We start from the raw sequence: 138,136 nt of genomic DNA, 5'->3' as shown, positions 1-138,136 counted from the left end.
TAGTAAAATGGATTCTTTTATTCTTGAAACTTTGCCAGCCTCGTGGCTAATGCCCACTACAGCTGCATTAAAGGCTCTGAGGATCTCTGCCAAGATGTGATGATGGCCAAGAACCAGTGATGACTTCAGGGGACCTTTCTCAACCTGCCAGCCCTGCCGTCTTGGCCTAGCCCACAGGCCACTGCCTGACCCAGTCTGATTTATAGCTCCCCTGGGATTGCTGTCAAAAAAGGATCCTATGGGATCCTTCCATAGAGGCTAATACTCACAGAATGCTTTAGAAAACCAGCTTAAAGTTTAATGTTGAGGGATGTTGTGGGCCTAAGGGTGGTCCTGAAGGGACCTTCTCTGAAATTCTGTGCTAGGAGCTAGGACTCAGGCACAGTGTTATGGAAAGAGCATAGGATCAAGGGACAAGAAGTCCGAGATCAGTTTTTTTTTTCAGCTTTATTTCAGTATAACTGGCAAATAACAACTGTACATACTTAAGGTGTACAACTTAACGGTTTTTTTTTTTTTTTTGGAGGGGGTGGGGGTGTGTGTTTTTTTTTTCTTTTCTTTTCTTTAGAGACAGAGTTTTGCTCTTGTTGCCCAGGCTGGAGTGCAATGGCGTGATCTTGGCTCACTGCAACATCTGCCTCCCGGATTCCAGCAATTATCGTGCTTCAGCCTCCCGAATAGCTGGGATTACAGGCGCCTGCCACCACACCCAGCTAATTTTTGTATTTTTAGTAGAGATGGGGTTTCACCACATTGGCCAGGCTGGTCTCAAACTCCTGACCTCAGGTGATCCACCCACCTCTGCCTCCCAAAATGCTGGGATTACAGGCATAAGCCACTGTGCCCAGCCCCTGTTTTTTGTTTTTTTAGAGACAGGACCTCTCTCTGCTGCCCAGGCTGACTGCAGTGGCGCAATCTCGGTTACACTGCAACCTCCACCTCCCAGGTTCAAGTGATCCTCCTGCCTCAGCCTCCCAAGTAGCTGGGACTGTAGGTGCATGCCCCACACCTGGCTATTTTTTTATTTTTTGTAGAGATGAGTTCTTACTATGTTGCCCAGGCTGGCCTCGAACTCCTAGGCTCAAGTGATCCTCCCACCTCAGCCTTGAAAAGTGCTGGGATTACAGGCATCAGCCATCATGCTGGTCCAACTTAATGTTTTGATATAGGTATACATTATGAAACAATCACCACAATCAAGACCATTAACATATTCATCACCTCACATAATTATCTATTCATTATTATCATATTATTATTATTATTTTGAGACCGAGTCTTCCTCTGTCACCCATGCTGGAGTGCAGTAGCGTGATCTTGGCTCACTGCAGCCTCTACCCCCGGGTTCAAGTGATTCTTATGCCTCAGCCTCCCAAGTAGCTGGGATTACATGCATGTGCCACTATGCCTGGCTAATTTTTGTATTTTTAGTAGAGTCGAGCTTTCTCTATGTTGCCTAGGCTGGTCTTGAACACCTGGCCTCAAGTGATCCGCCTGCCTCGGCCTTTCAAATTGTTGAGATTACAGGCATGAGCCACCATGCCTGACCTATTATTTTTTATTTTGTTTTGTTTTGTTTTGTTTTGTTAGAGTCTCACTCTGTCGCCCAGGATGGGGTAAAGTGGTATGATCTCAGCTCACTGTAACCTCTGCCTCCTGGGTTCAAGTGATTCTCCAGCCTTGGTTTCCCAAGTAGCTGGGACTACAGGCGTGCACCACCATGCCCAGCTAATTTTTGTATTTTTTAGTAGAGACGGGGTTTCACTATACGTTGGCCAGGCTGGTCTCGAACTCCTGACCTCAGGTGATCCCCCTGCCTCAGCCTCCCGAAGTGCTGGGATTACAGGCATGAGCCACCACGCCCGGCCCTACTATTATTTTTTTAAAGGAAGTCTGAGGTTTACTCATGGATTCGCCTCTGTGCTGGATATCTTCTGTTGCCTACTCCACCCGGGAGCCACTCCCTACTCTCTCTCTTCAGTGCCCAGGAGGCTGACCCGTGTAGAAACCTCAGCAGGCTCCCTTGCCCTCTGGCTTCCAATAAGGCCAACGAGGGTCTCCTTTAGGGGATCAGAAGGAGGGAGGACAGAGGGGTTGGGTGTTAATTATCCTGAGTTCTTAGACCTAGGAGGTCTCTGTGCACTGACACTGCAGGCCTCTCCAGTTCTGGTGACCTGGCCCTCCTTCCTCCCTCCGTGGCAAGCCTATGTAGCTCCCCACAACACCTGTCCCTGTGGCTTCCCTGCATCCTGCCCCTATTTTTGTAAAGAGTTCCTTTATTAGGTTCTGCTGAAATTACCCAACTGGAGTGTGCCCTCTGTTTCTTGCCAAGACCCTGACCAATGCAGCCACCAATGAGTCCAGTGACCCTGGTCACACCACTTAGGCCCTGTGGCTTTGGTTTCTTCATCTTTATTTATTTTTATTTTTTTTAGTTTTAAAAAATTTATTTTAATTTTTATTATTTTTGGTTTTTTTTGAGATGGAGTCTCGCTCTGTGACCCAGGCTGGAGTGCAGTGGCAAGATCTCGGCTCACTGCAACCTCCACCCTCCAGGTTCAAGTGATTTTCTGGCCTCAGCCTCCCCAGTAGCTGGGATTACAGGCACCTGCCAACACGCCCGGCTAATTTTTGTATTTTTAGTAGAGACGGGGTTTCACCATGTAGGCCAGGCTGCTCTTGAACTCCTGACCTCAAGTGATCTGCCCACCTTGGCCTCCCAAAGTGCTGGGATTACAGGCATGAGCCACCGTGCCCAGCCTAAAATGCCAGTTCTTACACACTTGCTTCACGGGGCTTTCATAAGGATTATAATAGATATAAAGCACTAAACAAACATAATCTTTTTTTTAAAAAAAAAGATAATGTGCTTTCTAAGTTTCACAATTCCAGAATGCCTAAAAATAACAAGTTATCTTTTATATCAAGATGCTGCTGCCAATACGCAACTGCTCAAATATGAACTCTGAGCAGTTTTTCTAAAATTCACGATGGTTTTTATTGAGTACGCAAAAGGCTAAACCAGATTTCACTCTGATAAACATAATGATATTACATGACCCAATAATATTAAATCCTAAAATCTATCCCAAACCCAGGCAGATAAGACAGCTAAGATAAAAACATTTTTAATATTTTGTACCCAACAGGGTAGTAATGATTTGTATTTTATTAGAAAAACTCTAAATAAAGACATTAGCATATTTTTCATTTTAGAAAAACAAAAACAGCTTTGTTATCACCATTGGCTACCAAGATATGGTGCTGGAAAAAATATATTGCTAGATTTAAAAGATAGGTCCCCACTTTAAGTGCAAGTTTTGATGCATTCTGTGTGACCTTAAGCAAAGCATTTAATCCTTCTAATGTTTTTTTATCAGGTCTGTATTCAGGTGAGAGTCTTTCACTTAAATATTAGATCAAAGTGAAAGTCCTTTGTAACTGAAATTGGGCTATTTGTAATTGATCCCCCAAGGCTTCTTTAAATACTGTCATCTCTGATTATTCTTATCTGATTAAGATATGGAGAGGAGGCACTGAGGGCTGCCCTGATTTGAGATTCACAGGGGAATGGCCCTAAGTCTTTGAGGAAGACAGTGAGGGGACCAGGCAGAGGGCCAGAAGTCCCAATTGAATTGACCTAGCAATTTTTTTTTTTTAAGAACCGAGTCTAACTCTGTCATCTAGACTGGAGTGCAGTGGCGAGATCTTCGCTCACTGCAACCTCCGCCTCTTGGGTTCAAGCGATTCTCCTGCCTCATCCTCCTGAGTAGCTGAGACTACTGGTGTGTGCTACCATACCCAGCTAATTTTTGTATTTTTCATAGAGATGAGGTTTCACCATGTTGGCCAGGCTGGTCTCGAACTCCTGACCTCAGGTGATCCGCCCACCTCGACCTCCCAAAGTGCTGGGATTATAGGCATGAGCCACCCTGACCTAGCATTTAAGAGGTTTCAGCCATGCTATGTTGGCTACGGTCCAGACACAGAAGTGAGCTCAGGGGTGAGTAAGACAAAGGTCTTGCCTTCAAGGACTTTACTCTATAGCTAGGGAGCTCAGTGTAACAGGAGGAAAATTAGTGCAGTTCACACAAAAAGCTTTTCAGGATGCAAGGGAGAGGCTGAGCCTCAAGTGGAGCCTGGGTCCGAGACAGGACATGGCACCTGTGCAGGGAGGAGGCTGGTTGTGGGCTGGGGCAAATGACCCTAGGAAGTTAGGACTGGGTGGGCTGCCCAGGTCTTCAAAGTCAAGCTTGATAAAGTTTGCATTCAATGCATTAAGAAATAGAAGACTACTGTGCATTTTTTAGCAAAACAATACCAAAGTAAGACCAGGCAAGGTTGCTCAGCCTGTAATCCCAGCACTTTGGGAGACTGAGGCTGGGGGTGGATCACCTGAGGTCAGGAGTTCGAGACCAGACTGGCCAACATGGTGAAACCCCATCTCTACTAAAAATACAAAAATTAGCTGGGTGTGGTGGTGTGCGCCTGTAGTCCCAGCTACTCAGGAGGCTGAGGCAGGAGAATCGCTCGAATCCAGGAGGCAGAGGTTGCAGTGGCCCGAAATAGTGCCACTGCACTCCAGCCTGGGCGACAAAGCCAGTCTCTGTCTACAAAAAAAAAAGGGCGGTGGGGGGCGGAATAGGTTTTGCAGAGATAGGCAGGATGAAGGGGCAAGAATGTAGGGGAAAAAATAACACGAAGCAGATTTTTTTTCACTCCTTTAAAGACAACTAGATACTTGTGGTGTAGCCCAGGATGGGTGGTTTTACTCCTCTCACAGAAAAGTCCTTCCCACAATAATATTTGTTCTCCCTTTATCATATTTTTTTAAAACAAAGGTGTAAAATCAAGCAATGCTCTCCCTTTAAACATCGTTTATCTACCCTTCGGAGCAAGAAGCTTGTGCTATTGTGAGGTGAGTGTCATGGCACTACAGGTCCCAAATCATATGGGGACTCTGCTCAGCACCCTATGGATTCACAACCACAGATTCCCACTCCTCACACTCCAGCTACAAAAAAATATATTGTATAGACATATATATGTGTGTGTGTATGTGCATTTTTTAAAAAGCATTCGTGCTTATGCAATATTAACCCACTGGTATTTCAGAGACGGTGACGGAGGTCCAATCTGGCACCCTTAGTTGCTTTGGGAATCAGCGTTCCTTTATCAACTCACCCTGCAGACTTGGTTTAGCAGCAGAAACCTATACGGCTCTCCCAGGCACCGGCTTTGGCCCTTCCTGCACAGCCTCGGACGTGCCTGGATCACCTCCGTCAGCAGCTAACGACCTCTGTCTCAAGTCCAAGTTGTTTGCTTACCTTTCCTGGGCTGAGTCATTAAAGGAAATGTATTAGTTTACTTTTTCAACTTCTCTATTCTCTAGAATTTAGCTTCCTTATTTTACACACGAAAGGATAAAGGAGTTATACTGGATATTTTGTAGCAGATTGGGGGTGGGGGGGCGAGGGTGGGGGGAGACAGAAGGAGGGCCTAATCTGCAATAGAAAAAGAGAGAATGATTCTTGTATTAATGTTTGTTTTTCATTTATTTATTTTTCCTGCATGATCATGTTCACCATCATGTCCTGAAAGGCAACACCTATGGGCAAAGAAGATGCGGAAGGGCCTGCACCACCTGATCGCCATCATCCCTGCCCTCTGGGGGCTGGCAATCCAGTTGGGCAGCCTGCACAGAATGACCTGTATTTTCTGGGCCAGGACAGAAGTCAAGAGGAAGGGGAGATGCACAAAGGCCACGGTAGTCAGAGAAGGTTTAGATGAGAAGAGGCCCTGAAAGATGGTTGGGACCTGGAAACAGCAGAGTGGTGGGTTCTGGGCAGGGAGATGCCCAAAGTGCAGGTGTGGCAGGGCATGATGGCTCACGCCTGTAATCCCAGCACTTTGGGAGGCTGAGATGGGCGGATAACCTGAGGTCAGGAGTTCAAGACCAGCCTGGCCAATATGGTAAAACCTTGTCACTACTAAAAATACAAAAATTAGCGTGGCGTGCTGGCGTGTCCCTGTAATCTCAGCTACTCCGAAGGCTGAGGCAGAAGAATCGCTTGAATCCAGTGAGCCGAGATTGTGCGGCTGCCCTCCAGCCTGGGCAACAGAGAGACTCCATTTCAAAAAAAAAAAAAAAAGAAAATAAAATAAAAGAAAATGAAGCTGTGGAGGCCAAGACAGGCTGGATGTGTCTGAAGAATGTGGCATGTTGGGGGGCTGGGAGTGCAGAAAGGGGATGATAACCTGGGAAGGCAGAGCCTTGTCACAGAGCAGGCACTTGAAACCCAGGGTCTTTCGCCAGCTTCAGGGGTCCTGAGCCCTGAAACTGTGCTTCAAATGGGGTGTGTTTGTGTAAGCTTCTGCAGAGATGGCCATAGGAATCAAAGGAGTTTGGGGAGAGATTTATGTGCGTTGGCTAAATGATCTGAATTTTACTCTGTGGAAGCCAATGAGTTTGAGAGTGGAGAAGAAGCGAGGTATCATGAGAAAAACAGTTTTTAGATGTGGGTTTTGTTGTTGTTATTCTTTTAGTTTTTATTTTTATTTATTTATTTTTTTCTGAGATGGAGTCTTGCTCTATTGGCCAGGCTGGAGTGCAGTGGCGCGATCTCAGCTCACTCCAACCTCTGCCCCCAGGTTTAAGCAATTCTCCTACCTCAGTCCCTGGAGCAGCTGGAACTACAGGCGCATGCCACAACGCCTGGCTAATTTTTGTATTTTTAGTAGAGACAGGGTTTCGGCATGTTGGCCAGGCTGGTCTCGAACTCCTGACCTCAGGTGATCCGCCCGCCTCAGCCTCCCAAAGTGCTAGGATTACAGGCGTGAGCCACCCCTCCCGGCCTAGTTTTTATTTTTTAAAGATTAATACAGGAATGGTGAGTTAGAATGGGGAGGAACTCAGACAGGGAACTTTTAAGTTTCAGTCCCTTTTGGTATAGGCATGACGTGGAAAAGGCCCCAAAACAATGAAGGAATGGGCAGGAAAAACATCAGAAAAGATGAATTGGCAAGATTTTATGACTGCATGTGATAGGAGAAAAAGAATGTGCTAGTGACCCAAAGGTGACTAAGATTTTAGCTTAGGCAAGGTGTAACTAGGTTTCTGCACAATACTAGCTTATTTCTATAAGTTACTGTTTTGGTTTTTTTTTTTTTTTTGAGACAGAGTCTCGCTCTGTCACCCAGGCTGGAGTATGGTGGTGTGATCTCTTGGCTCACTGCAACCTCCATATCCCAGATTCAAGCGGTTCTTGTGCCTCAGCCTCCTGAGTAGCTGGAATTACAGACATGGGCCAAGTCGCCCAACTAATTTTTGTATTAGTAGAGATGGAGTTTTTTCATGTTGCCAGGCTGGTCTTGAACTCTTGGCCTCAAGTGATCCATCTGCTTCAGCCTCCTAAAGTACTGGGATTAGAGGCATGAGCCACCGCTCTCGGCCTAACTTACTGATTTTAACAAGAGGTTTTGCTTACAAATTGTACCAATCACAATTTCTGGAGGATCATTTTCTTGAAGGATCAATGTGCCTTCTCAAAAAGATGTATGAGTGGTCAATAAACTGAGCTCCTTCCTAGACAGAAAAGTTATGCCAGGATACCCTATCGAGCTGACAGTGTCAAAATAGGTCAGTTTCCAGGAGAAGGTCACTAAAGGCCTTAGGGATTCACTCATTAGTTTTCACTATTACATCCCTCTTTTAAATTATTATTATAAAGACAATGTGTAGAATAGAAAAAAATAGAAGAAAGGATTCTACTTTTGGCTTTGGCAAATAGATCCCTGAACAATCCTACTGACTGAAGTAACAAAATGCTCAAAAAAGTTTAATATTTATTGAAAGCCTACTACCATCAAGACAATTTTGAATTTTAAAACAATGAGGTGTTTTTCTTTTTTCTTTTTTTTTTTTTTTTTTGAGACGGAGTCTTGCTCTGACTCCCAGGCTGAAGTACAGTGGTGCAATCTTGGCTCACTGCAACCTCCAGGTCCCAGCAATTCCTATCTCAGCCTCCCAAGTAGCTGGGATTACAGGCACAAGCCGCCATGCCCAGTTAAACAATGACTTTTAAAAAAATTGAGACGAGGGTCTCACTATGTTGCCCAGGCCGGTCTCAAGCTCCTGGGTTCAAGTGATCCTCCCACCTTGGCCTTCCAAAGTGCTGAGATTACAGGCATGAGCCACTGTGCCCAGCCAAAGCAATGATTTTTAAAGGCAAGCTATAATAAGGAAATTAATTTTTTAAAATTCCAATTTCACTTAGTTGAGGAAATATTAAAACCTTTATTAGCTTGAAAAGAAAATAAGTGGATTAGTAAAAAACACTGCTTGTTTCCAGATACCTGTTTAGTTTTCACTGGGATGTTTTGGCTTTGGGTCAATAGAGTTTGCTCTTGTCTGTATGGCTCTGAGTGGTGCCTGTGAGATGGAGAGAACACCACAGAGGAGATCCCCCTAATCACCTAGGCCAAGTTGTCACCTTTTGCTCCCAGAAGTGTGGCCACTGTGGTACAAGCTGACAAGCTTCTCCCTGGCCCTGCCTCAGAGTCCCTTTCCAACAGGTCCGATAGACCCCAAAGATGAATGCAGCAGGGCCTGAGGCTTGGGACTACATGGGAAGATGGAGAACTCCTCCGGAAAATCAATCGAACATCATAAAGATAAGCTGACAATGTGCAAACTTTAGGACCCAGAAATATCCCCAGAGAAACTCTTGACCCTGGACCCCAGTAGTCACACACAAAAATGTTCATAGCAGCATTTGTGCGGCCAGGCACGGTGGCTCATGCCTGTAATCCCAGCACTCTGGGAGGCTGAGGCGGGTGGATCACGAGGTCAGGAGTTCCAGACCAGTCTGGCCAACATGGTGAAAACCCGTCTCTAGTAAAAATACAAAAATTAGCCGGGCATGGTGGCGGGTGCCTATAATCCCAGCTACCCGGGAGGCTGAGGCAGGAGAATCACTTGAACCCAGGGGTGGAGGTTACAGTGAGCCAACATTGTGCCACTGCACTCCAGCCTGGGTGACAGAGCGAGACTCCATCTCAAAAAAAACAAACAAATAAACAAAAAAAACATAGCAGCACTTGCCAGTAACCTCAAGGCCAGGTATGGTGGCTCACGCCTGTAATCCCAGCACTTTGGGAGGCCAAGGTAGGTGGATCACTGAGTCCAGGAGTTTGAGACCAGCCTGGGCAACATGGTGAAACCCTGTGTCTAGAAAAAAAAAAGAAAAATTAGCTGGGCATAGTGGCACACGCCTGTGGTCCCAGCTACTTGGCAGGCTGAGGAGGGAGGATCGCTTGAACCTAGGAGGCAGAGGTTGCAGTGAGTCATGATCCTGCCACTGCACTCCAGCCTGAATGACAGAGCAAGACCCTGTCTCAAAAAAAAAAAAAAAAAAAAAAAAAAAAGGCAAACAACCCAAATGTCCATTGATAGGAGAACGGAGAAGAAAAAAGCAGAAGGGTCACACAGTGGAATATTAGACAGCTACAGCTGCAGCAAAGAGATGTCACACACATCATGTGGAGAGGTGAGAATAGCAAACTGAAGAATACATGCAGTATGATTTATTTTATATAATGTTCAAAAGCTTGCAAAAACAGCATATTGTTTACAGATGCATATTTTGGAGGTAAAATTATGAAGAAAAGTGAGATCATTATAAACAAAATTTAGGAGGGGGCTGGGATGGAGAAGGGCATGCAAAAGGGCTTTAACGGTGTTGGTTGTAATCTGTATCTTAAACTGGGTGTGGGTAGTAGGGTGTCCAGTTTTTATACTCTGTTCATGTGATCTCTTCTTTTGCAAGCATTTAATATTTAATTAAATTTTGAAAAACTAGATGTGGCAGAGGTCTCCTGCAAAAAATATAATTACAAAACGTTATCCTCCTAATCCCAGAACTCAAAACTCTTCAACTCTCTCTTTGTTTAACAGTCAGACAAACAAACAAAAGGACCAAGTTTACATATAGAGCAAATATAGATGGAGAAAAATGACCCAAGTGCCCAAGTTTCTCTGTCTTCTGGATCACATTTGTCTTTTAGCAATTTTTTTTTTTTTTTTTTTTTTTGAGATGGAGTCTCACTCTGTCACCTAGGCTGGAGTGCAGTGGCGCCATCTCAGCTCACTGCAACCTCCACCCTGCAGGTTCGAGCAATTCTCCTGCCTCAGTCTCCCGAGTAGCCGGGACTACAGGTGCGCACTACTGTGCCCAGCTAATTTTTGCATTTTAGTAGAGATGGGGTTTCACCATGTTAGCCAGGATGGTCTCAAACTCTGACCTCAGGCGATCCACCTACCTCGGTCTCCCAAAGTGCTGGGATTGCAGGTGTGAGCCACCATACCCAGCCTAGCAATTTTTAAAAATATTTCATTTAGGCCAGGCACAGTGGCTCACGCCTGTAATCCCACCACTTTGGGAGGCCAAGGCGGGCAGATCGCCTGAAGTCAGGAGTACAAGACCAGCCTGGCCAAAATGGTGAAACCCCATCCCTACAAAAAATGCAAAAATTAGCTGGGCATGGTGGCAGGCATCTGTAATCCCAGCTACGTGGGAGGCTGAGGCAGGAGAATCGCTTGAACCCAGGAGACAGAGGTTGCAGTGAGATCATGCCACTGGCACTCCAGCCAAACTCTGTCTCTAAAAAAGAAAAAAAATTCATTCATTATTGTAGTCACAAATACTTCTTCAGCATCTCATAAACCAGGCAATAAAGATAAAGAAGGACAGATGCTGCACAGCAAAAGCACTGGAGGCTGGAGGAGCACAGGGCAGCCACAGGCAACTGGGCCTTGGGATATGTACTTCATTTATTTATTGTATTTTTTGTAGAGATGGGGTCTCACTGTATTGCCCAGGCTTGTCTCGGACTTCTGGACTCAAGTGATCCCACCTTGGCCTCCCAAAGTGCTTGGATTACAGGCGTGAGCCACCACTACCACTGGGATACGTACTTTAGAGCAAGCAGTGGTCCCTAAACTTTTTGGCACCAGGAACCAGTTTTGTGGAAGATAATTTCTCCATAGACAGGTTGGTAAGGGGGATGGTTTGTGGATGATTCAAGCACATTACACTTATTGTGCACTTTCTTTCTTTCTTTTTTTTTTTTTTGAGACGGACTCTCACTCTGTCGCCAGGCTGGAGTGCAGTGCCGTGATCTTGGCTCACTGCAATCTCCACCTCCCGGGTTCAAGCGATTCTCCTGCCTCAGCCTCCTGAGTAGCTAGGACTACAGTTGCATGCCACCACACCCAGCTAATTTTTGTATTCTTAGTAGAGATGGGGTTTTACCATGTTGGCCAGGCTGGTCTCGATCTCTTGACCTTGTGACCCACCCGCCTCAGCCTCCCAAAGTGCTGGGATTACAGGCGTGAGCCACCACGCCCAGCCTGGGCACTTTATTTCTATCATTATTACATTGTACTATGTAATGAAATAATATACAACTCACCATAATGTTGAATCAGTGGGAGCCCTGAGCTTATTTTCTTGCAACTGGATGGTCCCATATGGGGAGGATGGGAGACAGTGATAGATCATCAGGCATTAGATTCTCATAAGGAGCACACAACCTGGATCCCTCACGTGCTCAGTTCACAATAGGGTTCCAGCTCCTATGAGAATCCAGTGCTGCTGCTGAGCTGACAAAAAGCAGAGATCAGGTGGTAACGCAAACCCTGTTTGCGTACCGGGAGTGGCTGTAAATACAGATAAAGCTTTACTTACTGGCCTGTGCTCACCTCCCAATGTGCAGCCTGGTTCCTAACAGGGCACAGACTGGTATTGGGGTGATGGATTGGGGACCCCCTGCTTTAGAGAGTAGTAAGAGCAGATGTTTGTTGCATGGCAGGCCATATTCTAAGCATTTTACATATTCCATACAACATGTAGGAATTCACTGGATCCTCACCTTGCAACAATCTTAATGAGGTAGGTGTTATCATGATCCCCATTTCACAGAAGAGGAAATTGATAGGCACAGAGGGGTCGAGTGGCCATCCATAAGGTCACACAGCTTGTAAGTGCTGAACCAGGATTCAAAGCCTGACACATTGGTGTTCCTGACCACCACACTCTGCTGCCCCTCATGCTTCCCTGAGAAGGTGACACTCTGGCTGAGACCTGAGCGATGAACAGCAGTCAGGCAGCAATAGAGGAAGGAGATGGATGAAAGGTCAGGCAGATGGGGATGGATGAAAGGTCACCTGAAGGTCATACAAGGAACTAAAATAAACATTTAGCTGCACAGAGTGTGAAAGATCCATCCAGCTGAGAACAGTCCTCCTTCGTTTCTTTCTTTTGGACCTTGGCTGAGAAGGGCAGTGCAGGGATGAGGCGAGGTTTGGGGGAGGTGGTTCGAGCTCTGTGATCATTTTCTCTGGGTGAGAGGCAGACCTCGGTGCCAGGATCTGAGGGCTTCTAAAGGCCCTGGCAACAGCTACCAGGGCTTCTGAGAAAGTCCCCAGGCATCCAGGACCCTGCAGGCTTGGCAGCCCCTCAATCCCCTCTTGGCCTTGTTTCCCAAAGGACCCAACATCAATCAGGCACAAGAGCCTAAAGCACGACCTAGCAAACAGCTGGCAAACTATTTTTAAAATCCAATTTAAAGTTGTATATGTATAAGCTCCAGTGGATTTCTCTGGGGAATTCTATCTTTCAAGTGGAAATTTTTTTTTAAGTCAAATAAGGTAATCTCTATTTTGATTCCCATCAAACCCCAGTGCGGGGCCCTGCAGCCAACGGTAAGTGCTAATCCACTTTAAGCACAAGCAACTCAGAGCTTGGGAGTCAGTGAGCCTCCAGGATCCACAGAGAAAGGTCAGGACTGCTGATATTTATCGTGTTAACGCTGTTAGTGTGTGTTTGGCTCTGTCCAGCACAGGAAAAGAAAGAAAAGACATGAATTTTGCCTGCTGGAGTGGAGGAGAGCCAGGCTTCCGGGATCTGCCCATGAGTTGTGCAGCTCCCTAAACCTTAGATTCCCTCTAGCTCTCTTCCAAAAACATAAATGTATAAATAGAGGAACCAAAAGAGACAAGAGCAGAGAGCAGGGTTCTGAGGCAGGAAATGGAGCAGAGGGAGCGAGAGGCAGGGCAGAGGGATGGGGAGGCAGCAGGCCCAGCACTCCACAGCCTTCTAGGCTAAGCTCAGCCACTGCCTTTTTTGTGATTCTGCAGCCACCAAGCTTAGGCCTCAGGCGCTGATGGAGAGATAAAGCATCTTGTGACAGGGCCAGTACCCTGCAAGGTCGGCAGCTCTTTGCTTCTCCCAACAAACACCTTTTTCTGCATTCAGCCACCCAGATTTATTTATCTCGGCTTTTCATCTTTCTGAGATCTAAAGTTACAAATTGGACAGACAGAGCTAGAGAAGGATTTCTCCTGCATTTTCTCCCCTACAGTGTGCTCTGCAAATGTCATTGCTCCTGCCCCACGGTTTTTGTCTAAACACAAACAAAACACAAACTTCAGGGTAATCTAAAAGGACCCTTGGCTACCTGGGGGGTCGGATCTGCCTTGGCTACCCTTTCCCCCACCCTGCCCCCACCAGAGTCATGTTCCAAGCAGGCCAAGGTATTGAGACATTGGAAGGAGAGAGCAATGCTGGACAGACATCCTGGGGTGGAGGGTCCCAGAGTGAAGGGAGAGAACTGGAAGGAAGCTCCCGACAGAAACGCTTTGTAATTTGCCTACTGTGGAGGGGCCCACAGAGGTTACAGGAGGCTGCTTTCAAGAAAGAAGGCAGTTCCACTGGGAGGGGAGAAGGGCAGGGAGCCCTACCTGCCCCTTCTGTCTGCAGTCATGTTGTATGTGATCATAGTTTCACCAGGAAGTTCATGTTCAAGTCTAACCATTTAAAAAGCCATTCTTGGCTGGGCACAGTGGCCCATGCCTGTAATCCCACACTTTGGAAGGCTGAGGCAGGTGGATTGCTTGAGTCCAGACTTTCAAGACCAGTCTAGGCAACATGGCAAGACCCCCGTCTCTACAGAAAAATACAAAAATTAGCCGGGTTTGGTGGCACACACCTGTAGTCCCAGTGTCCAGCCAGGAGCACAGAACAGTCATCTGTGACCCCACTCCCTCCTGGTTTTCCTCTCCCAGGTCTGATCACTCCTTCTCAGCCTTACTGCCGGGTTCCTCTTCTTCCGCCCAACCCTTAAGGGTAGGTGATCTCTAGAGTCCCACTCATTTGGTCTACACAATTTCCTCATATCGAGTTTCAACTGCCACTTTCTCTGATGTTGCTGTCTTCAAAAGCAAACTGCTCCACGTCTCATCTACCTCATCCATCTTCAACCCAGAATTCTTGGAGCACTAGATCCATAGATCTACTCAATGTGTTCACATGCAGCATGTTCCTCAACTCATCATTTTCTTTTTTTATTTTTATTTATTTATTTATTATTTTTATTTTTATTTGAAATGGAGTTTCGCTCTTGTTGCCCAGGCTGGCGTGCAATGGTGCAATCTCGGCTCACTGCAACCTCCGCCTCCTAGGTTCAAGTGATTCCCCTGCCTCAGCCTCCCGAGCAGCTGGGATTACAGGCATACACCACCACATCTGGCTAATTTTGTATTTTTAGTACAGATGGGGTTTCTCCATGTTGGTCAGGCTGGTCTCAAACTCCCGACCTCAGGTGATCCACCTGCCTCGCCTCCCAAAGTGCTGGGATTACAGGTGTGAGCCACCGCGCCCGGGTTTTTTTGTTTGGTTTTGGTGTTTTTTTTTTTTTTGAGACAGAGTCTTGCCCTTGTCACCCAAGCTAGAGTGCAATGCGTGATCTTGGCTCACTGCAACCTCCGCCTCCCGGGTTCAAGCGATTCTCCTGCCCCAGTCTCCCGAGTAGCTGGGATTACAGGCTCGTGCCACCACGGCTGGCTAATTTTTTGTATTTTTAGTAGAAACACGGTTTCACCATGTTGGTCTGGCTGGTCTCAAACTCATGACCTCAGGTGATCTGCCTGCCTCGGCCTCCCAAAGTGCTGAGATTACAGGTGTGAGCCACCGTGCCTGGCCTCAATTTATTATTCTCAAAGCTGAACTCATTATTTTCTTCCCCATCCTTTTCTGGTCTTGAACTCTCTCTCTCCTTCTGAGTGTTCCCTTGGGCAGAATCGCCATCCACTCAGTCACCCAAGGCAAACGCCTGCGCTGTCTCCTTAATCCCTCCTTCTTTCTCATTCATCTCATCCAATCAGGCACCAACGCTGTCAGTTTGTCTTTTCAATAACTTTTCCTATCTGGGGCTGCCCCTCCACCCCCACCATCACCTCTTAAATTTGAGCCCTGCTCTGTTGCAGAAATCTTCTTACTGGTCCCCTCGACTCTAGTCTCTTATCTCCTCTCCATCTTCCAGGATGCTTCCCTGGTGGTCTTCAGAAAAAACAAACGATTTGGTCACAATGGTTTCATTAATGCAGCTAAAAAACAAGGTTGTCCTATGTCAGAACAAACCATAATCTCCCATCTGAGGGATTCCTCTTCTCTCTCTTCGTTGTCTGTCCATGTTCCTTGTCTGCTTTCAAAATATTTATTTATTTTTGCCGGGCACGGTGGCTCACGCCTGTAATCCCAGCACTTTGGGAGGCTAAAGCGGGCGGATCACCTGAGGTCGGGAGTTCAAGACCAGCCTGACCAACACGGAGAAACCCCATCTCTACTAAAAATACAAAAATTAGCCAGGCATGGTGGCGCATGCCTGTAATCCCAGCTACTCGGGAGGCTGAGGCAGGAGAATCACTTGAACCCGGAAGGCAGAGGTTGCAGTGAGCCGAGATCTCACCACTGCACTCCAGCCTGGGCAACAAGAGTGAAACTCCGTCTCAAAAAAAAAAAATTTTATTTTAAAAATACGTTTTTAAAAATTAGACTTACATTCACCTAGTATAGAAAATTCAAATAATATAGAAAAGTGTCAAACAAAAAGCAAAATTTACCTTCTCCCTCCAGTCCCCAGAGCCACTCTCCAAATGCTACCACCATTTGTTTTGAATCGTTCCTGAAAAGTCTACATATACCTGTATACCTCTTTTTAATCTAACACAAATGAGATCATATTACCTTGCATATTGTTTTCTGGCATAACGTATTTAGAAGTTTCCCTATCAACATGTATACTTCTACCTCCTATTTCAGTGATTGCATACTTTTCCATTACATGGATATATTTAACCAGTCTCCTGCTGATGGATGTCTAAGTGTTTTCCAGTTTTTTGTTATTATAATGTTGCAGTGAACATCCTTGCACATGATTTTGGCATAATTTTGCCAGCAAAATTACCACTAGGGCAAATTCCTAGTAGTAGAATTGCTGAATCAACCAGTACCTGCACTCAAAATGTTGACAGACACTGCTAAATTACCCTCCAGAAGACCTGAATCTGTTTGTACACTCCCAGCAACAAAGTATGAGGGTGTCTATTTCTCCACAGTTTTGTAAATACTGGGCATTACAAAATTTTTATTTGTTTTCCAATATGATGAAAAGTGGAAACTCATTCTGCTTTACATTTCTTTGACTATGAGTGAGGTTGAATATCTTTTCACGTACTTATTGGCTATTTGCATTTCTTGTAATCTGTTCACATCCTCTGCCTATTTGTATTTCTTGTAATCTGTTCACATCCTCTGCCTGTATGGTGGTTACTTTATGAGTCCAGGTGTCTGAACCATTGTCTATTGTCCTAGGGAAGTTAATAGAGTGATAGAACCCCATGAATTTCACCTTTTCACAAGTAGGAGCCTCAATCAATCAAAGAAGATCGAACAGCCCTAAAATGCTCAAGTAAGGGATCGCTCCCGGTGCTTTCTGTCCATTCGTGCTTGGCTGACCACCTGACTGCTTGAAACTCCTTGATCATCCAGAGCTTTCAAGTTGGAGCAGTCACCATCTTCTCCCTTCTCCCATTTGGTGCATAACATCAGGAACAGGTGGCAAGGGAACTGACCAGGTCCAAAGCCACTGTCTCTTTGGGAAATAACTGCAGCGGCACAAATCAATAAGCTTTGACCCAGTACTTCTACTCTGACCTATTACTCTACTTTGGGAAATCTTTCCTAAAGAAAGAATTCCAAATATAAAAAAAACTTCTATGCACAAGAAGTTCATTTACAGTGTTGTTTAAGTAATGGAAAACTAACTTCAAACAGCCTGTATGTCCAACACTCAGGAATTGCTCAGAAAATCCTTTGAATTTAGTATCACGGAGTGCTTAATGATTACGAATATAAAGACAAGGTGATGACAGAAAAATGCTAATAATACAATGATTTAACATTTGATGAAACTAATACATTTACACTATTTACCTATAAATATATTTAAATTATACTTTTTAAAAACCCAAAAGGGATGTTAACAGTAGTTTTGCTAACGAGCTGGCAGTATAGGTCGTTTTCTCTTATTTTTCCAAACATAAAAAGGCAATTTTTGTAATTGAGATATAATTCACATACCATAAAACTCACCTTTTTGATGTGTATCAGTGATGTTTAGAATATTCATAGCGTTTTGTAACCATTACCACTATCTAATTCCAGAATATTTTTATCTTTCCAAAAAGAAACTCCATACCCATTAGCAGTTACTCTCCACTCCTTTCTTCCACCAGCCCCTGGCCACCACAAATCTACTTTTTGTTTCTATGGATTTGATTTGCCTATTCTGGCTTTTTTTTGAAACAGGGTCTCACTCTGTAACCCAGGCTGGAGTACTGTGGCACAATCACAGCTCACTGCAGCCTCAACCTCCCAGGCTCAGGTGATCCTCCCACCTCAGCCTCCCTAGTAGCTGGGACTACAGGTGTGTGCCAACCATGCCTGGCTAATTTGTGTATTTTTTGTAGAGACAGGTTCTCACCATGTTGCCCAGGCTGGACTCAAACTCCTGAGTTCAAGTGATCCTCCCATCTTGGTCTCCCGAAGTTCTGGGATGACAAGATGAGCTACTCTGCACCCAGCCTGGACATTTCATACAAATGGAACTATACAGTATATGCTTTTTGTCACTGATTTCTTTCACTTAGCATAATGTCTTCAAGATTCATCTATGTTGGCCGGGCACGGTGGCTCATGCCTGTAATCCCAGCACTTTGGGAGGCAAAGGCGGGTAGATCACCGGAGGTCAGGAGTTCCAGACCAGCCTGGCCAACATGGTGAAACCCCGTCTCTACTAAAAATACAAAAAACTAGCCAGGCATGGTGGCAGGCACCTGTAATCCCAGCTACTTGGGAGGCTGAGGCAGGAGAATTGCTTCAACCCGGGAGGCAGAATTTTGCAGTGAGCCAAGTTCATGCCAGTGCACTCCAGCCTGGGCAACAGAGGGAGACTCTGTCTCAGAAAAAAAAAAAAGATTCATTCATGTTGTGGCATGTATCAGTACTTTATTCCTTTTTATGGCCAAATAATATTCCATTATATGGATATACCACATTATATTTATCCACTCATCAGTTGATGGACATTTGGTTGCTTCTACCTTTTGACTACAATGAAAAGTTGCTATGAACATTTGTGTACAAGTTTTTGTGTAAACATGTGTTGCAGCTCTCCTGAGCATACACCTAGGAGTGGGCCTGCTGGGTCATATAGTAACTATGTTTAACTTTTTGAGAAACTACAGAACTGTTTTCCAATGCGGCTGCACCAGTTTACATTCCCACCAGCAGTGTACACGTGTTCCAATTTCTCCACATCCTTGTTAACCCTTGTTAGATTCAGGATTTGTCAACATTTTCTCTCATTCTGTGGGTCTCTTTTCACTTTCTTGACAGTGTCCTTTAACACAGTTTTTAATTTTGATGAGATCCAACTTAGCTCATCTTTCTTTGGCTGCTTATGTTTTTGGTGTCATTTCTAAGAAACCAAGATCATGGGCTGGGTGCAGTAGCTCACGCCTGTAATCTTAGCACTCTGGGAGGCCAAGGCAGCCCAATCACCTGAGGTAAGGAGTTCAAGACCTGTCTGGCCAACATGGCAAAATCCCATCTCTATTAAAAATAATACAAAAATTAGCCTGGCATGGTGGTGGGTGCCTGCAATCCCAGCTACTCGGAAGGCTGAGGCAGGAGAATTGCTTGAACCCAGGAGGCAGAGGTTGCAGTGAGCCGAGACTGCACCACTGTACTCCAGCCTAAGTGACAGAGTGAGACTCCATCACAAAAAAAAAAAATCACAGGCCGGGCGCGGTGGCTCATGCCTGTAATCCCAGTACGTTGGGAGGCTGAGGCGAGTGGATCTCGAGATCAGGAGATTGAGACCATCCTGGCTAACATGGTGAAACCCCGTCTCTACTAAAAATACAAAAAATTAGCCGGGCATGGTGGCGGGCGCCTGTAGTCCCAGCTACTCGGGAGGCTGAGGCAGGAGAATGGCGTGAATCCGGGAGGCGGAGCTTGCAGTGAGCCGAGATGGCGCCACTGCACTCCAGCCTGGGCAACAGAGCGAGACTCCATCTCAAAAAAAAAAAAAAAAATCATGGCAGGAGGCCAAGGGGCAGAGCCTGGCAGTGCCAGTGTTGGTGGCAGCAGTAGGCCTGGCATGGGCAGGATTCCAGGGAGAGCGCAGAGTCTGTACACACCAGGCCACGCCCACAAGGGCTACCCATCAGGTAACTTATGACACGTAGTTCCCAAGGCCCAGCCAGACTGCAGACACCATGAGTGTAGTCCAATCTCCAAGTAAGATTCTCAAACTAAAGGAATGCCTAGGACAGTATTGCCCCTGTATATAGAGTATCTCAGGACACTGAAGCTTAGGCTGGGACTGTGACAGTATCCACGATATGTGTGGGGGTGGGGGTGTCTATTGTGTATACTTTGCATATTTATAAAATAAAAAGTTCAGTGGTCCATCAGGTGACAAATGACTTCAGAAGAATCAACACAATGAAGCATGGGTTGGCTGTCCTTCTTTTCACAGAGGGCTGTGCAGTGGTGATGGCACCTCTGAGGCAGGTTATCTGGTATTTGGGAGCTTCCCCATAGAAGGTGTGCCATAGAAAATGCTTGCTTTGGCCAGGCATGATGGCTCATGCCTATAGTCCCAGCACTTTGGGAGGCCGAGGTAGGCAGCTCACCTGAGCTCAGTTGTTCGAGACCAACCTGAGCAATATGGTGAAACCCCCTATCTACAAAAAATATAAAAATTAGCCAGGTGTGGTGGCATGCACCTGTGGTTCCAGCTACCCGGGAAGATGAGGTGGGAGGATTGCTTAAGCCTAGGAGGTTGCAGTAAGTCAAGATTGCAACACTACATACAGAAAGACCATGTCTCAAAAAAAAAAAAAAAAAAAAAAGCCTGCTTTCCTTGCACTAGGGGAGCTCACTAGGATGAACCACTACTGCCTGGCTCCTATTGCCTGTTTATTCACCACACTCCATACCCTAAGATAACTCACATTTGCTGCTAATCTTTTTTGGTTAACTTGCCGAAATAATTCTTACAAATTTTTACAATTTCAAATAACACGAGTTAGTACAGGAAAAGTATAAATCCCACCCACAGAGATACTCATTGTAAAGTTTGGTGTGCAGATTCCCAGAATTTATTCTGTGAACCAAAAAAATATACACCTGTGGCTGGGCATGGTGGCTCATGCCTGTAATCCCAGCACTTTGTGAGGCTGAGGTGAGCAGATCACTTGAGATCAGAAGTTTGAGACCAGCCTGGCCAACATAGTGAAACCCTGTCTCTACTAAAAATACAAAAAATTAGTCGGTCGTGGTGCCGGGCGTCTGTAATCCCAGCTACTTGGGAGGCTGAGGCACCAAAATCGCTTGAACCTGGGAGGCAAAGGTTGCAGTAAGCTGAGATTGCACCACTGTACTCCAGCCTGGGTGACAAAACGAGACTCCATATCCAAAATATAAATTTGTTTTTTTTTCGTTTTTTTTGTTTTTTTTTTTTTTTGAGGCAGAGTTTCGCTCTTGTTGCCCCGGCTGGAGTACAATGGCGCAAAATCAGCTCACCACAACCTCTGCCTCCCAGGTTCAAGCGATTCTCCTGCCTCAGCCTCCCAAGTAGCTGGGATTACAGGCATGCGCCACCACGCCTGGCTAATTTTTTGTATTTTCAGTAGAGACGGGGTTTCACCATGTTGGCCGGGCTGGTCTCAATCTCTTGACCTCGCGATCCACCCACCTTGGCCTCCCAAAGTGCTGGGATTACAGGTGTGAGCCACCCCGCCGGGCTTTCCTTTCCTCCCCTCCCCTCCTCTTTTCTCCTCCCTCCCTCCCTCCCTTTCTTTATCTTTTGACAGAGTTTCACTCTTGTTGTTCAGGCGAGAGTGCAGTGGCACGATCTCGGCTCACTGCAACCTTCACCTCCGGGTTTCAAGTGATTCTCCTGCCTCAGCCTCCCAAGTATCTAGGATTACAGGCACCACCACCACGCCCAGCTAATTCTTGTATTTTTAGTAGAGACGGGGTTTCACCATGTTGGTCCAGGCTGGTCCCGAGCTCCTGACCTCAAGTGATCCACCCCCTGACCTCAAGTGATCCACCCACCTTGGCCACCCAAAGTGCTGGAATTACAGGCGTGAGCCACCGTTCCTGGACTAGAATAGCTTTCTAGAGGTGGGACTGCAGATACTAGGGAATGTGAATTTAAATTTATGAGAGATACCAGCAAGGATTTTTAAAAAAATTTTTTTTTGAGACGGAGTCTCACTCTGTCGTCCCGACAGACTGGAGTACAGTGGTGTGATCTCAGCTCCACTGCAACCTCCGCCTCCCAGGTTCAAGTGATTCTCCTGCCTCAGCCCCCTGAGTAGCTGGAATTATAGGCATGCACCACCATGCCCAGCTAATTTTTGTATTTTTAGTAGAGACGGGGTTTCACCATGTTGGTCAGGCTGGTGTCAAACTCCTGACCTCAGGTGATCCACCTTGGCCGCCCAAAGTGCTGGGATTACAGGCGTGAGCCACCGCACTGGCCCTAGCAAGGATTCTTAACTTGCAATATATGGTTAAGTTTCAGAAATTATACATAAAATGTTTGTCCGTGTGTGTGTGTGATTTCTAGGGAGATCCATAGATTTTGTCAGATATTTAAAAAGTTTCAAGTCACTGGGGTACAGGGGGCTGGCACTTCACTACAGCAGTGGACCATGTGTAGTATATTTGCAGGTTTTGAGCAATTTTATCAACCAGGTACTTGTCCAGCAAGGGTCACTGTCTGTGCAGCTACCGGACCACCTGCAAGGAGAGCAGAAGACAGCATTCCCAAGTATCTCCTGCCCCTAGAGTAAAGGTGAAGATCCATACAGACCACAGTCATGGTACCACCTCCTCTTTAGGTCTGATTAATTTGCTAGAGCGTGCCGGGCACGGTGGCTCATACCTGTAATCCCAGCACTTTGGGAGGCAGAGGTGGGCAGATTACCTGAGGTCAGGAATTCAAGACCAGCCTGGCCAACATGGCAAAACCCGGTCTCTACTAAAAATACAAAAATTAGCAGGGCATGGTGGCAGGCGCCTATAATCCCAGCTACTCGTAGGCTGAGGCAGCAGAATCACTTGAACTCAGGGGTGGAGGCTGCAGTGAGCTGAGATCTCGCCACTTCACTCCAGCCTGGGTGGAAGAGCAAAACTCTGTCTCAAAAAAAAAAATTTTTTTTTTCGCTAGAGTGGCTCATAGAACTCAGGGAAGCACTTGCTCATTTTTACTGGTTATTTTAAAGGATACAAACAAACAGCCAGATGAAGAGATACATAGGGTGAGGTCTGGGAGGGTCCCAAGTGTAGGAGCTTCTGTTACCATGGAGTTGGGGTGTGCCACCCTCCTGGCACGTGGATGAGTTCTTATTCACTTTCCTGTCAGCCTCCACCTGTTCAGCTCTCCAGAAACTCTCTGAACCCAGTCCTCTCAGCATTCTTTGTCCCAGGGTATGGGGTAGGACCCTCTCTGGAATGAGGGTCTTATGACCCATGATCAGAAGGGCAGGGCAAGATTAGAGTCCTGCCTTGGGGCAGGTGAAAGAGAGGCAGGAAAAAGTCAGAGAGATTCTGTTTCCTGAGGCCTGCTCCTGAGTCCTAACACTCTCAACATTATAACAAAACACTGTATAACAAGGGCTATGGGAGTTATGAGCCAGGAACCATGGATAAAAACATATATAAATTCACACATATATTAACATCACATCTATCAACGAGGTTGAGCATTTTTTTCATATGTTTATTGCAATTTGCATTTTCTCCTTGGTGAGCTACCTACTTATTTTATGTTGTGTATATTTTCCCACAGTAAAAGAGAAGGAAATGATTTACAGCTCTACATAGTATCCTGGAGAGACAGTCATGAAAATTGTTAAGAAAAAAAAAAATCCACGTTTCTCTGAATAGTAAGATGTGTGCGTGTGTGTGTTCACAGAAAAAGGAATGGGAGGATATAAACCAAATTGTTAATATTAACGACCTCAGGGAGTATGCAGTATTTATTGTTTGGCTATAAGAAGGGGCATGAATTTAGAGGTCAGACCAGGCTCAAGGCCCTAGCTCCACTACTGATTTGATGTGTGACATGGACGAATAACATGCCAGTTTCTTCATCTGTAAAACAGGAAGAGAAATAGACCTGTTGTGAGTAGTAGATATTACAACAGTGCCTGTCACAATAAAGTGTAGCTATTGTCATCATATTATTATCTCCTTCAGTGTCTTCTTCACTGTACCATATCTATTCTTCCATTCAGGACTTCTTTATTGGGACTGTAAAAAGATTTAAGTATCAAAAGAGAAAAACATAGAAATAAAAACAAAATACAAAAAGTCTAATAATGACGGGGTTCACATAGTACTTGTTTCTGATCCCACTAGAACTAGCTTGCCTCTGAGGCCATCCGAGATATCTAAGCTTTAGCCCTAAAGAACTGGCACAAATTTGGATACGTGGCCTACATTTCTTTCTTCTTGGTCTGTCTTCACATAGAAGGTGCTCTTAAGACACACAGCCTAGGAACCTCCTTCTCAACATCTCCACACCTTCACTTGCTCTTTGCTATCCCTACTGTCACCCCCCTCTTTTCTCCTGCCACATCAACAGCTTCTTGCACTGCAAATGTTTTCTGGAACTCTCCCCATGACTGACAGGCTGATAAGGAGTTATTTTATTTGCTGTTTGAGTCACAAATACCATTTTTATCCAATCCCAACTTTGCCTTTTTTGTAGGGTTACTGCTACATTAATGTTCTCTGGCTTGAGAAATCTGAAGCCTTTAGGCAGTGATTAGATTTTTCCTACGTGCTTTACAATACTTCACATTCAACAAATTCATTAACGATAAACAGGAAATAAACCAACAATTTCTCCTGGTTTAGTTCACCCTTAGGACACTCATCTATGAAATCAGAAATCTTATTCCTGTCAGAACAGGATGGCCATGTGCTTCCCTGTTAACAAAGAAGTCTTAATTTTATTAATTACAATGCTTACGACTAAAACAAAGCAGGACCTCTTTCCATTGATTTCACATGATCGCCAGAGTCTCTCATTTCTCTGCTTCCTTCTGCCATCTTTTTTTTTTGAGACGGAGTCTTGCTCCGTCGCCCAGGCTGGAGTGCAGTAGTGCGGTCTCAGCTCACTGCAAGCTCCACCTCCCGGGTTCACGTCATTCTCCTGCCTCAGCCTCCCAAGTAGCTGGGACTATAGGCGCCCGCCACCACGCCCAGGTAATTTTTTGTATTTTTAGTAGAGATGGGATTTCACCGTGTTAGCCAGGATGGTCTGGATCTCCTGACCTCGTGATCCACCCGGCCTCGGCCTCCCAAAGTGCTGGGATTACAGGCGTGAGCCACCGTGCCCCGCCCCCTTCTGCCATCTTTATATTCGTTCACTTTTCGTTTCCTTCCCTTCCTTTCTTGTCTCTCCCTCTTGAACATTTCTAAGCACCTTGTGTGTGCCAGGCATTCAGTAACAAAGCTTGAGCAAAACAGCCCACCTTCTCATTATCATGGAGCTTACAAGCCTAACTGGGAATTGGAGACATTCATCAAATAATCACCAAATCTATAATTTGAAACTGCACTTAGTGCCATGAAATAAAACACAGGCCCCTGTGACAAATCTGTGTAGATGAAGGCTTCATCCAGGAAGTGGTAGCTGAGCTGGAGTGAGAAGGATGAGTTAGCCAGGCATCTTCCCACATTTAGAGCGCCGAGTGGGCAGAGACCAGGATTGTTACAGCATTTGCTCCTGGGTCTGACTCACAGATGTGCTCATAAATATTTGTGGAAGGGAGGAAGGGACAATATGAATAATATAAAATAAATGAAAATGTGTCCTCCTTTGTTTTGATACTATGAAATTAATAAAATTAACTGCTACTAACTAAAAAACAAATTCAAGTAGAACACAGAAAGGAGAGTGTGGCACAAGATAAGGTTGCAGAAGTAGCAGCCAAATCACACTGGGGCCTTGAGTATGTAGAGATTTTAGTCCGTATCCCGACAGCAATTGAAAGCCACTGAAAAGTAATTCACAGGAAATATAGTTAATTTTTTTACAGCTTACATTAAAACAAATTATGTACTAGATACTGTGCTAAAGACTCTACTTGCACTATTTTAATCCTTGAAACAATCCTATGATGTACTATTAATATTCCAGTTTTACAGAACGAGGATACTGATGCATAGAGAGGTCGTGACTCCAAACCCCTACTCTTACTGTATTACACCTACACACTATTCACAAGTGAGAGAAGTAGGTAAGCAACTATGTACAGCTAAATCTCATCTCCTTGGCAGGCCTAGCCCCACTGTGGAGTTGGTAGCACAGGGGTATCAGGATTTAATGAGCCAATCATTGACTTTACGCTCCTTGTTCTGACTCCCTAATAAAATAACCTTCTAGTTATATTCTGGCTTCCCATATAGATTTTTCTGCTGGGAGATAATGCACTGACCAGCCTACACACGCATTTTGTTCCAGTTGACAATTTTATTACACATTGTAAGTTAATAAATTGGCATTCTGCTTTAAAAAATAACAAAAAAATTTAATAGTCTTATACAGTTACTTTCCCATGAAGGGTTAGCTTGAAAAGTAAAAAGCAACGAATAAAAATATCATCACCTATTGTCTCTTTTGTGGTCGAACCTTTTCTTGCTGCCTGCTTTGAGCGACCGTGGATGTGGTCACTGAGTCTGGGGAGGAGCCCTTTATCTTCTTTGTCGATGCCCCCAGCACAGCCCAAGTGCTTCCTTTGTTTCCCACTGAGCCTTTAGCAAATCCCACCTTTCCTCCTGCACCGGCGGAGAGGATTGTTCTTGGGAATGCACCTTGTTCTACTGCCTCCAGCAGTAGGCAGCTGGAGACTGTTACTAGGGGTCTCCTTCACCTCCCCAGCGTAAAGTACATCCCATGCTAGGAGCAGGCCGTTCCCTGAGAACCTCATTAAACCCGGCGTTCTTGTCACGCTCTCCGCTCAGGGCCACCAGGCCACCAGCCCGACCAGACCTGCACCGAGGCCCAGCCCCAGAACAAGCTGCAGAGACCCCCGCCCCCAAGGCGGGCTCCCTCCAAACGGGACTCCATACTCCTTGCTGGCTCAAGTTTTGTTTCGCTCTTTTTCCCTGTAATTCCTTTATTGGGCAAAACTGGGACAAACGCAGGTGGACATTTTAAAGTGAAAGCTTCATGAAACAGCCCATTCCACGCCGTCAAGAGATCTGCTTAAGCACATTCAAGGGAACGAATAGCCCCCCACCCACCAAAAAAGAAATGTTCGTTCCATATTCTCCTGAACAGAAGATTGAAACATCGATCCTCCCCCCCCCCTTCAAAGGAACAGGAAGGCCACGGGGCAAGGACGGCCTTGGGAGCGGCCTCCTTTCTCTCTGGAGGGAAAGGCTGGAGCGCTGCCTCCTCTTTAAGTCCACGAACCACGAAGGGTGAGGATCCCTCAGAAACTTTAGCGCATGGGAGCGGGGAGGAGGGCGATTGTTTAAATCGATGGCAGCACCCTCATTAATCTGCTTTCCGGCCATCTTCAGCAGAGCCATTCACCAGGAAACGACTAGAAGGTGGGCCTGCGCCCCTCAGATATCCCGGGGCCGGCAACGAGCAGGGCAGGGACGCCGAAGGAAGGCCGTGAGGAGCCCTCGCTGGCCGGCCAAGATGGCCACCTTCACATGGCCGAGCGCCACCGGCTCCCTGCCACCCGGCATCTAGAGGCGGGACGGCCAGAAAGACCCCAGCCGCAGCACAAAACCTCCGCGATTCCCGCCGCCTCCGCTGGGGGACGCGACCTCCGGGAAAGCTATCCCGGCCAACGGTCGGAAGGGAGGTGCCATGTCACCGCACAGGGGAGCGGGTCCAGCAAGCCCCAGTCGCTTTTTCTCCCACATCAAACAAGGAAAAGCAAACCCCCCCGTCTCCTCGCGTCTGCATTTTTCCCCTAGCTCTAGCGGCTCAAGATAGCTGAACGGTCTCTGGAGGGCCGGATTGCCACGGCACCTCCCGCGGCCGCGCAGTGTGGTTCAGCCCGGACTCCGCGGGGCGAGCTGCCCTTCCTCCCCCGCCCCCCGCGCAAGTGGTGCATTGGCGCGCGGCGCCGAGGGGCGGGGCCCGAGCCGGGCGCGCGCGGGCGCTGCTCTATAAATACCGGGCCGCACCGCCCGCCGCTTCGTTCGCTCCGCGCCGCCCGCCTGCTACGAGTAGAACGCTGTCCGCAGCTTGCGCATTTCGCAGCCGCTGCCGCCTCGCCGCTGCTCCTTCGTAAGGCCATTTCCGCTCACCGACACCAACATGAACGGACAGCTCAACGGCTTCCACGAGGCGTTCATCGAGGAGGGCACGTTCCTTTTCACCTCAGAGTCGGTCGGGGAAGGCCACCCAGGTGAGGGGACGGCCTGAAGCGAAGCGTGGGGCGGGTCAGAAGGCAGCGCCAAGGTCCGGCTGGCTGCGGCCGGCCGGTGGTGGGGCCCGCGCGGGTCGTCCTCGTCCGCCGGGTGATGGGAAGAGCGGCGACCGCGCGCTTTCCTCGTGGCGCCGCCAGGGCCTGGCGCGTGGCCGCCGCTCCTCTTCCCCCTCCCCTCTCCACCCTTCCCTTCCCCCCCTCCCTTTCCATTCGGTCGCGCGCCTAGGCATGCGGAAGGTTCCAGAAAACGTGAAGGGCGGGGGCTGTGGTCGCTAGTGAGTTCTGGCCGGGAAGGGAGGGCATTGTTAACCCCTCCCGGCCTTGCCGTCTGACAAACCTGGAGTGGGCGACCCGCCCCGCGTGCTCGCGTCCGGCCCTCGGGAGCGCGCGCCCCGCATTGCAGCGGCGACCACGTGTTTGCCGCATGTGGTATCTGGGCGAGGGGGAGCCGTGGGCCTCCCCGGCTGTCCTGGCCCTCAGTTTGAGGGGTGGGGGGCCTATGCCTTGGGACGTCGTCTGGCTCCACTGCCTCAGTGGTTAGGTCTTGACTACACACTGGAGAATACGCACATGCCCTTCGGCGGATATGGCCTTGCCTCCAAGGTGACGGCCTCTGACTAAATATAGCGCATGTCCAAGAAGGCAGTCCTTATTTGGACCCCTTGTGAAAAGGATGGGAAGCATGAATTAGGAGCTGCCATTGCTTTGGGTTCGCATTTAAAGTCTTCGGTGCAGGGTTTTACTTGAGCCTTTGTCCGCTCAACCGCCATTATGGGGATCAATTGGCACGTGAAGGAGGAGTAAAGTTATTTCCAGGAACTGAAAATCTCAGCCTGAGCATATCGGCTAGTAAAGATGATTATTTGGCTCTTTAGGCTGTTTCTGCCTTTAGAATGACCGCAGTAGCTAGCTATCTGGTGGCTTTAGGGTCTGATCAGTTTACTGTGCCCATGATGAAATCCCACAAGTAACTTAGTGGTATGAGAGGACAAACCCAGGATCTTGATGAGTGCTGAAGGTTAGCTGTTACACCAGTTAGTAGTAGGCCGAAGTTCAGAGCCTACAGTCTGGCTTCCACATTATGTTTGGATTCTGTTTTAGGCGGTTATAGAAAATTCAGAAAAACGAACTTGAATTAGGGAGATATTTGTTCTCCCTCCTAACAATAGATGACAAAGCAGGGAGACATGGATTCGGAATACGTTTGAGCATTTTCTACACTGTTGAGCTTTTGTTTCCTGCGCAACTCCTAACAGCAAAATCAGATAATTGCCATTTTAGTCAGAAAATGCTTTTCATTTAATTGTTTAATTGAATTATCTTGTTGCTCATTATAATTGGTGTTCCTTAAGATTAGGGAAACTGGCCTACCTGTGGCCTCAGTTCTACCAGACTCCCAGGTGCAGAGGGGTTTGGTACAGTTGTGGAAGTGAATATGATATAGGGCAAATTCTGTGCTTTAAAGGATATAGGACTAACAGTTCACCTTTCTGGTGATTAGATTTATAATGCAAACTTTGAATTTTAGGAGGAAAGTGCATATACAATGAATTAAGATGTATTAAGCATGTTTTTTAAAATCTCCAAAGATTTTACAGATAGTAACAGGGAGGGAGCTTGCATACATACATACATACTTTGTTTAAAGTTAAAGAAATGGAGCCAGGAATTTCTCTTTTCCAGATAAGATTTGTGACCAGATCAGTGATGCTGTCCTTGATGCCCACCTTCAGCAGGATCCTGATGCCAAAGTAGCTTGTGGTAGGTTCAGAATGTGCTTATCAACTGGTGGAAAGATAGCATAAAAATTATTTTTATAGAAGTGATGTTTGAGTTGAATGTCTCTTTTTATTAGAAACTGTTGCTAAAACTGGAATGATCCTTCTTGCTGGGGAAATTACATCCAGAGCTGCTGTTGACTACCAGAAAGTGGTTCGTGAAGCTGTTAAACACATTGGATATGATGATTCTTCCAAAGGTGTGTTTTAATGATTTTGCTCATTTTTTTCTAGGTAACAGCTGTGAGGTTTGAAGAAGCTCCTAGAATGTTCCTGCTAATCCTAAACTCCAGTTGTATTTTACTATACACTAAGCCCTATTCTGTTCATTCTCTAAAAGGTCCGATGGTTTAGGTATATTTGATTTCTTCAGCAGTGTTTAGAATTCCAGATAATTGCTGTAAACAGCAGGTATTTCTAGGACGTAAACAAGATGTTGTGTTTTTTGCTTACAGGTTTTGACTACAAGACTTGTAATGTGCTGGTAGCCTTGGAGCAACAGTCACCAGATATTGCTCAAGGTGTTCATCTTGACAGAAATGAAGAAGACATTGGTGCTGGAGACCAGGTATCTTGGTGTAGAGGCTGTTTTAATCTCTTCTAACATTAAATTCTGGAGCTTGATCACATTGGTGACTTTTCTTTGTTTAGGGCTTAATGTTTGGCTATGCCACTGATGAAACTGAGGAGTGTATGCCTTTAACCATTGTCTTGGCACACAAGCTAAATGCCAAACTGGCAGAACTACGCCGTAATGGCACTTTGCCTTGGTTACGCCCTGATTCGAAAACTCAAGTAAGTGATGATCATAAAGCTTGGTTGTCTCATTTATTACATCAGCACAGAAGATCCATAATTTTGATAATAGCTAACTGGAAAAAATAGCATTTGTTTTCCTATATTGTAACTTCAGGTAGAGAAACAAATACAAAGCTATTGTTTGGTATGATGTTCTGATGACCTGTGTTGCCTTCAAGGTTACTGTGCAGTATATGCAGGATAGAGGTGCTGTGCTTCCCATCAGAGTCCACACAATCGTTATATCTGTTCAGCATGATGAAGAGGTTTGTCTTGATGAGATGAGGGATGCCCTAAAGGAGAAAGTCATCAAAGCAGTTGTGCCTGCGAAATACCTTGATGAGGATACAATCTACCACCTACAGCCAAGTGGCAGATTTGTTATTGGTGGGCCTCAGGTAATGTCATTTTGTTGCATTTTTCTGGATTTTTGATGGTTACTTAAAATTTTGGCTACTACATTTTTTTCAGGCTTTCTGAAACCTACATGTGAATCATCGGAGGATATTTGCTGAATGAATTCAGAATAGGCAACCTAATCCACTTGGAAAGCACTAGGCGTAAAGTAACTTAAATCCTGTAATTTCAGGGTGATGCTGGTTTGACTGGACGGAAAATCATTGTGGACACTTATGGCGGTTGGGGTGCTCATGGAGGAGGTGCCTTTTCAGGAAAGGATTATACCAAGGTCGACCGTTCAGCTGCTTATGCTGCTCGTTGGGTGGCAAAATCCCTTGTTAAAGGAGGTCTGTGCCGGAGGGTTCTTGTTCAGGTATACACTCTTTATATAACTGGAACGATTAAAAGTCATGTAAGTGGGAGGGTATTTAGTAGTAATCTACTTAACTACTTGTTTTATACCAATGTATTATACAAGTATATGGGTCTTTGCAATCACTGATTCTTACGACATTTGAATCCTTTTAGGTCTCTTATGCTATTGGAGTTTCTCATCCATTATCTATCTCCATTTTCCATTATGGTACCTCTCAGAAGAGTGAGAGAGAGCTATTAGAGATTGTGAAGAAGAATTTCGATCTCCGCCCTGGGGTCATTGTCAGGTAAAGATGGTAAAGCCTGTTGCTAGTCAAGTATTGAGGGTGTGGGTGTGTGTGTATATACTTAAGGCTGAGGAGGTGAAGGTGTGAAGGAAGACTCCTCAAATGGGAATATATTTTAATTCCTGGAACAGTTTTGAACTGCTGCCTTAGTGAAGACTTAGTTATTTGAGAAATTTAAAATTACGGTGCTCCATGGCTTAGGCTAACCACTCTAGAGAATCTTCCAGATTTGATATTTGAGCTTTGTGCTCTTCTACCTAAGGGTGTTAAGAAAATAGAGATAAAGTGGGTTGCTCAAGGTTTGTTACAATGTAAAAACCATGGTAGGGTGTGGGCGGCGGGACCTTGGTAAGTATTGTGTGATCTCAGGTGAGCTTTTTGACAATTGAAATTTCTCAGAATAATGACAAGTTTTCATATTTGTTGAGCCAGGGACGGAAAAACAACTATAGTTACTAATAAGGACTGTGCAAGGAGTTTGGACACCAGGGAAGTAACACTTTTGCCACAAATTTTTTTCCTAGCATATCCCAGAGAACTCATTTGCCAGAGCTCTTGAAAATGAGTCTTGCTGATTGTTTTGCTTTATTTTAATTTAATGCTACATATTAAGTTACGGACTTGTATATTCCAGGGATCTGGATCTGAAGAAGCCAATTTATCAGAGGACTGCAGCCTATGGCCACTTTGGTAGGGACAGCTTCCCATGGGAAGTGCCCAAAAAGCTTAAATATTGAAAGTGTTAGCCTTTTTTCCCCAGACTTGTTGGCGTAGGCTACAGAGAAGCCTTCAAGCTCTGAGGGAAAGGGCCCTCCTTCCTAAATTTTCCTGTCCTCTTTCAGCTCCTGACCAGTTGCAGTCACTCTAGTCAATGACATGAATTTTAGCTTTTGTGGGGGACTGTAAGTTGGGCTTGCTATTCTGTCCCTAGGTGTTTTGTTCACCATTATAATGAATTTAGTGAGCATAGGTGATCCATGTAACTGCCTAGAAACAACACTGTAGTAAATAATGCTTTGAAATTGAACCTTTGTGCCCTATCACCCAACGCTCCAAAGTCATAATTGCATTGACTTTCCCCACCAGATGCTGAAAATGTCCTTGTAATGTGCACGTAAAGTACTTGTAGTTCCACTTATAGCCTCTGTCTGGCAATGCCACAGCCCTGTCAGCATGAATTTGTAATGTCTTGAGCTCTATTATGAATGTGAAGCCTTCCCCTTACCTCCCTGTAACTTGATCCATTTCTAATTATGTAGCTCTTTGTCAGGGAGTGTTCCCTATCCAATCAATCTTGCATGTAACGCAAGTTCCCAGTTGGAGCTCCAGCCTGACATCAAAAAAGGCAGTTACCATTAAACCATCTCCCTGGTGCTTATGCTCTTAATTGCCACCTCTAACAGCACCAAATCAAAATCTCTCCACTTTCAGCTGTCTTTTGGAGGACGTACGTAATAAGGTTTTAATTTAGTAAACCAATCCTATGCATGGTTTCAGCACTAGCCAAACCTCACCAACTCCTAGTTCTAGAAAAACAGGCACTTGGCAGCCTTGTGATGTCATACAGAGAAGTCACAGGGCAGTACCTGAGGGTCTGTAGGTTGCACACTTTGGTACCAGATAACTTTTTTTTTTCTTTATAAGAAAGCCTGAGTACTCCACACTGCACAATAACTCCTCCCAGGGTTTTAACTTTGTTTTATTTTCAAAACCAGGTCCAATGAGCTTTCTGAACAGCTGGTGTAGCTACAGAGAAACCAGCTTCCTTCAGAGAGCAGTGCTTTTGGCGGGGAGGAGGAAATCCCTTCATACTTGAACGTTTTCTAATTGCTTATTTATTGTATTCTGGGGTATGGCGTAAGTACAGAGAAGCCATCACCTCAGATGGCAGCTTTTAAAAGATTTTTTTTTTTTTCTCTCAACACCATGATTCCTTTAACATGTTTCCAGCATTCCCAGGTAGGCCAAGGTGTCCTACAGAAAAACCTTGGGTTAGACCTACAGGGGGTCTGGCTGGTGTTAACAGAAGGGAGGGCAGAGCTGGTGCGGCTGGCCATGGAGAAAGCTGACTTGGCTGGTGTGGTACAGAGAAGCCAGCTTGTTTACATGCTTATTCCATGACTGCTTGCCCTAAGCAGAAAGTGCCTTTCAGGATCTATTTTTGGAGGTTTATTACGTATGTCTGGTTCTCAATTCCAACAGTTTAATGAAGATCTAAATAAAATGCTAGGTTCTACCTTAACTGTGTCTGTTATTTGTTAAAGTGCTTTGGGGCCATAGGTACGTGCCTATAATCCCAACGCTTTGAAAGGCTGAGGTAGGAGGATCACTTGAACATAGAAGTTGAAGGCTGTAGCGAACCATTATCAAGCCACTGCACTCTAGCCTGGGTGACTGAGACTTTGGCTCTTAAAAAATGCTATCATATGAATATGACCTGAGAATACTATATGTGTATCTTTAACCTTGAATTGTAATCCATAATTAGCCATAATACAGGAAAATAACCTCAATCCCTAGACCCAGCGTGTGGGCATTTTTTAAAAGCCTAAGCAAGATTTAGTCCTAGTCCACTTAGGCCAAAATTCATGTGTCCTTATTGCAGCAGCCATTCGATGCCATTTTTAAGTTTTCAACTAAGGTTAAGGGCTTCAAACCATTGAAGGCATAAAAACCGCTAAAAGTATTAACCTGGAAGTGGTAATGTCTATCAAGTCCTGGCAATTTAAGCCTATTAATCTGCATACATTTTTAAATTATGAGCTTAGTTTTAAGGGCTGTATGATGTTTCCATTTGAGAAGTTCTGAAACATGATTTCTAGTCAATATCTTGCAGAGATAAATATGCAAATTAACTGAAAATGCTATAAATTTCCAAAGGCTTAAATTTCGTTTATGGCAGGTTGTGTAGAAAATCCGCAGACCACACTGCTCTTGAACCTAGGAGCTACATGCATAGAGAATAGCCACTTGGATTACATTTCTAGCAACATCTGAATGGTGGTCCAGCTTTTTACTCTTGTCCTGCAAATGTAGAGCCAAGGAGTGCTTGCTTATGCCTGTTTGCATGGAGACTTAAAAACTTGGAAATCTGGAGGCCAGGCGGAGTGGCTCACGCCTATAACCCCAGCACTTTGGGAGGCCAAGGCATGCAGATCATGAGACCATCCTGGCTAACACAGTGAAACCCCGTCTACTAAAAATATAAAAAAATTAGCCAGGCACCTGTAGTCCCAGCTACTCAGGAGGCCCAGGCAGGAGAATGGTGTGAACCCGGGAGGTGGAGCTTGCAGTGAGCTAAAATCGTGCCACCACACTCCGGCCAGGGTAACGGAGTGAGACTTAAAAAAAAAAAAAAGCCTTGGAAATCTGGGTATGGTAGCTTACGCCTGTAATCCCAGCACTTTGGGAGGCTAATGTGGGTGGATCACCTGAGGTCAGGGTTTGACACCAGCCTGGCAAACTGAAACCCCGTCTCTACCAAAAAAGCTGGGCGTGGTGGCAGGTGCCTGTAATCCCAGCTACTCAGGAGGCTGAGGCAGGAGAATCACTTGAAACCAGGAGGCGGAGGTTGCAGTGAGCCGAGATGGCGCCACTGCACTCCAGCCTGGGCCAGAGCAAGGCTCCTTCTCAAAAAACTTGGAAATCTGTTGGGAAGTAGGGGGAGGGCAAGGTTAAAACATATGCAGGTGTATCAATTAGACTTGTTCCAACTTGAGAACCTGAATTTTGCATGTAATTGAAATGTTCCAGAACAAGTCTGGCAGTTTCATAAGGGAGTTTTTAGATGCCAATACATTGCAGATAACCATATTGGCTACATTAGGGGAATGAGCATGGATAGGTGCCTCTAAGTTGGTAGAATAGCATGAGAAGTTTTCAAAAGTAACCGCTTTAAGGTTATGTTCAGTATTTGCTAAGTAAACAAGGATTCCCCAACCTTGAGGGAGCTTGTGGACTAAGGGGATAGTAGTGTCCTGCCCAGCCTAGGGGAAAAGTATCCTGAAGGTTAATAAGGTGGTGGAGGAACATTAGGCCACAGGGAGCAGAGGAAAAGCATAACAGCAGGGGATGATAAGGGTGGTTATAGTTTAGAAAGCATGAAAGTATGACTTAAGGAAATGTCTTTAGGTTGAACAGTCTGTATATAACCTGCCTTTCTAAAGTTTCAAAGGGGATGGATACCCATCAGGGGCAAAGATCCAAATCCTGAGGGTAGAATGAGGAGGATGTATACTGAAGTCTTTTGGCTAAAAGGACATTGATTAGCCCATTTTTAGAATGGCTACAGTTGCAACCCAACTCTACTCCACTGAACAGCTTTTATTACCAGTATTTACATGACCACTTTTCTTTACACCTCACCCTACCCCAATATCTTCCTTGGGAAAATTGGTCAGAGAGGTGGTATACTAACAGTTTGGGGAAGGGCAGCATCCTTGCCCATATTTAGAAAAATACTTTTTCAAGTGTCTTCTCCCAAATAACTCTTGGGACTTTTGTTACCAGTCAAGTAGGTACAGTGAGTTTGGCAAACAGAAGGAAAGAGCTAAACTTGCTGGCAAACAACATAGTGGCAAGGTATCTTCTATTGTGTTACTATGAGAGAAGATCTGCAAAAGGATTGAAAATCAGCATCCCTCCCACCCATTCTTACAAAGTAATCAGGGGACCCTGTGCCACAGCCATTGCTTGCCCATATAATGCCTTGAATGAATTAGGGATTTTCCACCAAACCCCATTTGGCCTCCTCAGTGGTGGGGGAGGGTGGCAATCTGCTTGACAACTAACATGTCGGCCCTGTCCTGGTCTATCCCTAACTAGATGCTAATACAAAGGTTGAAAATACAGATATAGGTAGTAATGAAAACAGATTTGGCTGGGCGCGGTGGCTCACACCTGTAATCCCAGCCCTTTGGGAGGCCAAGGCAGGTGGATACTTAAGGTCACGAGTTTGAGACCAGCCTGGCCAGTGTGGGAAACCATGTCTCTACTAAAAATACAAAAATTAGTTGGGCGTGGTGGTGGGCACCTGTAGTCCCAGCTACATGGGAGGCTGAAGTGGAAGAATCGTTTAAACCCAGGAGGTGGTGGCTGCAGTGAGCCAAGATTGTGCCACTGAACTCCAGCCTGGGTGATAGAATGAAACCCTGTCTTTAAAAAAAATAGATTCAAGAGGTATCCAGGAGGTAAAATTGATGGGACTTGGCAATTTTAAGAAATGCAAGGAAAAAGGAAGAGTCAAGGCTGATGACCTAGAGATAACAGCTTGGCTAAGGTACAGAGCTGCCATTCAATAATAAAGAATAAGCAAGTCTGAGTTGGGGATGAATGTAAGTTCTGTTTAGGAGGAACTGAGCTTGATAGCCCTGTGGGATATCCAGGTGGAACTTAGACCTATATGTCTAGGGCACAGGAAAGAAACCTAGCATCGTTGGAAATCCTGGAGTAGACACAATCATCTGAAGTATGTATACTGAAAAAGCAGTTGCTTAGGAAAGAACCCCCAGAACACTGTCCAAGGAGTGGGGGAGAGTATGGGAAGAGAAGCCTGCAAAGAGATGCAATCATTTACAGAAGTTACTGAGACTGCCAATTTACTACCAGTCTCTGCTACAAGTCCATGAGCTCCCAAAGCAAGGATCCTTTTTCATAACCCTGCATTCTCGCTTCCTAGCTCAGTGCCAACCCTTTGAATTTTCACTGAACTGAGGAGCTTCCTGAGTTACCCTTGTATACCCAAACCTACAAAATGTCTAAGCATTCCCTAATCCCTTACTAAATTTAGTTAATTCTTTACCTCCCCTTCTGCTCACCAAAGGCTAGAATAATACCAAATACTAAGCTTATTTTTAGAGAAAATCTAGCAATCATCTAGATTTCCTTATTTAACTTTGATGCTGCTATTCTGACTGCTCTCATAACTGCTAGTGAAACACTGGGTGTATATAGATAATAGGAACAAAGAAGGAACCAAAATTGCAATGAAGATAAATTACTTTGTGTGCATTTACAACCTGACCACCATCCAATTATACTTTTAATTAAGAAAACACGTTTTAAGCTGCATTATTTCAGATTATCAGTGATTCTGAAAATTACAAGTGGCAGGGTGCAGGACCTTAAGTCAAATAGACGTTAAGTTCAAACCATCAGTCCATTCCTCACTAGCTGTATGTCTTTGGGCAAATTATTTTACCTCTCAGCCTAATGTAATAATGCAGGTAACACTGCTCACACGGTGTGTAGCACATAGCAAACACTTGGGAACAGTTAGCTATTCATCGTGGTACATTAAATTGCTTTTCCCCAAGAGCCACTTTATTTATTTATTTTGAGACGAAGTCTTGCTCTGTTGCCCAGGAGTGCAGTAGCTCGATCTCGGCTCACTGCAACCTCTGCCTCCTGGGCCCAAGCGATTCTCATGCCTCAGTCTCCTGGGTAGTTGGATTACAGGCACCTGCCACCACGTCTGGCTAATTTTTGTATTTTTAGTAGAGAAGGGGTTTTGCCATGTTGGCCAGGCTGGTCTCGAACTCCTGGCCTCAAGTGATCTGCCCACCTCAGCCTCCCAAAATGCTGGGATTACAGGCATGAGCCACGGCACCCAGCCCCCAAAAAGCCACTTTAAACCTTATCCTAGGAGGACAGTTTCACATTGCTTCTAACCTCTTCCTGGCCTCTTAATCTTGGGTTGTTAAATCTTATTTGCCTTATTTCTTTGGTTCCTCTAAGTTGTAATCTCGGAGTTAAAAACAGCTTTAGACGCCCCCCCCCCCAAAAAAAAAACCAAAAAACTTTTGAGAATTTTTTTCAAATAAATGTCCATTGCATAGAATGGGTCTGTGACTGGCTGCTTCTACATCTGCACCCAACATCTGGCCCCCTTCAGAACTCTGAGTGGACAGGATCAGGATTTGACTCAGGAGGATTAGAATGTGAAGAATCCATGTTTGAGGGATTCAGTTCTCCAACTGGCTCAAAGGGTCTCAAGTTTGCATAAGTCACCTCCTGGGCCAGCTGCTCCAGGGAAGGACGGCCTAATATCAGATTTCGAAGTGAGATACAAGTCATCAGGAAGCTGAAAAACAGGAAAAAGCCGACCAAGTTCAAACTCCTGTTTCACCCGAAGAATTTCAGCTAAAGCCCTTAGAAGGCACCTGGTCCTCGCTCCTCCCACACAGGCATATATGGGAATCTCCCCCCCAAGTGACCCTCCATCTCCCAGCTGGAAGGGTACCCCACTCTTTATACAGTCTGGTAGAGGATTCCAGGATAGGGTAGGAACAGCCCACAGAGAGGCTGGAGATAAGCTGAGGCAGAACAAGAAAGCAGGCCATCAGATATAGGCCACTTAGTCTTCCAGTAAATCAAGAAGAATGGCAGGAAAAGATATCTAGAGCTAAACTGTCCTTTCCTGTATGACAGTCTCTAGAGTTACTCTCCCCAGGGGAAAGTTACCAAGCTTGCCAACATATCATGGCAATGACAAATATTGTTGTGAACTTACCTGCGGCGAAAGACATAGAGCTTTCGCAACAAGAAGCGGAAGAATCGCTCATGGAAAGGAGTATTTCGCCGGCGTTCAATCTCCTGGAGCCTTTGTTGGCGTCTAAGAAAGGTCTGAACCAGAGGTGTTGGCTCAGGGCCCCCTTTTACTTCCCCTTCCAACAGAGGCTGCAGCTCTGGGGGTAGAGGCCCTGTTTCTGCCCGGAAGACAGAAAAAAGAGGAATCACTGAGATGGATCACTCTCTCCCCTTAGAACTCCCCTTCTGCCAGCTAGAGACTTCAAGTTCATTCTTGAATGGCTAGAACATCATTCATAACCCTGACTTCTTGAAACCAGAGGCTATCTCAGCCCAAATGTTCATACACTCACCACTTCCATTCTCCACCTTTTCCTTTAATTCTTGCAGATATGCCAGGTCTTGCTCCAGTGCAAGCTCTGTAGTGTTGACATAGACGTACATGTAGCAAGAAGGGCTAGGTGATGTCGTATACACCTTATGGTACTCACCAGCAGGCAACTGACAAGGGAGAAGAAATGGATAAATTTCATCAGCTTTTCTCTAGCCAGCTTATGGCCTCCCTACTCTATGACTCCTGGCTTCTTTCTACTCAATTGTGTTTTGGAATCGAAAGTAACGGACCTCTAGAATCCTGGATGAGGCTCTTCACAGTCCCAGGGGCCCTTGTTTTTTGAGCTCCACTGCATTACTGCTATGGTAAAATATTTTCAGTCTCTAAGAAGTGAATCTTGCTCATCTAAGCTTTCTGCCATTGTTTTTTAAATTGTTAGAGATGGGGTCTCACTCTGTTGCTCAGGCTCACTGTGAATTCCTGGCTTCCCACCTCAGCCTCCTAAGAAGCTGGGATTACTGGTGTGAGCCACTGCACTCAGTTCTTTCTGCTGTTGTTAATCCCAGCAAAATACCTGCATTTTTTCTCCCTCTCGAAGAGTCTGGTTCTTCTGTTCTGCCACAAGCTCCACAGTCACTTCCCCCTGCAGCAGCTGGATGCTAGTGTTGCCCAGGTCTTCACTCACAAAATTCTCCAAGTGCAGTCCTGCCAGACCAACAGAGTTCATCATCCCACCCCATGGCAGAGTGAACTCACTCCCAGCCAGAACAGAGATATCACACCTTTACCACCATCATCTCCTTAGGTTTCAAAAACATTCCCTCTCCCCTCCCACCACATGGAATGTCCCTGGCCAAAGAAGCCAGAAGGAAAGACAGAAAAGCCTCTCCTCACTTTCCTCCATACCAGGGAAATCTGCAATGAAGACCACCTCAGTGTGGTTGTCTAGGCTGCTCTTGATTTCCTGTAACTTGGCCCTCCAGGGAGACAGGTCCATCAAGAGTGGTTGCACCCAGGATGTGCGCTGAAAGGGTGACCAAGCGGCCTGCACGATGTCCACACGAGGGTCAAAAATCCTTAGGAAAGAAAACCATGTTCTAAGGACATCACAGCCACCCACCCACCAGAACTTCCAGTTCTCTCCCTTTCATCATCATTCCTAAGGACAGGGAATAGAAGTAGAAGAAATGGCCTGTGTCAGCATGTTATTGCCAGTCCAGGGCAGAGAAAGAAGGCAGAAGAGATCTGGAGCACTGGGTATAATGGGGGTTAGTAGCTACCTGAGAAGGTATTGTGTCAACAGTGTCTAAAAGAACAAGTCAACTCACTTTTCTCCTGGATGATGGTGCCCCCTGCTGGAAGCAACCAGCTATGCCCACAACCAGATCAAGGGGGACATGCACTAGAGGAAGGACAGCTTTTTAAGCAAGACAATACCAGGAAGCAAGGGCTGTTCATCTTGGTAAAAAGAACTGTGCTTCATTTTTTCCCACTTTCTGCTCCCCTTGCCCACCTCTGCTGGAAGCGGTCATTGATGGAGACCCAAATATCAAAGTAGATCTGGGGCTCAGTGACATTATACTTGGGAAGCAGGCGGCTCAGGCAAGTGGCATATTGCTTCAGCATGTCTGCATGATCCTTCCATCGCCGACTCTGTGTAAATACCTGCCCCAAACCCCCATATTAGTCCCACCTCATCATTATCAACTTCCAAGACATGTCATGCACTGCCAATGGCACAACGAGATCCCTGCCTGCTGCCCATTCTGGCTAGAAAAAAATGGAACTTGCCTTTGGGAATGAATTTTTCATTGTTGGGCTAGTGGTGCTTACTTTTCCTGAATCTAATCTCAGTTCAAGGAAATGAATGCATTGCCCTATCTCAACCCACATAAAAGATAGTTCAATCTGGCTCTTGAGAAAAGGCAAAGCAGACTCAAATTTGTTTTGCTTTATGGTGTGTGTAAGACAAAACCAGACCCCAAAGCACAAGGGGGCTCTGAAGAACAGCAAATTGTCAGCATCAGACATCTCACCCCAGGGTTAAGGTAGCCCAGTTCGCCAGTGTGGCCATCACGGTAGGTGATCTTCACGTGCTGGTGGGAGCGGGAGTGCACCATCATGTCCCAGGAATAGCCATACAGCCCATTTGTCCAGTTGTTATAGCCCTGGGAAGGCAGCACAGAGGGGAATCAGCTCAATGCTTCTCACACTGACCCCATCCCCTACCAAGAAGGGGCTGCAAAACCAGCCCCATTCTTTCCCAACTGTTGTCATCCATTCCTTTCTAAGTCCAGCCTTTGCTGTACACTCCACAGCCCCTACAAACCTGGGTGAGAAAATGAGAATAGGGCAGGAATAGCTGCTCCAGGAGGTAAAGCAGGGTGAAGGCAGCTCCCAGCTGATGGCGCAGCCCTGGCTTCTGGCCACTTTTGCCCCGGCTCCTCTTATACATACAGGAAACACTGGGCTGAGGGGCTGCCTTGAGGGGCAACAGTTCTTGCAACCTTTGGGGGCAGTAGGACACCAGTTTCCGAGGCCACTCAGGGGAGCAGAAGAGAGGGCTGCTGGCCAGCATGACGTAGGAGAACATACCTAGGAAAGCAGGGAGAAAATACATATTTCAGGAGTTTAGTTGGGCCTCTTCAACCCCGTTCCCTTAGGAGACTTCTCCCAGGTGTTCCACTGAAAAGGAAAGTAGTAGTTCTTTTTTTTTTGAGACAGTCTTTCTCTGTCGCCCAGGCTGGAGTGCAGTGGTGTGATCTCAGCTCACTGCAACCTCTGCCCCCTGGGTTCAAGCGATTCTCTTGCCTCAGCCTCCCAAGTAGCTGGAATTACAGGCATGCGCCACCATGCTCAGCTAATTTTTGTACTTTTAGTAGAGACGGGGTTTCACCATGTTGGTCAGGCCGGTCTCGAACTCCTGACCTCAGGTGATCCACCTGCCTCGGCCTCCCAAAGTGCTAGGATTCCAAACTTGAGCCACCAAGCCCGGCCAGAAAGTAGTTCTCAACTGTAAGATATTTGTTCTTCCTGGAGATTCCCTACTGTACAACATACTAACTGAGTCCAGAAGCCCCAATCCTCTTATCCCCATTTATGCCTACTTCATAGTGACTGCCCTGGGTTCAATTTAGCTCCTGCTCACACCACCCTCTCCCACTCCCAAACAATGCCTCTGGCTAGTCCCTTCCTGCAAAACTGTGGTTCCTGTTTCCTCCCAGGCTACAGGTACTGACCAATGCTGAAAAGCTGGGAATTCATGCAGTGGAAGTAGGACACAAAGAACAGGCCAATGGATCTTGAGACATCAAAAAAGAGCAGGAAACCAGCTGAGAGGTCAAGCAGCAGCCCACCCCAGTGCACGACCAGCAGGCTAGTCAGCTCCTCAGACAACAGCAGTCTGCAAACACATGGAGAAAGTTCAAGCACCAGCCCACTGGAGAACACATCAAAGCACATTCACAGCACGAATGTGCCTTGGCTACTCCAGTGGCTGGGTAGATACCTAAGGTACATAATCCACCCATGAAGACACTCCTCTAGGTTGTTTGTTGTTGTTGTTGTTGTTGAAACGAAGTTTCACTCTGTCGCCTAGGCTGGAAGGCAGTGGCATGATCATGGTGCACTGTAGCCTCAAACTCCTGGGTTCAAGCAATCCTCCTGTCTCAGCCTCCGAAGTAGCTGGAACCACAGGCACGTGCCACCACGCCTAGCTGCTTTTTAAAAAATTTTTTTGTAGAGACAGGGTCTTATATTGCTCAGGCTGGTCTTGAACTCCTGGGCTCAAGCAATCCTCCCACCCCAGCATCCCAAAGTGCCGGGATTACAGGCATGAGCCACCATGCCCAGCCCCCTCTACATTTTCACACACTTTAGGTGTTCAATGTTTTCTAACATATCCTATGTAATAAGCAAGGGCAGATCTCCTAGGACAAAATTTGACTGAGATATGTGTGTGTTGTGGAAGGGACGTTCCCCACGGAGGTCATGAGTGAGAGCACACTTTAAAAGGTGAATGCTTGGCTAACATCATAATGAAGTCAAACTTCAGGAACTGGAAAATAACAGGGAAGAAGAAAGAGAATAAAGTAAAACAAGAGGAAAGAAGAAATGGGAAGAAGACAAATCAGAAAGGTGACCCTTTGTTTTGTGGAAGTGGTAATAATGGTTTTGTCAGAGCCTGAACAGTGAGTGCCCATCTTCTCAGTACATCAGCTGCAGGGCTCTGATGGGAGGCTAGAGTGGCAAGGCAAGGACACAGGCACCATCCAAGGCAGCTGCTGAGGGAACTGGCTCACTCACCAAGTCAGCCAGTTCTGGCTCTTTCCTTTCCTTTTTAAATTTCTTTTCCTTTCTTGCCTATCTATACCATGTATCTCCCAAGAGCAGCTAGGGCTCAATCTTTTGATACCACTGACTCTGCTTCTGCTGAATAGGGAAATGAGTGGACAAAGGAAGGCATGTGGCAAATTCAGGCAAAGTAGGAACAGGTGCCATTACTGAGAGAGATGAGTCACCTGCTCTGTACCCATGCCTCAAAGAGGCCTCCACCATGACTGCCACTCACTTGAAGGGACTGAAGAGCCAGTGCCGGGACAAATATTCCATGGAATAGCCTTCAACCCAGTCTGCATCCAGCTTTTTCACACCCGCAATGAAGTACACAATGAAGATCTGAAAATAAAATGTGACACAAAGTTCAAGCAAAAAGAATCTTTTCTACAGATAGGCAAGAATAAAATAAGGAGCATATAGTTAGGACAACTTGAATCCATGCTCCTGAGTTACAGTCCTTGACCCAAATATTACAGTCCTTGACCCAAATAATCTACTTATATATTTTTTTTAAATGAATAAAATAAATACTGATCTGAGTCCAGGGCCCAAGGAAGAATAGACCCCATCTTCTATTCATTCATCTCAGAAATTCACCTCATCCAAACAGCATTTATTGACATCCAACCAATGTCAGCGACAGTATCAGGCACCAAGGAAGAAGTCATAAAGCACAGACTGAATCCTTTCTCTTTGTCATGAGGATTCCAATCTAGCAGGGACAAAGCTCTAGTCTTTCCTTGACAAATGAGAGAATTCAGAGATTAAGGGATTGGAAAAAATGAGAAGCCAGCCTAGCTTTCCAGCAAAGGGTAAAAACTAAAAACAGAAGATCCAGGGAGGCAGTGGAAAGTGAAGTCTGGCAGTGGGATGGCCATGCTGACCACATGGCTGTCAAGGAGCTCCTCCCTCTGTCCTAAAATGCTGTACCTGGCCACGCAGCACTGCATAGTTCCAAAGGGGCACGTGGGCATTCCTCCTACGGGCATTCAGCAGACCGTCCACAGACCTATACCGAGGGAGGTAAACATTGAGGGGGGAGCTGCTTAATGCAGCTACATCTCCATCCTTCCTTTTATACACGATAATCCTATCTATCCTGGGCACATCTCCCATATCCTCCCTGGTTATTCTGAGACCTTTTAGAATTATATGAGCAAATTCTAACGTGATTATACAAGTCATAGAAGAAATATTGCTACTAAGTTATAACAGCAAAAAGTTCAGTATTTCTTGTTAGCTCCCAGTTGAGTTTGTTCTAATGGATCAAATCAGGAAAAAAGGACTACAATACTAGAAAATTACTGAAAAAGGGGAGGAATTTGATGGAGAGTTTGAAAAGCTATGTGTGTGTAAATAAATATGCGGTGTATTATCTTTAAAAAAAAATCAAAACCCTCAACAGCAGAGTAACACACAACATAAACTAATATTTCATAGACCTGGATGCCAGGATCCAGTATAAGAGGGTTCCTGCTAACAGCTTGTATTCTGGAAGAGAACTGATTAGACCCAGGCTACTAACACCAGATGTACTCTGGGGAAGCAGAAGCAAAGCAAGTTTTCAAGAAGTAGAAGCTGGGAAAGGGGCAGCTTACACTGTGGTCAAGAGCACTGGACTCTGCAGTCATGAACACCTGGACTCACTTCTGTTTCTTAACTGCTAGCTGACCTTAGGCAAATTCTTCACTCATCAATAATACTTAGCTTCTTTATCTTTAAAATGTGAACAGGCCAGGCTCAGTAGCTCATACCTATAATACCAACATTTTGGGAAGCTAAAGCAAGAGAATCTCTGGAGCCCAGGAGTTTGAGGTTGCAGTGAGCTATGACTGCACCACTGCATTCTGGCCTCAGTGACAGAGCAAGACCCTGACTCTAAAAAACATAAAATGTGAACAGCACCGTCGACCTTACAGGGTTTTAATGAGGAAAAACTCTAAATATTTAGTATAGTGCCTGCGATGTGGAAAACCCTGAATAAATGATAAGTGATTTTTTCAAAATGCATAAAGTCATAAAAATGGAACTTCTGACTAGCCTGAGCAACATAGTGAGATCCCATCTCTACAAAAAATTTTACAAATTAGCTGAGTGTGGTGGCACACACCTGTTGTTCCAGCTACTCAGGAGGCTGAGATGGAAGGATCACCTAAACACAAGAAGGTTGAGGCTGCAGTGAGCTATGATCATGCCACTGCACTCTAGCCTGGGCGACACAGTGAGACGCCATCTCAACAAATATCCCCACAACGGAACTTTTCAGAGATATTCTATCAAAACTGCCTCTTAATTCTCTATGATCAGAGCTGGCCATTCTGAATGAGTTTCAAGTTTTACCAAAGGGGTTTTGTATGTGTGTATTAACAAATAGGCCGGACACAGTGGCTCATGCCTGTAATCCCAGCACTTTGGGAGGCCGAGGTGGGAGGACTGCTTGAGCCCAGAAGTTCAAGACCAGCCTGGGCAACAAAGCGAGACCCCATCTCTATTTAAAAATAAATAAATAAAAAGAAAAATAAATAAAACTTAATGACTGTTAATGAATTCAATGTTTGAGTTTTTTTCCCCATACTCATGTTATTGACACCTATTTTATTACTTTTCACTCAACATATAAAGAATCCTTAAGGTCAACTGCCCCACCACCTTATCTCCAGATCCCTTCTCCACCTCCCCTTAGAGACAATCACCTAAGCCAGAAATGGGGAAGGGTTACCTCCTCCCAGAACAGCAATGCTGAGCAGCCCTGGTGGTCCCTCTTCTCCTGACATGATCTCTGCCTCACAGCAACTTCTACTTTTGGCTCTAACTCTGCCCTTCTGGACTCACACAGAGAAAGTCTGCTCCCTCTTCTACATAACCACCCTTAAAGTATCTGAAAACAGCCATGTCTGGCTTTAGTATTCTGTTTTTATCTCTAAGAGGGTTACAAGAGGTGAATAAATCTAGGCACCTGGGGAGATAGGGAAAGACTGAAGGGGTGGGATGGAGCCATTTTGCTTTGTGTCATCCCAAGCGCTCCAACTAGTTGGCCCTTTCCCCTCCCAAATCCACCTAGATCAAAGTGACCTTGTAACCATACTTTGCAAAGCATGACTGAAAAATTCCAGAACCTCACTGGGCCCCTATCTCTGATAACCATCCTGACCCAGCCAACCCCTCCCCTTTGTCCCCCCTGACTCATACCAGTAGTGGTTTGCATCCATGAATGTCAGCTGAAAGGCCAACAACCCATACAGATAGGAGTGGTTGTTCCATGATGTCTTGTCCAGGAGAAACACATACCAGTATGGCAGCAGGAATAACACACAGCTTATCCGGTAGCACAGGCCCAGCATCATGCCCAGTGCCCCTGGGATTTGTAGGGAGAGGATTAAGAGGTCAAGAGATCACAACAGGCCCAGTTTCCCTGGACCAGGATATGGTTGGAATTAAGAAAAATCAAGCATTGTATAATCACATAAAACTAAATGAAAATTAAATGTTATTTTAATATTTTAAAAAGAATTATGGGATCACAGCTTAAGTGACACACAGGTCAACAGCATGAAATTGATCACAGCAGAAGTGAAATAAGGTGCCAAAGACTTTGACCATTCACCAGCATGCTTCTACTTCTGTGTTTCTGGCAGGCCAGTCAATATTTCCCACAGTTCCCCTCACCCAGAAACATGATGGTGTAGACAAGATACATCCAGTCAAGTGGCAGTGGGCGGAGGGCATCCAGCAAGGGGAAGCGGCACACATCCAGCCCATCAAGGTATTTCCGGTCCAGAGAGCTGAGCCCCCGCTCCTGGGGAATGTCTAGCACCATCAAGAACCCTAAGAAGGCAATAGGGGAGTTGGTCATTGGGCCTCAGCTAAGGAAGCAGTAGAATACAGTGGAACACAGTTGACAGTGTGCAGCTCCAGGGTCAGACTTCTTTTCTAATCTTGGCTCTGCAATTTATTCAGTATTAATTATTGAGTGCCTACTCTGCACAGTACTACATCTGTTGTGCCATCTAGAACAGCCCCTGCAGCTTGGTTAACCAATTCCCCATTTGTGAGAAGGGGAATACATCACAGGACTACAGAGAGGATTAAATTACAGAAATGCACAAAATGCTATAAAAACTGTTAGGGTCTTGACAGCTATAAAGATCCATCCTATTGAGCTTCAGAAAGTGCTCTGGGAGGCTAGGCATGGTGGCTCACGCCTGTAATCCCAGCACTTTAGGAGGCTGAGGTGGGCAGATCACCTGAGGTTGGGAGTTCGAGACCAGCCTGACCAACATGGAAAAACCCCGTCTCTACTAAAAATACAAAAAAATTAGCCAGGTGTGGTGGCGCATGCCTGTAATCCCAGCTACTCGGGAAGCTGAAGCAGGAGAATCACTTGAACCTGGGAGGCGGAGGTTGCAGTGAGCCGAGATCACACCATTGCACTCCAGCCTGGGCAACAAGATTGAAACTCCGTCTCAAAAACAGAAAGAAAGAAAGAAAGAAAGAAAGAAAGTGCTCTGGGAGTGCTTCTCAACCTTTTCTGCTTCCTGGCACACTCCAAAAACAGTTGCATTTCGTCAACACCCTGGGAATAAACAGAAGAGGCTACTCATATCAGGAAGCCAGCTTGAGATAAAGCAGGGTTTCTCAACTTCAGGACTAGTCACATTTTGGGCTGGTTAATTATTTATTGAGGGGAATTATCCAATGCACTACAGGACATTTGGGAGCACTCCCTGACCTCTATAGAGATGCCAGCAGCCACCTATTCTTCCTCCCCCAAGTTGTGACAACTAAAAATGTCTCTAAACATTGCCAAATGTCTCCCAGGGAGCAAAACTCCCTCCATTTGAGAACTACTGGGCTAAGGGGACTAACATCTCTGCACATCTGTAAACCATTCCAAGCACACCATGCTGCGGCCTCAGTTAAGAAGCTCTTGATTAGGGAGTCACAGCCAAAAGGTATGGTCCCTGTGGCCCCCTGCTCTGTTTCTCTGAGTCTTCTGGGCAACTTCATGCCACAAGCAAAATGGGTCACTGCTGCCTCGCCTCTACATATCATATAGCATTTCTAGCTGGGTACGGTGGCTCACACCTGTAATCCCAGCACTTTGGGAGGCCGAGGCAGGCGGATCACCTGAGGTCAGGAGTTTGAGACCAGCCTGGCCAACATGGTGAAACCCCGTCTCTACTAAAAACACACATACAAAAAAAAAAAAAAAATTAGCCGGGTGTGGTGGTGGGCGCCTGTAATCCCAGCTACTCGGGAGACTGAGGCAGGAGAATCGCTTTAACCCGGGTGGCGGAGGTTACAGTGAGCCAAGATAGCGCCATTGCACTCCAGCTTGGGCAACAAGAGCGAAAGTCCGTCTAAGGAAAAAAAAAAAAAAAAAAGCATTTCTGGCCACCAAGTAAATCCTAACTGTAGGAGACAAAGCAGGTTTAATCCTAAACTTCGCAAAGACCTCTTCTTTTATACCAATGTCTTCAGCTCTGAGGAAAAGGGAGCTAAGTCTACTTGCAACCAAAAAATAGAGATTGTCATTCTCCACTCTCAAACAAATTGCTCCCACCCATAAACTGGACTCACCAAAAAGAAAACGAAAGACAGCTAGGCTTGCAGGGTCCGTTGGTCGATTCAGCAGGGTCACCAGCCTCCGCCAACTGGACAAATCTGTCCACTCAAAACCCAAGAGTTTCCCTACTCGGCTGTCCTGCCTGGGCCCTGAGATCAGTTCAGCCTTGTCTTTCTGTACTTTATCTGCAATCAATAAATGGAGAAAATATGTGTGCGGGGGTGGGCTCCACCTCAAATCAAAGAAATCACAGCACCAACAGCTCAGAGCTTCCGCCCACCCGGGTTGGCTCAATGAGGTTGCCTCAATGATCTGACTACAGGAAACATCCCTGCAGTGCAGCCCCTTCTCCACGATCCCCTAATGTCCCAGAACCCCTCAGACTACAGTCCCCTAACCGCAGTGTTCCCGAATGTCATCATCATTCAGAAGCCGCAGGCTGCAAATGTCTCACAGCACGCCCCCTTCCCCACAGAGGACCACCCCCTCCCCGCCTCACCGGGAGACACTGGGCGTCCTCCCGCCCCCGCCCCTCTGAGACCAGCGCTCCTAGGAACTCTCCGCCGGAGGGCGGGGTCCTAAGCCTACCTGAGCTGGGCGAGGTCCGCGCGGACCCGGCAGACACCGCCATTGCTCTGCGGAGGAGGCAGGTGGGTCACAGCTGCCGCGTCTGAACGGAGGCCGCCAGGAGAATTTGCTTCCCTAGGCTCCGCCTCCCGACGCGTCAGCAGCTGTGCGGCCAGCCGCAAAGCGCCAGCACTGTCGTAAATACTACCCCCGACTGGCGGCGCCGGATTCCTTGCTTGGCGGCAGGGGGCGGAACAAGGAGCCTTGGAGCGGGGCAAAGGTACCCCTTAGTGCCGTTGATCTCCAGGGGCACTATTAGACTCGCCTGTTATGCCTTCCGAGGGGGCCTCTGCTTTTTAAACACCGAAAAGAGTCTGAGTTCCCCAACTTCCTTGGGTCCTCCCCGACTCCATTAGTCCTCTCCGTCCCTGCGTCCCTGCGGTGCTCTCTGGTGTGAGGGATCGGGCGCAAAGGGCAAACTTTTTGTCAGAGTGACGCCGAGTTGAGGACGCGCCTGGAAATGTTGCCTGGGTTTTGAGCTATTGCACGACCCCTTCACTTTCTTTTCCAGGACCTGCAAAGAACCGAGGTTTCAAAGCAGTAGGGGCCGGGCACTGCTCTCGCTTGTAATCCCAACAGTTTGGAAGGCCAATGCGGGAGGATCGATAAAGAAAAAAAAAAAAAGGCAACAACAAAAAAAGAAAAAACACTAAAAAAAAAGTTAGCTGTGTGTCGTGGCGCGCTCCTGTGATTTCAGCTACTCGGGAGGCTGAGGTGGGAGGTTCGCTTGAGCCCAGGAGTTCGAGGCTGCAGGGAGCTGTGATCGCACCACTGCACTCCAGCTTGGGGGACAGAGTGAGACCCCGTCTCAAAAAAAAAAAAAAAAAAAAAAGCAAGCCGGGTGCGGCAGCAAGCCTGTAATCCCAGCACTTTGAGAGGCCAAGGCGGGCGGATCACTTGAAGTCAGGAGTTCAAGACCAGCCTGGCCAACATGGTGAAACCCCGTCTGTACTAAAAATACAAAAATAATCCGGGCATGGTGGCGTGCGCCTGTAATCCCAGCTACTCGGGAGGCTGAGGCAGGAGAATCGCTTGAACCTAGGAGGCGGAGGTTGCAGTGAGCCAAGATCGCGCTACTGCACTCCAGCCTGGGCGACAGAGTGAGACTCCGTCTCAAAAAACAAAAAAAAAAAAAAACAAAACAAAAAACGAAAAGGAGAAAGGAAAGAAAAGGCGGGAAGAAAAGAAAGAAAGAAAATTAAAAGCAGCCAGGGAAACAGGAACAACATAACTGAAGAGGGGATACAGAGCAAGGGCAGTGAGTAGAGTGTGGCCCATCAGGGAAGGTTCTCAGAGGCGAGTCTGGAACAGAATTAAATACCTAAATCTCTCCACTGGGATTAGCCAGCAGGAAAAGAAGAAGGCATCCCAGAGAAGCGGTTCTCAAACAGTTGGGTCTTGGGAACCATTTACAGTGTTAGAAATTATAGAAGACCCTAAAAGCTTTGTTTATGTGGATTATATCTTTCAATATTTGCCGTATTCGAAATTTTTTTGGCCGGGCGCGGTGGCTCACGCCTGTAATCCCAGCACTTTGGGAGGACGAGGCGAGTGGATCACGAGGTCAGGAGATCGAGACCATCCTGGCTAACACGGTGAAACCCCGTCTCTACTAAAAATACAAAAAATTATCCGGGCGTGGTGGCAGGCGCCTGCAGGTGGGAGGCTGAGGCAGGAGAATCGGTTGAACCCGGGAGGCAGAGGTTGCAGTGATCCCAGATTGCGCCACTGTACTCCAGCCAGGGTGAAAGAGCAAGACTCTATCTCAAAAAAAAAAAAAGCTTTCTAACTTCTACTACAAAGGAAAAAAAATGGCATGTTTCTGTAGTCTCAGCTATTCCCGGCTTTTCTGAAGGCTGAAGCAAGACAATCACTTTAGTTCAGGAGTTTAAGACTAGCTGGGGCAACATAATGGGATCCATCTCAAGGAAAAAAAAAAAAAGCTATCAAGCCATTAGAAAACATGGAGGGACCTTAAATTCATATTGCTAAGCGAAAGAAATCAATGTGGAAAGACTACAAACTATGATTCCATCCATATGACATATATATATGTATTTTTTTGAGTCAAGGTCTTGCTATGTTGCCCAAGATGGTCTTAAACTTCTGGTCTCAAGCAATCCTCCTGCTCAGCCTTCCAGAGTGCTGGGATTACAGGCATGAGGCAGTGCGTTTGGCCCCAACTGTATGATATTCTGAAAAGGCTAAACTATGGAGATAATAAAAAGATCAGTGACTGCCAGGGAGGTGGAGTTGCGGGGAGGAAGGGATGGTAGGTGGAGCACAGGGGAGTTTTACAGAAGTGAAACTATTTTGTATGATGTAATAGTGTCATGGTGGATACATGTCATACTTGTGTGTGGAAAAGAGTAAAGCCTAATGTAACTTATGGACTTAGTTAATTATAATGTATCAATATGGACTATTTTTTTTGTTTGTTTGTTTGTTTTTTGAGACGGAGTTTCCCTCTTGTTGCCCAGGCTGGAGTGCAACGATGCGATCTCGGCTCACTGCAACCTCTGCCTCCCAGTTTCAAGTGATTCTCCTGCCTCAGCCTCCTGAGTAGCTGGGATTACAGGCACCCGCTTCCACGCCCAGCTAATTTTTTGTATTTTTAGTAGAGATGGGTTTTCACTATGTTGACCAGGCTGGTCTCGAACTCCTGACCTCAGGCGATCCACCCGTCTCGGCCTCCCAAAGTGCTGGGATTACAGGCATGAGCCACCGCGCCCGGCTGGGCTATGTTAATAATATACCAATACTGGCTCATCAGTTGTAACAAATGTACCACACTAATGCAAAAAGTTAATAATAGGAAAAATGGGGAGCCTGAAGGGGGATATGGGAACTCTCGGTACTTTGTTCTTCTTTTTTTTTTTTTTTGAGACAGAGTCTCCCTCTGTCGCCTAGGCTGGAGGGGCAGTGTCACAATCTTGACTCACTGCAGCCTTGTCCTTCTGGGCTCAAGTGATCCTTCAACCTAGCCTCCCAAGTAGCTGGACTACAGGCGTGCACCACTGTGCCTGGCTAATTTTTTTTATTTTTTGTAGAGACAGGGTTTCACCATGTTGCCCAGCCTGGTCTCAAACTCCTGAGCTCAAGTGATCCTCCCTCCTTGGCCTCCGACAGTGCTGGGATTAAAGGCTTGAGCCATTGCTCCCAGCCTGGAATTCTCTGTACTTTCTGCTCAGTTTTTCTGTAAGGCTAAAATTGTCCCCCCAAAATAGTCTGTTAATTTATTTATTTATTTATTTATTTATTTATTTATTTATTTATTTATTTATTTATTTTGAGATGGAGTCTTGCTGTGTCGCCAGGCTGGAGTGCAGTGGCACAATCGTGGCTCACTGCAACCTCCGCTTCCCATGTTCAAGTAATTCTGCTTCAGCCTCCTGAGTAGCTGGGACTGCAGGCGCGCACCACCATGCCCAGCTAATTTTTGTATTTTTAGTAGAGACGGGGTTTCACCATGTTGGTCAGGATGGTCTTGAGCTCTTGACCTCGCGATCCGCCTGCCTCGGCCTCCCAAAGTGCTGGGATTACAGGCGTGAGCCACCTCGCCCGGCCTAGTCTGTTAATTTAAAAACAACCATAGACTGGGCACAGTGGCTCATGCCTGTAATCCCAGCACTTTGGGAGGCTGAGGAGGGAGGATTATTTGAGCTCAGGAGTTCGAGACCAGCCTGTGCAACATGGTGAAACCCCATCTCTACAAAAAATTACAAAAAATACAAAAATTAGCCAGGCGCAGTGGCACACGCCTGGAGTCCCAGCTACTTAGGAGGCTGAGGTGGGAGGACCGCTTGAGCCCAGGAGGTTGAGGCTGCAGTGAGCTGTCACTGTGCCACTGCACTCCAGCCTGGGCAACAGAGCAAGACTCTGTTTCAAAGAAAGAAAGAGAGAGAGAGAAAGAGAAAGAAAGAAAAGAAAAAAATAGGCTGTAATTGACTTACTGCTTGTATTCTTCTTCATCAAAGAATGCAATTGGACACTATCTGCTTTTTTGGGTGTGTGCATCAAAGGGATACTTGAAAGGGAAAAGAATGAAAGTATTTTGAAACCATATCTGATGAGGGTCTAGTATCCAGAATATGTAAAGAACTCCTGCAACTCAACAATGAAAAAGACAACCCAAATAAAAATAGGCAGAGGGGCTGGGCACAGTGGCTCACGCCCATAATCCCAAAACTTTGGGAGGCCGAGGTGGGAGGATCGCTTGAGCTCAGGAGTTTGAGACCAGCCTGGATGACATGGTGAAACCCCATCTCTACAAAAAAATACAAAAAAGTAGCCGGGTGAGGTGTCCACCCCTAGCTAATTTTTTGTACAGATCTGGTTTCTCCATGTTGCCCAGGTTGGTCTCGAACTCCTGATCTCAAGCAATCCTCCTGCCCTGGCCTCCCAAAATGTTTGGATTATGGGCATGAGCCACTGCACCAGGCCAAAGGTTAGTTTAATTGCACAAGTGCTTTTTCTTGACAAACCATGAGACAACTATTATATGCAGAAGTGCTATATGCATATTTCCCATTTCTTCACACAAAATATTAAAAAGACATGTACTGTAGGGTCAAGATTTAATACAATTAATAATTTGTACTGCTTCATCAGGGATACTCATTTTTTTTTTTTTTTGAGACCGAGTCTCACTGTCGCCCCACTAGAGTGCAGTGGCACGATCTTGGCTCACTGCAACCTCCGACTCCCTGGTTCAAGCGATTCTCCTGCCTCAGCCTCCTGAGTAGCTGGGATTACAGGCACGCACCCACCATGCCCAGCTAATTTTTGTGTTTTTAGTAGAGAAGGGGTTTCTTTATGTTGGTCAGGCTGGTCTCGAACTCGCGACCTCAGGTGATCCACCCGTGTTGGCCTCCCAAAGTGCTGGGATTACAGGCGTGAGCCACCACGCCCAGCTTCATCAAGGACGTTCTTAATAGAAAGTGGCATTTTTAAAAATTGCAAGTGCATGGCATTGAGGAATACAATGGCTACTACTACAATTTGGTGCCATCGTCTTCATTCCTGCTTAGTTGCCAGCACTTTTACCCACCATTGCTTTTGCATCATCAGTACAAATGCTAGCTGTTAAAAAGGTAAATATCTCAGTATTACTACAGTAATTTTGTCTTTGAAGACCCCAGGAGTTCCTAGGCCACCCACCCAAAACTATTGTCCTAGAGGAAAAGAATGGCAGAGGTAGACATATAAAAGGGACTATTGGTACCAGATGGATTTCTAGCAGGAGGAATCACCGGGCAAACTGTGTTCCTGCTGTTGAGGATATAGCTCATTTCTAGGTTATTCTAACAGGCAAGGCAGGTCAAGTCACTTTTTTTTTTTTTTTTGAGACCAAGTCTCACTCTGTCACCCAGGCTGGAGTGCAGTGGCGCGATCTCGGCTCACTGCAACCTCTGTCTCCCGGGTTCAAGTGATTCTCCTGCCTCAGCCTCCCAAGTAGCTGGGATTACAGGCGCCTGCCACCACGCCTGGCTAATTTTTGTATTTTTAATAGAGATGGGGTTTCACCATATTGGCCAGGCTGGTCTCAAACTGCTGACCTCAAGTGATCCACCCGCCTTGGCCGCCCAAAGTGCTGGGATTACAGGTGTGAGCCACCATGCCCAGACCCATCTTTCTTTCTTTTTAGAGACAGGGTCTCACTATGTTGCCCAGGCTGGAGTACAGTGGCTATTCACAGGTGTGATCCCACTACTGATCAGCGCGGGAGTTTTGACCTGCTCTGTTTCCTACCTGGGCCGGTTCACCACTCCTTAGGCAACCTGGTGGTTCCTTGCTCCCAGGAGGTCACCATAATAATGTTGAACTTAGTGCAGATACCTGATGGGCATAGTACACTATAGCCCAGAACTCCTGGGCTCTAGTGATCCTCCTGCCTCAGCCTCCCAAGTAGCTGAGACTACAGGCACCTGCCACCACACCTGGCTTTTTTTTTTTTTTTTGAGACAGGTTCTCACTCTGTCACCCAGGCTGAGTGGCATGATCACAGCTCACTGCAGCCTTGACATCCTGGGTTCAAGCGATCTCCTCGCCTCAGCCTCCTGAGGAGCTAGGACTAGGCATGCACCCCCACACCCGGCTAATTTCTTATATTTTGGAGAGGCAAGGTCTCACTATGTTGCCCAAGCTGGTCTCAAACTGTTGAACACAAGTGATCCTCCCACCTTGGCCTCCCAAAGTGCTGGGATTATAGGCATGAGTCATTGCTCCCAGTCTGAGATGTATTTCTTAATCCACTGTCAAATACTGGCCCAAACAAATTCAGTTTGGCTTAGGAAATTTGTATCAACTCTTCTAGGACTGCTCAATATTAATGCTTCCATTAAGTTCAGCATTTATGGTCTGTTATGTGCTAAGGACTGAACAAGTTACAGAGAGGGGGAAATGACTCAATTGTAGCCTCTGTCTTCTAGGAGTTAAATGGTAAGGAAACATGATAATAATAAAATAATTTAGAAATAATAGGATAGTAATAACAGTAATAGAATGTAGAAAGTCATAAATACTATTAAATGAGTGCAATGGAAGCATTGAGGAAGAAATGAATTACACTAGAGAAATCAGGAAAGCTTTTTTTGAAACAGGGTCTCCCGGTCTCACTTGGGCTTTGAAGGATAAGTGCAGTTTTAAAAGGAGAGAGGGAAATCACGTTCTTTTCAAACTTTTTTTTAATTTAAAAAATATTTTGGCCAGACCCGGTGGCTCACACCTGTAATCCCAGCAGTTCAGGAGGCCAAGGCAGGTGGATCATCTGAGGTCAGGAGTTCAAGACCAGCCTGGCCAACATGGTGAAACGCCATCTCTACTAAAAATACAAAAATTAGCCAGGCATGGTTGTGCATGCCTGTAATTCCAGTTACTTGGGAGGCTGAGGCAGGAGAACTGCTTAAACCCAGGAGTTGGAGGTTGCATTGAGCTGAGATCGTGCCACTGCCCTCCAGCCTGGGTGACAGAGTGAGACTCCATCTCTAAAATAAAATAAGATAAAATAAAATAAAAATAAAATCGGCCAGGTGCAGTGGCTCACGCCTGCAATCTCAGCACTTTGGGAGGTTGAGGTGGGCAGATCATGAGGTCAAGAGATTGAGACCATCCTGGCCAACATAATGAAACCCAGTCTCTACTAAAAAAAATACAAAAATTAGCTGGGCGTGGTGGCAGGCGCTTGTAGTTCCAGCTACTAGGGAGGCTGAGGCTGAAGAATCACTTAAACCCTGGAGGCGGAGGTTGCAGTGAGCCGAGATCGCGCCACTGCACTCCAGCCTGGCGACAGAACGAGACTCTGTTTCAAAAATAAAATAAAATAAAATAATAAATATTTTGTACAGATGGGGTCTCATTATGTTGGCCAGACTCATCTGGAACTCCTGGCCTCAAGGCATCCTCCTGCCTTGGCCTCCCAAAGTGATGTGATTACAGGCATTAGCCGCCTTGCCCAGCTGGAGATCAAAAGTTCTTAATAGTCTTGGGTGAACAAGAGTATTCTGTATAGGAAACATACAGCTAATAGCTGGGCGCGGTGTCTCACGCCTGTAATCCCAGCATTTAGGGAGGCCGAGGTGGGTGGATCACGAGGTCAGGAGTTTAAGACCAGCCTGGCCAAGATGGTGAAACCCCGTCTCTACTAAAAATACAAAAATCAGCCAGGCGTGGTGGCGGGCGCCTGTAATCCCAGCTACTTGGGAGGCTGAGGTAGAGAATTGCTTGAACCTGGGAGGTGGAGGTTGCAGGGAGCCGAGATTGTGCCACTGCACTCCAGCCTGGGCAACAGAGTGAGACTCCATCTCAAAAAACAAAAAAAAAAAGAAAAGAAAAGAAAAGAAAAATACAGCTAATAAATGAGCTTGCTAACTCAGTATCTCCAGTTTTTCCTTTCAGGACCAATATACAAAGATTTGTGATATTTAGCATTCATTTATCCATAAAATAGGTCAAAGTTTAGGTAAGAAATTTCTCTATAAATCTTTTCCAACAAAAATCATCTTTCTCTGTACTGTGGAGAAAGCAGCTTTCTTTCAGACTTCTCAGTTCAATATCTGAAACCTTTAGTGAGTTGCCTACATGTCTAGGACATATGTCATATACTACAAAGGGTACCAAAGTGAGGACTCAGTCCCTGCCTGCCTTTATAGGACTTAAGAGTGTTGGAGGGGTCAAATATGTATGACAAAGTATGTGAAAGATTCTTTAAAAGAAATAAAATGTGATGGAGATCAGAACAGGAACAAGTTAGCTTCAGTGGGGAAATCTCTAAAGCTTCATGGAGGCTATGTCTTAAATGTGAATAGAATTGTCATAAGCAGTGATGAGTGAAGGCCTTAGGGAAAGATACAGAAGGTGGATGGTGTACGACGTTTGAGAAAGGACATGTAATTTGGTTGACTGGAGGGCTGGGAGGTGAATCTAATGGGAGAGAAGTTCAGAAAAGCAGGTTGAGAACAGTCTTGGAATGCCATGCTAAGAAGTTTGGGCTTTATCCTGGAGGCAGGGTGGAGCATACAATATGTGTTTCTGGAAGATAGCAATCAACCACAGAGGGGTAGATGGGAAAAGAAAGGTGAATTTAGAGGGGATTGGAATTGTCCAGGGAAGAGATCATGCTGCTGGCATTAACCAGGAGGCAGGAGCTTGTGGACCAAGGAGGTGGTGGATATGAGAGGCACGACATAGAATGAACCAATTGCCTGATTTTTGTGCCCTTGTAAAAAATTTTTTTAAAAAAGTATGAACTAAGGCTTGGTGACGACCTTGCATGTGAAGGATGCTTTGTGGTTCCTAGCTTGAGAAGCTGGTAGAATGGGAGTCCCACCCAGGAGGAGGAACATGGAGAAAAGATAAAGGGTTTGGTTTGGGTGTTGGAGGTGTCTGTGAACTGTCCAGGGCATTGGAGAGGCAGCATTGGTAGTTGAGGGAGAGGCCCGGGCTGGAGATAATAAATTTGGGGATTTTTCATAAATGGCTATTGAAGCCGTAGAGGCACTGCAGTTCCCTATAGGGAGACCAGGGTTTTCTCAGCCTCAAAACAATTGTCATTTTGGTCCAGATTCTTTCTTGTGAGAGGGTGTCCTTTGCATTGTAGGATATTTTAGCAACATCCTTGGCCTCAACCCACCAGATACTAGTAGCACCCCTACCCCCAGCTATAACAACCAAAAATGTCTCCAGACATTGTGAAAAGACCCCTGATAGGTAAAATAACCCCACTGAGAAACACTGCTCTAAAACAGAGTGGTTCTCTTCAGAAGTCGGAAGAAAGATTGCCAACGGGCCGGGCATGGTGGCTCATGCCTGTAATCACAGCACTTTGGGAGGCCGAGGAGGGCGGATCACAAGGTCAGGAGATCAAGACCATCCTGGCTAACACGGTGAAACCCTGTCTCTACTAAAAATACAAAAAATTAGTCGGGTGTGGTGGCACATGCCTGTAGTCCCAGCTGTTCAGGAGGCTGAGGCAGGAGAATCGCTTGAACTCGGGAGGTGGAGGTGGCAGTGAGCCGAGATAGTGCCACTGCCCTCCAGCCTGGGTGACAGAGCAAGACTCCATCTCAAAAAAAAAAAAAGAAGAAGAAAAGAAAAAGATGGCCAAGGGCAGAATCTCTGCATTCTAGGGGCACATTCAGAGAGGAAAAGGGCACATTAGGAGACAGGTGGGATGGCCAGCAGCATAACAGGCTACAGAAAGAAGGTTTGGAGACAGAAATGAACCTTGGCAGTGGTGAGAACTTCATGATCCTTCAGGAATCAGGTTCAGTTGAGCCTCCTGAATGTACCTTTTCCTTGTTCTCCAGCTTTTTTCCTCTGAGATATAGGAGTAAACTGCCCACCTGGGGCATAAATCAGAAGACTGGGATATATGCCAAGGGTTATGTACCTGCAAGTCTGCTTGGTTGCCTTTTCAGGTGGTAATATTCCCTTTCTCTTAGTTTCTCATTCAGTTTTCTCCATTAGTCTCCTTTTTCTCTTTTCTTTCTTTCTTTCTTTTTTTTTTTTTTTTTTTTTTTTGACGGGGTTTCGCTCTTGTTGCCCAGGCTGGAGTGCAATGGCACAATCTTGGCTCACCACAAACTTCACCTCCCCGGTTCAAGCGATTCTCCTGCCTCAGCCTCCCAAGTAGCTTGGATTAGAGGAATGTGCCACCACGCCCAGCTAATTTTTTGTTTTTAGTAGAGACAAGGTTTCACCATGTTGACTAGGCTGGTCTTGAACTCCTGACCTCAGGTGATCCACTTGCCTTGGCCTCCCAAAGTGCTGGGATTACAGGTGTGAGCCACTGTGCCCCACTTTTTTTTTTTTTTTTTTTTTTGAGATGGGGTCTGGCTCTGGCTCTGTGACCCAGGTTGGAGTGCAGTAGGGCACGATCTCAGCTCACTGCAGCCTCCGCCTCCAAGCCTCAAGCAATCCTCCCACCTCAGCCTCCCGAAGTAGCTGGGACTACGGGTGTGGTCACCATGCCTAGTTAATCTTTACATTTTCAGTAGAGACGGGGTTATGCGGTATTGGCCGCTGGTCTCTAACTCTTGGTCTCAAGTGATCCGCCCGCCGCAGCCTCCCAAAGTACTGGGATTACAGGCATGAACCACTGCCCCCAGCCTATTCTTAATCCTATTTTGCAAATGAAGTGACTTGCCCAAAACTGCACAGCCAGGGGTAGTAGTGTAGAACAGCAGGAGGTCAGATGTCACCCTAGTCTTTTGATCACACAGGGAATTGCTAGGAAGCTGGGGCTTTATCCTGGAGGCAGGGTGGAGCATATTTAAATATCTGTTTTGGGAAGATAGCAATCAGCCACAGAGGAGTAGATGAGAAAAGAAAGGTGAGTTTAGAGGGGATTGGAATTGTTCAGGGAAGAGATCATGCTGGCATTAACTAGGAGGAAGGGGCTGGCATTAACTAGGAGGAAGGGGCTGGCATGGAAAGGAGGAGGTGTATATGAGAGGCACAACCAAGAATAAACCAAGATTTGGCCCATTGCTTCTTGGGCTACAACTCCTATAACCTAGCAGTTCAGCAGTTTCTCCTTACAAAGTCACTTCACTGAATATATATATATATATATTATGTTTGAGGCTGGGGCGGTGGCTTACGCCTGTAATCCCAGCGCTTTGGGAGGCCGAGGTGGGCAGATCACTTGAGGTCAGGAGTTTGAGACCAGCCTGCCCAACATAGTGAAACCTCATCTCTACTAAAAATACAAAAATTAGCTGAGCATGGTGGCGCATGTGCCTGTATTCCCAGCTACTTGGGAGGCTGAGGCAGGAGAATCACTTGAACCCAGGAGGCGGAGGTTGCAGTGAGCCGAGATTGCACCACTACACTCCAGCCTGGGCAACAAGAGCAAAACTCCTTCTCAAAAAACAGAAAAAGAAAAAAGAAAAAGACAGGGTCTCACTATGTTGCTCAGGCTAGTCTCAAAATCCCAGGCTCAAGCAATCCTCTCACCTCAGCCTCCCAAAGTGCTGGGATTACAGGTGTGAGCCACCGCACCTGGTCTACTGAATTTTTTGAGTGCTAAGCACAGATGATGAGGTAACTGAGGCTTAGAGTTGTTATGCAAGTTTGTCCCAGGTCATGTAAATATTAAGGTATGGATCAGCCACCATGCCCAGTGATAAGCCACATTACAATATGTATTTTAACATTTTTTACTAATCACATAATTTACATTTTTCTACTGGCCAAATTTTAAAAGTAAGAGAAACAGGGCTGGATGCAGTAGCTCATGCCTGTAATGCTAACACTTTAGGAGGCTGAGGCAGGAGGATCACTTGAAACCAGGAATTTGAGGTTACAATGAACTATGATTGTGCCACTGTACTCCAGCCTGGGTGACAGTGAGACCCTGTCTCAAATAAATAAATAAATAAATAAATAAAAATTAATTTTAAAAAATAAAGAAACAGGTGAAATTATTATTATTATTTTTTTTTTTTTTTTGGAGACAGTCTCACTCTGTTACTCAGGCTGGAGTGCAATGGCGCCATCACGGCTCACTGCAACCTCTGCTTCCCGGGTTCAAGTGATTCTCTTGCCTCAGCCTCCCGAGTAGCTGGGATTACAGGCAAGCGCCACCACGTCCAGCTAATTTTTGTATTTTTAGTAGAGACGGAGTTTCACCATGTTGGCCAGGCTGGTCTCAATCTCCTGACCTCATGATCGGCCTGCCTCGGCCTCTCAAAGTGCTGGGATTACAGGTGTGAGCCACCATCCCCGGCTGAAATTAATTTTATTTATTTTATTAATCTTTTATTTAACTCAATATATCCAAACATTATTTCGCCACATAATCAATATATAAAATTATTATTATTATCATTATTAGTGACAGGGTCTATCTCTGTCTCCCAGGCTGGAGTGCAGTGGCACTATCATAGCTCACTGATGTCTCACACCCCTGGGCTCAAGTGATCCTTCTGTGCTAGCTCTCCAAGCACCTGGGACTATGGACATGCACCACCATGCCTGGCTAATTTTATTTTATTATTTATTTATTATTGTTTTTTTTTTTTTTGAGATAGAGTCTCACTCTTGTTGCCCAGGCTGGAGTGCAATGGTGTGATATCGGCTCACTGCAGCCTCCACCTCCCGGGTTCAAGCAATTCTCCTGCCTCAGCCTCCCGAGTAGCTAGGATTACAGGCATGTGCCATCATGCCTGGCTAATTTTGTATTTTTAGTAAAGATGGGTTTTCTCCATGTTGGTCAAGAGGTGGTCTCGAACTCCCGACCTCAGGTGATCTGCCCATCTCGGCCTCCCAAAGTGCTGGGATTACAGGCGTGAGCCACGGTGCCCAGCCAATTTTATTTTTTTAATTTTACTTTATTTATTATTTTTTAAATATTATTATTATTATTATTTGAGACAGAGTCTCGCTCTGTCGCCCAGGCTGAATTGCAAGGGTGCGATCTCGGCTTACTGCAACCTCCGCCTCCAAGGTTCAAGCGACTCTCCTGCCTCAGCCTTCCGAGTAGTTGGGATTACAGGTGCCCACCACCATGCCCAGCTAGTTTTTGTATTTTTAGTAGAGATGGGGTTTCGACATGTTGATCAGGCTGGTCTCAAACTTCTGACCTCAGGTGATCCACTGCCTCGGCCTCCCAAAGGGCTGGGATTACAGGTATGAGCCACTGTGTCCAACAGTTTTATTTTTTTATAGAGACAGTGTCTTGATATGTTGTTGCCCAGGCTTATATATAATATTTGCTGAGCATGGTGGGTTATGCCTATAATCCCAGCACTTTGGGAGGCTGAGGTGGGAGAATCACTTGAGGTTTGGAGTTTGAGACCAGTTTGGGCAACACAGCAAGACACTGTCTCCAAAAAAAAAAAAACAAATTAACTGGACATGGTGGCCCTTGCCTGTAGTCCCAGCTAACTGGGGAGGATGAGGTGAGAAGATTGCTTAAGCCCAGGAGTTCAAGGCTGCAGTGAGCTTGAACACACTGCACTGCACTCTAGCCTGGATGACAGAGTGGGACCCTGCCTCTAAAAAAAAAAAAAAAAAAAAGCTACAGGGGTCCGAAGTTTGTTTAAAGCTTTTAAAAAGGCATTTGTGGCCGGGCGCGGTGGCTCACGCCTGTAATCCCAGCACTTTGGGAGGCCGAGGCGGGCAGATCACCTGAGAGGTCAGGAGTTCGAGACCACCCTGACTAACATGGTAAGACCCTGTCTCTACTAAAAATACAAAAAAATTAGCCGTGCCTGGTGGCATGCACCTGTAGTCCCAGCTACTAGGGAGGCTGAAGCAGGAGAATCGCTTGAACCTGGGAGGCAGAGGCTGCAGTGAGCCGAGATAGCGCCATTGCACTCCAACCTGGGCAACAAAAGAGAAACATCTCAAAAAAAAAAAAAAAAAAAATTTGTGTCTGGATGTGGTGGCTCACACCTATGATCCCAACACTTTGGGAAGCTGAGGAGGGAGGATTACTTGAGAACAGGAGTTTGAGACCAGCCTGGGCAACATGGTAAGACCCCCATCTCTACAGAAAGTTTTAAAATAAATTAGCCAGACATGGCGGTTCACACCTGTAGTTTCAGTAACTGGGGAGGCTGAGGCAGGACGATCGCTGTAGCCCATGAGTTCAAGGCTGCAGTGTGCTACGATCATGCCACTGGACTCTAGCCTGGGTGACAGAGGGAGACTATCTCAAGAAAACAAAACAAAATAAACAAACAAAAAAAGTGTTTGTTGGAGAAGCTGACATTTCCTCCTTGGAACTGATTTCTTCTGGAATGGGTCAAGAATGTTCGTTCCCTTCTGAATGTCCCTGTTATTGTTCTTCTGTCTTGATAAACACTGTCAAGGAAGATCAGATTTTCTCTGGCCTGGAGCCAGGTAAGTGGAAAAATCCTTTGCCTTGGGCCCCCTGCTCTGGTCCACTGGGGCAGTCCTCTGATCACTGACTGGGATCAATTACCTCTGCGGTAGCCCCTAAAGGGAAATGCGAATTGCTGAACTCTGGAAGGGAAGGAGCGGTTTGGTGAGCCATCATTATAGACACTGTGCTAGTGGCATTGCACTGCACATGCTATCTTTTTGCTTCTTTTTTTTTTTTTTTGAGGCAGAGTCTTGCTCTTGTCACCCAGGCTGGAGTGCAATACCATGATCTCAGCTCACTGCAATCTCTGTCTCCCGGGTTCAAGCAATTCTCCTGCCTCAGCCTGCTGAGTAGCTGGGATTATAGGCAACTGCCACCACGCCTGGCTATTATTTTGTATTTTTAGTAGAGACAGGGTTTCGCCATGTTGGCCAGGCTGGTCTTTAACTCCTGACCTTGTGATCTGCCCGCCTCGGCCTCCCAAAGTGCTGGGATTACAGGCGTGAGCCACCACGCCCGGCCTCTTTTTGCTTCTTACCAGCACCGTCTGAGCTAAGCATCAGCACCTGCAAACTCCACAGAGGTGAAAAGGTTCCCTGAGGGGCCTGTAACTAGTAACCCAGAGCTTTCTGAATCAGAGCCCAGAATCACAGTATTCCAGACTTCAGGGGTTTTAGTGCTTTCTGCCACCCAGGGACCTGGGAACAAGTGTTATCCAGCAATACATTTTCATAACTGCATTTTGTTTCCCTGTGAGCTAGGCCTGGCATGGTTGATCTCAGTCTCTAGAAACTGGAGTCAGATATTCAAGACATTACAAGGAGATGGCTGGTGGGGCATCATGGCTCCTAGGACTTTGGGAGGTTGAAGTGGGAGGATCGCCTGAGCCCAGGAGTTTGAGACCAGCCTGGGCAACATGGTGAGAACTCGTCTCTATTTAAAAAAAAAAAAAAAAAAAAAGGAGATGGCTGCCCTTTCTAGATCAGGAGGTCCAGCCTCTGGAAACCTCGGAGGGCTGCTTGATCTTTCTTTTCTAATTCCTGACAAGTTAGAAGACCTTTGGCTTCTGAGAGCCCTATTACTTTAAGTTTAAGCTCTTGTTTGGGAAGCCACTGGGAGGACAGTGAAGAATGCCCGCCTACCTGGGGAAACCTGAGTTAGGTGTGGCTGGAGCGACTCGAGATGCGAGGTGGGCGGGGGCAGGCTGAAAGTTGGAGCAAGCAGGAAGTGAGCTGAGGGCCACCCTGGGAGGAAGCCGACTAGGCGAATTCACCTGCTGACCGGCCTGGGCTGCTCTGAGACATGGTGAGCCAACTGGGAACTAGGAAAGGGCTGGTTTAAAGAGGAGCCAGAGGGGGCTCGGGACTGGGGGTTGGCTGTGTCAGGGGAGGAGAGTTGGTGGCAAAGTTAGAGGGCTGGGCCAGTGCTGCTATGGCCTCTCTTCTTTGACAACTTGGCAGCAAATAGCTCTGAGCTGTCCTGGCAGGTGTTTCTACTCCTTCTCCCTCCCTCCCCTGACCTCTGTGCTGGTGGGGAGCTGGGCTTCCGTGCCAGCGCCGATGGGGGCTCCGAATTCCAGGCAAAGAGTTGTTGTGCCTTCCTCCTCCAGGGAGCCCGAGGCGGGTGTTGTGACACCACCAGGCAGCGCCTGGGCATTTCCCAGTTCAGATTCCAGCCCAGCGGCAGAAGCTCTCCTCTCCAGCCTTTCACTTTATCCCCACACAGAAACACAAAGGATTTGTGTGTCCACTGAGTCCTTTGGGTGTCCTTTCTCCATTAACATGGAGAAGAGAACTAAAGGTTTATAAGAGAACCAGAAGTTGGTTCTCTGTGATAATCTAGTTCTGACCCATGCCACTGGCCTATTTTTGGAGGTCAAGGGGGGAGGAGCTAAATAATATTTTTCTCTCCTTGTTCAAAAACCTTGTCATGAAGCCTCCGAGATGAGACATCAGCCAGGGAGGACTAGTCCTCCATTTCCCCCAACACCCAGGCGGGTATTTTTATTTAATATCTGCATAAGCAGGCGGTTGCTTGGTGCTTGCACGTGGTGCCCAGTGGTGGGGAAAGCAGAAGTGTGTGGCTCAACGGCTCCAGGCGCCTTCTGGGGTACTTGGTTGCCTGTTGTTCTGGGTCACAGCAAAGGCATTGCGGCCAGGGCCGTGCTCCGGCAGCTGGCTTAGAGGGGCAGATGGGTGGGGCTGGGTGAGGGTGTTCTGCTGGCCAGCACAGACACTTTCAACCAGGGTCCCAAGAAATCAGGAAAGGGGGGTGGCTCTGGGAATTGTAAACAGTGGTGGGCTCTGCCCTGGAAGGGAACATTGTGAGATGCTGGCCCTGCTGTATTCTACGGCCCTCTCTAGGGAGCAAGGAAGCAGTGGGGAGGGATTTAGTGATGTGCTGCTTTTCCTTGTCAGGGGCCCTAATAACCCCAAAAGAAGTTTGATCTAGTCTGTTTAGCATCACATCTCACCTTCTGGGGCTTACAAATGCATTTATTTTTGATTACAGAAGTAATACATGAAAACATTCTCTTTGTAAACATTTCAAGCATTTTACAAAAAGCTGAAGTCTGCCTGAGGCCTTACCCTCCCCAGACCTCTGAGGCCAAGTCTCCAGTTCCCCCACCACTTGGTCTAATTAACCCCGTGTTGCCGCACAGGAGGAAGCCAGTGAAGGTGGAGGAAATGATCGTGTGCGGAACCTGCAAAGTGAGGTGGAGGGAGTTAAGAATATTATGACCCAGAATGTGGAGCGGATCCTGGCCCGGGGGGAGAACTTGGAACATCTCCGCAACAAGACAGAGGATCTGGAAGCCACAGTGAGACAGGGAGCCCACTGGGGGCTGGAGGAAAACAGGGAGGGAGGGAATTTCTTTTTGGTGGGGCAAAATGGACAGGAGGGCCAGAAGTTTGACATTTCTGTTGCCTTTCACCTGGTTTGGGAGCTGATGTGAGCTGAGTCTCCACTTCTGAATCTGCTCTGCTCCACAGATTGTTATGGATCCCAGGGAATGGATCCCATGACTGGGGCTTGAGGTGGCAGCTCGCCCATAGAGTCATGTTCTGAGACCGAAAGCTCAGTCAGCCCATGCATTCTCAGGCTTCTCTCCCGGGAAACTTGTTTTCCCTTTGAAGCCTGCCCATGACAATCATCTGGATCTGACCTTCCCAGGGCAGAAATATTGGCTCTGAGGAAACCCCTGCTGTGGCCTCTAGCCTTCTCTAGGAGCTGTTAGACAAGGGGTGGGAAATTGCTGACGTCTTGCTGAGTAGGCTTTAAAAAAGAAGGGGGAAAGAGCAGTGAAATGCTTTGATCCCAGGGTCCCCTGCTAGATGAAGGCTAAAATAATATCTCCCACACATCTTGCTAGACCTCATTCTCTCTCTCCAGCCAGGGGCTGAGGCCAGCTGTTTCAGGGAGGAAGTAACTCCAAAGTTGAGCAAAGTCTGGAGCCTCAAGTTCTGTGTTCAGCGGGGAGGCTGGCTCTGGCTTTCTGAGTCCCGTGTGAACTCTTGGCTCTTGGGTATTGCTCCCTTGTCTCCCTGGGGCTCATTGCCTGTTTCTGTAGCTTAATTGTAGCTTAATTTGGGGAGCATGGCCCCGGGAAATTTTTTTTTTTTTTAGATAGAGCCTCACTCTGTTGCCCAGGTTAGAGTGAGTGCAATCTTGGCTCACTGCAAACTTCACCTCCTGGGTTCAAACGATTCTCGTGCCTCAGCCTCCTGAGTAGTTGGGATTACAGTGTGCACCCCCACACCTGGCTAATTTTTTGTATTTTTAGTAGAGACGAAGTTTTGCCATGTTGGCCAGGGTGGTCTCGACCTCCTGACCTCAGGTGATCCACCTGCCTTGGCCTCTCAAAGTGCTGGGATTACAGACTTGAGCCACCATGCCTGGACAAGCCCCAGGAAATTTAGTGTCTATAACTTGAATTGCTGGGCATGGGGAAGAGTGGATGGAGGAGGAGGAGTTCCCTTACTTCCAACCCTCTCTGCTGTCCTGGTCCCTCCTCCAGCCTCAGCAGTCCCGATGGGGCAAGGAGTCCTGGAGCTGCGAGATGTGCCCACCTGGAGCCTGCACCCCTCAGTCCCAGGGTCTGCCCTCCCAAGGGCAGATTGTGCTGCCAGTGTTGTACCCTTGGGTGTAAGCAGGTGTCTAGGACCCCTCAGTGTGCATGACAGTACAGGGGTAAGAAGAGAAAGGGGACCCCTAGTCATATCTAGGTGGAGACCTCCTAGGATCCTGAGAATTCTAAATTTCAACCCGGCCTTCCAGATTTTTAGGAAGGTACATTTGTCAAGGTAGGCAGATAGAGCATTTTTTTTTTTTTTTTGAGATGGAGTGTTGCTTTGTTACCCAGACTGGAGTGCAATGGCGCAATCTCGGCTCACTGCAACCTCCGCCTCCCAGGTTCAAGCGATTCTCCTGCCTTAGCCTCCTAAGTAGCTGGGATTACAGGCGCCTGCCACCACACCCGGCTAATTTTCTTGTATTTTTAGTAGAGAGGGGGTTTCACAATGTTGGCTAGGCTGGTCGCGAACTACTGACCTCAGGTGATCCACCAACCTCGGCCTCCCAAAGTGCTGGGATTACAGGCATGAGCCACCGCACCCGGCCAGAGCATCTGTTATTTAGCAGTTTGTTACCTCAGCTTACAGTGTCAGTATTAAGATGTATGGCTTGAGCTGAACGTGGTGGCATGTGCCTGTAGTCCCAGCACTAGGGAGGCAGAGGTGGGAGGATTGCTTGAGCCCTGGCGATGGAAGCTGCAGTGAGCTGAGATTGTGCCACTGCACTCCAGCCTGAGTGACACAGCCAGACACTGTCTCAAAGAACAAACAAACAAGGCCAGGCGTGGTGGCTTACGCCTGTAATCCCAGCACTTTGGGAGGCCAAGGCGAGTGGATCACCTGAGGTTAGGAGTTCAAGAGCAGCCTGGCCAACATGGTGAAACCTCGTCTCTACTAAAAATACAAAAGTTAGCTGGGCGTGGTGGTGGGCACCTGTAATCCCAGCTACTCAGTAGGCTGAGGCAGGAGAATCAATTGAACCCAGGAGGTGGAGGCAGCAGTGAGCCAAGATCGAGCCACTGCCTGAGCGACAGAGCGAGACTCCATCTCAAAAAAAGAAAAAAGTATGGCCTGTGGGCTGCACTTGTACTCTTATACTCTTGTTCCAGTGGGAGGAGCCACTGGGTCACTCACTCTGCCTTTTCCCCAACAGTCTGAGCACTTCAAGACGACATCGCAGAAGGTGGCTCGGAAATTCTGGTGGAAGAACGTGAAGATGATTGTCCTTATCTGCGTGATTGTTTTTATCATCATCCTCTTCATTGTGCTCTTTGCCACTGGTGCCTTCTCTTAAGTAACAGGGAACCTCTCCCACCTGCCCTTCTCTTCAGGGACAACCCTCCATAAATGTGTGCCAAGAGGGTCTCCTTTCCTGTCTTCCTCTACAGAGAATGCTGCTCGGTCCTCCTACCCCTCTTCCTGAGGCCCTGCTGCCACGTTGTATGCCCCAGAAGGTACCTTGGTCCCCCGGAAGGAGAGAAAAAAGAGAGATGGACTGTGGCTGCATTTCTTGGGTCCTTAGAGTGGGCTGGAGAGACCTAGAGGGCCCAGCATGTGGCTGGGAAACTGTTGGTGGCCAGTGGGTAATAAAGACCTTTCAGTATCCCTGTATGTGTGAGGCACTTTCTCTCTTCCCATTTTGCCTTTGGCTTTTCTATTTCTTTTCTTCCCGAGGATACCTTCTGGCTAAAATTCTCTCATCTGAGGTCCAAGTTGTTGGAAGGGCAAAGAGTATATGTTTGGAGAAGAAAGTTGGAGCCCCCACCCCCCGTCTTTATTCCTCCCAGTTGCATTCATTGTCACAGGTCTCAAGAACAGGAGTCTTGGCATATGAAAAGTTCAAAACCTTCATAGCATTTTGGGGTGGTATGCAAGATTTTTAAGTGTTCCCATTGGGTCCTGCCATGGCCCTGTAGTACTCTTCTTCTGGAATTGTTAGCTGAGGCATGAAGCTGGTTGAAATCCTCCTGCCTCTTCCACCAGAGCCATCTCTCTTCAACGACCCTGTAGTCTAGAGCCAAGGGGTGGAGGAAATGGACTGCTATTCCTTTCCTTGTGCTTCTGCATGTTTTATTTGTCTTTTCTCTGTCCTTGTCTTCTGGGACTTAGCAAGGCCTCTGGGTCTCAGTTGTCCTGAGGGGGCAAGCATCTCTCCTCGGCATCCCATGGCTGGGCACAGTCAGTCAGTCAGTGTCACAGGACAGGGCCAATGGCTCTTCTTCCCCTCTGTGCACAATAAGCCTTTCTGTCTTCAGGCCCCCCTCCTCCCTACCAGGTTCCACCATCACTGTCACTTTTTCCAGTGCCCAGTCCGCCTCGGTTTGCAGGGAGGGTTCTTGCTATCTCTGTTCCTGTTTCCTCCACAGGCTTTCCAGAATTGGAAACAACCTGTTGTCAGGAGGAAGGGGAAGGGTTGAGAGTCAGGGTTTGGGACTAGATTGGCAAGTCAGGCTCTGGAAGAATCATGCTCTGAAATTTGGGGAGGGAGGAGGAAAGGTCAGAAAAGACCCTTGTGATATTTTTATTTTTATTTTTTCAGAGATAGGATCCCACTTTGTTGCCCAGGCTGGAGTGCAGTGGTGTGATCATGGCTCACTGCAACCTCCACCTCCTGGGCTTAAGAGATCTTCCTGCTTCAGCCTCCCTTGTAGCTGGGACCACAGGTGTGTGCTACCACACCTGGCTAATTTTTGTATTTTTTGTAGAGACATGGTCTCACTGTGTTGCCCAGGCTGGTCTCAAACTCCTGGGCTCAAGCAATCCTACCACCTTGGCCTCCCAAAGTGCTGGGATTACAAGTGTGAGCCACTGTGCCCAGGCTTGGGGTAGTCTTTGCTACAACATGTTAATCCTCTCTCTCCTGGATTCAAGGTGTAAGGAACTGAAGTGAAGCTTCTGCCTTGGGACCCAGGCTGTCCAAGGTGGGGGTGAGGGTCTGTGAAACCCTCTTGGTCTGGGACTTCTGTATTCACAGAGGCTCAGCCCCAGAGAGGGAAACTTTCAACTCTGTTGGTCAAGAGAGGCCTCATTTGAGGGACCAGGCCCAGTGGCTCACACCTGTAATTCCAACACTTTGGAAGCCTGAGGCAGAAGAACTGCTTGAGGCCAGGAGTTCGAGACCAGCCTGGTCAACATAGTGAGACCCTGTCTCTCTCAAAACAACAACAACAACAAAAACAACAACAAAAAACACGAGGGACCTTATTTTAAGATGTCCCAGGCAGCTTGGAGTAGTGGAGAACAGGTAGCTGGTGGTTTCTCTGTAGCAGTGAGAGGACAGGATGGGTAGATTCGGCTCAGGAAGGCTCTGAAGTGGTAGTAGATACACCAGCCTCCCCCATCCTCTGACTGAGGAGCAAGTGCATGGCGGGTGCATGACAGCACAGAGCTGCACTTGCCCTCATGGTGAGGAAAGACATACAGAAAGGCTAGAGCTAGTACTTTGCCCATGTGGGGCTGCTTTCTTTTTGAATAGAGGTGAAAGTCACACAACGTACAGTTTATTATTTTAAAGTGTACAGATCAGTGACATGTATTCAGAATGTTGTGCAACCACCACTTGTCTTTAGTTTCAAAACTTTTTGGGTGCCTGTTTTTGGTTCTGGGTGAGATGCACTCACCAGGGTGATAAAGACCCTGCCTGGCTTGTTCATGGCGTCTCCAGGACCTAGTATGGTGCCTGACCGTGGCACTCGTAGGGTGTTTGTTGAGTGAATGAATGATGCCCCTTCAGCTAAACTCGAGCTAGAAGACTCCAGGGCTCACTCCACTGTGCCCATTCCACAGATCCGGCCCCGAGGTGTGTCCGTTCACCAGGCAGAGGTGTCATCCGAATTCAGGCTCCTGGGGCCCGGGAGGCGACTCTACGGACCCAGGTCGCTGTGGCCCATCGCTTTCGATTTGACTTGGTTTCTGTCGCCACTCGCGGAAGGCGCGCCCCCCGCCCTCGCTCGGCGGCCCGCCCCGCCCCGCCCCTGCTCTTCCTCCGGGGCCGCTGGCATTGCGGCCGCTCCGCAGGCAGAGAAGCCGGGAGCGGGCGAGGCGGCGGCGGCAGCAGCGATGGTGAGGGCCCGGGCGGGGCCGGCCAGCCCTGCGACGGGCAGAGGGCGAGTGGCGGGGGTGGGAGAGAGGAGTCCAAATTCCGCGGGCTGGGGCCTCCCCTGGGGCCCACGAGGGCCAGACCTGAGGCGGTGACCACTGCTGGAGCAGGACGGGGCGGACCCTCCACTCCCTGCGCGCCGCCTGGGAGAGAAATGCGTGAGCCCCGTCCTGGCTGCACCGCGCAGAGCGAGCGGGACTCGGGCTCCCCATTCTCCTGAAGCAAAGCGGTTAAGAGCACCGACTTTGGAGTCGGACTCCGGACTGGGATCCCAGCTCTGTGACCCGGGACAAGTCACTTAACCTCCCTGAGCCTCCTTTTCCGCGTCTGTGAAGTGGGGTCAGTAATACCTGCCTTGTTGGGTCCTTGCGAGGTTAAAGGAGCCACAGTGGCAGAGACCCGCCTGGCACTCAGAACTCACTGCTAAGAAGTGGTAGGAAATGTAACGACCTCGTCAGCCCTTTCCGCAGCTGTGAGGAGCCAAGCCTGGCTCAGGAGTTGGAAACTTGAGCAGATGGGGTGGCAGAGGCCATTCCAGCCCCATGGCAGGGTGTTGGAGGGCGAACTCCTCCCCTAGAGAAAGAGAAAGGGAGATGTTTACTCTGAAAGTTCCACTGAAGTTATCAGTGTATGGCACAGGCCTGACTCCCTGCTAACCTCTACCTAGTGACACATTCCTGAGTTGAGTCATCCCCACTCCTGCTGCAGATCGTGGCCTCTGTCCTCACTTGCCATCTCCAAGGCGAAGATGTCAGGAACAGCTGGTGCCAGTTTCTCCCTTTCCCTAGGGCTCCTGGGAAGATGGACTGGGCAGGAAGTAGGCTTGGTGCTTTAAGATTTTGCCTTGGAGAAACTGACAGAGGTGTGATGGATGTGGCCTGGCTAGGGGTCAATGCCTGGATGGCCTTATCTCCAGGGAACTTGGAGGCAGGAAGAGGAAGTGGGGCAGGAAGGTAGCACTGAGCTCTGAGGCCAGGCCAGGAAGCTGAGGAAGGCTCTGAGAATAGGGCAGAGCCCAGAGCCCACTTAAGGGTGTGCAGGGCAAGGGGTCAGGCAGGGGTAGGGGTGGGCTTCAGCCGGCCCTTAGCTCTTCGGGAGAAGCTCCTGAAGTGAAGGCTGAAGGCAGGATAATTTATTGGGGGAGGAGGATACTGGGAAACCTGGGGATTCTCACGGGTACATTTGAGGCAGTCTGTGGAGGAGAGGCTGGGGAGGTCGCTCCTCCACCCATCCATCTCCTAGCCTCTTCCTGTTTCTTCTTTCACTCTTGCCCCTTTAGCTCTTTCCCTTCCTTCCACCCATCCCCTTTCCCTCCCTGGTCCTTCTTCCTTTCACTTTTCTTCTCTATGACTCATTCAACCAACAAGGATTTCTTGGAAATGTCCTTCATGCCAGCATGGTGACAAGTATAGGGGACACAGCAGGAACAAAGCAGTGATGGGAAAGATGGAAATGGAATGAATAATTACTTGAATTCATTAATCTTGTAGATGATCCTCTCTCCAAAGAATGTGTGTGTTGAGCCACGGGCCTCCCTCATATGCACACAAATTAGGTTGGTAGCATCAACCAGATTCTTTAGCCAATCAGCTAAAGTGTCTGACCTCCTCGTACCTGCATCTAATTTAGCACACGGGTTACAAATGTGGTGCCTGGAGTCTGTGTTGGTTCAACTCCCAGATCTTCTACTCACTGGCTCTGTGATCTTGGACAGGTGATTTAACACCTCTGAGCCAAAGTTTCCTATAAAACTGGGAAAAGGCCAGGCGCAGTGGCTCACATCTGTAATCCCAGCACTTTGGGAGGCCAAGGCGGGCAGATCACGAGTTCAAGAGTTCAAGAGCAGCCTGGCAAACATGGTGAAACCCCGTCTCTACTAAAAATATAAAAAAATAGCCAGGTGTGGTGGCACACGCCTGTAGTCCCAACTACTCGGGAGGTTGAGGCAGGAGAATCGCTTGAACCTGGGAGGCGGAGGTTGCAGTGAGCTGAGATCGCGCCATTGCACTCCAGCCTGGGTGACAGAGTAAGGCTGTCTCAAAACAAAAACAAACAAACAAACAAACAAAATAACTGGGTTAATAATATGGCCTTCAATGGGTTGTTGGGTGAGGATTAAATGAGACAGAGCAAATGAACAGCAAGCAGCATAGTGCCTACCTCAGAGTATGTGCCCATTGGATGGTGGCTGTTATTCTCGCTCAAGATGTAAAACCTCAACAGCCTGCCGTGCCAGATGAAAATAAACTAGATGCAGCCGGGCGCGGTGGCTCACGCCTGTAATCCCAGCACTTTGAGAGGCCAAGCCAGGTGGATCACGAGGTCAGGAGTTCGAGACCACCCTGGCTAACACGGTGAAACCCTGTCTCTACTAAAAATACAAAAAATTAGCTGGGCGTGGTGGCAGGCGCCTGTAGTCCCAGCTACCCTGGAGGCTGAGGCAGGAGAATGGCGTGAACCCAGGAGGCAGAGCTTGCAGTGAGTGGAGATCGCGCCACTGCACTCCAGCCTGGGCGACAGAGCGAGACACCATCTCAAAAAAAAAAAAAAAAAGAAAAAGAAAGAAAATAAACTAGATGCTAGTTACCAAGTTACCAAAAGCCCATTTAAAGTTCTGAGCCACAGGTTAGAAACAATTATGTGTACTATGTATACAAGTTTGCCATAGGGAAGAGCTTGCTTGGCTGTGCATTTTATAAAACGAAGAGGTTTTACTGACCACCTGTATTACACAATTCTTTTTTTTTTTTTTTTGAGACAGAATCTCGCTCTGTCGCCCAGGCTGGAGTGCAGTGGCCCTTAGTTCACTGCAACCTCTGCCTCTCAGGTTTAAGTGATCCTCCTGCCTCAGCCTCCCGAGTAGCTGGGATTACAGGTGCCCGCCACCACGCCTGGCTAATTTTTGTATTTTTAGTAGAGACAGGGTTTCACCATATTGGCCAGACTGGTCTCAGACTCCTGACCTTGTGATCCACCTGCCTCGGCCTCCCAAAGTGCTGGGATTACAGGCATGAGCCACCACACCTGGCCATATTGTACAATTCTTGAGATCTGACTGCTAAAAAAAAAAAAGGAGCTAGGGAAATGTGGGCCACATCAATATAATAGCTCTTATTTATTGAGCATTTAGTATGTGCCAGGCGTTGTGCTAAGCTTTTGATTTACAATAAGTCACATAATCCTTAGCTAACATTATTATCAGCACTTTACAGAAGAGGAAGTGGAGGTCAGAAAGGTCATATCCTCAGTCTCAGTCACTCAGCTGGTGAGTGGCAGAAGCAGGATTTCAACAGACGGGTGCAAAGCAGAGCCCTGCTCCTAGTCTCTGAGCTGAGTGCTGACTTAGGGAGGCAATGCTATACCGGTACTTGCGCCCATTCATCTGACGACAGTTAGAACAGTTTCTTGGATACTAGACAGGAGATGGGGAGACAAGGAGAGTTAGGATAGGGATGTTTTTTTGTTTTTGTTTCTTTGTTTTTTCTTGAGACAGGGTCTCACTCCTTTGCCCAGGCTGGAGTGCAGTGCGCAATCTTGGCTCACTGCAGCCTCTGCCTCCTAGGTTCAAGCAATTCTCCTGCCTCAGCCTCCCCAGTAGCTGGGACTACGGGCAGGCACCACTTTGCCTGGCTAATTTATGTATTTCTTGGTAGAGGCATGATCTGCCCACCTTGGCCTCCCAAAGTCCAGGGATTACAGGCATGAGCCACCGTGCCTGGCCCAGATGGTGTGGTTTTGAGAACTGCGTTTTCATAGGAGGAATCAAAGAGATTGAGCCCGGAAAAACCTGAGAGGTTTGAGTGTCATAGAGGGGATATTCTGTACAGGGGGCAACAGTCTGTCAAGAACATTTCCTGTGTAACTGCCACTCTCTGGCAATTACACAACTGCTCCCCTCTCGCCATGGCTCAAAATTCCAAGCCCTGCAGGCTTCTGGCCTCGGGTCTCAGAAATGCCTGTCTCACCCTTCTTCCTTTCTCCACGCTCTGCTTGTCACCCCTCTCCTGCCTGGTGGCCATCTCCTTGCAGTCTTGCTGATGGTACTTCTCCACCCCTCTGGCTGGCCTCTCTGCCATTTTCTTACTTCTATCTGTGCCTGTCTACCACCAATAGAGAAATTATCCTGAAGCACTTCTTCACCGTCACCCTTGGCTCAAAAACCACACTAGCTCTTAAGTTTTATCAGTCGCTTGGAGCCAGTCTTCTCTACCTGAGCTTTTCTGCCTTCTGTCCTGCCCCATCCCTCCCATCCTCTGCCTGGTCCTCACTGTCAGGGTGTATCCCTATCTCTCAGTGCAAGAATGTCCCCGCTCCATGTCATCCTTCAAGGGGTCACCCACCGCCCCCCCCCCCATGGCACCCTCTCTGTGGCAGCTCTGATACTTACTAGCTGTATCACACAGTGTAACTCTTTACTCTTCTCTAATTGTATTACATGTGTCTTTTCCCCAGGGCAAAATGGTCTCTTTAAGAATAGGCACAATTAGGCTAGGCATGATGGCTCATGCCTATAATCCCAGCACTTTGGGAAGCTGAGGTGGGAGGACTGCTTGAGCCCAGGAGTTCAAGACCATCCTGGGCAACATAGCAAGACCCCATCTTTAAAAATATAGGCACCATTCATTCAGGAACTGTTTATCACATCTCTGCTGTCTGCAGACATTATGCTGAGTGACAGTGTGACGTAAGGCAGTGTTGCCCTTGTCCTCTTGCTTACCTCCTTCCAGGGTCCCTGGAGCTTTATTTCTCACAGTGCCAGCAGAGACCTGTGTATATAGTCAGTGTCCTTTTTCCTCTGGTTGAGTGGGGGCCAAGGAGGGCCCGAGACTTGAGTCTAAGGCCTCTGTGTTCCCTGGAGCGAATGTGTTCTTTTAGGCCTGGGTCCATCTTGGCTCCAGGCAGGCCTGGCTTCGCATTGGGGGAGACTGGTCCAGATTACAGCTGGAAGCACAGCCAGCTCTTTGGAGAATGTGACCCAAATATCACCCCTTGTTGAAAAATAAGGTAACAACAGCTGTAGCATTTAGAATAGAAAATAAAAAGATAATATCCAGCATTTTCCCAGTCTCTAGCAGTGACTCTTATTTTCGAGTCTTTATCCATTCTCAAGGTTTTGCTTTGGACTATTTAATTTTGTGTTTTGTTTTGTTTTGTTTTGTTTTGTTTGCTGAGACGGAGTCTTGCTCTGTTGCCCAGGCTGGAGTGCAGTGATGTGATCTCGGCTCACTGCAACCTCCGCCACCCAGGTTCAAGCGATTCTCCCATCTCAGCCTCCCAAGTAGCTGGGATTACAGGCATGCACCACCATGCCTGGCTAATTTTTGTATTTTTAGTAGAGACAGGGTTTCACCATGTTGGCCAGGCTGGTCTCGAACTCCTGGCCTCAAGTGATCTGCCTGCCTGGGGCTCCCAAAGTGCTGGGATTACAGGTGTGAGCCACTGCGCCCAGCCTGCCTTGGAGTATTTGAATGTGGGGAAGTTCAAAGGATTGAATGATGGAGCCTTGTTGAATGCTATAGTAGTAATAATAGTGATGATGGTTGACTCAGGAAAAGGTGAGAGTGCAGTTTCCCTGCTCTCTCCGTTGTTCCTCTGTGTTTCCTGCTTACTGCTTCCTCCAGCCTGTGAGCGCACCCTCCCCTACAGTGGTTTGCCTGACCTCTCTTGAAGCAGGTTGCTTTTCTAGCTCATGGGTAAATATTGACCTATTTGGGTTTCAAATGCCTGCCCCTCGAAACTCATGCAGGGCTAGAAAAACATGCTGGGAGAACATCTCTTGAGAATAAGAATTGCTTTTGGTTAGGCTGTATCGTAATTGGCCCACTCACTGAGTCCTTGCTTGCAATGGTCAGCACTGTGCTGGCCTCCCGGTGGGATGGTGGTGGACAAAGGCAGGGCACTGCTCCCTGCCCTCCCTCTGGGAGTTTGTGGTCCAGCTGGGGAGATAGGACTCATACACTGGGAATTCTTGGAGGCCGTATACCAAGCAGCTGCAAGGATCCTGGAGGAGGATTCTTGGCTGAGTGGGAGGTGGCCCTCTGTGACCACCAGATCTCTTCTAACACTTAAGTTTTCTGGTTTTAAGTGGAATTCAGTCGAGTGCCAAAATGTCTGTTGTAGACAATGGGTGATGTGGGCTGGCAGGAAAAGAAGCTTGCCCTTCTTGTAAGGAGGAGAAGGGAACAGGGATGGGCTGTGGGGAACTAGGCTAAGAGGAAGGAGTTTCTGTGGTTTGCTAATCCACTGGTATTCATCTCCCTGAAATGTCCCTGCTCCTAGGCTTCTGGCTTATACGAGGGCCTCCTGCCTGGTGTCTCTCTCTGTTACGTGCACCCAAAGCCCAGTGCCTTTCTTGCACATGACCCAGACTTTCTCTCTCCCCTGTCATTTCAACCTTCCCCAGCTTGGATCCAAGACCTCCCTTCCCAGTCCTCTGAAATGAGCTGGTGTTTTCTGTTAGGCAAAGCTGCCCCCCAGGCTGGGAAATCCAAGAGTTAGTCTCATCTCTGTAAGTTGGACCCCAGTGAGGACCCCAGCTGAGTGGAAGGCTGGAGGCCAGAGACCGGTACCACTGAGGTTCCCAGACGGAGAGGGAAGTTGGAGCAGTGATATAGGGAGCAGGATCAGGCCAGGAGGCAGAACTGGCCTGACCAGTCAGAAGCCCAAGGAGGAAGATCTGAGATTCTCAGTTTGGGGATAGAGGGGTTAGGTAGAGACTATGATGTGTGCTGCTTCAAAATTACCTTTCTAGCCTGTAGGGTAGGTCTCCTCCCTGTGTGTTCCAGCCAGGTAGCTTGGTTACCCATTCTTTGCTGCCTTCTTAGGTCAGTGGGAAACCTTAGGGCAGCTGTGCATTGATTGGGTAGAGGCCATTCTGGAGCAGGTGAGAAAAGAATCAGCTTTGTGGGAGGGTGGGGTCCTGGGAAGATCCCACCTTGGGACAGCTTAGAGGAAGCTGAGGTGCTGGAAGCCGGGACTTACCTAGGTCCTAGGCCCTGACTTGACTTGCAAGGGGAGGAGCCTGTGAGACCTAAGGTGTGCCGCACTCACCCCGAAGGCCAGACCTTCACTCCGCACACATCATACCCTTACACAAAGGATGCTGTTACTCTCATGCTGTACCCACCTACAGGGGGAGAAGGAGGCTTCTAGATCTCAGGGGCAGATGAGGGCCAGGTGGGGGCCTCATGCAGCCCTGACCTAGGGCTTGGTGTCCAGGCAGGAATAGAGTTGGAGCGGTGCCAGCAGCAGGCGAACGAGGTGACGGAAATTATGCGTAACAACTTCGGCAAGGTCCTGGAGCGTGGTGTGAAGCTGGCCGAACTGCAGCAGCGTTCAGACCAACTCCTGGATATGGTGTGAGGCCTGGGGGAGCATGGAGGGGAGGGGAGAGGATTGGGAAAGTCTCTCTTGGGCTGTATTCAGGATCTCCAGTTCCTTGGTGGGGTTGAGGCCTTCTTGAGGGCCAGTGTGGGGCCTCTGGGTTTCCTCAGGCACCCATAGCCTAGACATGCAACAGATAGACCCCACAAGATAAGAATGCCTTGGTTTGAAGCTGTGGACCTTCCTAAAGGTAGAAAACTGGTATTGTTTTTTGTTTCTTTTTTACTTTGAGACAGAGTCTCACTCTGTCGCCCAGGCTAGTACAGTGGCACAATCATATTTGCTGCAGCCTCTACCTCCCAGGCTTAAGTGATCCTCCTGCCTCAGCCTCCTGAGGAGCTAGGACTACAAGCATGCACCACCATGCCTGTCTAATTTTTGATTTTTTGTAGAGATGAGGTCTCACCATGTTGCCCAGGCTGGTCTTGAACTCCTAGATCCAAGAGATCCTCCCACCTTGGCTTCCCAATGTGCTGGGATTACAGGCATGAGCCACTGTGTCCAGCCTGAGTACTGGCATTGTTAACTGAGGGTGAGACACTAGGGCTGAAAGTCAAGGGCCACACCGGTGTTTGAGATGAGTCAGGCTGGGAGGGTTCCACGGCAGGTGGTATAGAAAGAGAGCAGACAAGGCCGGGCGCGGTGTCTCACGCCTGTAATCCCAACACTTTGGGAGGCCGAGGCGGGCAGATCACAAGGTCAGGAGTTCGAGACTACCCTAGCCAGTATGGTGAAACCCCATCTCAACTAAAAATACAAAAATTAGCCGGGTGCAGTGGTGTGCACCTGTAGTCCCAGCTACTAGGGAGGCTGAGACAGGAGAATTGCTTGAACCCGGGAGGCAGAGGTTGCAGTGAGCTGAGATTGTGCCACTGTACTCCAGCCTGGGTGACAGGGAGAGACTCCTTCTCAAAACAAAACAAAAAAAAAACAAAAAAAAAAAAAAAAAGAAAGAAAGTAGACAAGATGGGGAGGATGCAGGAGGAGACTAAGCCTTACTGAGATGGGGTTGGGAGGAGCTGGCTCCCAGGCCAAGGGGGTGCCAGCTAACTCCCACTTTGTGTCTGGGGGTATCCGCAGAGCTCAACCTTCAACAAGACTACACAGAACCTGGCCCAGAAGAAGTGCTGGGAGAACATCCGTTACCGGATCTGCGTGGGGCTGGTGGTGGTTGGTGTCCTGCTCATCATCCTGATTGTGCTGCTGGTCGTCTTTCTCCCTCAGAGCAGTGACAGCAGTAGTGCCCCACGGACCCAGGATGCAGGCACTGCCTCAGGGCCTGGGAACTGACCCAGCTGGTCTTGAAGGAGAAGCCAAATGGCTGCACTGGCCGATTCTGGTCTCCAGAGGACCTTGGTGTTTGCTCTCCCTTGACCCACCCCAGTGAGTGCCAAAGGGCAGCCCCAACATGTGCACCCCTGCATTTCCTGTCATGCCACAGACTGGCCCTTGAGGGCAGCCTGCTGTACTGGCCATGCTGGGCCAGCCCCACCTGGAGCTCAGTAAAAACTGCTGTTTGATTAAAAGCTGGTATCTGTGTGTGAAGGTCCCCAGGTTGGTTAATCCCATCTGTCTCTACCCCTAGGGCTGCTTAAAAAGCCCGTCACCCAAAGGACTCCACCCCTGGGAGATGGCGCCTTCCTCTCCCTTCCCTACTTGATCCAACCCGACACAGACAGGGAGTGTGGATGCAACACAATGGCCCCCAAAGCAGACCCTTGAACCAGTCCTCCCCATCTGAGCCTGTTTCTCTGAGAATGAAATCTATTATTTTTCTGTCATCTTGGGGATGCTTAGAGGACCAATGAGACTGTAGATGCGATGACAAAGAAGAAAGCACTTCACCAATTTTTTTTTTTTTTTTTTTTGAGACAGAGTTTTTGCTCTGTTGCCCAGGCTGGAGTGCAATGGCACGATCTCAGCTCACTGCAACCTCCACCTCCTGGGTTCAAGCAATTCTCCTGCCTCAGCCTCCCAAGTAGCTGGGATTACAGGTGCCCACCATCACACCTGGCTAATTTTTGTATTTTTAGTAGAGACAAGGTTTCACCATGTTGGCCAAGCTGGTCTTGAACTCTTCACCTCAGGTGATCCACCTGCCTTGGCCTTCCAAAGTGCTAGGATTGCAGGCGTGAGCCACCGCGCCTGGCCCAAAAAATTTTTCATAAGGCTCTCACCTTCAGATAAATGGTTTCCCCTCTGAACACTTCCCACTCCTCAATTTCTCTTTCCACATTCTATCTACCTCAAGCTTTACATCAGACTGCGGATGGGGGAAGTGACAGCAAGAGATGGGGACCTTAAAGCACTCCTTGGTATTCCCATCTCCCTCCCTCCCTTCCTTCCTTTTTCGACGGGGTCTCTCCTGTGTCTTCCCTCCCTCCCTCTTTTGACGGGGTCTATGTTGCCGAGGCTGGTCTCGAACTCCTGGGCTCAAGCAATTCTCTTGCCTTTAGTGCTGGGATTGCAGGCGTGAGCCACCATGTCCAGCCTGAATTCAGGCTTTTCAAAGCTACAGGGCCATATAGGGCCAGGCAGGCAGTGCCTTCACGGCCATAGCAAAGATCATTGGGCAAAGGCATGGAAGAAGGAAATAAAGCCACACCAAGACTGTGGAAACAGGGCAGCCTCTGCCTGGGCTACTTAACTGCAGTTCAAACTCAGGTGTGAGTGGCAAGGGGAATTCAGGGTCAAGTGTGTAAAATAAGCAGTTCCTTGCTGGGTAAAGTGAGGGCTACTGACAGAAACCAGAATAAGCCTGAGTTGTGTGGAGCTTTACCCCTTACAGAGCGTGTTAGTTTCACTGAGCGCATTAGCGTCTTCCTCTCTTGGGAAAGATGGAGGAAAGCACTTGGCCCTGCAGCTGGTCTGCAACACCACTTACAGACTGCAAATTTGGGCAAGCCACTTCTGAGGTAAAAAGGGCATAATGACGCTTAGCTCCTGGGTCTATTGAGGGGATGATCGAGCGTGTAAAACATACATCAGACTAACAGTTCTAGATGCTAAATAGTACCTATCATCCAAATCATTGAGTGCAGTGGTTCTTAAACCTGCTTCACCTGCAGAATTTATATAAGTGCCATTGCCCAGGCCCCACCACAGATCAGTTAAATCGGAATCTTCGAAGGTATCAGACACGGGTGTTTCTAAAGCTCCTCCGCGACCATTCTCTCTTCTGGGAATTCATGTGTAGCCAGGAATGAAAAGGTCTTAGTACAAGCCAGCAGTTTTACAGAAGCTAGGGATAGCAACGGGCTGAAGGTAACAGTCCCATGAGCTGGTTAAGGCCCCAGGTTCTCCGGCAGAGAGATCTCTCTCAGTTGCGGAGGCTTGCCCCACCCTTTATTATTATGCCTAACACATAAGAAATGCGCAGGAATTTTTTTTCGGGGTTGGGGACCAATCAAACGCAAACTGGTGAACCAACTAGAGCGCCGCGGGGCAGAAGTGTCCGGCGGGGCTCCGGACAGCGCATCCGGAAGCACCGTGGCCCAACGCTCGCAGGAACCTGAACCCCTGGGCCACCGCCGCCTTTGCTCGCAGAGGCCTCTAGCATCTGTACTGTCGAAGCCCTCTGAGCTTCAGGGCAGACTGAAGAGCCTTACACACCAGACACTTGGACGCGATCGCGCCAGAAATCCCCGGGAATTCAGTCTTGGCTCCGATTCCAAAACAAAATGATTTCTCACCAGCCAGATCTCCATCATTGGCGTTAGTCTCTGGTCACCTGACTTGTTCAAGCCAATGAGAGGGGGCCGAATTAGTACTTCCGCTTTCCGTGCTGTTTAACGAGCCACTATGCCCGTCCCTCGGATACTCTGATTGGCCAGCCTCTCTCAGCTCGTCAGTTTATTGGCCAGCGCCGCTAGGCCGCTATAGAGCAGGGTCCGAGGGCTGTGTCAGAAAGCTGGGTAGCCATGGCGTCCTATTTCGATGAACACGACTGCGAGCCGTCGGACCCTGAGCAAGAGACGCGAACCAACATGCTGCTGGAGCTCGCAAGGTGGGTGCGCGGGGCTTGGGGATAGGGTCCAACCAGCAGGTTTCTGAGCTGGGGCTGGCTGGAGAAGGCGGATTACCAGGGGCAGCGGATTCTGGGGAGGACAGATGAGTAATCTGGAGTGTTAGTACGGGCGGCGAGACTGAGGGGTGTGGGGATGAGCATCTCGATAATTTGGGCCGTCCGTTGGGCCGGCCTGGGCAAGGAGATTGCGGGAAAGATTGGAGCTGGAGAGTGGTGGGCGTGGGGGCGGAAGGACAGCAGGCTCTGGGAGGTCTCAGAGACGGTGAGGCATGGGGGCGGGGTTGGGGCCGTGTGCTGTGAGTGGGTATATTCATCAGTAACAGCAGGCACTGCTGACTTGGAATCTGGCTCTACCAGGTTATTCAGCGTAGCCTGAGTAACTTCTCTGAGTCTGTTGCCTCATGTGTAAAATGGGAATAAACACTTTACGTGCTGGGGCGGTCTGATAGCAGTTGTAAACATTTCCCATCGTGCTTTTTATCTAGTGAGCATCTACTAACTACTAAGGGTAGCTATTATTCCTACTAGCTGGGCAGCGTGTTTATTAATGTCCAGTGGATTATGGGGACAAAGAAAAAGCATAGTTTTCCTTTGTTCTGACTTTACATCCTCTTCCCCAGGTCACTTTTTAATAGGATGGACTTTGAAGACTTGGGGTTGGTAGTAGATTGGGACCACCACCTGCCTCCACCAGCTGCCAAGACTGTGGTTGAGAACCTCCCCAGGACAGTCATCAGAGGCTCTCAGGCTGGTGAGGACACTGATTCTTTCTGCTATTTGGGCCAGACCCACCCCTTCCCCAAGCCAGACTGTGGTCTGGTCCTTCAGTTTTCCAGGTCAGGTGAGGGCAAGTCTCCTTCAGGAGTGGGGGCTTGGGAGGCAGAGCCTGTAGCAGCTCTCCTGATCAGCACTCCTTCCTAAAGAGCTCAAGTGCCCCGTGTGTCTTTTGGAATTTGAGGAGGAGGAGACTGCCATTGAGATGCCTTGCCATCACCTTTTCCATTCCAGCTGCATTCTGCCCTGGCTAAGCAAGGTACTGCTTCTCTTCTTCCAGCTCTCACCCTGCCCTGGGCCCAGTACTCAAGCTTCTTTCTGTTCATGGACTGCTGGGGGATGGAAGAAGAGTGGCAGTTGGGAGCAGGGGAGGGTGGTTATCAGCTTATGAAGATCAGACCAAGGCTAGAACACTACTCTACTTTTCTCAGACAAATTCCTGTCCCTTGTGCCGCCATGAGCTGCCCACTGATGATGACACTTATGAGGAGCACAGACGAGATAAGGTAGGGGCTGATGCTTAAGTGGAGGGGTCGTAATGGGCTCCCTCAGTCCTGTCCCCGCTGCCATCACTTCCCACCTCAGCAGGACTGGGTAGGCCTCAGAATCCCTGGCTCTGGCTGTCTTCTTAGTGACTTTGATTTGTGGTAAGAGCCTCAGCAATGCAGATGCCAGAGGCCTGAAAACAGAGCCAGCCCCATAATAGCTGCCCATCCCCTCACCCATAGGCCTTCAGTTTTGGCCCCTGCCCAGCATGCCTTCTTTCCTTCAGGCTCGAAAACAGCAGCAGCAACACCGACTGGAGAACCTCCATGGAGCCATGTACACGTGAGGAGGTTGGGGCTGAGTGCTGCCCTCTGCGTCTTCCTTATTAACCTTGAATCCTCATTAAAGGTTTCTTTACCCACCCTGAGGCTGTATTGATCACAGACCTGGCCAGGGGCTCTGCATCCTCCATCAGGTCTCTACTTCTGTTGGGGAAGGTGATTCTAAACCGCAGAAGGCACCAGGCTGCGGTTTTCCTCCCTGCTGGCCCATCTGGACTCATGGCAGTGGTAAAGAACTGGATTACTGCAACAGCCAGGGCTTGGGCCTATGTGTTCATGGTTGGAAGGCAAAATGTGTCAGGGTCTGGTACCCAGTTAATTACTTAAAGCTGATAAACTAGGCTGGGTGCAGTGGCTCACGCCTGTAATGCCAGCAGTTTGGGAGGCCAAGACAGGTGGATCACGAGGTCAGGAGTTCGAGACCTTCCTGACCAACATGGTGAAACCCCGTTTCTACTAAAAATACAAACGTTAGCTGGGCATGGTGGCACGCACCTGTAATTCCAGCTACTTGGGAGGCTGAGGCAGGAGAATTGCTTGAACCTGGGAGGCAGAAGTTGCAGTGAGCTGAGATCATGCCATTGCACTCTAGCCTGGGCAACAAGAGCAAAACTCCGTCTCAAAAAAAAAAAGCTGATAAACTAGCCTGCACCCTCCTCCCACTGCAATGTCTAGTTAACTTTGTAATCCCACAGGTTTTCTTTCGCTCCATTGAGAAAGCCACTTTTAATATTTTAAAGTTGTTCTCTGTACCACCCCCACCTTCCCCCCATGCCTCCTAAGGAATCAAAGTTCAAACCAGACTCTGAGTGGGGGATGGGTGAGATTATCAGACCAAGTTAGTTCTTTAGATTGCTTAGAGGCCCAGAAGGGTTTCAAGCCCTTTGAAGGGGTATTTGGGTGGCACCTGGCATCCTTTGTTTCTGGCAACAGAGTGCACTCAGCACTCCTGGGGGGCAAGGGCTTCCTCCCATCCTTGGCTTATGGAAAGCCATCCCAGATCAGGCCCCCCAACTCTCCAGAACAGGCTACAAACATGCAAATTAGAATTCTTTTAATATAAAAAAAAGTACTAAAATACCCACGTGGTTCTGCTGTGTTATTTGCCCTAAAGGAAGTGAGGGGCAGAGTGAAGAATCCCAGTGCAGCTCAGTGGGCCCAGAAATGGGCCTTTCCGTAGGCTAAGGCGTGCCCACTCCACCTCCACCAGACTTCTATCCCCTCTGCTGTTCCCAGCCCCCAATTCCTGCAGCAGGAAACCCCAGTGGTCTGGCTTTGGCACTGGGAGTAGAAGGCACCTGAAGGGCTGGCTGGGTGAGTGAGGACAGGTGACCTTTAAAAACAAAACAACACCGTGGGGTGGGGAAGCAGGTCATGCAGCTGTGGCAGCTGGCAGGGCCCACTCCTCTATGGCACAGGTGGGCATGGGATGGCCACTTCTCCAGAAGTGAGGAAGCCCAGATCCCAACAGAATACTTTCTCAAAATTGTTTTTGGTACAAAATAAATGGAAAGAAGATATGGGGTGGGGTGCTGCGGAGGCCGGGCCAGCCACCCTCCCCAGACCTTAGATCATAGCGATGCTCTCGGGGGCACAGTTGAGGTGGGTGGAGGTGCTGCTGCTCCCAGAGGACTTGCAGGCCCGGCCAGGGGTAGGCTGCAGTGCAGCCACCAGTGTGTCTGAGGAGACTGCCCCAAACTCGTAGCTGAAGGTGCCATAGAAAATGAGGATATCGATGACACACACCCACTCACACAGGGCTGCCCCATGTTGCAGCTGAGAACTCTCATGGACAAAGAAGACTCCACCTAAAACGAGGCTAAGGAAATGCTCAGTAGGACATACGGAAACCTGGCAACACCCCTTCTGCAGTCTCAGGCCTCACCTCTCCAAAGGGAGAGGTGTTAGTCCTCTCCCCCACATGGCAGTGTTAGGCCTCCACCCCCCATCCTCTTGGGAGGGAGAAAGGTTGAGCTAGAGGATGAGTTCCTGGCTGCCCCGTCCTGAAAGGATACTGAGGACCAGGGTGATAAAGGCGATGACAGCCAGCACACTTCGCAGATAGGCCACAGCCAGGTCCAGCGGGGCGGTGGCCCCTTGGTAGGAGAGAGCACAGTGCAGGCAAACAAAGAGCAGCCCCGCAGGGAAGGCCACGCCAGCTCCAACGTAGTGCAGAGACCTGGCATGATCCACCTGGGCCCCGAGAAGGGACAGTTGGTGATGTGGCCATGGCCCCACCTCTCCACCCCTCCTTCAATGAATCTCCTCTCTCCCTCTTCCTTCCTCTCCCTCCTTCCAGCCCCAACCTTGAGGTGCCACACTGCAGGCAGCCAGGCCTTGTTAGGTAAAGTTCAAGGTTTGCGGGGGAGAAGGGGAAGCACCTGAAAGTTGCCAACCACCAAGAGGCCCGCAGCGTTGGTGCAGCCTGTGATGAGTGCCGTGGTGTTAACCCAAGAGTGCCGACTCTGCTCCAGGAGCTGCCCGTAGCGCAGGAGGCAGATCAGGGCCACTGGGGGAGGAGAGCACAGTTGAGGCCTTCCTCCAGCTCTGGCCCTGCCCAGCGAGCCTGTCAGCTTCCCCCAGACGCTGTGGTGCTCCTGCCCCTTCTGAGGGGCAGAAGGGAACAGACAGGCGGGTGGTGAACTAGGTTTCCTCAGGCTCCAGCCAGCAGGGTGGCTGTGTGGGAGTCAGCTTTTGGCCTTCAAGGAAGGGGAGAAGCTGCCTCTATTGCCTTAGCCCTTGGTGGGGAGGGCTGCACAGAAGAAGGGCTTCCTGGGCCTTTCTGTGTGGGGATCACTGGGCTGGGCACACAGGGTCAGGGCTAAGGGTACAACTCACCCATGAAAGCACCCATGTTGCCAATGAGGCTGAAGAGGCAGCTTTCTGGGGGATAGGAGCCACACTTGCTGCGAGGAGGGGGAAGGACAGAGTAAGAGGGGTGCAGGAGGCCCGGGGGGCCCCCATTTTGGCTCACTGGCTCTCCCCTGCTTTACCTGCACCTGCTCCTTAGCAGGCAGGCCACTGATTTATGTGAAGATCCAGGGTCCCTCATGAACAACTGGTTCCAGGCTGGGCCCCCAAAGCAGAGCTCGTGTGTGAGAGAGAAGGGAGTGCCCAGGAGTGTTCGGGCAACCCTGACACTCTTTGCTGAGACCTGCGGCTGGTTTGGCTATCCTTGAGCCAGAACACGGGCTGGGCAATCTGAGGGCTCCAGCTTAAATCCAGGTGCCTCCACTTATTAGCTGTGTGACCTGGATGAGTAAGACTGAGCCTGTTTCCTCACCTATAAAATGGTGAAAACAATACCTGCCTCACTCCTGGGAGGATGAAAAGAGACAATGCATATAAAGCACTCAGCAGAGTGCCTGCCCCATAGTAACTGGCAAGTATTGTTGTTATTAAGTGGCTCCTAGGATACTTATTATTCCTGAGACCCAAGGACAGCTCTTTGCTTGAGGGGCTGTCTGGGAGGCCCTTAGATCTCCCTGACCTGCCCAATGTCCAGGCCTTACCTGATGAGGGGGACATCGTCCAGGGTGCAGCAGGTCTTGGGGCCCCCTTGCTCAGCAGGGTCAGGAGGGCAGGACTCGTTGTAGGACCTGGCAGGCAGGACAGGGAGTAGACTGGGGGAAGGAACTGCCCCCAGGCCCTTGGCCTGTAGCCTCAGGCCTCAAAGAGGACTCTCTCCCAGACCTCCCCTACAGGGACAGAAGATCCCACTCCCCAGTGCCCGCCTGAAGCAGTAACCAAAGGGGCAAAGGGATAGTGGGAAGTGGGTAGGTGGCATGAAGCCATGCCTGGGGACCAATTTCAGAGAAGAGCAGTGAGGCTCAGGGTTGCAGTCTGGCTCGTGGCAGCCTCAGGCCCAAGAGGGGACAGAGATGAAGGAAGCTTTAGAGCAAGGTTGTCTGCAGAGTCCTTCATACCAGTTCTCCACAGGGCATACATGGTGGTTCATCACAGCCATGGCATACCTGTGGGAACAGAACTGTCACCCTGGCAGCCTTCCCGAGCCCCACTCAACCCACCCCATGACCCTTCTCTTCAACCTTGATTTCTGGCCCCATTCAGCCTCATTATTGTTGCTGGGGACTCAAGTTGAGGTCCCTAAGGCTTGATGCCACACCAGCACCTGCAGCATGCCCCCAGCTACAGGCCCTCTGGAAATTGCCCTGGCTAGAAGTATATTTGTCAGGGCCACCCTGCTGGACAGCAGTGGTGCCAGCTTGTCTCAAGGGGCTGTGTGCCCAGGCACCAAGTCAGGCTTTTGAGACACCCAGAGTGACCCTGGGTACCACCCTGGCTATGACAGGACAAGAGACTTTGTGTGCGTCATCAAGCTCCTGTTGCCCCCCGCACGCCCCTTTACTCACACAGTCCATATGCCAGTGATGGAGAACGCTGACAGGCTGACAGGCAGGAGGATCCAGGCGGTCATGAGGGAGGGGAGCCAGGGTGGTGGTGGTGTGGGGGGGAGGACAAGAGGTAGATGGGGAAGTGGGGGCGGACCAGCTACCTTGAGATGTTTCTGCCACAACCATCAGCTGTCCTGGCCTGGTGGAGAGAGATCAAAGTCCAGGAGTGGGTAACTGGCCGGGAAGGGGGAGGGGAAGGGGGTCAACACCTTATCCAGCGCTCCCGTTGGGTCTCTGAGCGTCCAAAGTTTGGGCTGAGCCCACGGCAGAACGTGAACACCCTCTGGCACTGGGGGCCTCCGCGGTCAACCCAAATGCCACCGGCGTGCTGAGAGACGCAGGCGGACCGTAACATCTGGAAGGGAGTTACCCTCCTTCTGAGGGACCAGGGCTGGGAGAAGGGCTGGACAACCGAAGAGGCCACGCCAAGGAGAGGCTGGGTGCCGGCCCAGTGGAGCGGTGGCGAGTCGGCGGCGCGCAGGCAACCACCTGACCATCGGCGCCCTGGGCGAGGGGCGGGTTCACGCGGAAAGCCCAGCCCGGCCCGGCCCCCGCTCGCCTGGGCGCGGGGACCCCGGCTGGGGCCGGACCCTGCGGCCGGCGACCCTCCAGGACCCGGGACGCGAGAGTCCCTAGGTGATTCCTGGAAGCCCGGAGGAAGGGAAGGAGCCCAGTACGCACCTCCCCGGAGCGCCCCGCCGCCGCCGCACCCTGCTCGGCCCCCTCGTGGCGCCGACTCTAGCTGCGGCCCTCGGAGCAGCCCTGAAAGGTTTAAAGGGCCGAGCGGCCCCGCCCCTGGCGGCCCCAGGCCTCGCCGCGCCGCCCGCCGGGACGTGGAGTCCGCGCAGCCCCGGCCTCGGTGCCCGCGCCCTGCCCGAGACTACAACTCCCGAGCCCCCGCGCCCGCGTCACGGGGGAAACGTGGGCGGTGTCCCAACTTCGGAGGACCTGGGCACGGAGGGCTGTGGCGTGAAGACCGCTCTAAAACCGAGATGACTAGAGGTTCCGTTTAACCGATTCCTGCCGGGGAAGCGTCAGCAGGTGGGGATCTCGGGGCAGCCTGCATTCCAGCTCTACCTGGGATTGTCGCGGTGCACATGGCTGGAGGAGCGTCTCTCCGCCGCTGCGCACATTTTGCAGCCTGCACCGGCCAACGGTGAGTCCTCTAGGAAGCTCTCTCAACGTGGCGCCCCATGCCTGCCTCTGGCCAGGGCTGCGGTGGGTCCAGAGAAGCAGACACAAAGACTTGGCTGTTTCTTAAGAAATCCAAGCGCCTGGGATTTGGCTTATGGTTCCTGTGGCTCAGCAAACTCCGGAGGAGGGCTGCTTTCATTAGATACTTTTTGCTTTCCTGCATACAAGTACACAATGTACTAGCCAGAAATCAGTGTCCAAGACGTGTTTCCCGACTGATCAACACTTATTTGAAATAAGACGGCAGAGACCAGAGGACATCCATTCTAAATAGACACATGTAGGTGTCAGTGTAGAGTAGGTAAGGATTAACATGGCCAGTGTTGGTAAGCAAAGAGGGGAAGGTGAGAGACCCGGAGGAATCTGGGAAAAGGAAACAGGATAGTGTGGGAAAAATTACTGACCAGCTTCACCAAAAACTTACAGGCTATGAGTGCATTCCTGGATGTTTCTTTTTTTTCACTTTTTTTTTTTTTTTTGAGACGGAGTCTCGCTCTGTCGCCCAGGCTGGAGTGCAGTGGCGCGATCTCGGCTCACTGCAAGCTCCGCCTCCTGGGTTCACGCCATTCTCCTGCCTCAGCCTCCCGAGTAGCTGGGAACTACAGGCGCCCGCCACCTCACCCGGCTAATTTTTTTGTATTTTTAGTAGAGACGGGGTTTCACCATGTTAGCCAGGATGGTCTCGATCTCCTGACCTCGTGATCCGCCCGCCTCGGCCTCCCAAAGTGCTGGGATTACAGGCATGAGGCACTGCGCCTGGCCCGGATGTTTCTTAAATTATTGCAAGGGTGGAAATACTTTCACATATCAGAAGTGTGCCTGGCATTCTGTCTCAAAGGCGGTCCCAGCATCTGTTGGAGCCCTTGTGAGATGACAGATCATCACCTGAATGGTGCACAGGCGCAGGTTGCCCGGCATGGGGAGCTGAAGTTTGGCAACACTGGTGAGGCAAAGGCTATGTGAAACAACAGGGTCCTGTGCTTTAGAGAAGTAGAGCAGAATAAACTGCACAATGACTTGAAGAGGGAGAAACCTTCTTGGACCCAGTGGAAAGTAGAAATGGAAGCAGAAAACCTGTTGGAGAGCCCTTTTTCTTTTGAGACGGAGTTTCACTTGTTGCCCAGGCTGGAATGCAATGGCGCAATCTCGGCTCACTGCTACCTCTGCCTCCTGTGTTCAAGTGATTCTTGTGCCTCAGCCTCCCGAGTAGCTGGGATTACAGGTGCCTGCCACCATGCCCAGCTAATTTTTTTGTATTTTTAGTAGAGACGGGGTTTCACCATGTTGGTCAGGCTGCTCTTGAACTCCTGACCTCAGGTGATCCGCTCGCCTTGGCCTCTCAAAGTGCTGGGATTACAGATGTGAACCACCGTGCCCAGCGGGAGAGCCCTGTCCTTAAACACATTAGGACAAGTAGTTAAAACAGGGCCAAGAAGTATGGCTGTGTGGTGATCACTGTACAAGCACACCTGGCGGAATAAACCAGTGGGGGATAAAATCCAGCTCACCTGCCGCTGGCTATGCTTTGTGCCTCAGGACAAGGGTGTGCTTCCTTGCTAATTGACAGGAACCATCTTCCTGCCCAACTGCATTCCCACTGCGTAGACACCTTATCTGCCCAATGGAGCTGTGAACCCTAATTGGAAGCTTTGCAATTCTTAACACTATATCTTCTTGAGCTGGGTTTGAGTCCCTATCCAATCAAGATGAAGGCCTGAGAGGACTACTCAAGTAACATGATGTGGGGGCAAGGCATAGTAGTCCAGATCCGGGACATGAGGCAGCTTTTGGCTTAGTATGACAATCTAATAGTTCCTAAAATAGAATTATCCCAGGATGGAGCTCCGTATGACAGAAGGGCTCTTCATAGGTAGTTGGTAGGGGGAATTGTGTATCATGTAAGAAGTAGGACCAGATGTCTTTAAAAAGGCCTTCCAACTCTAATGCTACATGAGTCTGTCTAGTTGTTATGTTCCAACAGGGACAGCTCTTAAAATAGTGTGGCAAAGCAAGAGATGAGATTTCCAGTGCTGACTCGGTGGTGGAATGACTTTAGGGCAGGTATTTAACCTCCACTTCCCCAAGTACACAAGTTATTTCACAACTCTTGGCAAAAACAGTGCTGTAAAAATCGTAAGTTTATTTGTTAAAAAAATACTGTATTTGAAAAGTACCTTCCTTCTGGGATTTTCAAATAATTTGCACACTACATTTTATTCATCTACACATTGGAAATGAGTAAACTGGTGAACATATAGCTTTTTATACATTTAACACAACCAGTGCAAATTCTCCTGCCTCTGAGAAGGCAGAGAAGCCCTTTACTCAGAAGGTCTTCAATTCTAGCATTACTCCAACTCCTAGGGAAATTTCGGGTGGGTGCCTATGGCTGTATGACCATCTGATCTGATTCCTCAGGGACAGGACAGGAATTCAGCAAGGGAGCTTAAAATATTTTAAGTAATTGTCAACATTCCATGGTGACTCTCCCCAAAAATCTAGTAGTAGGAAAATAACCTGTACTTATTCCTCTTTCTGCACACAAAGCCCTCATTTAAATTTGTGAGCCTGCTTGGGATCCATTACCTAGCCATTCAGACATCCTGTCAAATGCACAGCAGATTGGATACTCACCATCCCAAAGGGGTTCCTCCCACCTGGATGGGGCCAATCTCTAGTTGACAGTGCCCCTCAGAGTGCACCATGGAGATGGAATGTCCCTTCCAGAGAGACTTTTACACAGGGAAAAGCATTTGTTGGCTGGGCTCCAACTCTCATTTGGTACAAAAAGCTTTACATTCTTTTCCCTTCTTACATTACATTCTTCAAAGACTTCCGTGCTTGCCAGCTGGATAACAACTCAAGCTCTAGTGTTTACTCTTGCACAGCCCCAAACCCTTGGAAACTCAGCTTCGTTCTATCAGTGACATCACCCATTGTGGCCGAGGAACCACAAAACCTTAAAATACAGGCTTAAATTCAGCGAGCGAAGAACATTCCATATTGAATGGGCATGAGATATGCCTATCAGATTGTGTGTGTGTGTGCGTTTTTTAAAGACAGCCAATTACATCGTATCTAGTCAAATGAGTGGATTCTAAAGCAGCCTGCTGGGATGTTCCACTTAGTCTAACGCTGTTGCCACTGTACGCCACAGCACCGGACAGTGTTCTTTGGGACATCTCTGGGAAATGCTCTGGAACATGCTCCTTCATGGAAAACACTAATTTTTGAAAGAAGTAGATGTCTGGAGGCAGGTCTGGTGAATAAACTGAATAGTACTGCCTTGGACCCCAGCTGAGGGATGGCAGTAAGCAATGAGGATGGGCTATAAAGCTGTTAACTGGCTAAGGGCCATCCTTGGGCAGGCATTTCAGACACATCTGTAGAGAGGGCAGTAGCGTCTCCGATAGGCCAGCTCTGAAGGAAGCTTAATGCTTAATACAGTCACACTGCATAAATTAGCTTAGAATGCTCTCTTGGGTAGAAAATATTAATAGTGTATATGCACTTGAAAACCAAAATTCCTCAAGAAAAAAAGTTTAACAGCAAGGAGTTTCCATCAGTCCCGGTCTTTGTGAGGATTACCACAACAAACACTTAAAAGGATACAACAGGTAGTTATTAAATGCTGCCTTGCCTTTTACCTCTTCCTTTTTTTTTTTTTTGAGATGGAGTCTCGCTCTGCTGCCCAGCCTGAAGTGCAGTGGCGTGATCTCGGCTCACTGCAACCTCCGCCTTCCAGGTTCAGGTGATTCTCTTGCCTCGGCCTCCCGAGTAGCTGGGATGGACTACAGGCGCATGTCACCATGCCCAGCTAATTTTTTGTATTTTTAGTAGAGACGGGGTTTCTCTGTGTTAGCCAGGACGGTCTGGATCTCCTGATTTCATGATCTGCCCACCTCGGCCTCCCTACCTCTTCCTTTACTTAATAAGAATGCGGTCTAAATTTTCAGGTGCCAAGCCCCCAAACTCCTCTTCTAGCCTTCTGAATTGTGTAATAAAACCAGGAAACAGGTGATCCAGCTGTGAGAAAACAGACCACAAATGTATTTCCAGACTAAAAAGCCAGACTTGCAGTGAAATCCTATGTTCCAAGACATCAGATCAGTTTAAGGACTGGAAGACTAGAATGACTGACTGGTTCTCTGACCAGGAAGAACAGGGGTGGAGTTTGGGAGAGCCTCCTTGACCCCGGAGGCTTTGGAGGGTAGTTAACATTAGAAGTCAAAAGGCACTTCTAGCCCAGCTGCCTAAGTAGAGGACAAAGACTTTCTCCTTTCAAAGGAGAACTGAGCCCAGGATTGTTAAGTTTAAGGCACTTAACCTTGACCAGCTCTGTAGGTCTGGAGCATTCTGGTCCCTGGCCACTTTCACCACCAGGCCCTTCTCACTTATCCACCTCACTTACTGCCCCAGCATTCCTTTGGCATTGCGAGCTGTGACTTGCCACATTTTAATGACAAGATTGAAGTAGCTACCTTGCAGGATAGATTTTCTGGGGTATAGGGGACAAACCAACAGTGCCATCAGGTGTCTTAACACCCGGATGTGGAGAAACCCCTGGGGCAAGGGCCTATGGTTTCAGGAAATCTCAGTTCTCAAAGGCTTAAAGCCATATTTCAAGGCACTGAGGTTAGGCTGATATGCTGGAAAACAAGTGCCTTGGAACTTCCGTACTGGAGGGGGAGGATGTCTTGTGGAATTCAGACGTAAGCCTAACCCTGCATTAGAAAAAATGTTCACCGGGTTAGAGCAGTGGTATTCCTGGGGATCTTTATGCTAAGGATCTGAGTTACATACTCCTGGGAGGTAGGAGAGAAGGCCTCATTTCATTCCCTCTGGCGTGCTGTCAATCAGGCAATTATTGCTAATATTGACTTTCTCTTTGTAGGTATGTTCAGAACTGTTAAGTCACAACTGGAGAGTAAGTTCCCACTTGTTTATAATTCCCTTTCAGTCTGAGCAGAGGACAGTCTGTTCACCGCTAGGAATCAAGTTGAAAGTTGGAATTCTGTAGCCCTGGCCGAGGCAGGTTTTGCTGTAAGAAATCTTTGCAGTTTAGCACCAACATCTTCCTAGGTTTCCTGTCTAGACAGTGCAAAGCAGTGGAACATGCGAGAAATGAAAAAGCCATGGAAAGGGAGGGAGACATGCTTGCAAACAGGCCTCAAAAATGGAGGTCTCCCACTTTATTGGTATCAGAATTACTTGGAGAGTTTTTTAGAAGGGTAGATCCCCAGGCCCCGCCCCCACCTCCAAAGTCCTGAGCAGCTGGAGGTACACAGTCATGTTGGAGGGGGAGGAGAACTGATGGATTCTACCTGAGGCAAAAAGATGAGGGAAAGGAACAAAGAAAAAGGGCTGAAAAAAGGTCTATGAACACATGGGTGGAAATGAGCAAAAGCACAGAAGAAACATAAAATAACAAACGTGGCTCATGGAGCTGAGTGGAACAGCAGCAGCCAGGCACATGACCTCGGTGAGAAAGCACCATGTTGGCACGAGGCTTCATAAATTCTGGTTCTCCCTGGAGTCTCTACTTCTAGAACACATTAGCCACACAAAATTCTCAAAAAAAAAAAAAAGAATTCCAGAATATCAGGCTGGGCAAATGGGTCAACATACAAGAAAGAATGACTGCAAGGCAGGCCAGGTGTAGTCCTGCAACACCCTATGGATGCAGCAGCTCTGGGGGTCTCAAGATCAGACAAACTGGTCCTGGTACCCCCACACTAAATCCCCTGGGCAGAATTCTTCTGAGTGCAGTGAATCCAGCCTGGAGAGAACGCCTTCAACATGGTCAGTGTCGGCTCTGGCGCTTTGCAATCTCCTCCTGGATACGCAACTTGAGGGCTTCTCGCATGGGTGGATCCAGAGGCGTGTGTGCCGACACCTCCTCACTCACCTTTCCTGGGTCATCACCCTACGTGGAGGAAGAGTCAGGAGGCTCAGGGCCTGGCCTCTTCCAGAAAGGTGACCTGCCCTGTCCCTAAACACTCTCACAGAACTCCATTTAGCTCAAGGCTTTTTGCCAGCACCTGTCATTTCCTAGGTGTCCCCTGTAATAGTGATTCTCCACTGGGGGCCAAGAGCCCTCCCGGTTCCCCTACTGAGAATCACTGTGAGATGGGAGTGAGTTGTGCTCAACAGCACTGCCCACCAGGCCTAGACTCACATGTGGAGCAGACGCTTCCCACTGGGGGTCCAGAGGAAAACAGGGCTCAGGGTCTGACAATGATTACTACCATGGCCCAGGACCTTCAGGCTGCAGCTGTTTCCACCAGGCGTACCTGATAGACGATAACTGATGTGACCTCTCCACTGTCTGCCTCGTATTCTAAGCAGAAGAGCTGATGGCCAGAAGGCTCCTGCTCAGAGCCTCCACTACTGCTGCTTTCACCGGACTCTTCATAGTCTGGGTTGTGTGGGTGGCCAGAGACATCTGGAAGGATGAACCACAGTAAGAAAGAAGAGGGGGGTGCTGCTGAAGGCCCTGCCCATAGAGATGCTGCAGGAAAATATATGGTTAAGAAAGCCCCAGTCTTCTTTTTTTTTGAGACGAAGTCTCACTCTGTCGCCCAGGCTGGAGTGCAGTGGTGCAATCTTGGCTCACTGCAACTTCCGCTCCCAGGTTCAAGTGATTCTCCTGCCTCAGCCTTCCGAGTAGCTGGGATTACAGGCAAGTGCCACCACGTCCAGCTAATTTTCGTATTTTTAGTAGAGATGGGGTTTTACCATGTTGGCCAGGCTGGTCTCGAACTCCTGACCTCAGGTGATCCACCCACCTTGGCCTCCCAAAGTGCTGGGATTACAGGCGTTGAGCCACTGCACCCAGCTGCCCCAATCTTCTTATGGGTCCAGTGTAAGTGGTTTTTTTTTTTTTTTTGAGACGGAGTCTTGCTCTGTTGCCCAGGCTGGAGTGCAGTGGCTAAATCTCGGCTCACCGCAACCTCTGCCTCCCAGGTTCAAGCAATTCTCCTTCCTCAGCCTCCCAAGTAGCTTGGATTACAGCCGCCTGCCACCATGCCTGGCTAATTTTTGTATTTTTAGTAGAGATGGGGTTTCACCATGTTGTCCAGGTTAATTTCAAACTCCTGGCCTCAAGGGATCCACCCACCTCGGCCTCCCAAACTGCTAGGATCACAGGCATGAATCACCGCGCCCGGTCCAGTGTAAGCGTTTGGTGTGCTACCAATCAAGGACTTATTTACCTTTGTATCCCTGCTCTGAGGCCAGCACAATCCTGTCACACAGTAGGTACACAATGCACATTTGTCTAGCAAAAAGTACTGGAAAGCAGAAGGGTGGATAGAGCTCTGCCTGGGTTCAAATCCAGGCTCTGCCATTTACTAGCTGAGATCTTGGGCAAGTTGTTTAACCTCTCTGTGCCTGTTTCCTGACTGTGAAACAGATAGAAACTTTCTTATGAGGTTGTATAAAGACTCAATGAATTAATATACGTAAGATCTAAAAGCACTTTCAGTAATGCCTAACAAAGGTAGTGGCACGCACCTATAATCCCAGCACTTTGGGAGGCCGATGCGGGCAGATCACCTGAGCTCAGGAGTTCGAGATCAGCCTGGACAACGTGGGGAAACCCCTTCTCTCCTTTTTTTTTTTTTGAGACGGAGTCTTGCTCTGTTGCCCAGGCTGGAGTGCAGTGGCGCAATCTCGGCTCACTGCAAGCTCCGCCTCCCGGGTTCACGCCATTCTCCTGCCTCAGCCTCCCGAGTAGCTGGGACTACAGGCGCCCCCCACCACGCCCGGCTAATTTTTTGTATTTTTAGTAGAGAAGGGGTTTCACCGTGTTAGCCAGGATGGTCTCGATCTCCTGACCTCGTGATCCGCCCGCCTCGGCCTCCCAAAGTGCTGGGATTACAGGCGTGAGCCACCGCGCCCAGCCGGGGAAACCCCTTCACTACAAGAAATACCAAAATTAACCGGTGTGGTGGCACACGCCTGTGGTCCCAGGTACTCGGGAGGCTAAGGCTGCAGTAAGCCCAGATCGCACCATTGCACTCCAGCCTGGGCGACAGAGACCTAGTCTCAAAAATAAAATAAAAACATTTTTAAAAAAGTAATAATGCTTAACAAAAATTGAGTGTCATATGTTAACCAGTGTGATGTCTAGGTAGCAGGGAAGCTGGGGAAAGGCCATTTACTGGGTTCATTCCGCAATTATGTGCTGGTCGCTCATCGCTGTGCCAGACTTTCTCTTTGCTAGGTAGCGGAGCACCTTACTAAAATACAGCACGGTGGGGCAAACCGGCAGATAAACTTCTTGCTGGCTCCCCGATACTCTGACAGCGATGCTTAACTGGGGGCTTATGAGTCGTCCCAGTTCTTGGGGAGAATCATTCAGCGGAGATTTGGGAGCGTTGAGGTGGAGGTTCCGGAAAGAGACGAGATGAGCTGAACCTTAGGAGTAAGAAGTGGTTTTTCCCTATAGAGAAGGGGAGTGCGTTGCAGGAAGAGCGCGCGGGCTGGAGGCAGGCGGGGCGGGCGGCCTCACCTCGGTGTCGCGGCAGGTACACCTGCAGGTCTGGCTTGCGGGGCCGCGTCGGCGCGGGCGTGTGCCGCCTCCTCACCTTCTCCTTGGCCGCCTGCTTCACCTTCTTGTCATAGTCGTCCCTGCGGGGAGCCGAGCGGGAGTCAGGGACTGTCGGGCCGGGCCAGGCCAGGCCAGGCCAGGCCAGGAGTGGTGGCGGCGGCGGCGCAGGGCGGGGCGGTACCGAGCGATCTGGTTCCGTCGGATATGGTGCACGAAGCCGTGGTTCATGTCCAGCCGCCCCCCAGGCTTGCAGCAGTGCCCCGGCCGGGGATGCGGCCCCGCCTCCATCAGGAGCCGGGGACGCAGTCGCCGCCACCTCGACGGCCCCAACAACAGCCACCCGCCCACAGAGGTCCGCACCGCCCCTCGCTCAGCTTCCGGCCCCGCATCCTGACTTCCGGTCTGGGAGGCCCCTGCCTGGCCAAGCGATGCAGCGCACGGAGTTTTCGGGTCTGGTCGGGTCGGGTGGAGTAGGGTATGCTTGACTTCCACCCCCCGGACAGAGGGCTTTTGGTTTTGTTTTTTTTTTTTGTTTGTTTTTTCGTAACATATCAATAGGAAACAAGGACTTCGGCTTACGGCTGATACCAGAACATTCAGAAAAATGCAAATCATCTATAACACAACTCGATGCTTACGGCGGTGCCTTCTCATCTTTTTTCTGGTAATAGGATGCTGTGCAATCCATCGCCATCTGCGTGACTTTGGCTGACCGTGTAACCCTGCCACTCCTCAGTTTCCTCATTAGTAAATGGGAACACCTAGAGCACCTACCTCAAATAGATTGTGAGGCCTTGAAGTGCTCAGGCAGGGCACACAGCGGCGCCCAGGCCGCAGGCTCCGCGAAGGCTCTCCTGGCCCGGCTTGCCTCCTGCTCACGGCGCCGATGGCTTAACTGTCCCCGCGGGAGGACCCAGGGTTTTTGAGGGACCTACGGGTGTATTATTTTCTTTTTTATCTATTTTTCCTTTTTTTTTTTTTCTTTTTGAGAAGGAGTCTCACTCTGTCGCTCAGGCTGGAGTGCATTGGCGTGATCTCGGCTCACTGCAACCTCCGCCTCCCGGGTTCAAGCGATTCTCCTGCCTCAGCCTCCCGAGTAGCTGGGACTACATGCGCGTGCCACCACGCCCGGCTAAGTTTTGTATTTTTGGTAGAGATGAGGTTTCACCACGTTGGCCAGGCTGGTCTCGAACTCCTGACCTCAGGTGATCCGCCTGCCTCGGCCTCCCAAAGTGTTGCGATTGCAGGCATGAACCACCGTGCCCGGCCCTTTTTTTTTTTTTTTTTCTATTTTTTCTGACCACTGGGTTCACGTCACAGCGTGTAAAATTCTCAAGTCCTTTTACAAAAGTCAAAATCAGGAATTCATGATTAGGACAGGGACAAACGACTGGATGCAGTGGCTCATGTCTGTAATTCCAAAACTTTGGGATGCCAAAGTGGGAGTATCGCTGGAGGGAGGAATTTGAGACCAGCCTGGGCAACACAGTGAGACATCGTCTCTACAAGAAAAAAATACATTAAAAAAGAGCCGGGCGTGGTGGCTCACGCCTGTAATCCCAGCACTTTGGGAGGCCCAGGCGGGCAGATCAAGAGGTCAGGAGTTCGAGACTAGCCTGGCCAAAATGGTGAAACCCCGTCTCTACTAAAAAAAATACAAAAAATTAGCTGGGCTTGATGGCCGGTGCTTGTAATCCCAGCTACTTGGGAGGCTGAGGCAGGAGAATCGCTTGAACCCGGGAGGCGGAGGTTGCAGTCAGCCGAGATCGAGCCACTGCAGTCCAACCTCCATCTCAAAAAACAAAAAACAAAAACAAAAAACAGGGACCAATGGTGGTCCAGCCACACGATGGAATATTACTGAGCAATCCAAAGGGAGATCTGTAGCTCAACATGGATGGATCATAAAGTAAATATGCCCAGTGAAAGAGGCCAGGGACTCTGTATGATTCCATTTATATGAGACTCTAGGAAGTGCAAACTAATCTATAGTGACCGAGAGATCAGTTGATTTTTGTGGGGGTTCTCTGGGAGGAAGAGGATATCTTTGGGGCTGGGTAGATTCTTTAAATTTTTTTTTATTTTTTTATTTTTTTGAGGCAGGATCTCACTGTCGCATAGGTTGGATTGTAGTGGTGCAATCACTGCTCACTGCAGCCTCCACCTCTCAGGCCCAAACGATCCTCCTGCCTCAGCCTCCTGAATAGCATGCCACCATGCCCAGCTAATTTTAAAATTTTTTTGTGGAGACGGGGGTCTCTCTATGTTGCCAAGGCTAGTCTTGAACTCCTGACCTCAAGTGATCCTCCTGCCTCAGGCCTCCCAAAGTGCTGGGATTATAGGTGTGAGCCACCGTACTGGGCCCAGATCCTGTCTCTTGATTGTGGTGATGGCTTCATGGGTGTATATGTTACAGGAAAGGGATCCGTATTCAGACCCCAATGGAGGGTTCTTGGATCTTGTGCAAGAAAGAATTGAGGGTGAGTCCACAGTGCAAAGTAAAAGCAAGTTTATTAAGAAAGTAAAGTAGCCAGGTGTGGCGGCTTATGCCTGTAATCCCTGCACTTTGGAAGGGGAGGTGGGCGGATCACTTGAGGTCAGCAGTTCCATACCAGCCTGGCCAACATGGTGAAACTCTGTGCCTACTAAAAATACAAAAATTAGCCGGGCATGGTGGCAGGTGCATGTAATCCCAGCTACTCAGGAGTCTGAGGCAGGATAATCACTTGAACCCAGGAGGCAGAGGTTGCAGTGAGCCGAGATCTCACCACTGCACTCCAACCTGGGTGACAGAGCAAGACTCTGTCTCAAAAAAAATAAAAAATAAAGTAGTGAAAGTACAGCTACTCCATTGACAGAATAGGGCGTTCCTGAAAGTAAAAGGAGGAATGCATCCACCATGGCTACAATGCTTGTTTATATATAGGATAAAAAGATCACGGGGAGATGTGCTCTGCTACAAGGGTTTGTGATAAAGGATTAATTTTATTAATTATTATATTTTGCAAGAAGAAATATTATATTTAAAGCAAAATTAGGAATGCCTTTATTCTCCAGATATTGGGATATTAGGACACTCCCAAGTCTGGATCTGTTTAGTAAACATTATCTCTCTGTTCCCTTAACTGCAGACATCTCTAGGCTAGGAATACCTAACTTCCTGGGAATGCAGCCTGTCAAGGCCCAGCCTCATTTTCCTAACCCTCACTCAAGATGGAGTTGGTCTGGTTCAAACGCCTCTGACATATACCTCAAGTCAGAATTCAGTAAATTGCACACAGTGTGGTGTGGTGTGGTGTGGTGTGGTGTGGTGTGGTGTGGTGTGGTGTGGTGTGGTGTGGGTATGACGGAGAGTTTCACTCTGGTTGCCCAGGCTGGAGTGCAATGGGGCGATCTCGGCTCACTGCAACCTCTGCCTCCCGGGTTCAAGCGATTTTCCTGCCTCAGCCTCCTAAGTAGCTGGGGTAACAGGCTCGTGCCACCACGCCCGGCTAATTTTTGTATTTTTAGTAGAGACGGGGTTTCACCATGTTGGCCAGGCTGGTCTCCAGTCCTGACCTCAGGTGATCCGCCCGCCTTGGCCTCCCAAAGTGCTGGTATTATAAGCATGAGCCACAGCGCCTGGCCTAAATTGCACACTTTAAACATGTAGTTTGTTGTATGTCAATTATACCTCAATGGAACGGTTCAAACAAGCAAACAAGTTCAAGGCAGGTCCTGAGGTTAGAGCTGTATTAGCTTCATGGTAAATCCGCCTCTACCGGGCATTTGCGTTTTCATGGTACCAAGAACCTTCTAAAAGTAGAATTAGGGCTGTCAAGGGGATGATTTGGGAATGTCGCCTAGTTTTCCTGTGCAGGATTGTCAGCCCCCAAGCCGCGGAGACTGTGGGAAACGACCTCACGGTGGTGGTTTCGAGGCACAAATCTGGGGCCGAATGACAGCTTCTTTTTTTTTGAGACGGAGTTTCGCTCGTTGCCCAGGCTGGAGTGCAATGGCGCGATCTCGGCTCACCGCAACCTCCGCCTCCTGGGTTCAAGCGATTCTCCTGCCTTAGCCTCCCGAGTAGCTGGGATTACAGGCATGCGCCACAATGCCGGGCTAATTTTGTATTTTTAGTAGAGACGGGGTTTCTCCATGTTGGTCAGGTTGGTCTCGAACTCCCGACCTCAGGTGATCCACCCGCCTCGGCCTCCCAAAGTGTTGGGATTACAGGCGTGAGCCACCGCGCCCGACCTGACAGCTTTTATCCAGAAAACTGTCGCCAGTAAAGGTTCCCGTCTCAGTAAACTGTAAACGACAGTAGGCCCACAGAAGGTTCTAAGGGGAGAGGAAGCCAGTGCAGGAACAGCACCGCCCACAAATTTTCTGCAGCGTGATTTGTCCCTAGTGGCGACTCGTAGAGAGTTCGGGGCTCGCTACCAGCCCCTCTCCTGATTGGCCTTGTGCCGCGCGCTGGAGCGTGCTTGGCGCCTGCGCTGGACGACTCGGCTGGTAGTGGAGATGTCCGGCCGGTCTAAGCGGGAGTCTCGCGGTTCCACCCGCGGGAAGCGAGAGTCCGAGTCGCGGGGCAGCGCCGGTCGCGTCAAGCGGGAGCGAGATCGGGAGCGGGAGCCTGAGGCGGCGAGCTCCCGGGGCAGCCCTGTGCGCGTGAAGCGGGAGGTCGAGCCGGCTAGCGCGCGCGAGGCCCCGGCTTCTGTTGTCCCGTTTGTGCGGGTGAAGCGGGAGCGCGAGGTCGATGAGGACTCGGAGCCTGAGCGGGAGGTGCGAGGTGCGCGGGGCCGGGCCGGGCTAGGCGCGAGAGCCTCTTTTTTTCGCGTCCTTTTTTCTTGTCTCTAATCTTCCGCCAGGTCACTGCGCCGGAGTTGGGGGAGGGGTGGGGTTGGGGTGGAGAAGAGGAGGGATCCAGACTCGACGGTTCTGCTGTTCGACTTGTTCTGATGAAGACAGTACCCTTCTCAATAATCGTATAGTATTTCTTTTTTTTTTTTTGAGATGGAGTCTCATTCTGTCACCCAGGATGGAGTGCAGTGGCGCGATCTCGGCTCACTGCAACCTCTGCCTCTCGGGTTCAAACGATTCTCCTACCTCCGCCTCCCAAGTAGCTGGGATTACAGGCGCCCGCCACCACGCCCTGCTAATTTTTTGTGTTTTTAGTAGAGAAGGGGGTTTCATCGTGTTAGCCAGGATGGTCTCGATCTCCTGACTTAGTGATCCGCCCGCCTCGGCCTCCCAAAGTGCTGGGATTACAGGCGTGAACCACCGTGCCCGGCCAACCGTATGGTATTTCTAACTGCAAAAATCGTAACAACAGCAGCTTCCCTTTATCGAATGCCTGATGTGGGGGCTCAGTGCTGATTTTACAAGTGTTACTTCCTTCCATTTTAAAAAAGAATTTTTTTTTTTTTTTTTTTTTTTGCGTTTTAAGAGAAGCATGTCTCGCTGTGTTGCCTAGGCTGGTGTCGAACTCCTGGACTCAAGTGTTCCACTCGCCTCGGCCTCCCAAAGTGCTGGGTTTACAGGCGTGAGCCACCGTGCACGGCTTTCCTTCAGTTTTTACATATAAGGTCTTGTAATTTCTGTAATCAAGATATTCAGAATGCTTGAGCAATGGGCACCTCTACTAAAGTATGGATTATGTAGCACTTTTTAAGCTGAATAAAGTCTGGAGACAATTTTCCATTAGTCTCTTGAGTTTGTGCACGTACTGCGATGACTGCCTTTGCTCCTGGACTCTCGTTAAGGATGTTCGTGTAGTGAGCAGCTTTGGAAGATAGAAATGGTGTCTCCCTACAAAACGAGACAAGGGCACAATCCGTTATAAAAGATTTGGGGCAGGGTGTGGTGGCTCACACCTGTAATCGCAGCTATTCTATAGGATGAGGTAGAGTTCAAGACTAGGATAGGCAACAGAGCGAGACCTCGTTTGAAAAAATGGTTAATGGTTTAGATTCTCTAAGCACAGGGTTCGTCTCCTGTAAGGCAGCTCACTGTGTGCATGGGTTCTCCTCACTTTGCCTTGTGGGAATTCACTTGGAAAACTGACACCAATGCTATATTCCGGCTACTGTCATTACTCTAATAAACTGTCCTTTATTTCAGGCCAGGCAGTCACATGATTTCCATCAGCATTCATAAAACTGTGACAGGCTAACTTGTTAGCTTGCGAGTAGGGTAAGATCTGAGACCCACTCAAGTTTTTGACAAGTGGTAGATTTATAGATACACATGTACATTCTTCTATTTTTTTTTTTTTTTGAGACAGTTTCGCTCTTGTTGTCCAGGCTGGAGTGCAATGGCACGATCTCAGCTCACTGCAACCTCTGCCTCCCGGGTTCAAGCAATTCTCCTGTCTCAGCCTCCCAAGTAGGTGGGATTACAGGTGCATGCCACCATGCCCGGCTAATTTTTGTATTTTTTAGTAGAGATGGGGTTTTATTATATTGGTCAGGCTGGCCTCGAACTCCTGACCTCAGGTGAGCTGCCTGCCTCTGCCTCCCAGAGTGCTGGGTTTACAGGCATGAGCCACTCACCCAGCCACTCTTTAAACTATGTAGTACATTTGTGGCCGGGTGCAGTGGCTCACGCCTGTAATCCCAGCACTTTGGGAGGCCAAGGAGGGTGGATCGCAAAGTCAGGAGTTCGAGACCAGCCTGGCCAACATGGTGAAACCCTGTCTCTTCTAAAAGTATGAAAATTAGCTGGGTGTGGTGGTGTATGCCTGTAGTCCCAGCTACTCGGGAGGCTGAGGCAGGAGACTTGCTTGAATCCGGGAGGCGGAGGTTGCTGTGAGCTGAGATCGCGCCATTGCACTCCAGCCTGGGGGACAGAGCGAGACTCCGTCTCAAAAAAAAAAAAAACACAGCAAAAAAACGAAACACACAACTATATGGTACATTTGTATTACAATTAGTTTATTTTAGTGCTTGTGACATTTCATATTTTTCATGCTTTATGGGATTTCTTTATGTAAAATGCAAACAAATCTTCTATTGATTTTATGTATACCAAATATATTCTCCCAGTTTGTGGCTTGTTCTATTAGTGGGCTTTTTTCTTTTCTTTTTTTTTTGAGAGGGAGTTTTGCTCTTGTCGCCCAGGCTGGAGTGCAGCGGTATGATCTCTGCTCACTGCAACCTCCTTCTCCCAGGTTCAAGCGATTATCCTGCCTCAACTTCCTGAATAGCTGGGATTACAGGCGCCCACCACCATGCCTGGCTAATTTTTGTATTTTTAGTAGTGACGGGGTTTCACCATAGTTGGCCAGGCTGGTCTTGAACTCCTGACCTCAGGTGATCCACCCATCTCGGTTTCCCAAAGTGCTGGGATTATAGGCATGAGCTACCGCGCCCGGCTGGTGGACTTTTTTTTCAATATTGTTGCCACCCAAACAATAGGAACTCATCTTGATTAGTTTTTCCCATTTCTGTTTCTTTTTTTGTTCTGTTAGTTGGCCCTGAGTATAGGTTTCCCATTTTCAAAGCCTGTGATGATTTTCCTTTCAGCAAAGAATGGCCGAGTGGATTCTGAGGACCGGAGGAGCCGCCACTGCCCGTACCTGGACACCATTAACAGGTCAGTAGGACAGAGATGCTGAGGATAGCACAAGAACAATGGAATCTATGCAGAAAGTTTTTGGACTGTACAGTGAACAACACATTGACAAACTTTACTTTTTTTGAACCTGTCTAGAGAGTTGTGCTTCTTGCCATGTTACTCCTTATTCTTTGATTTAAAGTGTCAGAACACATGTTGTTAAAGAGCTTATTTTGCATTTGTATGTTGGGGTAACAGGATGCATAGTATCCTAAAATAACAGTAGCACATTGAAATATTTATGGAGTATCTAGTATGTGCTGGATACTATTTTGGGTGCCTGGGATTCAGCAGAAAAAAAACACAGAAATTTGTTTGAAAGCTGAGGTAGTTTACCTCATCATAGCATTCTTTTCTCTGATTCCCAGGTGGCATGTAGAATGTTTTTCAACCTGTATTGTAGGGGAATGTTCTACAATAATATAATTACTCTTGTAAGAGCTGGGTGTGGTGGCCCACGCCTTTACTCAGCCCTTTGGCAGGCCAAGGCAGGAGGATCCCTTGAGGCCAGAAATTTGAGACCAGCCTGGTCAACATAATGAGACCCATCTTTTTTTTTTTGAGATGGAGTTTCACTTTTGTCCCCCAGGCTGGAGTGCAATGGCCCGATCTTGGCTTACTGCAACCTTCGCCTTCCAGGTTCAAGTGATTCTCCTGCCTCAGCTTCCTGAGTAGCTGGGATTACAGGTGCCCGCCACCACGCCCAGCTAATTTTTGTATTTTTTTTAGAAGAGACGGGGTTTCATCATGTTGGCCAGGCTGACCTCAAACTCCTGAACTCAGGAGATCCACCTGCCTTGGCCTCCCAAAGTGCTGGGATTACAGGCATGAGCCACCACGCCCAGCCAGAGAGACCCATCTTTTAAAAAAACTTAAAAAAAAAAGTTATGGCCGGGTGCTTTGTCATGCCTGTAATCCCAGCACTTTGGGAGGCTGAGGCAGGCAGATTGCTTGAGCTCAGGAGTTTGAGCATCCTGGGCAGCATGGCAAAACTTCAGCTCTACAAAAAATAAAAAAATTAGCCAGGTGTGGTGGTGCACTCCTGTAGTCCCAGCTTCTTGGGGGGCTGAAGCAGGAGGATTGCTTGAACCTAGGAGGTTGAGGCTGCAGTGAGCTGAGATTGCGCCACTGTACTCCAGCCTGGATGACAAAGTGAGACCCTATCTCAAAAAAAAAAAAAACCAAAAAAGTTATAAGGGCTGTTCATTATGGTTGGCATGAGCCACCTGTGGCTTCAGTGGCTCCTGCAGTTGAAGAACTGAATTTTAAATTTTATTTAATTGAATTACAGTCAGCCTCAGTATCAGAATATGGAACCTGAAGGTACAAAGGGCCAGCTGTAAGGGGCTTGAACATTGTGGATTTTGGTATTTGAAGGGGTCCTAGAACCAGTGTCCTGTGGCTACTGAGGGACAGCTGTATTTTAAATTTAATTGTCAATAGCCACTTTGTCTAGTGGCCTCTAATAAATTAGACAGCATAGCTCTTTGGGATTATTATCGGTTAATTAAGAGTTACTATTTGAGAATAAATCTCTTTGTGGATTCAGTGGAGATAAGGTTTTTGTTCCTTACTGCCCAGTACTCACTTTGCACTTGAATAAATAGGTCTGTTTATAGGTATTCTGAAATTCTTCAGGCTTTCCATTTGTTTTTATGGATAAAAATACATTTTTATTTTGTAATTAATTATTATTATTTGTTTTTAAGAGAGGATCCCACTCTGTATCCCAGTCTGGAGTGCAGTGGTGGATCAGAGCTCATTAGTCACAAACTCCTGGGCTTAAGTGATATGTTTTTCTTTTATGCAAGGATTTATTCACCCTTTTTATGTCCTCTCCACCTCCAGAATGCTGTTGGGGTACTGTTACCTTAGTCTAACTTGTAGCTTTCCCTCTAGAGAAAGTGACTGCAATGGAAAGTCCTGAACTGGTTACAAACACTAATGAGAAAGAGGCTTGTGGGTATTATGTGTCTGGTGGAGACACCTCAACAGTGCTTTGGAGCATGGCGGGTGGAGGTGAGGAATAATCAGTGTCCCCCATGGTGTATATATGGTTGTGAACTGTTTTCTGAAGGATGTTATATGGTATCATGGGTCACAGAGCCAACACTGCTTCATTTGCGTGCCTTCCTACATGTCCATCCTATTTATTTTTTTCTGTTTTGTTTCCTTAGGAGTGTGCTGGACTTTGACTTTGAGAAACTGTGTTCTATCTCCCTCTCACACATCAATGCTTATGCCTGTCTGGTGTGTGGCAAGTACTTTCAAGGTAAGTAAGTTGTTAGAGCTAACTGCAGATCTGCTCCAGAGGGACTTTTTTTTTTTTTAAAGAAAGTAAGCTGTTCTCAGGAATCATATCTAATAATTTCTATTTGTTCCCAGGAAATTGAAATATTCTTAGAAAACCAATAAGAGGTTCTCTGACTGGTCAGAACCTGGATATATCTGTAAGGGAGAAAGAGCTAGTCATATGAAAGACTGTAATCTCAAAGACTCTGGGTTCTCGAATCTCTAATATATGTATTTTTTTAATTTTTACTTTTTTAATTTTTACTTTTTTAAAATTATTTTGAGACAGAGTCCCGCTTTGTTGCCCAGGTTGGCTCACTGCAACCTCCGCCTCCTGGGTTCAAGCAATTGTCCTGCCTCAGCCTCCAGAGTAGCTGAGATTACAGGCGCTTGCCACCATGCCTGGCTAATTTTTGTATTTTTAGTAGAAACGGGGTTTCACCATGTTGGCCAGGTTGGTCTTGAACTCCTGGCCGCAGGTAATCCACCTGTCTTGGCCTCCCACAGTGCTGGGATTACAGGCGTGAGCCACCGCGCCTGGCCTAATTTTTTTTTTTTAAGAGATGGAGTCTCACTCTGTCACCCAGGCTGCAGTGCAGTGACGTGATCTTGGCTCACTGCAGCCTCTTGACTCCCAAGTTCAAGTGATTCTCCTGCCTCAGCCTCCTGAGTAGCTGGGATTACAGGCATGCACCATCACACCTGGCTACTTTTAGTATTTTTTAGTAGAGACGGGGTTTCACCATATTGGCCACGCTGGTCTTGAACTCCTGACTTTAAGTGATCCATACTCCTCAGCCTCCCAAAGTGCTGGGATTACAGGCATGAGCCACCGTGCACGGCCACATTTTTTTAAAAGATGGGATTGTACTCTGTTGCCCAGGCTAGTCTTGAAATTCCTGAGCTCAAGCAGTGTGCTTGCCTGTACCTCCCAAAGTGCTGGGATTATAGATGTGAGCCATTGCACCCTGCTATCTGGCTAATTATTTTATTTTATTTTTTTGTGGAGACAAGGCCTTATTATGTTACCCAGGCTACAATTTTTTTTTTTGGAATATTCTTTAGCTCAAAGGACTTTTTTTATTCCATTTTTTTTCTGAAAATTTATCATTTCAACTCATTCACACCAAGCAGATGCCACATGTACATAGTATAGTGGAGGATTCAAATGAGGTAAAAACAGCTGCGCACAGTGGTTTACACACCTAATCCTAGCATTTTGGGAGGCCGAGGAAGAGAATTGTTTAAAGCCAAGAGTTCAAGACCCACCTGGCTAACATAGCAAGACCCTGTCTCAAAAAAAGAGATAAAAACTGTATTCTTTGCTCTCATAAGGAGCTTATAAGGAGTCAAGGTTGACATGTAAAACAACCAGTGAGTTCTGTTAGATCATAAAGATTACTGCTGGACTGTGGCACGGAGTAAAAATAAGTGCAATAGGAGTTGAAATGTGCAAAAATCAATGTTAGCTGGAGTGTTTATGTTGAGTTCATGGAAGAGTTGAGGTGGGACTTGAATTGGCAGGACATAGAGTTTGAATGGTTATGGGAGAGAGATTCTAGAAAGGAGTAACAACATGAAAAAAGTTACATAGATAAAGCATTGTCCTGAATATGGGCATTTAGAAATCCAGGACTGAGTGATGATGGACTGTCATAGGATATGTATGTATTTATGTTCGTGTGTATTTATGCACACATATATGCATAGATATTTCTAGTTTCATGTATATAGGAAAGTATATATGAATATATAGTTATATGTATTATATAGTTATATATATAGGTTATATATATTTTACATATATATTAAAAAATAGTGAAATTTGTTTCCCTAATCAATGTCTTAGGCCATGTAGAGAGTGAAGTAACTAGTGTGCTAGTCTTTCTTGCTAATTTTTTTATGAGAGAACTTCATGTGGAGGATTCATTTTATGAATGGCATAATATTTGTTTTTTGCGGATATTAACATGTTCCGGTAGAAAATAATGAAAGGAAAAGCAAACCTGATCTGCGTGTTCTAGTATCTGCCCTTCTATTACAGCTTTTCACCCTTCCCTACAGGCCGGGGTTTGAAGTCTCACGCCTACATTCACAGTGTCCAGTTTAGCCACCATGTTTTCCTCAACCTCCACACCCTCAAGTTTTACTGCCTTCCAGACAACTATGAGATCATCGATTCCTCGTTGGAGGATATCACGGTGTGTGTCTAAGAGGGTTGGTTTGGGGTCCATTCTTTAATAAGCCATCCCAGGGCTCCCAGGGGACTGCCCCACCTGAGGACAGGGAAGAATCTCAGTCCCTTTAGGCATCGAGAGGCTGCTTTCTCTTTTGGGAAGAACTGGGGAAACTGAGTAAGGTCAGAATTCATAATTGCAGCCTGTAGTTTGTAACTTAACTGTCATTTCTACTTGTAACATTGAGGGCTAGGACTGAAGAAATATGGGTGTATTCTGATGGGGTTTAAAGTGTTTTTGTGAAATTATTCTTCTACACTTTGAAGTAGGGATATGAATTGGTCCTGGTGTAGGACAGTATTTACCAAGCTGCACACCAGCTCCTGGCTGCTTTTAACATACGACGTGGCCAGAGCATCCAGCCACAGATGTCTCATCTGTGGGCTCTAGTTTGTGACCTGTAGCAAGAGACACTCATTGTACTGAGCATGGAAAGTCCTCTTGGGCTTTGATTAGTGTTGGGCTTTTGATTATTATTTTCCTTTTCAGCACGTGGGGTGTATTCATGGTGCCAAGTGCTCTGTTCTTGTTTTTGATTTTTTTTTTGAGACAGGGTCTCACTTTGTCGCTCAGGCTGGAGTGCAGTGGTGCCATCACAGCTCACTGCAGCCTCAACCTCATGGGTTCAAGTGATACTTTTACTTCAGCTTCCCAAGTAGCTGGGACTGTAGGCATTACCATCATGCCCAGATACATTTTTTCAATTTTTTGTAGAGATGGAGTCTCACTGCGTTGCCTAAGTTGTTCATGCTCTGTTTATTTTTAAGGAAAGCGTGGTATTTAGTCTTTGAAATACTGCTTTTTCTACTTGTAAAAGTTGTATAAGCCTATTATTAATAGTTGAGATTAAAATAGTTATGGACAGGCTTGGTGGGGAGGCCCACACCTGTAATCCCAGCACTTTGGGAGGCCGAGGCAGGTGGGTCATTTGAGGTCAGGAGTTTGAGACCAGCCTGACCAACATGATATGAGACCCCATTTCTACTAGAAATACAAAATTAGCCGGGCATGGTGGCACATGCCTGTAATCCCAGCTACTTGGGAGGCTGAGGCAGGAGAGTTGCTTGAATCTGGGAGGGGGAGGTTGCAGTGAGCCAAGATCATGCCATGGCACTCTAGCCTAGGCAACAAGAGCAAAACTCCGTCTAAAAAAAAAAAAAAGTTATGGTCAGTATTTATAGAGGGAAAAACTGGGCTAAATTCAGTGTTTCAAAGTGAGTTTGCGATTATCTCTGTCCAGTCTGTGACATAATGACTGTGGTAACTCTGTGCCTGGGAAGAGTCTGATCCTGCTCTTCCAGTACCAGGGACTCATGGAGATCCTCATTCCCACCCAGAGTGGAGGAAACTCTCCTGCTCCAAAGCTAGGTCCATGTGCTGCTCCCAGGAGGTTCTATCTGAGACTTAGACTGCCTTTAGGAACTTGAGTATTGTATGGTTTCTGGCAATCAATTTTCATGAGTTGACCAGACCTGAGGTCGGCGAAAAGACCTGGGATTCAGTGATTTTGGGATAGACACAGAGATCCCCTTGTAGATTAGCCATGGGAGAGGATCTACTCCGTCTTCAATCTTTACACCTACTGGTTCGGACTCTTTTTCTGTGTGTGGTGGGATGTTCATGGCCAAAGTGTTTTTTGTTTTTGTAGAAATTACTGTTACAGACATTTCTTGTGAACTCAGCTCTTAAACAACTTAGCATTTTCTTTTGCTTTGCAGTATGTGTTGAAGCCCACTTTCACAAAGCAGCAAATTGCAAACTTGGACAAGCAAGCCAAATTGTCCCGGGCATATGATGGTACCACTTACCTGCCGGGTATTGTGGGACTGAATAACATAAAGGCCAATGATTATGCCAATGCTGTCCTTCAGGTAAGATCAAGACGGGAACACTGAGGAAGAGAAGGACACCCAGAAGGCTGAGCACAGTGGCTCACCCCTCTAATCCCAGCACTTTGGGAGGCCAAGGCAGGCGGATTGCCTGAGGTCAGGAGTTTGAGCCAGCCTGGCCAACATGGAGAAACCCTGTCTCTACTAAAAATACAAAAATTAGCTAGATATGGTGGTGGAAGCCTGTAGTCCCAGCTATTCGGCAGGCTGAGGTGGGAGAATCACTTGAATCCGGGAGGCAGAGGTTATAGTGACCTGAGATCGCGCCACTGCACTCCAGCCTGGGGAACAGTGAGACTCTGTTTCAAGAAAAAAAAAAGAGAGGGACAGGAAATAGTATGTGTACTGGCCAAGAAATTACTGCCTTCAGCCAGGCGCAATGGCTCATACCTGTAATCCCAGCACTTTGGGAGGCCAAGGCGGGAGGATCACCTGAGGTCAGGAGTTTGAGACCAGCTTGGCCAACATGGAGAAACCCCATCTCTACTAAAATTACAAAATTAGCCGGGCTTGGTGGTGCATGCCTGTAATCTCAGCTATTCGGGAGGCTGAGACAGGAGAATCACTTGAACCCAGGAGGCGGAGGTTGCAGTGAGCTGAGATCACGTCACTGCACTCCAGCCTGGGCAACCAGAGCGAAACTCCTCCGTCTCAAGAAAGAAATTACTGCCTTCTTGTAGAGTATAGTCAGATGATCCTCAGGCACCAAGTCTTGCTAAGGACTCTACTTGAGTAATTGTTCTGCAACAGGCAGAGCATTCCTTTGCTCACTGGGCTGCTGTCAAATGGTGAGGCTTTTTCTAGCCTCTGGCTCATGGCCTCTGGAACTTCCAGGGAATGAGGGACCGAATCTGTGTTGCCTTGCAGTATCAAGTAAGAAACATGCCAGATGCATTTTTTTAAAAAAATGGTGTAGATATTTGTTGTGCTGGCTGATCAATGACTTTCTCCTGCCCATGTGCTCATAACCCTGAAATGGGAAAGGCAGAAAACCGAAGCTGTCCTATTTTCTTTTCTTTTCTTTTTTTTTTTTTTGAGACGGAGTCTCAGTCTGTTGCCCAGGCTGGAGTGTAGTGGCGCAATCTCAGCTCACTGCAACCTCTGCCTCCCAGGTTCAAGCGATTCTCCTGCTTCAGCCTCCCAAGTAGCTGGTATTACAGGCGCCTGCCACTGTGCCTGGCTAAGTTTTGTAGAGACAGGGTTGTAGTAGAGTTTTAGTAGTTTTAGTTTTAGAGACAGGGTTTCACCATCTTGGCCAGGCTGGTCTTGAACTCCTGACCTTGTGATCCACCTGCCTCGGCCTCCCAAAGTGTTGGGATTACAGGCATGAGCCACCGTGCCCATCCCTTATTTTCAATTAAAAGTTGTTTTTAAGAAAATTTTATGAGTAATAGGTGCATACTGTAGAAATTTTTTTTTTTTAGAGGGAGTCTGTCACCCAGGCTGGAATGCAGTGGCATGATCTTCATTCACTGCAACCTCTGCTCCCCAGGTTCAAGTGATTCTTCTGCCTTAGCCTCCTGAGTAGCTGGGATTACAGATGCCTGCCACCACACCCGGCTAGTTTTTGTATTTTTAGTAGAGATGGGGTTTCACCATGTTGGCCAGGCCGGTCTTGAACTCCTGACCTCGTGGTCCACCCGCCTCAGCTTCCCAAAGTGCTGGGATTACAGGTGTGAGCCACCATGCCCAGCCAATTTTTAAATGTTGGTAAGTATAATAAGAAAACAATAATCCTACTTCACCAAGAAAATGATTAAAAAATTATAATCATAAACACAGGCTTATTGGGGAAAACATGTATAAATTGTGAGGGGCTGCGCATGGTGGCTCATGCCTCTAATCCCAGCACTTCGGGAGGCCAAGGTGGCAGGGTCCCTTGAGGCCAGTAGTTTGAAATCAGCCTGGCAACATAGCGAGACCCTGTCTCTATTTAAAAAAAAAAAAAATTGGCTGGGCACAGTGGTGCATGCATGCCTGTGGTCCTAGCTGTTTGGGAGGCTGAGGTGGGAGGATCCCTTCAGCCCAGGAGTTCAAGGCTGTTGGAGAAGTTAGAGGACTTTGAAAAGTGCAGGCATTACAGGTGTGAGCCACTGCACCTAGCCTTGGATCACTTCTAAAGTTAATTATTTATATTTTTTTCTTGAGTTATTGGGCCTTACAGACTCCTTTCCTATTGGTTCGTCTTACTGAGCTTTAAGAAATATATAATAAAGTTCTTCCCTTTTCTGTTGCATATGTTGCAAATGTTTTCTGGTAGTTCTTATTTGGCCTTTAAATTTTTTTAAGTGATATTTTTGCCATGAAGAATTGGACAAAAAACTGTAAAGGCATATTTTTTACATTCGGTGTCTGCTCTTGGTGTCATGCCTAGTCTCTGGAAAGGTCAAATTCTTAGGTACAGAGAGACTTTTTATCAGATCGTTCCTCTTAAATCCTCTCATGGTTGCGTGAAAACTGATTTTTTTTTGAGATGGAGTCTCGCTCTGTCACCCAGGCTGGAATGCAGTATCACAGTCTCAGCTCACTGCAACCTCTGTCTCCCAGGTTCAAGCGATTCTCCTGCCTCGGCCTCCCGAGTAGCTGGGACTACAGGTGCGTGCCACCATGCCTAGCTAATTTTTTGTATTTTTAGTAGAGACGGGGTTTCATTGTGTTAGCCAGGATGGTCTCGATCTCCTGACTTCGTGATCTGCTCGCCTCGGCCTCCCAAAGTACTGGGATTACAGGTGTGAGCCACTGCGCCCTGCCGAGTGAAAACCATTATAGGATGGACAGATAGAATTTTGGATTTGGTCAGAGCTGTTAGTCTTGGCTTTCTGATGAATTTTAGATCGCGTAGGAAGTTCTCTTTATAAAAATAAATGGATTAACAAACCCTGTGTGATGATGTTTCCACTAAAATAGGGTTGACTGGACCAGGTCATCCATCTGGAGGGTGGATAATTCTTCTCTGAGGATGACCAATATTATTTATATTGTTGCTGAGGCCAGAGTGCAACCTTTTGTCCACAAGATAGACAACTGAGAATTAGGATAAACTTTATCCATCCTCTTGTTTTGAGAGTAAATCTCTCTTTTTAGTAATTATTCTACAAACAGGAAGTCCTTGTTTCTTTAGCTGAGCTTAGCTTGTCGGGGCTTTCCTAATCCCCTCTGTGGTTAAAGTGCTCTCTGTGTTCTCAGTTGTCTTCCTTAGAGGTGCCTGGGTTATTACATTTAGCAGAAACCCTTCTAGCTGACTCCCTGAATAGATGACCTTGTTTAAGAAAGAAATGTGTTCATGGTAAGCACAGTCCTGGTCGGGAAGGACCTGTGGGGATACTGCATTTTTATTTAGGGTGTCTTTGGTCCTCTTCCTCCCAGTTTCGTTTTGTTTTGTTTTTTTTTGAGATGGAATTTCGCTCTTTTTGCCTAGGCTGGAGTGCAATGGCGAGATCTTGGCTCGCTGCAACCTCTGCCTCCCGGGTCTAAGTGATTCTCCTGCCTCAGCCTCCCGAGAAGCTGGAATTACAGGCACTCACCACCACACCCAGCTAATCTTGTATTTTTAGTAGAGACGGTTTCACCATGTTGGCCTGGCAGGTCTTGGACTCCTTACCTCAAGTGATCCGCCCACCTTGGCCTCCCAAAGTGCTGGGATTATAGACATGAACCATCGCGCCTAGACCTCTCCTCCCAGTTTTGTAGCTCAGGCCGATGAGCCTGTGTTTCTTCCTGAAATTAATACGGCTAGTTTTTATCTTTCTGCTTAATGAGATCCAATTTGTTTTTATTGTCCTAAACCTTTTGACCATTTTCTCTTTTTCTATTTTTTTTTTTTTTTTTGAGATGGAGTTTTGCTCTTGTTGTCTAGGCTGGAGTGCAGTGGTGCCATCTTGGCTCACTGCAACCTCCGCCTCCCGGGTTCAAGTGATTCTTCTGCCTCAGCCTCCTGAGTAGCTGGGATTACAGGCGCGTGCCACCATGCCCGGCTAATTTTTGTATTTTTAGTAGAGACGGGGTTTCACCATGTTGGCCAGGCTGGTCTTGAACTCCTGACCTCAGGTGATCCTCCCACCTTGGCCTCCCAAAGTGCTGGGATTACAGGCATGAGCCACCTCGCCTGGCCGACCATTTTCCATCATAACAGAGTATATTTACTTTTTAAAAAAAATTTCGGCTGGGCATGGTGGCTCAGGCATGAGAATTGCTTGAACCCTGGAGGCAGAGGTTGCAGTGAGCCAAGATCGTGCCACTGCACTCCAGCCTCGGGGATGGAGCAAGACTCTGTCTCCAAAAATAAAAAAAAAATTTCAATAGGTTTTTGGGGAACAGGTGGTTTTTGGTTACATGAATAAGTTCTTTAGTGGTGATTTCTGAGATTTTGGTCACCCATCACCCAAGCAGTGTACACTGTACCCAGTGTGTAGTCTTTTATCCCTCACCACCCCCACACTCTTTCCCCCAAGTCCCCAAAGATCATTGTATTGTTCTTACACCTTTGCGTCCTCACAGCTCCCTATATTTACTTTTATGTACAATTATATGGTTTTAGTATGGGAAAACATCACATTTTAAGATAATTTTCATATTATTTTAGTGTGGAGTTGAGAGATGGCAGAACTGTGTTTCCTAGGTAGTTATTTTTGCTTCAACCAAAATGGATGATGAAGGAAAGAGTTATTTGGATTATAGCCTTCTGCCTTATGAATTTAAGTATTGTCACAGCATAATTAGAGTAACAGAAGGAAATTGTTGAATAAGTTGATAGAGATTTGAATACCTGTGTTTTGTTTTGTTCTGTTTTAACCTTCTTTGTGGTATCCACATCAGCAAAGTTGTCTGCAGAACTGTAGTTCGTATGAAACTCAACGTTAATGATATTTCTGTGATGTGAGCCTGGGTAGGATTCTCCAAGGGTCCATTTACTTTTGGCTCTTTAAGGCCATCACAGGCACATCACAAATTCTATTAGGAGAACTTTAATTGGAAGAGCTTGGCTCAAGGGGTCCTACAAAGGGGCTTTGGGTTAATCGGAGTGTTTGATTTTCAGGCTCTATCTAATGTTCCTCCTCTCCGGAACTACTTTCTGGAAGAAGACAATTATAAGAACATCAAACGTCCTCCAGGGGATATCATGTTCTTGTTGGTCCAGCGTTTTGGAGAGCTGATGAGAAAGCTCTGGAACCCTCGAAATTTCAAGGCACATGTGTCTCCCCATGAGATGCTTCAGGCAGTTGTACTTTGCAGTAAGAAGACTTTTCAGATCACCAAACAAGGTAAGAGCAAGTCATTCATGTTTCAGGACAACAAAACTAGTTTGATGAACAAATTTATTTCCACTTGGCAGTGAATTTTTTTTTTGAGATGGAGTCTCACTCTGTCACCCAGGCTGGAGTACAATGGCATGGTCTCAGCTCACTGCAACCTCCACCTCCAGGGTTCAAGCGATTCTCCCGCTTCAGACTCCCAAGTAGCTGGGACTATAGGCATGCACCACCACGCCCGGCTAATTTTTGTATTTTTAGCAGAGACGGGGTTTCACTATGTTGGCCAGGCTGATCTCGAACTCCTGACCTCTTGATCCACCCTACTCGGCCTCCCAAAGTGCTGGGGATTACAGGCGTGAGCCACTGCGCCCGGCCTTTTTTTTTTTTTTTTTTTAAGAGACAGTCTTGCTCTTTTGACCAGGCTGGAGTGCAGTGGCGGGACTTGTAGCTCACTGCAGCCTTGAACTTCTGGACTCAAGGGATCCTCTTGCCTCAGCTTCAAGTAGCTATGATTACAGGCATGAGCCACTGTGCCCAGCTGCAGTGAATCTTGAGAGTAGCCAGGAGTGTCCAGTGGATAGTGTGGTTAGGTTCTTCATTCTTCTCTGACCAATCTGCGCTGCTAAGAGTCCCAGGAGATTCTAGCTGAATAGAAAGTAGGTCTTATTTGGTAAATTAAACTGTATGGCTTGGGGAAATACCAGGAGGCTGGGAAAGACACTAGCTTTTATTAAACACCTGTCACCTATCCTCATTTTTTCGTGTCCCACATTAGGGTATTCTGATGATATTTTTGTTTTGTTTTGTTTGTTTTTTTGAGACCGAGTCTTGCTCCATTGCCCAGGCTGGAGTGCAGTGGTGTGATCTCTGCTCACTGCAACCTCTGCCTCCTGGGTTCAAGGGATTCTCCTGCCTCAGCCTCCCAAGTAGCTGGGATTACAGGTGCCCGCCAACATGCCCAGCTAATTTTTGTATTTTTAGTAGAGAGGGGGTTTCACCATGTTGGCCAGGCTGGTCTCAAACTCCTGACCTCAAGTGATCCACCCGCTTCGGCCTCCCAAAGTGTTGGGATTACGGGTGTGAGCCACTGCTCCCGGCCTCTGATGAACTATTTTGACTGTTTTTTTCTCTCCAAACCCAATTTGTTACTGTCTTATGAGTAAAGCGGACAGTGTAACTTTGTACCTGAATCTCATATGGTATCCTCTAGCATCTGTATTAGTTTATTCAGCATTCACTCATGGTGCTAGGTTTTAGAGCAGCAGGGATAAGAAACACGATTTTTCTCTTTGAAGAACTCCCAGTCTGGTGGGGAAATAGTTATGTAGAAAGGTTGAGTGTGCTGGCAGAAGCCTGTGGTCTGAGCTACTTGGGAGGCTGAGGCAGGAGTATTGCTTGAGCCCAGGAGTTCAAGGCTACAGTGAGCTATGATCACACCACTGCACTCCAGCTAGGGAACAGAGGAAGACCCTGTCTTTAAAAATCAATACGCAAATTTCAACTATCTTTTTTTTTTTTTTTTTGAGACAGAGTCTTGCTCTGTTGCCCAGGCTGGAGTGCAATGGCGTGATCTCGGCGTGCTGCAACCTCCGCCTCCTGGGTTCAGGTGATTCTTCTGACTCAGCCTCCCAAGTAGCTGGGACTACAGGTGCGTGCCACCATGCCCAGCTAATTTTTTTGTATTTTTAGTAGAGACAGGGTTTCATCATGTTAGCCAGGCTGGTCTCGATCTACTGACCTTGTGATCTGCTCGCCTCAGCCTCCCAAAGTACTGGGATTACAGACGTCAGCCACCACGCCCGGCTCAACTATTTTTTTTAAGAAAAGGTAATTACAGGTGTTAAGTGCTGTGCTATGGGAGGGGAGCATGGAGTAAGGACCCCCTTAGCTGAACATGTGGGAGGTAGATCAGAGATCAGAGTGGAGGAAGAGACCCTGAGTTTTAGGTAGAGGTGGAGGCAGGTTGGGATGGGGAGTAGGCATTCTAGGTAGAGAGGACATTGTGGGCAGAAGAGAAAAGTGCCTGGCATAGTCAGAGACTGCAAGTAGCTGGACCCTTGAACTCCTGGGTTCAGTGGAAAGCCAAGGTGTAGATCCTGAGGGAGGGACCAGATGGCCTGCTTTATAAGCTACCATAAGGAGCTTGGATTATATCCTGAAAATAGCTGGAGTCATTGAAGGCTTTTATTTTTTTTTGAGCTAGAGTCTCACTCTGTTGCCCAGGCTGGAGTGCAGTGGTGTGATCTCGGCTCACTGCAACCTCCGTCTTCCCGGTTCAAGCTATTCTCCCGCCTCAGCCTCCCGAGTAGCTGAGACTACAGGCACCCACCACCATACCTGGCTAATTTTTTGGTATTTTTAGTAGAGACGGAGTTTCACCACGTTGGTCAGGCTGGTATCGAACTCCTCACCTCAGGTGATCCACCCGCCTCGGCCTCCCAAAGTCCTGGGATTACAGGCGTGAACCACCATGCCTGGCCTCATTGAAGGCTTTTAACAAAGATGTGACATCAGACTTATGAATTTGTTTTTAAAACATTATTCCAGCTGGGCATGGTCACTCACACCTGTAATCCCACCACTTTGGGAGATCAAGGTGGGTGGATCGCTTGATTGAGCCCAGGAGTTAGAGACCATCCTGTGTGACATAGTGAGACCCTATATCTACAAAAAATTTTTAAAAATTACCCAGGCATGGTGGCATGTACCTGTAGTCCAACTACTTGAGAGGCTGAGGTTGGAGGATCGCTTGGGCCTAGGAGGTAGAGGCTGCAGTGAGCCATGTTGGTCCCACTGTACTCCAGCCTGGACAACAGAGTGAGACCTCTGTCTGTAAAATAAAAAGAAAAACATTATTCTGGCTGAGGATTGACTTAGAGGGGACGTCGAGTAGTGGCTTTTAAGAGTCTCTGGTACTTAAGGAGAAATAGGAGGAATCAAGGTGGTAAGGAATGGGGCCCATGGAGCACTTGTTTCAGGGTTAGTAGGAAATAAGATACACTTCGGGTTGGTTACAACATGGCCAGTGAAATCTTAATCTGGGGCCAGGCACGCTGGCTCATGCCTGTAATCCCAGCACTTTGGGAGGCCGAAGTGGGAGGATTGCTTGAGCCCAAGAGTTCAAGACCAGCTTGAGGAACATAGTGAGACTCCCTCTCGACAAAAAACGTAAAAGTTAGCCGGGCATGATGGCACACGCCTGTAGTCCCAGCTACTTGGGAAACTGAGGTGGAAGGATTCATTGGGCCTGGGAGGCAGAGCTTGCAGTGAGCTGAAGTTGCGTCACTGCACTCCAGCCTGGGCGACAGAGCAAGACGCTGTGTTGCGAAGAAAAAATCTGGGTGCCTCACCCTTCTAAACAGGTGACAGCCTGTTTGTGTGCTTTGTAGGACCATCTAATTCCCAAGAACTAGGTGGCTAGGTTATCTTGTGTTTATAGAGACATTTCTGTTTCTGGACCAACTCCCTGAGCTCCCAGGGTTTTATATTAAGGCTGCAAGAAAGGAAGAAATTTGTGTTGAGAATGATTTTTTTGTGGACCATGAATGGATGGATGAGTGTCAGCATTCACTGTGTTCCACAGGTGACTTATGGCCTGAAGGTGGATAGTGGGGCCTGTCAGCTTTTGGCAGCTTGGAAAGTTAGGGCATAATTGGGTTGTAGAGTTGCAGAAAAATCAGGGTACCCTGAGAATCAACGTGTCTAGTTTCTTCTGTCATAGCCACTATTGGCTAGGATAGTTATGATGTCACATAAACATAATTTCCTCCATCTCTGAGACCTAGTAGGTTATTAGTTGCCTAGTGTTTAGATGTGTGAAGTGTTTCTTGCTGTGGTAGTTTGTTGTCACATAAGAGCATTCTGTGTACAGGGAATAAAAAGAAAATCATTCTATGGAGTTGTTAGAGGCCTCTGGGTTTAGGGAAATGAAGTTGAAGAAGATATACTATAGTCTTTGAGATTTTAATTGCGTGAGCAAAGAGGAACTAAATAGAAGCAGATCTTCGCCGAAGAGAAAGTAGTCATTATCTGGCTGCGCGCAGTGGCTCATGCCTGTAATCCCAGTACTTTGGGAGGCTGAGGCGGGAGGATCACTTGAGGTCAAGAGTTCGAGACTGGCCTGGCCAACATGGTGAAGCCCCGTCTCTACTAAAAATACAAAAATTAGCTGGGCATGGTAGCAGGCACCTGTAATCCCAGCTACTCAGGAGACTGAGGTGGGCGAATCGCTTGAACCCAAGAGGCGGAGGTTGCAGTGAGCTGAGATCATGCCACTGCACTCCAGCCTGGGCGACAGAGTGAGACTCTGTCTCGAAAAAAAAAAAGTAGCCACTATCCCCGAAATATCTGAGTGGCAGGTTCTGTAGACAGCATTTTCATGGAATATTGTCAATCTGCTTTCAGAACCCTTTGCTTTCAGAACCCCTTGCTTTCAGAACCCCTTGTTCTGTATGCCTTTTCAGTCTGGGTGCTAGTCACTTTCCTAAAAGACAGGAATCTTCATGAGCTGCAGAAGGGAAGATGGAAGTCTGAGCCCACTCTGGAGAAAAGTGGATGTTAAAAGGTCGTATTCATTTGTTTTGGTCATCACTGAGTGATGCGATACAGTCCTGGTATGAATCAGAGAGCCTATGGAGAGTCAAGATCGGAGGAGTGAGAGCTTGACCTTGAGGAGTGCCAGCATTTAATGATAAGATAGAGGAGAATGCATGGGAGTTGGGATGGGATGGCATGGCCAGAGAGGAAGGGGGAGAACCAGGAATGCCAACCAGTGCATGGTTTAAGTTAACTCTAATGCCACTTAGCTTCAACGTTTTCCACCCTTCCTTTTTTTCCAGGAGATGGCGTTGACTTTCTGTCTTGGTTTCTGAATGCTCTGCACTCAGCTCTGGGGGGCACAAAGAAGAAAAAGAAGAGTAAGTCATTTACTTATAAAAAGGAGTTATTTTGTTCCCTTTTAAAAAACTTTGCGGTCGGTCGCAATGGCTCATGCCTATAATCCCAGCTCTTTGAGAGGCCGAGGTGGGTGGATTACCTGAGGTCAGGAGTTTGAGACCGGCCTGGCCAACATGGCGAAACCCCATCTCTACCAAAAATACAAAAGTTATTCGGGTGTGGTGGCGTGTGCCTGTAGTCCCAGCGACTTGGGAGGCTGAGGCAACTTCCCATTCTTTTGTTAACTGTTTATCTGGGATAGGCTAGTATCTATGTTATAGATAAACTAAATGTTCTTTCTGAATAGGCCCCTCTCCATAGTTTTTGCTAGAATATGGTTATAGTCCCAATGATATTTTATTGTATATATATTTTGAGACAGAGTCTTGCTCTGTCACCTAGGCTATGCAGTGGCACGGTCTCAGCTCACTGTAGCCTCCATCTCCCAGGTTCAAGCAGTTCTTCTCCCTCAGTCTCCCAAGGGTAGCTGGGATTACAGGCACCCACTACCACTCCCAGCTGATTTTTGTATTTTTAGTAGAGATGGGATTTCTCCATGTTGGCCAGGCTGGTCTCAAACTCCTGACCTCAGGTGATCTGCCCAAAGTGCTAGGATTATAGATGTGATGGTGTCTTGATGTGGGATTGTGGCCTGTTGCTTTTCCCACTGGATGGCCCTGCCCTCTCTACCAGGTGTCTTCAGCCTGTGTTAACCCTCTGAGCTCTCTAACTTGCGTCTTGGCAGGATTCTAGAACTTGGTTGTGCTTTCTCTCTTGTTGCTTTGATCCTGTTCTGGCCCATCTCTTTAGTCTGTCATTGTCCTCTTGTCTTCATTACAGTTTGGACATTGTCTCCCTTTGAAAGTAGCTTATGGTTATGGGAAGTTCCTTGGCTGTACCTTGTTTTGCTTGTGAATTTTTTTGTAATTCATGTATCACCAGGCTCTGTAAATCATTCCTTCATTTTGAACACATTTACCTTTTCTTTTATGGACCAGGCCCTGTGATGGAGGATAAAAAGTTGTCTTAAGAGAAATAAAGTAATTATTTACACAAATAATTATAAAGGTACCCTGGTGGTATATAGTACAAAAGGAAGCTTCTGTGTTTAGTGAGAGCTCTGTGTCTTTTGCTGGAAGATGCTGGTTTATTTCAGAAATTTAGAAGCTGGAAATATATTTTAGACATGTTTTCCATCCTCACGGAATTTGTCTCTTGCTTCCTGTTTGTGCAGCTATTGTGACTGATGTTTTCCAGGGGTCCATGAGGATCTTCACTAAAAAGCTTCCCCATCCTGATCTGGTGAGTTAATTGAGCCTGGGTCTTGGACTGATTCATATTGCTTGAGGGGACGTAGGGGAGATGAAGAGATGCTCAGAGAACTGACAAGCGTGCTTGCCCTGTGAAGAGATTCAACAAAGCACCTGCCTAGTGGCAGCTCTGCCTGGTCCCTGTCATACTAGTGCACTTTTTCAGTTTGGGAGTTAGTGGTTGGATGTACTCTGCTGGTTTAAGTGTTCTGGCCACTAGGTGGTGCTGCTGTGTTTTTTCAGAAAGCTCAGCTAAGCTTTCTTTTTGTTTTTCTTAGACAGTCTCCCTCTGTCGCCAAGGCTGGAGTGCAGTGGCGCCATCTCAGCTCACTGCAACCTCTACCTCCTGGGTTCAAGCGATTCTCCTGCCTTAGCCTCCTGAGTGGCTGTGATTACAGGAGCTTGCCACCACGCCCAGCTAATTTTGTATTTTTAGTAGTGACGGGGCTTCACCATGTTGGTCCAGGCTGATCTCGAACTCCTGACCTCCGGTGATCTACCTGCCTCGGCCTCCCAAAGTGCTGGGATTACAGGCGTGAGTCACCGTGCCTGGCCCTCAGCTAACCTTCCTAGATGGTCTAAGAGCTTTTCTTTTTTGAAATGGAGTTTTGCTCTTGTTGACCAGTCTGGAGTGCAATGGCATGATCTCAGCTCACTGCAACCTCCACCTCCCAGGTTCAAGCCATTCTCCTGCCTCGGCCTCCGAAGTAGCTGGGATTACAGGCATGTGCCACTATGCCTGGCTAATTTTTCTATTTTTAGTAGAGACGAGGTTTTACCATGTTGGTCAGGATGGTCTCAAACTCCTGACCTTAGGTGATCCACCTCTCTTGGCCTCCCAAAGTGCTGGGATTACAGGCATGAGCCACCGTGCTCGGCCCACTTTCTTTTTTTAATGGATTTTTTTTTTCCTTTTTGAGACAAGATCTCTGTCACTCACGCTGAGTGTGGTGGCGTGATTATGGTTCACTGCAATCTCAACCTCCCTTGCTGAAGTGATCCTCCCACCTCAACCTCCCCAGAAACTGGGACCATAGATACACACCACCACACCGGGCTAATTTTTATTTTTATTTTAATTTAATTTAATTAATTAATTTATTTATTTATTTTATTGAGACGGAGTTTCACTCTTGTTGCCCAGGCTGGAGTGCAATGGCACTATCTCGGCTCACCACAACCTCCGCCTCCTGAGTTCAGGTGATTCTCCTGCCTCAGCCTCCCGAGTAGCTAGGATTACAGGCGCCACCACCACGCCCGGCTTATTTTGTATTTTTAGTAGAGACGGGGTTTCTCCGTGTTGGTCACGTTGGTCTTGGACTCCTGACCTCAGGTGATCTACCTGCCTCGGCCTCCCAAAGTGCTGGGATTACAGGTGTGAGCCATCACGCCCGGCCAATTTTTTTTTTTTTTTATTGTAGAGATGGAGTCTCACTGTGTTGCCCAGGCTGGTCTCGAAGTCCTGGACTCAAGCAGTCCTCTCACCTTTGTTCCCAAAGTGTTGAGATTACAGCCGTGAGCCATCACACTTGGCCTCAGGGCTTTTTAGATAGTCTGGTATATAAGCAAAATATCTTTAAAGAAGGAAACCTGTTGGTTCTTAAGTTAATCTAACCAGGTGGTGCATGCCAAATTGCCCAATCTCTCGGGCACTTCTCTTTGTTCTTTCAGATGAACGAAATGTTGGCGTGGTAAAACATCGGTTCTGTGTTGGTTCCTATACCCGTCACACTCCTTTCCTCTCTTTTCTTCTCATTCATTTCTAGCCAGCAGAAGAAAAAGAGCAGTTGCTCCATAATGACGAGTACCAGGAGACGATGGTGGAGTCCACTTTTATGTACCTGACGCTGGACCTTCCTACTGCCCCCCTCTACAAGGACGAGAAGGAGCAGCTCATCATTCCCCAAGTGCCACTCTTCAACATCCTGGCTAAGTTCAATGGCATCACTGAGAAGGTAGCCCATTAACACACCTGCCCTGCCTTATACTTACCCTTGCCCTCTTGACTTTTTCGTTTTCTTTCTTTCTTTTTTTTTTTTCAAGACAGAGTTTTGCTCTTGTCGCCCAGGCTGGAGTGCAGTGGCGTGATTTCGGCTGACTGCAATCTCCACCTCCCAGTTTCAAGCGATTCTCCTGCCTCAGTCTCCCTAGTAGCTGGGATTACAGACATCCACCACCATGACTGGCTAATTTTTTATACTTTTAGTAGAGACAGCATGTTGGCCAGGTTGGTCTCGAACTCTTGACCTCAAGTGATCAGCCTGCCTCGCCTCCCAAGTGCTGGGATTACAGGCATGAGCCACCACACCTGACCCATTTTCATTTTATATGTAAGAATCACCACATGTATGTGACGTATTTATTATAAAGTATATTGACTTTATTGAGCCTCCCAGACTCGTTGGTATTTCTCACTGGTCACCCCCAACTCTTAACTTACCGTGCCCCTTTTTATTATTTTTTGAGACAGGGTCTAGCTTTATCACCTAGTCTGGGTGATCATGGTGGCATGATCGTGGCTCACTGCAGCCTCAAATTCCTGGGCTCAAGTGATCCTCTCACCTCAGCATCCTGAGTAGCTGGGACTAGACACACTCCACCACGTCCAACTAAGTATTTTTGTAGAGAGAGTGCTCACTCTGTTGCCCAGGCGGTTCTTTAACTACTGGCCTCAAGGGATCCTCCCACCTCGACCTCCCAAAGTGTTGGGATTACAGATGTGAACCACTGCCCAACCACAGTGCCCCCTCTTGTACTTCTCATATATCCTGTTTTCAGCTTTCTGCCTGCCTCTGGGGTAGTATAGAGAAAGGAAGGTCATTTAGGAGAGGAGAAACTCCAAAAAATGGGGAGACATACTTTTTTTTTTTTTTTTGAGATGGAGTCTCACTCTGTTGCCTAGGCTGGAGTGCAGTGGTGTGATCTCAGCTCACTGCAACCTCCACCTCCCGGGTTCAAGCGATTCTTCTGCCTCAGCCTCCCGAGTAGCTGGGACTACAGGTACATGCCACCATGCCCAGCTAATGTTTGTATTTTTAGTAGAGATGCAGTTTCACCCTGTTGGCCAGGCTGGTCTCGATCTCCTGGCCTCAAGTGATCTGCCTGCCTCAGCCTCTCAAAGTGTTGGGATTACAGGCGTGAGCCACTGTGCCTGGTTAGCTTTCTTTCTTTATATATATATATATATATATATATTTTTTTTTTTTTTTTTTCTTTTTTTTTCTTTTTCCTTTTTAGTAGAGATGGGGTTTCACCATGTTGTCAAGGCTGGTCTCGAACTCCTGTGCTGAAGTGATTGCCCTGCCTCGGCCTCCTACAGTGATAGGATTATAGATGTGAGCCACCAGGCCCGGCGTTTTTTTTTTTTTTTTTTTTTTTTAAATCAGCCTTAGCCAAACTGCACATCCTAAGCCTCATACATAATTTCTCGGACCAGGAGTCTTGTGAACTTAAGTGTGAGGCAAAATTATATTTTAAAAAATCGAAATGAAAAACTCATGCCCCTGCTCTAATACTACTGAACTTCAGCACTAATTTGAGAATTTTCTTTCTCTAGGAATATAAGACTTACAAGGAGAACTTTCTGAAGCGCTTCCAGCTTACCAAGTTGCCTCCATATCTAATCTTTTGTATCAAGAGATTCACTAAGAACAACTTCTTTGTTGAGAAGAATCCAACTATTGTCAATTTCCCTATTACGTAAGTAACATCCTGCCTCACTTCTCTCACGGGGAGTGAACCTGGATTTCTTCTCTTGTATTTTTACCAGTATTAATTTTGGACTGTCTTAGTTGGGGATTACAAGGAACAGAGCCTACCTACAGTAGATAAGAGTTTTTATTGGAAGGATACATTTATTTCAGGGACCACAAAAGATTGATGTTTATTGGGATGCAATCCCTATTTTATCTTCTCTCCTGTTGCTAGCTGGAAATTATAGTCCTCCTGCGTAGAGAAGAAGAAATGATGCAAGTAGGATAAGACAGGTAGGATTCTGCCTGGTTTGGAAGATGTCCTGAGTAGTGAGGGTCTGCCCATCTATTTGCTGGCCATCACACCTTTTTGCACACTAGAGTTGTACTAGATGCTTTTAGTTTGCTTCCTTCCGACTCAGAAAACTTCTGCAAGATCCTTTTTGGGGGTAGACTGTTGGTTTTCAGTTCTCAAGAGACAGGGCTTTTCATACTTAAGAAGATGTTTGGCTGGGCGTGGTGGCTCACGCCTGTAATCCCAGCACTTTGGGAGGCCAAGGCAGCTGGATCGCTTGAGCTCAGGAGTTCAAGACCAGCCTAGGCAACATGGCAAAACCCCATCTCTACAAAAAAATACAAAAAATTAGCCAGATGTGGTGGTGCACACCTGCAGTCCTAGGTACTTGAGGGGCTGAGGCAGGAGGATGGCTAGAACCTTGGAGATTGAGGCTGCAGTGAGCTGAGATGGTGTCACTGCCCTCCAGCCTGGGTCTGGGTGACAGAGTGTGACTGTGGTAAAAAAAAAAAAAAAGAAGAAAGAAAGAAAATAGTGTCAGTTTTAAATTCCATGTAGTGTTTAAGAAGGTAGTATCTAAAATTAAGAGGCCTGAGTTTTAGGCTGTCTTGGTGGTGGGACCTCAGACCCATAGTTTGCGTGTTTTCTGGATATGTTTTCTCATAGATAAAATGAGAGGCTTGGAGTAGATGGGCCTGAGCCCTAGGGGTTTGTCCAGGTGTAACATCTTGTTATAGTATTGCCAGGACTCTTAGAACCATGGAGGGTGAGGAGAGAGAACATTTGCAGTTGAGAATTACAGGGGAATTTCTTTTTCTCTTTTTCTACACTTTTCTCCACTAGCATCTTGTTTGTGACTAGAATTAAATGGGGGGACATGGAGGTTTGTTCTCTGCCTCCTTGAGTAGGATGACAGAGGTGCTTTCTTTGAAAGTCCGTGTGTCAAAGTTTTATTTCAGCACTAGCCTCTTGTGAATTGCCAGTCACCTGTCTGTTCCTGGTAGGTAGGGGCAGTCTGGATTCCAAGGGCAACTCCAGAGGGAGGAAGATTGTGTATCAATGGTACTTCCTGCTCAGTTGCCACAGAAATTTCCTTGCCCCATTGGTTTCTTTTATGGGCCTAGAGTAGGCCCAATATAAAAGTTTGTCCTTCAGAAAGCTTACTTCGGAGAAGTTGAGAAAAAGATTGCTTCTTAACTACGCAGTCTTTTAGAGAACATCAAATTGTGACTAATTCTGGAAACTTGCACTTTAATTATCTTATGTGCTGTAATTACTTCGAGTAATACAATTCTGGATCATTTCATTGTCCATACTTCTTGAAAAGGATCTTTTTCATACCTGTCTTCTCCTATGTTTTATTCATAACACATCCTGTTTTTGTCGGAGAGTTATCAGACTTATGGTGATTAGGCACCCTCTGCTTATTTGGAGATAAGAGATTTTTGAGGGCAGGTTTAAAGTTTCACTTTCAGGTAATTAGCCATTCTCTTAACTGGTCTGTTGCTGTGGTTGGGAGATGGGTATAGTTTGCTCTTTTAGGCTGGGCGCAGTGGCTCACATCTGTAATGTCATCACTTTGGGAGGCCGAGGTGGGAGAATTGCTTGAGCTCAGGAGTTTGAGACCTGCCTGGACAACATAGCAAGACCTTGTCTCTACTAAAAAAAAAAAAAATGAATAGTTTGCTCCTTTTCCTATTTACTAACACAAAATGATTAAATGTAGTATTTCTCTTTTGCCGCATGGACAGTTTTTGTTCAGTCATGAAATCTTGAGTATAAAGACTTCTCCGGACCAGGCACAGTGGCTCATGCCTGTAATCCCAGCCCTTTGGGAGGCCGAGGCGGGCGGATCACGAGGTCAGGAGATCGAGACCATCCTGGCTAACACGGTGAAACCCCGTCTCTACTAAAAATACAAAAAATGAGCCAGGCATGGTGGTGGGCGCCTGTAGTCCCAGCTACTCGGGAGGCTGAGGCAGGAGAATGGCGTGAACCCAGGAAGCAGAGCTTGCAGTGAATTCAGATAGCGCCATTGCACTCCAGTCTGGGCGACAGAGCGAGACTCTTGTCTCAAAAAAAAAAAAAAAAAAAAAAAACTTCTTCTCTGATACTCATTCAGACAAGTCTAGTCAGCTTTTGTTGAGGCTGAAGAGAAAATAAAATGAGAAGTCAGCCTTTAGCAGCAGGAAGGCAGGTTGGCTGTCTAGAGCTCACATGGACTCAGGACTCATATCTCCTTTTTTTTTTTTTTTTTTTTTTGGAGATGGAGTCTCGCTCTGTTGCCCAGGTTGGAGTGCGGTGGCGTTATCTCGGCTCACTGCAACCTTCGCCTCCTGGGTTCAAGCAATTCTCCTGCCTCAGCCTCCGGAGTAGCTGGGACTACAGGTGCACGCCGCCACGCCCAGCTAATTTTTTTTTTTGTATTTTAGTAAAGGCAGGGTTTCACCATGTTACCCAGGCTGGTTTCGAACTCCTGAGCTCAGGCAGTCTGCCCACCTCGGCCTCCCAAAGTGTTGGGATTACAGGCATGAGCCACCGCACCTGGCTTCCATTTTCTTAACAGTGAATATTTATTGCAGTCTGACTGCATCATATATGGGACACTGTCAGTCTGTAGAAACAAATAGCTGTCACCAATACATAGAAAGCTACATATAATAATTACAACAAAGTTGTATGTTTGTTTATTACCACATGGTTTACATTTTAAACTCTGTAATTTTGAACAGTTAATATGTTCACAGTCTAACTTCAAAGGGAGATATATAACTGGACGTGACCACCATTAGCTGTTTCTTGTGATCTCTTCCAGTGATAACATGGTTTTGTTTCATGTAATGAGTGGTAGCACATCAGACAACTTTTATGATGCAATGTCTTTTTTTTATTTTACCTTGTATTGTGTAAGTTTTTATAAATATTTGTAGACTCCAAAATGATATATTTTTCCTAAAATTATGTATTTAATCTTAATATTCTTGTTAACTGTCTATATATTTTCCTTTTTAACTGTTTGAAAGTTCTTCTTCCTTTTGGGGGTTTTTTGAGACAGGGTCTCACTGTTGTCCAGGCTGGAGTGCAGTAGTGTGGTCCTGGCTCACTTTAGCCGTAATCTCCTGGGCTCAAGTGATCCTCTCACCTCAGCCTCCTGAGTAGCTAGGACCACATGCATGTACCACCATGCCTGGCTAATTTTTTTTTTTTTGTAGGGGTCTCACTACATTGCCCAGGCTGGCCTTGAACTCCTGGGCTCAAGCAGTCCTCCTACCTTGACCTCTCAAAGTGTTGGGATTATAGGTATGAGCCACTGCCTGTCATTCTTTTTTTTTTTTAATCATATGGGAAGCTGTGTAACCCTGTCATTCATTTTGGCATATTTTGTGAATTCCAACGCACCTGAACCTTCTTGACTCTGCAGGCCTACCCAGAGCAAGGGTCCTAAAATAAGGCTGAACAACTTTGTGGTCCGTTTGTGTAGGACAGTTTCCTTAACCTCACAGCCTTTGTCTGATTATTCCGGCTTTATTTTCACCATTAACAGAAATGTGGATCTGAGAGAATACTTGTCTGAAGAAGTACAAGCAGTACACAAGAATACCACCTATGACCTCATTGCCAACATCGTGCATGACGGCAAGCCCTCCGAGGGCTCCTACCGGATCCATGTGCTTCATCATGTGAGTGGCTGCTGACCGTCTCATGGCACAGAGTGGCAAAAACAGGTGTTTCTTTGGCATCTCAGAGGGCAGCTTCCTTCAGTGTGTCCTTGCTTGGCGTTGGCTTTGGGACTCTGCAAGTAATAGTGCTGTTAGTAGTTAGTTTAAGGCAGTGGTTCTCAATTTTGGCTACACATTGGACTCACCTTGGGAGCTTTTTTTTTTTTTTTGAGACAGGGTCTCGCTCTGTAGCCCAGGCTGGAGTGCAGTGGTGTGATCTTGGCTCACTGCAACCTCTGCCTCCTGGGTTCAAGCAGTTCTCTGCCTCAGCCTCCCGAATAGCTGGGATTATGGGATTACAGGCGCCCGTCACCACGCCCGGCTAATTTTTGTATTTTTAGTAGAGACGGGGTTTCACGATCTTGGCCAGGCCGGTCTTGAACTCCTGACCTTGTGATCCACCCACCTCGGCCTCCCAAAGTGTTGGGATTACAGGCGTGAGCCACCGCGCCAACCGGGAGCTTTTTAAAATCCCAATGCCTGGCACCACACCAGGCCGGTTATAATAGTAGTTTTCAGCTGGGGCAGAGGCCAGGGATGTTGGTATATATTTTACAACACGAAGGACAGCCCGTGTTACAAAGAATTATCTGACCCTAAACATCAGTCAGCATTAAGGTTAAAGGCTCTCTGTTAGATTGTCTGGAGGTGGATGTCTTTTCTGTTTGATGTCTTTTCTGTTTTTCAAGTTAATTGAGATGGGGTTGTGCTATGATGCTCATGCTGGTCTCAAACAATCCTCCCGCCTCAGCTTCTGAAACTGCTGGGATTACAGGTATGAGCCACCATGCCTGGCTGGCATTTGATGTTTTGAAGTTCCCTGAGAGACCCTGATATGCAGCCAAGGTTGAGAACCTCTGCCCTAGACTAGAGCCTTACCATCCAAAGTGGGATGCATCCTTGGACCAATAACATCAGCATCAGTCTTGTTAGAAATCAGCTTGTTAGAAATGCAGACTCTCAGGCCCCTCAAACCTACCACATCAGAACCTGGATTTTAACATGACCCTCTGATTTGTAAGAAATTAAAGTTTGCGAAGCACTGGTTTAGAGGCTCCCTTTCATCTTAAAAATGTTGTGAATTTGTCTCAAGTTGAAAACAGATAAAACGTGTACTTGAGATATATTTGATATCACATAGATTATTAGCATAAATTGTTCTCATTTGATTAGCCTCTTCTGGAACTGTGGGTTTAATCTTAACTAGCTTCTGTTTATCAAGTGCTTTATTGTGGTTAGGCAGTACGCCAGTTACTTAATGTACATTAATCTCATTTCTTTCATTAAAACACACCTCCAAGACAGATGTCAGTATCATCTTTTTTACAGAGGTGGAGACCTAGGCTCAGAGTTTCAGTAACTGACCTCAAGTCAGTAGAATTAGGATTTGACCCAGGTACTCTGCTTCAAAGCCCATGTTCTTAACTCATCCTTGAAGCAGGAATGGGAACTCACTTATGTGATCCTGAGCTTTCCTTATGTTTCCTATATTCTCAACTATTGTAATATCCAGAGGATCTGGAATATTTATATTCTACAATAATGGTCTTTGGTATTTCTTAGAACTTTGGTTGGATAAGGCAGGTGGGCGGCCAGAGGTGCCTCTGCCTTAATCTAGAAACATTTTTTCCTTGTTCATGGAAGCATGAAGTGAGATATGTTTTGCTGTATTTGTAGCACTGGTTTCTTAGGCCAAAGGAATCAGGTTAGTGTGATAGACAGTGTCCACCAAGGACACCTTTTCTTGATGACCTGTTGCTTTTTTTTTTTTTTTTTTTTTTTAAGACAGAGTCTCACTCTATCACCCAGGATGGAATGCAGTGGCATGATCTTGGCTCACTGCAACCTCCACCTCCTGGGTTCAAGTGATTCTCCTGCCTCAGCCTCCCAAGTAGCTGGGACCTACAGGCACCTGCCACCAGGCCTGGCTAATTTTTGTATTTTTGGTAGAGACAGGGTTTTACCGTGTTGGCCAGGCTGGTCTCAAACTCCTTACCTCAAGTGATCTGCCCACCTCGGCCTCCCAAAATGCTGGGATTACAGGCGTAAGCCCCTGCGCCCAGCCAGGAATGTCCATATTTAGGTTCTCTCAGTGGTTGACACTGTGTACCTCATAAGTGAGAATGTCTAGTCTGTCATTTCTGAGCAGGAAGGAGACATCATAGGTGATGATTAGACGGCTTCCTCTTTTCTCATCTTTAGTGTCCACTAAATTCCTTTTAAAAAGATGTACAGAAGTGTTTCAGACTCCATTGTACTTCAAGGGGCCAGGCGCAGTGGCTCATACCCATAATCCTAGCACTTTAGGAGGCTGAGGCGGGAGGATCTTTTGAGACCAGGAGTTAGCCTGGGCAACACAGTGGGACCCCATCGCTATTAAAAAAAAAATTAGCCAGTTTTAGTGGCACACACCTGTAGTTCCAGCTACCTGGGAGGCTGAAGGGAGGATCGCTTGAATCCAGAGGGTCAAGGCTGCAGTGAGCTGTGATTACACCACTGCAGTCCAGCCTGGGTGACAGAGTGAGACCCTGTCTCAAAAAAAAAAAACAAAAAAACAAAAAAACAGCAAACAAAAAACAGTACTTTAAAAAAATTCCCAACAGGAATTGAGTTTGCCATGATTGACACACCAAAAGTCCTATTAATTGAATCATGCCCAGCAGAAGTCATGTACCCTCTTCTTTATGACTGTTGCTGGATGGTGTCTAGTGGCTGTTCTTCTAATTTTTCTAGTCTTGGCTATGATCCTTTCCTTCTACACCCTTTTGGTTTTAGAGAGCAGACTAACCCAGCTCTTCATACTTTCTGCAGGGGACAGGCAAATGGTATGAATTACAAGACCTCCAGGTGACTGACATCCTTCCCCAGATGATCACACTGTCAGAGGCTTACATTCAGGTGGGTTGGCCACAGGCTTAGTGAGCCACAAATAGGTGGGGTATGGGGCCAGTGAGAGGAGTGGGCCAAGGCAGGAAGAGGGATAGAGTTAGGACCTTGGTTGGAGGGCCAGGTACCTATTGGGAAGTACTTAGTAGTGAGTTGGGGGCAGAATGTATGGCCCTGAAAGTCAAGCAGAGATTTTCAGAAAAGAAGTATAAGGAAGTGTAGAAAATGTATGAGTGAGCAAAGAAAGTTGCGATTATGGCCAGGTTAGGTTTGCAGAAGTGTGCGGTCTGGTTTCGAGGAGGAAGAACCTAGACTCATCAGGGAGGCTGGCTAGAAGTCGACCACGAAGTGCTCCATAGAGCCCCAGGCAGCTTTGTGACCCCACAGCGCTTTCTACTTGTCGTTTGTTTTAGTGCCGGCCATATCGCTTTGCCTGTCTGTCCTCTCCGTTGGATTGACCCATGGAGCACAGAGCATCTCTGTCTTCTCTTTATGTAACTGCCCTAGTACCTGGCAAAAGAAGGAAGATCGAGACAAAAGCCATAGCTTTGTAAGAAGAAAGTGATACCTCTCCTTCTAGAGATAACTTTTTTCTCCTCAGTGGCTGTAGCCACTGTAGCAGATTTCCAAATGGGGTATAGCAGATTTGTAAATGGGGTGACGAGTTGTCCATGGCCTGGCACAGAATAGGTATTTGATAAGTGTCTGTTGACTGAATGCCTCCTAGACTTCAGTTTGTGTTCTCATTTCTTACAGATTTGGAAGAGGCGAGATAATGATGAAACCAACCAGCAGGGGGCTTGAAGGAGGCGTCTAGGGCTTTGCTCCCAAGGGCTGTAGCTGATGATGGTAAATAAGAACACAGAAGCTGTAGCTGAACACAGGCTTGCTGGTGGGCTCCCTAGGCCAGCCCAGCTTGTATGGGTTCTGGCTACACCAGAGCACCAAGAGCCCACTTGCCTGGGATGGCCCCACACTGTCACTCAGCTGTTCTTTGATCATTTTTTTCTAGATTGATGCTCCTTTCTCCCATGCATCGAGCTCCCATCTAACTTCAGCAGGGCAGAACCCTTCTGCAGATGTGTGTAACTTATGTCTGAGTATCTGGGAGTAGTTGAAGAACAGATAATTCCTTCCAAACATCAAGCCTTGGGATTCTTGGAGCAGGCAGAAAGCCAGTAACTTCGCTCTGTTAGAGGTGAAGGATTTTCCTATGGTTCCCCTCATTTCCTGATGTGTATTTTTAGATGGATTAAATAGTCTCCTGTTTTTAAACCAGCCTCTTGTTTTATATCTTTTCCTTTGGTGGTTGGCTGAGGAAAATATTTTCATTTTTAATCTTCACAAACTCTCTACCCTGCAGTCTGACATCTGGTGCGCATCACGCTCGCCCTTTCCTGTCAGCTTGTGGGTGGTGTGTCAGTTAGGATGCATTTGTTTCTAAGTAAAAAAATACCTGAGTTAAGGGGATACATTATTATTGTGCTTAACTAGAAGGCCAGAGGTGGGCAGTTTCCAGCTGCAGTGCAGGAATGAGTAAGGGAAGAGGAAAGAAAGGAAATAGGAAGCGCTTCTCACTACAGTGCAGTTCTGAGGTGGTCTCAGCCAGTCCAGTGTGGAGCCCCAGAGCAAAGATTCCCTGTCAGACAATTCAGCAGAAACGGCTCCCATCAAGCTCAGTCGTGGGCTCTAGCAGCCTAGAAGAAGGGTGGCCTTGGCGTGAGCACTGTGGCAGGTCCAAAGATATGGGAAGCAGCTGGAGGCAGCCAGTCAGCCCTGGCAAGTTCTGTTGAAGGGAGACAGGAGCCCTGCACTCCTGTGGTGCCACCCTTTACCTGGACACAACCTTGTCCTCACTTTCCTCTACCTCTCTGGAAGCTCCAGTATTTCCTTAGGAGGCATATCTCTTCTATCCAGCCATTAAATTTGGGATTTCTCAAGATTCAGTCCTAGAGTCACTCTTCTTGCTGTTTACTTTTTCCCTAGGCCATTTCAGCTATACGTTTTTATGGAAATGACTCATAAACACATCTTAATCCCAGATTTTTCTAAACTCTTGAACTTCGCTCTGTTGCCCAGGCTGGAATGCAGTGGCACAATCTTGGCTCACTGTAACCTCCACCTCCCAGGGTCAAGTGATTTCCGGCTAATTTTTTTATTTTATTTTATTTTATTTTATTTTTATTTTATTTATTTTATTTTATTTTTTAATTTTTATTTTTATTTTAGAGATGGAGTCTTGCTCTGTCACCCAGGCTAGAGTGCAGTGGCACGATCTCAGCTCACTGCAACCTCTGCCTCCTGGGTTCAAGTGATTCTCCTGCCTCAGCCTCCTGAATAGCTGGGATTATAGGCGACCACCACCGTGCCTAGCTAATTTTTGTATTTTTAGTAGAGATGGGGTTTCATCATGTTGGCCAGGCTGGTCTCGAACTCCTGA

The 138,136-nt window shown here is 47.6% G+C and overlaps 8 protein-coding genes across 23 annotated transcripts; 5 read left to right on the top strand and 3 right to left on the bottom strand.

Moving 5' to 3' along the window:
• Positions 1-25,958: 25,958 nt before the first annotated feature.
• MAT2A (methionine adenosyltransferase 2A) lies at positions 25,959-33,765 on the top strand. The gene is made up of 9 exons (XM_004029546.5): positions 25,959-27,865; positions 29,570-29,647; positions 29,742-29,864; positions 30,120-30,232; positions 30,316-30,459; positions 30,642-30,860; positions 31,052-31,234; positions 31,390-31,523; positions 32,158-33,765. Exons 1-9 carry the CDS (start codon positions 27,775-27,777, stop codon positions 32,258-32,260), a joined length of 1,188 nt encoding a protein of 395 aa, XP_004029595.1. The 5' UTR covers positions 25,959-27,774; the 3' UTR covers positions 32,261-33,765.
• A 3,780-nt stretch (positions 33,766-37,545) lies between these two features.
• On the bottom strand, positions 37,546-50,307 carry GGCX (gamma-glutamyl carboxylase). The gene is made up of 15 exons (XM_019020847.4): positions 49,877-50,307; positions 49,303-49,473; positions 47,389-47,547; positions 46,912-47,077; positions 44,653-44,731; positions 43,955-44,061; positions 42,624-42,787; positions 41,714-41,979; positions 41,421-41,552; positions 40,898-41,049; positions 40,291-40,460; positions 39,959-40,089; positions 39,404-39,551; positions 39,034-39,229; positions 37,546-38,604 (listed from the first exon to the last, which is right to left on the bottom strand). Exons 1-15 carry the CDS (start codon positions 49,917-49,919, stop codon positions 38,412-38,414), a joined length of 2,277 nt encoding a protein of 758 aa, XP_018876392.1. The 5' UTR covers positions 49,920-50,307; the 3' UTR covers positions 37,546-38,411.
• A 14,838-nt stretch (positions 50,308-65,145) lies between these two features.
• On the top strand, positions 65,146-69,943 carry VAMP8 (vesicle associated membrane protein 8). Of its 2 annotated transcripts, none has more exons than XM_055378211.2 (3): positions 65,146-65,166; positions 66,910-67,068; positions 69,474-69,943. In XM_055378211.2, the coding sequence occupies exons 1-3, from the start codon at positions 65,164-65,166 to the stop codon at positions 69,612-69,614; spliced, it is 303 nt and encodes a 100-aa protein (XP_055234186.1). In that variant the 5' UTR covers positions 65,146-65,163; the 3' UTR covers positions 69,615-69,943. The 2 variants fall into 2 exon arrangements, with proteins under 2 accessions (XP_055234186.1, XP_004029596.1); XM_004029547.4 differs by lacking the exon at positions 65,146-65,166 and adding an exon at positions 65,407-65,552 and having other exon boundaries at positions 69,474-69,942.
• A 2,293-nt stretch (positions 69,944-72,236) lies between these two features.
• VAMP5 (vesicle associated membrane protein 5) lies at positions 72,237-81,328 on the top strand. Its single transcript, XM_004029548.4, has 3 exons — positions 72,237-72,382; positions 79,638-79,775; positions 80,883-81,328. Exons 1-3 carry the CDS (start codon positions 72,380-72,382, stop codon positions 81,090-81,092), a joined length of 351 nt encoding a protein of 116 aa, XP_004029597.1. The 5' UTR covers positions 72,237-72,379; the 3' UTR covers positions 81,093-81,328.
• Positions 81,329-83,203: 1,875 nt separating this feature from the next.
• On the top strand, positions 83,204-85,511 carry RNF181 (ring finger protein 181). Of its 2 annotated transcripts, XM_004029552.5 has the most exons (5): positions 83,223-83,808; positions 84,450-84,580; positions 84,753-84,862; positions 85,035-85,109; positions 85,376-85,511. In XM_004029552.5, exons 1-5 carry the CDS (start codon positions 83,723-83,725, stop codon positions 85,433-85,435), a joined length of 462 nt encoding a protein of 153 aa, XP_004029601.1. In that variant the 5' UTR covers positions 83,223-83,722; the 3' UTR covers positions 85,436-85,511. The 2 variants fall into 2 exon arrangements, with proteins under 2 accessions (XP_018876390.1, XP_004029601.1); XM_019020845.4 differs by lacking the exon at positions 84,753-84,862 and having other exon boundaries at positions 83,204-83,808; positions 84,884-85,109.
• A 956-nt stretch (positions 85,512-86,467) lies between these two features.
• Positions 86,468-91,029, bottom strand: TMEM150A (transmembrane protein 150A). 8 transcript variants are annotated; one of them, XM_055378200.2, is made up of 8 exons: positions 90,923-91,029; positions 89,804-89,984; positions 89,357-89,404; positions 88,943-89,029; positions 88,269-88,336; positions 87,812-87,939; positions 87,446-87,623; positions 86,468-87,238 (listed from the first exon to the last, which is right to left on the bottom strand). In XM_055378200.2, the coding sequence occupies exons 2-8, from the start codon at positions 89,866-89,868 to the stop codon at positions 86,997-86,999; spliced, it is 816 nt and encodes a 271-aa protein (XP_055234175.1). In that variant the 5' UTR covers positions 89,869-89,984; positions 90,923-91,029; the 3' UTR covers positions 86,468-86,996. The 8 variants fall into 8 exon arrangements, with proteins under 8 accessions (XP_055234175.1, XP_063551805.1, XP_004029598.1 ...); XM_063695735.1 differs by lacking the exon at positions 90,923-91,029 and adding an exon at positions 90,794-90,833; XM_004029549.3 differs by lacking the exon at positions 90,923-91,029 and adding an exon at positions 90,527-90,636.
• On the top strand, positions 90,883-136,971 carry USP39 (ubiquitin specific peptidase 39). 6 transcript variants are annotated; one of them, XM_055378174.2, is made up of 14 exons: positions 99,952-100,257; positions 107,099-107,168; positions 109,367-109,461; positions 111,546-111,682; positions 113,437-113,589; positions 118,643-118,868; positions 123,698-123,775; positions 125,029-125,096; positions 126,871-127,059; positions 128,661-128,803; positions 132,636-132,771; positions 135,622-135,708; positions 136,453-136,545; positions 136,709-136,971. In XM_055378174.2, exons 1-13 carry the CDS (start codon positions 100,224-100,226, stop codon positions 136,498-136,500), a joined length of 1,464 nt encoding a protein of 487 aa, XP_055234149.1. In that variant the 5' UTR covers positions 99,952-100,223; the 3' UTR covers positions 136,501-136,545; positions 136,709-136,971. The 6 variants fall into 6 exon arrangements, with proteins under 6 accessions (XP_018876384.1, XP_055234148.1, XP_055234149.1 ...); XM_019020838.3 differs by lacking the exon at positions 99,952-100,257 and adding an exon at positions 103,991-104,364; XM_019020839.2 differs by lacking the exon at positions 99,952-100,257 and adding an exon at positions 90,883-91,001 and having other exon boundaries at positions 136,453-136,971.
• On the bottom strand, positions 93,160-99,979 carry C12H2orf68 (chromosome 12 C2orf68 homolog). Of its 2 annotated transcripts, XM_031006878.3 has the most exons (4): positions 99,775-99,979; positions 99,555-99,673; positions 97,333-97,484; positions 93,160-96,965 (listed from the first exon to the last, which is right to left on the bottom strand). In XM_031006878.3, the coding sequence occupies exons 1-4, from the start codon at positions 99,879-99,881 to the stop codon at positions 96,843-96,845; spliced, it is 501 nt and encodes a 166-aa protein (XP_030862738.1). In that variant the 5' UTR covers positions 99,882-99,979; the 3' UTR covers positions 93,160-96,842. The 2 variants fall into 2 exon arrangements, with proteins under 2 accessions (XP_030862738.1, XP_055234184.1); XM_055378209.2 differs by lacking the exons at positions 93,160-96,965; positions 97,333-97,484 and adding an exon at positions 97,491-99,460 and having other exon boundaries at positions 99,775-99,909.
• Positions 136,972-138,136: the final 1,165 nt, after the last annotated feature.

This window comes from Gorilla gorilla, chromosome 12, assembly GCF_029281585.2.
Source record: "Gorilla gorilla gorilla isolate KB3781 chromosome 12, NHGRI_mGorGor1-v2.1_pri, whole genome shotgun sequence".
Classification (NCBI taxonomy): Eukaryota; Metazoa; Chordata; class Mammalia; order Primates; family Hominidae; genus Gorilla; species Gorilla gorilla.
Note: the sequence above shows the minus strand (reverse complement) of the source record. Positions and strands in the feature narration are given on the sequence as shown.

Excerpts from the sequence above, each read along its gene's own strand:
- MAT2A (XM_004029546.5), top strand. The coding sequence starts at position 27,775 with ATGAACGGACAGCTCAACGGCTTCCACGAGGCGTTCATCGAGGAGGGC. Across the intron at positions 27,866-29,569 it reads GGTCGGGGAAGGCCACCCAG|ATAAGATTTGTGACCAGATC; the intron begins GTGAGGGGACGG and ends TCTCTTTTCCAG. Across the intron at positions 30,460-30,641 it reads GCCCTGATTCGAAAACTCAA|GTTACTGTGCAGTATATGCA; the intron begins GTAAGTGATGAT and ends GTTGCCTTCAAG.
- GGCX (XM_019020847.4), bottom strand. The coding sequence starts at position 49,919 with ATGGCGGTGTCTGCCGGGTCCGCGCGGACCTCGCCCAGCTCAG. Across the intron at positions 47,078-47,388 it reads CTACACCATCATGTTTCTGG|GGGCACTGGGCATGATGCTG; the intron begins GTGAGGGGAACT and ends TACAAATCCCAG. Across the intron at positions 44,732-46,911 it reads ATGGATGCAAACCACTACTG|GTCTGTGGACGGTCTGCTGA; the intron begins GTATGAGTCAGG and ends CCCTCGGTATAG.
- VAMP8 (XM_055378211.2), top strand. Across the intron at positions 67,069-69,473 it reads CAGAGGATCTGGAAGCCACA|TCTGAGCACTTCAAGACGAC; the intron begins GTGAGACAGGGA and ends TTTCCCCAACAG.
- VAMP5 (XM_004029548.4), top strand. Across the intron at positions 79,776-80,882 it reads CAGACCAACTCCTGGATATG|AGCTCAACCTTCAACAAGAC; the intron begins GTGTGAGGCCTG and ends GGGTATCCGCAG.
- RNF181 (XM_019020845.4), top strand. The coding sequence starts at position 83,723 with ATGGCGTCCTATTTCGATGAACACGACTGCGAGCCGTCGGACCCTGAG. Across the intron at positions 84,581-84,883 it reads CATCAGAGGCTCTCAGGCTG|CTCTCACCCTGCCCTGGGCC; the intron begins GTGAGGACACTG and ends CTCTTCTTCCAG. Across the intron at positions 85,110-85,375 it reads AGGAGCACAGACGAGATAAG|GCTCGAAAACAGCAGCAGCA; the intron begins GTAGGGGCTGAT and ends TCTTTCCTTCAG.
- TMEM150A (XM_055378200.2), bottom strand. The coding sequence starts at position 89,868 with ATGACCGCCTGGATCCTCCTGCCTGTCAGCCTGTCAGCGTTCTCCATC. Across the intron at positions 89,405-89,803 it reads ATCACTGGCATATGGACTGT|GTATGCCATGGCTGTGATGA; the intron begins GTGAGTAAAGGG and ends CTGTTCCCACAG. Across the intron at positions 87,624-87,811 it reads TGGTGGTTGGCAACTTTCAG|GTGGATCATGCCAGGTCTCT; the intron begins GTGCTTCCCCTT and ends CTCGGGGCCCAG.
- C12H2orf68 (XM_031006878.3), bottom strand. The coding sequence starts at position 99,881 with ATGGAGGCGGGGCCGCATCCCCGGCCGGGGCACTGCTGCAAGCCTGGG. Across the intron at positions 99,674-99,774 it reads CGACGGAACCAGATCGCTCG|GGACGACTATGACAAGAAGG; the intron begins GTACCGCCCCGC and ends GGCTCCCCGCAG. Across the intron at positions 97,485-99,554 it reads GTACCTGCCGCGACACCGAG|ATGTCTCTGGCCACCCACAC; the intron begins GTGAGGCCGCCC and ends TCATCCTTCCAG.
- USP39 (XM_019020837.2), top strand. The coding sequence starts at position 104,097 with ATGTCCGGCCGGTCTAAGCGGGAGTCTCGCGGTTCCACCCGCGGGAAG. Across the intron at positions 123,776-125,028 it reads CACAAAGAAGAAAAAGAAGA|CTATTGTGACTGATGTTTTC; the intron begins GTAAGTCATTTA and ends CTGTTTGTGCAG. Across the intron at positions 135,709-136,452 it reads TGTCAGAGGCTTACATTCAG|ATTTGGAAGAGGCGAGATAA; the intron begins GTGGGTTGGCCA and ends CATTTCTTACAG.